Here is a 144179-nt window from a genome sequence, read left to right as displayed (position 1 = left end):
GTGGTTGCACCATTTTTCACTCCATTAGCAGGGGTGAGAGCTCTTTTTATTCCATGTGCTCTCCAACACTTGGTGAAAAGTGAGAATACAGGGACCTTTAGTCACCTGAGGTGTAAAATAGTAAAGTAGCCTCTTGCCAGGATTGGGTTAATTAAAAGTTTGCTGTGTAGTGGGGTTCTCTTTTTTTAAGTTTTTTGGGCTGACAATTGTTAGTAAAGTTACATATCGTAGAGAGCAGGGTTCTTAATGCTTGATGCACGTTAGAACCACCTGGAAAGCTTTTTAAACTTGCCACATTCAGGCCTTATCTCAATGAATTAAATTCAGAATTTTTGGACAGTTCCCAAACATAAGCATTTTTCAAAGCTGAGGTTGAGAACTATTGTTGCAGCAAAGGTCTGCAAGCATCCAAAATACAGAGACATTTTGTAGAGGATGGTGGGGCCTGGTGCCAATGAAACAATGAGCCTCTGAAAGATAGGAACTGGTCCCAAAGCATCCCACTGCCTATAGCATAAGTGCCTGACAAAGTTTTGATTGCTGAGGCATCCATTGCAAAGATATCCACCTGGGATCAACATATTGACAGCTGTATGAGATAGCTAATAGCTAAACAATTAGATAAGGAAGCAGGCGGCATCACTTTCAATGTACTAGGACCACACAGCACTGTCCCTGCTCATCCCAGATGGATCAGATCTTCCTGTTGCCTCTCTGGACTATTCCCTCTGCCTCAAATAATAGCAATTTTTTTCCTGAGCAGGTGTTAGGGAGAAGAGCCAGAGAGGAGGTCCCTCTTCTCACTAATCTGAGTGAAACTCATAAGGGAACAACAAACACTTTCTGGGTCCTCTCCCCACCAGAAACTTCTTCTCAGTCTCATTTGCTGGTTTATCATCATCTTCTAAGTGTTAGGGTGCAGCACTCAGTTTCCATGTCTCTTCCTTTCTTTCCATGCCTTGTACAATCAGAGCCAATCCTGAGGTTGCACATCCCAAGCACTGCTGACACCCCAATTTACACGTCCTGCTCAGATCCCTAAATTTCAGCTTTAACTCTCCACCAGCCAGCTCACTGCCTCCTCTTGGGATAATAGGGTATCTCAAATCAGCAGTCAAAACCAAATGCTTGTCTCTAGTCCCCTCCCCACAAACCTTCTCCTCCATTTCACTAACTGGAAAGGAAAGTCTAGTTTCCTGGTTATTCAGCCAAAACTTTTGTAGAGGCAAAATAATGCCCTCCAAAGAGGCCCATATCCTAATCAATTGAACCTGTGAATGTGTTACCTTATATGACAAAAGGGACCTTGAAGCTGTGTTGAGTTAGGGTCTTCAGATGTGGAGATTATCCCAGGTTATCCAGGTGGGCCTGATGTCATCACAAGGTCCTTATAGGAGGGAGACAGGAGGTTCAGTGTCAGAGTAAGATATGTGATGACAAGGAGCAGAAGTTGGAGTGGTGCAGCCATGAGCCAAAAAATGTGGGTGGCCTTTCGAACCTGGAAAAGGCAAGGAACAGATCCTCCCTTAGAGTCTCCAGAAGGAACACAGCGCTGCTGACATTTTGATTTTAGCTCAGAGGGACCTGTGTCAAACTTCTAAGTTGCAGAACCTTAAGATAATAAATTTGTGTTGTATTACACTCCTAGTTAATGATAACTTGTTATGTAGCAACAGGAAACTAATATGACCTTGAGGTTTCTTTATCTCCTCTCTGTCACTCATTCACACTGACACCTAACCCATCAGCAAAGCCTGTCATTTCTGCCTCCAAAATAGTTCCAGAATTTAATCACTTCTTAATCCACACCTCCTTGTCCCCGTCCTAGTCGAGCCTCTATCATCTCTTGCCTGGACAGGTGCAGTAGCCTCCCAAGGTAACGATGGCTAGTGGTTCCACAATATCCACGTTACACTTTTTTCTTAGGAATAGAACTGATTTTCTTTCTTTCTTTCTTTCTTTTTTTTTTTTAAATTTGAATGAGAGGGCATATGGTGGCTTAGAATGAAAATCTGCATTTCTCAGCCTCTCCTGGAGTTCTGGCCAATAGGAAATACATAGAAGTGTCATATACAGCTCCCAGGAAATATGTTTAAGTGAATAAAATGGGTCCTTCCTCACCCTTTTCTCACACCTGCTGGTTGGAATAGAGAGATGCATAGGCTGGAGCCAAAGCACCACTTGGGAGCATGAGGCAGAAATTTAGGATGGCAGGGAAGCAAGATAAAAGGAAATTTGGAGTCAAAATACCAGCCTTGCTCAGCTTATCTCTGGACTTCATTTACATTAGAGAGAAAAATGTCTATGTTGTTGAAATCTTTCATTTGGGGATTTTGTGCTGGTCCCAATATACACACATATCCTATATGATCTTCCTGCTTATGCCCTTTCCCCAAGCCTGTCGCTATTCCCAGTATGGCAACCAGAGAGATTCCTTAAAACCCAAGCCAATCTCTCCTCTGCTCAAAATCCTCAAATGGCTTCCCTCTCGTACTGACCAAAAGCCAAAATCTATCAAAGCCAACAAGGTCCTGCATGATATATGATATGTGCGCCCTCTCATACCTCACCTACCTTATCTCCTCCTCCTTCCCTCATCTGTTAGTACCTGGGGCAGCCACAGTGCCCTTTTGGCTCTTTATAGAGCCTGCCTTGCTGTTCACTCAATTGGAATGCTTTTCCTCAGACACTGACAGGGCAGGCTTCCTCTTGTAAACTGAAGGTCATCATTGCCAATTCAATATCAACAGGAGTCCCCAATTTGGGGTTCGGTGAGGGGGAGACTTTATTCAGTGCAAACAGCTCAATTGTGAAACAGCACAGCTGTGGGACAGCAGGGGTGAGGTGGCCTGGGCAAGTCAGCCTTGATGTTATCGCACCACTATTGCAGTTCAGTGCTGGTGTTACATCTCGGGCCCTGTAAAGGAAGTCTTCAGTGGAAGTGATACTGCACTCCACGGAGATGGTGGTGAAGCGGGCTTATATAGAGAAGAGTCCCTGATTGGACCATTCTCAAATGAGAATGTAGCTGCGCAGCTTCAATTGGATGGGAAAAATCACAGTCCTATTGGTAGAAATATCATCCTAGGAGCTCTCTTACAAGGGTTGACTCAGCCAGTAGGAACACAATGCAGGAGACTTGGGAGCCGTCTGTGGCTTTTCACTAAAATGTAGCATGCATGAGGGACCTCTGAAAACAATGGCTGCTAGACTCTTGTTATGAATTTGAGTATAATTAGCCATGAGAAGTCCCTTCTGGCAGGTATGTTCTTTTCAGGGTCAGCAGTCTCTTCATTCTGTCACCTCACCTGAGAGAACTTCCCTGATCTTCCTACCTAAAACAGCTTACACTTCCCCACCCTGCTCTGTCCCAGTGCCTTGTGTTTCTCCATGACTATCCACTGGAGTTCTATATTTGTTGTCTTGTGTGTTATCTCCCTTCCCTCAAAGAGAGTGAAAGTTCTTTCCGGGCTGGACTTGTCCCTGCTTTGTTTATAGCTATGACCTCATTACTGAGAATTGTGTTGGTATGAAACAGGTGCTTGGTAAATATTTGCTGAATGCATGAATGAACAAATAAACTGTTCCAAGATACAGGGTGGGTCCTAGCTTTTTCAGGGAGCGGGAGACAAAAACTTGATATAGTAGAACCATGGTTTTCAAGAAACTTAGTACAACAAAACCTTGGAAAACAGAATGCTTGGAGCTGATCACTATGGGGTCTCATTTTCTGCTTTCCATTGTGGGGTAGAAGGGTGGTGACTTTTAGGACCAATTCTCACTGAGAAAGGATCTTGCAGAGCAGAAGTGTAGCAGACAGATTATTGAGGTATTTTGTTTTTCCTGAAGAAATATTTAGTTCTTCTGGGTTGTGACTCTAAACCAGTGGTGCTCAAGAGGGGTGATGTTACCCCTTAGAGGACATACATCAGTGTCTAAGACATCTTCAATTGCCACAACTGTTGGGGAGGTACTACCCGCATTTAGTGTGTAGAATTCAGGGATGCTGCTAAACTTACTCTAATCACACAGTCCCCCACAAGTAAGAATTACTCACACCCAAATGCTAATAGTGCTGAGGCGGAAAATTGTGGTTTAAATGTATCTTGTGAATACAAGGAGCATTCAAATCATGTTATATTCTGCTGGTACTGGATACAGAATTCTGTGAGACTCTTCAAGCAGGGGAAGTGAAAGTAGGATTATTTAGCTTTCAGCATAGTCAATCCTTAGTTATTTACAGTTGTTTCCATCAATTGATTAATAATCCAACAAACACTTACTGAATAGTCAATATATGCCTGCACACTGGTTAATTACATTCTTATTTCTGTCTCTTCCACCTCCAATCTGCACACCCCATCCCCCACCCTGTCACTAGACTTTTGCAGACTCATCGTACACTGGAAGCTCTTCTAATGATGAACAAATGAATGAATGAATGAATGAATGAATGAATGAGTGAATGAAATGCACATAAGTAGGAAAGGAGACAATATGGAACTCATGGAGGGTCTTAGAGTAATGTGCCTGTACTTGGGTGAGGACAACTCCAGAGGTGGGCTCAGCAGTGAAACCTTTGGCTGTGCATGGGGGACACACAGCATCACCCCGTGTTGGCTTTGTCCATGAAAAATTTCCAGCCCACGAGAAAACTTATAAGAATTTATTTGAGCCAAATCGATGATAATTGCCAGGAAGCAAAATCTCAACTGATTGAGAAAATGCTCCACGAAATGGCGGTTTGTAGCTTATTTTATACATAGAATCAAAGGAGGAGGGTTACATGAAATCTGTTGGTGATAGATTAAGGGGGTGGGAGAAAGCAAAGTGGGGAAATCTCTGGGATTGGATAAAAGTAAATCTGAGAGACAGGTACTTCTTTCACATAGGTGGTACAGGATAGTTAATAGTTCTCATAGAGATGTTAATCAGGGACAAGAATAATGATGAGGGATTCTGGACTTTCCTGCTCTGGTCTGGAAAAAAGGGATTACTGACATTCCAAGGATGTCATATTCGGTGCAAAAAGACAATAGACAGGCTCACTTCAAGTGAAGATTGACTTTATGAAGAAAGCTAAAGATCTTTGGCTAAAGATATGACTTCCTGCCACCTAGTTATGAATTTTTTTATGCTCATACCATCTTATGTGGTTATTTTCAGTCTCCTGAGCTTGTCAGTTTTTATATGTGGCTCCTTTTCCGTCCACAGCTTATTTAATCAGTACTCCGGTCTCTAATTTTATGGGGAAAATCCAAACATGAATTTTTCCCAGTTAATCCCAGACATCAGCTTCTCTTGTTGGAATTCATCTTAAAAGATGAAAAATAAAAAGACGTGATGGTTTGAAAACTCAGCCACTTTGATTCTGATGAACAAAGACTTACATCATAGCAAATCAAGATTTACAAAACAAAGCCTGGCTGGGTGGGGCAGGGACAGGAGGAAGGTTAGGAGCACATTAACAGAGCATGATTTAGCACTGGCTCCCACCCTCACTCAGCACCCTGTGAGTAACCTGATTGGCCATAATTTGATTTTCCAGTACCTTTTAGGAAGCCAACTAATGGGCTTTATGACAGACTCACTCATCCCCTCTGTCTTCTTCCCTTATGCCTTCTAGAGCGTAATGCACCCCATAACACTTTAGACGTCAGAATTGACTGAAATTAGCAGATAAGAATAAGTCTGTGTGGTTAACTTTGCCTAAATTGAATGAAAACCAGCATCCTTCCAGTGCTGGGACCCACCCTGCACACAGCTTTCTGTGTGGGCTCCATTTACAGAGCAAGTGGGCTCGTGGTCTTTAGGTATATTTACATCAGCCTTTCACCTTGGGGGATTAAATGTGCAGCTGGCAAGGGCAGGGGACAGAATGAATAAGCATAGTCAGGCAGGCATGGTGCCTGCAAGATCTGGATGCACCAAGAACACAGGAAAAATTATTCTGGTTTTATACTCTCCCTGTTTTTAGCTTAATTGCTGTTTATTTAGAGGAATAGGGCAGACGGAAAAAAGAAAAAAGGATTGAGGTGGAATTAATTCAAATGTAAGCAGTTTGCACAATAAACCCATCATAAGTTCTTCCTCTGGTTTTAGCACCAGTGTTATTTGCTCTTGTAGATTCTCAGGAGTGCTTGGGCCAGTGTGGGTGGGTTTTCACAGCTGGGCTTAAAACACAAGCAGAAACATTGTAGAAAACTAATGAGGGCCCTTCCAAAAAAAAAAATCTCTCCTGTGGAGGTAGAAAGACAGGTGTGCAGTTTGCATGAGGGTACTTTTCAAAGGAATGTGAATTCTCTTTTCCCAGCAGGGACCTTATTACCAGAGGTGGGTCCTCCTCAGTGAGAAGTCCAGGTTCTTGGTGTCTCGAGCAAAGAATTGAACAAGACACAGAGGAAAAATGGTGAAAAATGTTTATTAGAAGAGACAGTACACTCCAAAGATTTAGGAGTGGGCCAAGTACCAAGAAGAGCAGCTCAAGGTCCTTTGTTAGTGGGGATCTGGTGGTCTTATTTCTTTTCTCTGATGGGCTATTCTCCTCCAGATGCTGACCACTTGATTGACACCTGTGATTGATGAGTGGCTATTACCTCATCCCCTTAGACTGCACATGTCTCTTCCCAGAGTTCAGTCTGTAATAATGGTATTAATGAGACAGGTTAGTTAGCATGTCGTTAGGTAAACAGTGAGGTCCCTGGTGGAATAAACAAAGACAGTCATATCCTAAAACTCCAGGTTTTGAAATCACTCCTTTGCTCCAAGACAAAATGTAACAATGCCTTGAGGTTAATCATAAAATTCCTTTTGACCTGACAAACAGAGTAGATCTGATAGATAAGAATGGGTTATTTTGCTAATGCTTTCAGGATGGGCAAGCAGAACAAACCTAGTAGAGGAATTTCTTTAGAAGGTGCCATTCCCCTTCCCCAAACAGGCAAAGGAAGGCATAAAAGTAAGAGCTTTTGTCTCAGTCACTGGGCAACCCCATTCCGGACAGCCTCCTGCTTGGGAGCTCTGACCCTTTGCTTTCAATAAGTTCTCCTCTTTTTAAAATTCTTCGCCTCTCCTGGGCCCGTGTTTACATTCTTCGGTCTCATGAGACACGATCCCCGCACTCACTTGCTCAAAAGTCCCCTACATCATTTGGGGACGCACAGAGAAATAGTCCTACTTCATTAATGAACTTAACAGCATATGTATGATATTATAATGATGATATAATGAGGCTAGGGTGAGATGGAGGTCTCTGTAGCCCACTACAGTGGAGGACTGGTCTAATTTATGGCCTGTTAGTTTTCTCACAGTGGCTAATGGTTAGGGCAAATAAGGGAAGAATTTGAGAGGTCTCCAGGCAGTGCTCCATATAGATTGTGTTGGACATGTCGGAATGTAGAGACCCAATTACCTGTTTCTAACTGCCTGCCTTGTTTTCCCTGAGAGACGTGATCCCCATAAATCTCTGGGGAGTTGAGGGATAGGAGGTCTCTATTTTCTGTATCTGATTCAAGCTGAGAAGGGGGGTAGAGCTGTCCATACCTAATGGGGATTAATGAAACTCTCACCCTATCTGTTCTTAAATAAAAAGGTCGAAAAGAGACGTGATCAAAATGGTGGCGTGAGGTGAGCTTCTGTAAATCTCCCCAGGAATTTACAACTAATTGAACAACTATAACTCCACAAAGGACTTCCTGCACAGCAGACAGGCAAGAAGAAGAGGTTCACTACTGAATTCACCTAAAGGTGGGCAAATTGGGTGAGGGGGGAGGGAGAAGTGCGGAGATGGAAACAAGCGGGCACGACGCAGACCTAGCTGAGTGCTCCGAGCTCGCTGCATCCCAGAACTACCACAGCTGTGGGAGACAGAAGAACTCGGACTGCTAGGGCTCTGTTTATCACCCACAGGGCTGAGGGGACAGCATATAACACAGCTGAAACCAACGCTCATGGCAGAGACCTCGGAGAAAAGACTGAGGGAAGAAGGCTGAAAATGGTGCTTTAAGCCCTCACTGCCGAGCAGAGAACAGAAGCCTTAGGCACTGAGACTAGCTGCCTCCTCCCTATGCTCCCAGAGCGTGCCCCGTCCCCATCTGCCTGGTGCTAGAGCAGGAAAGTGGCAGTGTCAGATCAAAAGAACAGAATATGTGCTGTTCTGAGAACTGTGGACTGCAGACACAGATTCGCAGTCCAACTAGTTCCGGCAAAGGGGAGGGAGCAGTGGAAGCAGGATGGACTGTGGTGGTGGTCACCGCCATTGCTCTGGGCCACCTCTCACAACTTACCCCACCCTTGGCCCCACCTATCTGGGCGGATCCCTGCAGGAGTAAACAGAACTGCTGAAATACACGGGCTCTGAATCTGGTTAAAGAAGAGCTTTGGAACTTCAAAAGCTCTCCGCATACCCACACGGACTGGGGCCTGTGACCCAGGCAAACTATTAACAGAGGAGAAGCCCGTCTCCCAGGGAATCCCCCCATTGTGTGAGAAGCTGGAATAGTGCCGAGAAAATAGCACTACCGTGTGAAAGAGAATAAAAGGCTGCAGTCGGAGAGAAAATAAAATATTGTACAAACAAGTACTGGAAAACAAAAGAAAGACCTCTTCTTATAGACCTGTTGCAGAAGCCACTCCTGTAGATGTCTAGGAAGAGAAATAATAAATCAGTAATTGCCATGAATAACCAAGGCAACAAGATAGCTCAGAAAGAAAGCGAAAAGTCTCCAGAAAAGGAACTTAAACATATGGAATTATGTGACTTAAATGACGGAGAAATCAAGATTGCAGTTCTGAAAAAACTCAACGAGATGCAAGAAAACACAGAAAGGCAGTTAAATGAACTCAGAAACACAAAGAACAACATGAGCATTTTACGAAAGAGATTGAAATTTTAGAAAAGAACCAAATAGAATTTCTGGAGATTAAGAACTCAATAGAAGAAATGAAGAATGAAATAACCAGTTTAGGTAGTAGAGTTGACCAGACGGAGGAAAGAATCAGTGACATAGAAGATAGAAACCTGGAAATGACATGGATGGAAGAAGAAAGAAACTTGAGACTTAAAAGAAATGAAAGAACTCTACAAGAACTTTCTGATTCCATCAGAAAGAGCAATATAAGAATAATGGGCATACCAGAAGGAGAAGAAAGAGAGAAGAGAACAGAGAATATATTGAAACAAAATGTTGATGAGAACTTCCCAAACTTGTGGACAGAACTGGATCCTCAAATCCAAGAAGCAAATAGAACACCTAGTTACCTCAATCCCAACAGGCCTTCTCCAAGGCACATTGTATTGAAGCTGTCTAAAATCAATGACAAAGAAAGAAACCTCAAGGCAGCCAGGGAAAAGAAGATGGTAATCTACAAAGGAAAGCCCATTAGAATATCATCAGATATTTTTTTTTTTTAAATTTTATTTTATTAAATTTATTGGGGTGACAATTGTTAGTAAAATTACATAGATTTCAGGTGTACAATTCTGTATTACATCATCTATAAATCCCATTGTGTGTTCATCACCCAGAGTCAGTTCTCCTTCCATCACCATATATTCGATCTCCCTTACCCTCATTTCCCACCCCCCACCCCCCACCCCCCTTACCCTCTGGCAACCACTAAACTATTATCTGTGTCTATAAGTTTCTGTTTCTCATTTGTTTGTCTTGTTCTTTTGTTGTTTTTGGTTTATATACCACATATCAGTGAAATCACATGGTTCTCTGCTTTTTCTGTCTGACTTATTTCGTTCAGCATTACACTCTCAAGATCCATCCATGTTGTCACAAATGTTCCTATATCATCTTTTCTTACCGCCGAATAGTATTCCATTGTGTATATATACCACAACTTCTTTATCCATTCATCTATCGAAGGACATTTTGGTTGTTTCCATGTCTTGGCCAACGTAAACAAAGCTGCAATGAACATTGGAGCACACGTGTCTTTATCTCTAAATGTTTTCAGATTTTTTGGGTAGATACCCAGGAGAGGGATTGCTGGGTCATATGGCAATTCTATTCGTAATTTTTTGCGGAACCACCACACTGCCTTCCATAACGGCTGCACCAGTCTGCATTCCCACCAACAGTGTATGAGGGTTCCTTTTTCTCCACAGCCTCTCCAACATTTGTTACTATTTGTCTTGTTGATGATAGCCATTCTGACTGGGGTGAGGTGATATCTCACTGTGGTTTTGATTTGCATTTCTCTGATGATTAGTGATGTTGAGCATTTTTTCATATGTCTATTTGCCATTTGTATGTCCTCTTTGGAGAAATGTCTCTTCAAGTCCTCTGCCCATTTTTCAATAGGGTAGTTTGTTTTTTTGTTGTTGAGTTGCATGAGTTCCTTGTATATTCTGGAAATTAGCCCCTTATCGGAGGCACAGTTTGCAAAAATCTTCTCCCATTCAGTTGGTGGCCTCTTTATTTTGTCAATGGTTTCTTTTGCTGTGCAGAAGCTTTTAAGTTTCATATAGTCCCATTCGTTTATTTTAGGTTTTACTTCCATTGCCTTTGGAGTCAAGTTCATAAAATGCTCTTTGAACCCAAGGTCCATAAGTTTAGTACCTATGTTTTCTTCTATGCAGTTTATTGTGTCAGGTCTTATGCTTAAGTCTTTGATGCATTTTGAATTAACTTTGGTACATGGTGACAAATAGCAGTCCAGTTTCATTCTTTTGCACGTGGCTATCCAATTCTCCCAGCACCATTTATTGAAGAGGCTGTCTTTGCTCCATTATATGTTTTTGCTTCTTTGTCAAAAATTATCTGTCCATATTTATGTGGTTTTATTTCTGGGTTCTCAATTCTATTCCATTGGTCTATGTTTCTGTTTTTCTGCCAATACCATGCTGTTTTCATTATTGTAGCCCTGTAGTACAAGCCAAAGTCAGGAAGTGTGATACCTCCATTATTGTTCTTTTTTCTTAAGATTGCTTTGGCTATTCGGAGTCATTTGTGGTTCCAAACAAATCGGATGATTTTTTGTTCTATTTCTTTAAAATATGCCATTGGGATTTTGATGGGGTTTGCATTGAATCTGTATATTGCTTTGGGTAATATGGCCATTTTAACTATGTTGATTCTTCCAATCCATGAGCACGGAATGTCTTTCCATTTCTTTGTGTCTTCTTCAATTTCTTTCAAAAATGTCTTATAGTTTTCAGCATATAGGTCTTTCACATCCTTGGTTAAGTTTATTTCTAGGTATTTTATTCTTTTTGCTGCAATTGCAAAAGGAATTGTTTTTTGTATTTCTTTTTCTGAGATTTCATTGTTAGTATATAGGAAGGCAATGGACTTTTGTGCGTTGATTTTGTAGCCGGCAACTTTACTGTATTCGTTGATTGTTTCTAATAGCTTTTTGGTGGAGTCTTTAGGGTTTTCTATATATAGAATCATGTCATCTGCAAAGAGTGACAATTTAACTTCTTCAGTCCCAATTTGGATGCCTTTTATATCTTTCTCTTGCCTGATTGCTCTGGCAAGGACTTCCAACACTATGTTGAAAAGCAGAGGTAATAGGGGACATCCCTGTCGTGTTCCTGAACGTAGAGCAAAGGGCTTCAGTTTTTCTCCATTAATTATGAGATTAGCAGAGGGCTTGTCATATATGGCCTTTATTATGTTAAGGTATTTTCCTTCTATACCCATTTTATTAAGTGTTTTAATCATAAATGGATGTTGTATCTTGTCAAATGCTTTTTCTGCATCAATTGATATAATCATATGATTTTTGTCCTTTATTTTGTTTATGCGATGTATCACATTGACGGATTTGCAGATGTTGAACCATCCTTGCGCCCAGGGGATGCACCCCACTTGGTCATGATGAATAATCTTTTTACTGCATTGTTGTATTCTATTTGCTAGAATTTTATTTAGGATTTTTGCATTGGTATTCATCAGAGATATTGGTCTGTAGTTTTCTTTTTTTGTGCTGTCCTTACCAGGTTTTGGTATCAGGGTAATGTTGGCCTCATAAAATGAGTTAGGGAGAAGTGTCTCTTCTTCAATTTTTTGGAAGAGTTTGAGCAGGATTGGTATTAGATCCTCTTTGAAGGTTTTGTAGAATTCACAAGTGAAGCCATTTGGTCCCGGATATTGCTTTTGGGAAGGTTTTGGATGACTGATTCAATTTCGTTACTGGTGATCGGTCTGTTTAGATTTTCCAGTTCTTCATGGTTCAGCCTTGGAAGGCTATATGTTTCTAAGAACTTGTCCATTTCTTCTAGGTTATTGAATTTGGTGGCATAGAGTCCTTCATAGTATTCTTGGATGATCCTTTGTATTTCTGTGGTATCCGTGATAACATCCCCTTTTTCGTTTCTGACTTTGTTAATTAGTGTCTTCTCTCTTTTTATCTTAGTAAGTCTAGCCAAGGGTTTGTCAATTTTGTTAATTTTTTCAAAGAACCAGCTCTTTGTCACATTAATTTTTTCTATTGTCTTTTTGTTCTCTATTTCATTTAGTTCTGCTTTAATTTTTGTTATTTCCTTTCTTCTGCTGACTTTGGGTTTTATTGTTCTTCTTTTTCTAGTTCTTTAAGGTGTAACATGAGGTTATTTATTTGGGAGTTTTCTTGTTTCTTGAGATAGGCCTGTAATGAGATAAACTTCCCTCTTAAAACTGCTTTCGCTGCATCCCAAAAATTTGTTTCTATGTATCTTTTTTTTTGTTATTATTAAATTTATTGGGGTGACAATTGTTAGTAAAATTACACAGATTTCAGGTGTACAATTCTGTATTACATCATCTATAAATCCCATTGTGTGTTCACCACCCAGAGTCAGTTCTCCTTCCATCACCAAATATTCGATCCCCCTTACCCTCATCTCCCACCCCCCACCCCCCACCCCCCTTATCCTCTGGCAACCACTAAACTATTGTCTGTGTCTATGAGTTTCTGTTTCTCATTTGTTTGTCTTGTTCTTTTGTTGTTTTTGGTTTATATACCACATATCAGTGAAATCACATGGTTCTCTGCTTTTTCTGTCTGACTTGTTTTGCTCAGCATTACTCTCTCAAGATCCATCCATGTTGTCACAAATGGTCCTATATCATCTTTTCTTACCACCGAATAGTATTCCATTGTGTATATACACCACAAGTTCTTTATCCATTCATCTATCGAAGCACATTTTGGTTGTTTCCATGTCTTGGCCACCGTAAACAAAGCTGCAATGAACACTGGAGCACACGTGTCTTTATCTCTAAATGTTTTCAGATTTTTTGGGTAGATACCCAGGAGAGGGATTGCTGGGTCATATGGCAATTCTATTCGTAATTCTTTGAGAAACATCCACACTGCCTTCCATAACGGCTGCACCAGTCTGCATTCCCACCAACAGTGTATGAGGGTTCCTTTTTCTCCACAGCCTCTCCAACATTTGTTATTATTTGTCTTGTTGATGATAGCCATTCTGACTGGGGTGAGGTGATATCTCATTGTGGTTTTGATTTGCATTTCTCTGATGATTAGTGATGTTGAGCATTTTTTCATATGTCTATTTGCCATTTGTATGGCCTCTTTGGAGAAATGTCTCTTCAAGTCCTCTGCCCATTTTTCAATTGGGTTGTTTGTTTTTTTGTTGTTGAGTTGCATGAGTTCCTTGTATATTCTGGATACTAGCCCCTTATCGGAGGCACTGTTTGCAAAAATCTTCTCCCATTCAGTTGGTGGCCTCTTTATTTTGTCAATGGTTTCTTTTGCTGTGCAGAAGCTTTAAAGTTCCATATAGTCCCATTCGTTTATTTTAGCTTTTACTTCCATTGCCTTTGGAGTCAAGTTCATAAAATGCTCCTTGAACCCAAGGTCCATAAGTTTAGTACCTATGTTTTCTTCTATGCAGTTTATTGTGTCAGGTCTTATGCTTAAGTCTTTGATCCATTTTGAATTAACTTTGGTACATGGTGACAAATAGCAGTCCAGTTTCATTCTTTTGCATGAACTATCCAATTCTCCCAGCACCATTTATTGAAGAGGTTGTCTTTGCTCCATTGTATGTTTTTAGCTTCTTTGTCAAAAATTATCTGTCCATATTTATGTGGTTTTATTTCTGGGTTCTCAATTCTATTCCATTGGTCTATGTGTCTGTTTTTCTGCCAATACCATGCTGTTTTGATTATTGTAGCCCTGTAGTACAAGCCAAAGTCAGGAAGTGTGATACCTCCATTATTGTTCTTTTTCCTTAAGATTGCTTTGGCTATTCGGGGTCTTTTGTGGTTCCAAACAAATCTGATGATTTTTTGTTCTATTTCTTTAAAATATGCCATTGGGATTTTGATGGGGATTGCATTGAATCTGTATATTGCTTTGGGTAACATGGCCATTTTAACTATGTTGATTCTTCCAATCCATGAGCATGGAATGTCTTTCCATTTCTTTGTGTCTTCTTCAATTTCTTTCAAAAATATCTTATAGTTTTCAGCATATAGGTCTTTCACATCCTTGGTTAAGTTTATTCCTAGGTATTTTATTCTTTTTGCTGCAATTGCAAAAGGAATTGTTTTTTGTATTTCTTTTTCTGAGATTTCATTGTTAGTATATAGGAAGACAATGGACTTTTGTGCGTTGATTTTGTAGCCGGCAACTTTACTGTATTCGTTGATTGTTTCTAATAGCTTTTTGGTGGAGTCTTTAGGGTTTTCTATATATAGCATCATGTCATCTGCAAAGAGTGATAATTTAACTTCTTCAGTCCCAATTTGGATGCCTTTTATTTCTTTCCCTTGCCTGATTGCTCTGGCAAGGACTTCCAACACTATGTTGAAAAGCAGAGGTGATAGGGGACAGCCCTGTCGTGTTCCTGAACGTAGAGCAAAGGGCTTCAGTTTTTCTCCATTAATTATGAGATTAGCAGAGGGCTTGTCATATATGGCCTTTATTATGTTAAGGTATTTTCCTTCTATACCCATTTTATTAAGTGTTTTAATCATAAATGGATGTTGTATCTTGTCAAATGCTTTTTCTGCATCAATTGATATAATCATATGATTTTTGTCCTTTATTTTGTTTATGTGATGTGTCACATTGATGGATTTGCATATGTTGAACCATCCTTGTGCCCCGGGGATGAACCCCACTTGGTCGTGATGAATAATCTTTTTAATGCATTGTTGTATTCGATTTGCTAGAATTTTATTTAGGATTTTTGCATCGGTATTCATTAGAGATATTGGTCTGTAGTTTTCTTTTTTTGTGCTGTCCTTACCAGGTTTTGGTATCAGGGTAATGTTGGCCTCATAAAATGAGTTAGGGAGTACTGTCTCTTCTTCAATTTTTTGGAAGAGTTTGTGCAGAATTGGTATTAGATCCTCTTTGAAGGTTTGGTAGAATTCACTAATGAAGCCATCTGGTCCCGGACTTTTGCTTTTGGGAAGGTTTTGGATGATTGATTCAATTTCGTTACTGGTGATCGGTCTGTTTAGATTTTCCAGTTCTTCATGGTTCAAGCCTTGGAAGGCTATATGTTTCTAAGAACTTGTCCATTTCTTCTAGGTTGTTGAATTTGGTGGCATATAGTCCTTCATAGTATTCTTGGATGATCCTTTGTATTTCTGTGGTGTCCGTGATAACTTCCCCTTTTATGTTTCTGATTTTGTTAATCAGTGTCTTCTCTCTTTTTATCTTAGTAAGTCTAGCCAAGGGTTTGTCAATTTTGTTAATCTTTTCAAAGAACCAGCTCTTTGTCACATTAATTTTTTCTATTGTCTTTTTGTTCTCTATTTCATTTATTTCTGCTTTAATTTTTATTATTTCCTTTCTTCTGCTGACCTTGGGTTTTACTTGTTCTTCTTTTTCTAGTTCTTTAAGGTGTAACATGAGGTTATTTATTTGGGATTTTTCTTGTTTCTTGAGATAGGCCTTTAATGAGATAAATTTCCCTCTTAAAACTGCTTTCGCTGCATCCCAAAAATTTTGGTAGGATGTATTTTCATTGTCATTTGTTTCTATGTATCTTTTGATCTCTCCTCTAATTTCTTCTTTGACCCAGTCCTTCTTTAAAAGTATGTTGTTTAATCTCCATGTATTTGTGTTTTTTCCCGCTTTCTTTTTACAATTGATATCCAATTTCAAAGCCTTGTGATCAGAGAATATGCATGGTATGATTTCAATCTTCTTAAATTTGTTGAGACTGATTTTATGTCCCAATATATGGTCTATCCTTGAGAATGTTCCGTGTACACTAGAAAAGAATGTATAGTCTGATGTTTTAGGATGAAGTGCTCTATAAATGTCAATTATGTCCATTTCATCTAATGTGTCATTTAGGGCTACTATTTCGTTATTTATTTTCTGTTTGGATGATCTATCCATAGCTATCAATGATGTATTTAAGTCCCCTAGTATAATTGTGTTTTGGTCAATTTCTCCCTTTAGTTCTGTTAGTAGTTGCTTGGTGTATTTCGGTGCTCCCTGATTGGGGGCATAAATATTGATGACTGTTATGTCTTCTTGTTGTACAGTCCCCTTCACCATTATGAAATGTCCATCTTTGTCTCTTGTTATCTTTTTCACCTTGAAGTCTGTTTCATCTGATACCATTATGGCTACACCTGATTTTCTCTGGATACCATTTGCTTGGAGTGTCAATTTCCACCCTTTTACTTTGAGTCTATGCTTGTCCTTGTAGCTGAGATGTGTCTCTTGGAGACAGCATATGGTTGGGTTTAGTTTTTTGATCCAATCTGCTACTCTGTGCCTTTTTATTGGTGAGTTCAGTCCATTTACATTTAGGGTGATTATTGATATGTGAGGAATTCCTGTCATTCTGTCTTTAGTTTTCTGGTAAGGCTGTGTCTCCATTGTTTCTTTGCCTTTTTGTTGTTGTCTATTATTTCTGTGTGGTGGTATTCTATGATGTTTCCCTCTGTTTCTTCTTTTATTTCCATATATATTTCAATTCTGGATTTATTTTGAGTGGTTACTCTTAAGTTTATGTAAAAGAAAGTTTGATATTTATAGTATTCCATTTTCTTCAGCATGCTTACTTTCTCCATTCCCATATTCCGGTTCAGGCCTTTACTCTCCCCCTTTTTAAGTTTTGGTTTCCACAAATTATCCCTGTTGATGGTGGTCGAATAGCCTCCTTTAGTATTTCTTGTAGTGCAGGTCATGTATTAGAAAATTCCCTCAGCTTCTGTATGTCTGGAAAGGTCTTTATTCCTCCTTCATATTTAAAGGATATCTTTGCTGGATATATTATTCTTGGCTCATGATTTCTCTCTTTCAATAGTTTGAATATTTGGTTCCACTCCCTCCTGGCTTTTAGAGTTTCTGCTGAAAAATCTGATGATAATCTAATGGGCTTTCTTTTGTAAGTTACCGTCTTCTTTTCCCTGGCTGCCTTGAGGATTCTTTCTTTGTCGTTGATTTTAGACAGCTTCAACAAAATGTGCCTTGGAGAAGGCCTGTTGGGATTGAGGTAACTAGGTGTTCTATTTGCTTCTTGGATTCGAGGGTCCAGTTCTGTCCACAAATTTGGGAAGTTCTCATCGACAATTTGTTTGAATATATTCTCTGTTCCCTTCTCTCTTTCTTCTCCTTCTGGTATGCCCATTATTCTTATATTGCTCTTTCTGATGGAGTCAGAAAGTTCTTGTAGAGTTCTTGCATTTCTTTTAAGTGTCAAGTCTCTTTCTTCTTCCATCTGTGTCATTTCCAGGTTTCTATCTTTGATGTCACTGATTCTTTGCTCCATCTGGTCAACTCTACTACCTAGGCTGGTTATTTCATTCTTAATTTCTTCTATTGAGTTCTTAATGTCCAGAAATTCTCTTTGGTTCTTTTTAAAAATTTCAATCTCTTTCGTAAAATGCTCATGCTGTTCTTTGATTGAGTTTCTGAGTTCATTTAACTGCCTATCTGTGTTTTCTTGTATCTCGTTGAGTTTTTTCAGAACTGCAATCTTGAATTCTCTGTCACTTAAGTCACACATTTCTGTATCTTTAAGTGCCTTCTCTGGAGATTTTTCACTTTCTTTCTGAGCTATCTTGTTGCCTTGGTTATTCATGGTGATTACTGGTTTACTATTTCTCTTCCTAGACATCTACAGGAGTGACTTCTGCAACAGGTTGATAGGAAGAGGTCTTTCTTTTGTTTTCCAGTACTTGTTGGTAGAATGTCTTATTATTTCTCCAACTGCAATTTGTTTTTCTTCTCCCACACGGTAGTGCTGTTTTCTCTGCACTATTCCTGCTTCTCACACAATGTGGCGATTCCCTGGGAGACGGGCTTCTCCTCTGTTAATAGTTCGTCTAGGTCACAGGGCGCAGTGTCCCGGTGGGTATGCGGAGAGCTTTTGATGTTCCAAAGCTCTTCCAGCTCCTGATTCAGAGCCCGTATGTCTCAGCAGTTCTGTTTACTCCTGCAGGGTTCCACCCAGATAGGTGGGGTCAGGGGCAGGGTAAGTTTTGAGAGGTGGCCCAGAGCAATGGCGGCGACCACCACCCCAGCGGTCCTGCTTCCACAGCTCCCTCCCCTTTGCCGGAACTAGTTGGGCTGTGAATTTGTGTCTGCGGCCCACAGTTCTCAAAACAGCAAATTTTCTGTTGTTTTGATCTGACACTGCTACTGTTTCGCTTCTATCACTGGGCAGGTGGGGGCGGGGCGAGCTCTGGGAGGGGTGGGAGGGGGCTTCTAGTCTCAGTGCCTAAGGCTCCGTTCTCTGCTCGGCAGTGCGGGCTTAAACCACCGTTTTCAGCCTTTTTCCCTCAGTCTTTTCTCCGAGGTCTCTGCCGTGAGTGTTGGGTGCAGTCGTGTTATATGCTGTCCCCTCAGCCCTGTGGCCACAAGCGGAGCCCTAGCAGTCCGAGTTCTTCCCTCTCCTGCAGCTGTGGTAGTTCCGGGAAGCAGCGAGCTAGGCGCACTAAGCTGGGTCTGCGTCCTGCGCCCGCGTGGCTCCGTCTTGGCGCACTTCTCCCTTTCCTCCTCCCTCCACTCGCGCGAATCTCCCACCTGTAGGTGATTTCAGTGGGTAGTGGGCCTCTTCGTCTTGCCTGTCTGCTGTGCAGGGAGTCCTTTGTGGAGTTTTTGTTGTTTGATTCGTTGTAAATTCCAGGGGAGCTTTACAGAGGCTCACCTCACGCCGCCATTTTTTGGGAAGTATCATCAGATTTTTCAAAAGAAACTCTGCAAGCCAGGAGAGAGTGGAACCAAATATTCAAACAATTGAAAGAGAGAAATTATGAGGCAAGAATAATATATCCAACAAAGATATCCTTCAGATATGAAGGAGGAATAAAGACCTTTCCAGACATACAGAAGCTGAGGGAATTTTCTAATACACGACTTGCACTATAAGAAATACTAAAGGAGCCTATTTGACCACCATCAACAGGGACAATTTGTGGAAACCAAACCACATAAAGGGGGAGAGTAAAGTCCTGAACCGGAATATGGGAATGGAGAAAGTAAATGTGCTGAAGAAATTGGAATACTCTAAATATCAACCTTTTTTTTTACGTAAACATAAGGGTAACCACTCTAAAAGACTGCAGAACTGAAATATATGCTGTAATAAAAGAAGAAACAGAGGGAAACATCATAGAATACCACCACACAGAAATAATAGGCAACCAAAAAGGGCAAAGAAACAATGGCGACGCAGCCTTACCAGAAAACTAAAGATAGAATGACAGGAAATCCTCACATATCAATAATCACCCTAAATGTAAATGGACTGAACTCACCAATAAAAAGGCACAGAGTAGCAGATTGGATCAAAAAACTAAACCCAACCATATGCGGTCTCCAAGAGACCCATCTCAGCTACAAGAACAAGCAGAGACTCAAAGTGAAAGGGTGGACATTGACACTCCAAGCAAATGGTATCCAGAGAAATTCAGGTGTAGCCATACTGATATCAGATGAAACAGACTTAAGGGTGAAAAAGGTAACAAGAGACAAAGATGGACATTTCATAATGGTAAAAGGGACTGTAGAAGAAGAAGACCTAACAGTCATCAATATTTATTCCCCCAATCAGGGAACACCGAAATATACCAAGCAACTACTAACAGAACTAAAGGGAGAAATTGACCAAAACACAATTATACTAGGGGACTTAAATACATCATTGACAGCTATGGATAGATCATCCAAACAGAAAATAAATAATGAAATAGCAGCCCTAAATGATACATTAGATGACATGGACATAATTGACATATATAGATCACTTCATCCTAAAACAGCAGACTACCCGTTTTTTTCTAGTGTACATGGAACATTCTCAAGGATAGACCATATATTGGGACATAAAATCAGCCTCAGCAAATTTAAGAAAATTGAAATCATACCCAGTATATTCTCTGATCACAAGGCTTTGAAATTGGATATCAACTGTAAAAAGAAAGCAGGAGAAAACACAAATACATGGAGATTAAACAGGAAACTTTTAAAGAATGATCAGGTCAAAGAAATAATTAAAGGAGAGGTCAAAAGACACATAGAAACAAATGACAATGAAAATATATCCTACCAAAATTTTTGGGATGCAGTGAAAGCAGTTTTAAGAGGGAAATTTATCTCATTAAAGGCCTATCTCAAGAAACAAGAAAAATCCCAAATAAATAACCTCATGTTACACCTTAAAGAACTAGAAAAAGAAGAACAAGTAAAACCCAAGGTCAGCAGAAGAAAGGAAATAATAAAAATTAGAGCAGAAATAAATGAAATAGAGAACAAAAAGACAATAGAAAAAATTAATGTGACAAAGAGCTGGTTCTTTGAAAAGATGAATAAAATTGACAAACCCTTGCTAATATCCGAAATATACAAGGAACTCATGGAACTCAACAACAAAAAATCAAACAACCCAATTGAAAAATGGCCAGACATTTCTCTGAAGAGGACATACAAATGGCAAATAGACATATGAAAAAGTGCTCAACATCACTAATCTTCAGAGAAATACAAATCAAAACCACAATGAGATATCACCTCACCCCAGTCAGAATGGCTATCATCAACAAGACAAATAGTAACAAGTGTTGGAGAGGCTGTGGAGAAAAAGGAACCCTCATTCACTGTTGGTGGGAATGCAGACTGGTGCAACCGTTATGGAAGGCAGTGTGGAGGTTCCTCAAAAAATTATGAATAGAATTACCACATGAACCAGCAATCCCTCTCCTGTGTATCTACCCAAAAAATGTGAAAACATTTATAGATAGAGACACGTGTGCTCCAATGTTCACTGCAGCTTTGTTTACGGTGGCCAAGACATGGAAACAGACAAAATGTCCTTCTATAGATGAATGGATTAAGAAGTTGTGGTATATATACACAATGGAATACTATTCGGCGGTAAGAAAAGATGATATAGGAACATTTGTGACAACATGGATGGATCTTGAGAGTATAATGCTGTGGGGACAGAGCCCCAGAATGTAGTTTACAGGCTCTCGGCCTCACGTGGAGGAGTGCTGGCTCGGGTAGTAGATGGCCGTCAGCTGTGGCTGATTGGCCGTCAGCTGTAGCCAGTTAGCCAATTAGCCGCCAATATAACTGCTGTGGCTACGCTAGCAGAGAGAGAGGAGAGTGAAAGAGAAGAAGAATGGGGGCTAGCAAGAAGATGGCAGCTGGGCTGGCAAGTGTGGATGGCGGTTTGCGGACAGTGTGGATCCAGCCTCCATTGAGAGTATAGTGCCTCCAGAGAGAATATAGTGGTATGACTCCCCTACCTATGGCTCCGTGGGTGTTCCTTTTTGGCCTCACCATATCCTGCGTTCTTGTATGGGGAGCGGGAGCAGAGACCCCGCAGGCCGCCCTGCACGACAAATGACGCAGCAAGCAGGGTCCCCCGCACAACAAATGCTAAGCGAAATAAGTCAGACAGTAAAAGCAGAGAACCATAAGATTTCACTGATATGTGGTATATAAACTGAGAACAACAAAAGAACAAGACAAACAAATGAGAAACAGAAACTCATAGACACAGATAATAGTTTAGTGGTTACCAGAGGGTAAGGGGGTGGGGGGTGGGATATGAGCATAAGGGGGATCAAATATATGGTGATGGAAGGAGAACTGACTCTGGGTGGTGAACACACAATGGGATTTATAGATGATGTAATACAGAATTGTACACCTGAAATCTATGTAATTTTACTAACAATTGTCACCCCAATAAATTAAAAAAAAAATCCTCTATAAAAAAAGGTCAAGGTGCACTGGGAGCTTTGCTGGGACATAATTCGTACCCTGATGGCCCCTAGATGAGGAGAGACAGACATTAGTTAATAAGTTAAAAGCAGTTCCTCCAGGGATGGGACTCAAATCCTATTTATCTTAATTTCACCCAGGGGTTAGGTATGGACTGCCCTGGAGGAGTGTTAAAACCCTTTTGGTCTCTGGGATAGTGTTTGTTTATCTAAGAGTTAGGTCTGGAATAGCTTGGGGGAATGTTGGGCTATAGTGATTACAGTTAACAAGCATTTAAGTAGTCATCTGAAGCAGGGGTGAGAAACATTTTGCGATTTATTCTAGCAACAATCTTTAGTTTCTGATTATGAAACTAATTTGAAGAGTGATTAAAACCAGGGGCTAAGGAGCTAAGAAAGAAACTAGGGGAAAGGAGACTTAAATTTTCTATAGTGAGAGGACTTAAAACTTTTATAGTGAGGGAGCTCTCCCATATCACCCTCACCCCTGCAAACCTGGTTCTGTTCTCAGACTTGCTTGGGTCTGACCAATCTCGAGTGAGCACAGAGAAGTCTGGAAACCAGGAGAACCTTTACAAAATATTTTGAGACGTTCAATAAGAGGGTAGGATCTGAGTTACTAACAAATAGGAAAGAAGGGTGTGGGGACAGAGCCCCAGAAAGCAGTTTCCAGGCTCTCGGCCTCACATAGACAGGTGCTGGCTCAGGTAGTAAATGGCCATCAACTGTGATTGCATGGCCATCAGCTGTGGCTAGTTGGCCGTCAGCTGTAACCAGTGAGCCATTGGCCACTAATATAACTGCTGTGGCTACGCTAGCAGAAAGAGAGAAGGATGGGGGCTAGCAAGGAGATGGCGGCTGGGCTGGCAAGCGTGGATGGCGGTTTGCGGACAGTGTGGATCCAGCCTCCAGTGAGAATATAGTGCCGCCAGAGAGAATATAGTGGTATGACTCCCCTACCTATGGCTCCGTGGGTGTTCCTTTTCGGCCTCACCATATCCTGCGTTATGTGGGGAGCGGGAGCAGAGACCCAGCATGGTCTCCCGCACGACAAATGGCGCAGCGAGCAGAGTCTCCCACATGACAAATGGCGCAGCGAGCAGGGTATGGTGCCGGCCAAAGCTCTCCGAAGGACGGTGGAGCAGTTTGTGTGTATGAACACTCAGTCTCAGGAAGACCAGGAGGAGCAGCTGCCGGAGAGCTGGACCCCCGTGGAGGGGTGGGAGGACGTGGACTGTTCTCCCACCAGCACAGGAAAAGCCATGCAGCTGCTAGAGAGATGGAGCCCTGTGGAGAGGTGGAAAGATGTGGACGGTTCCCCAACCAGCACAGGCCGGAGAAAGCGAAGGTTATTGCAGCCCTGTGGGCTGGGGAAGTTCCTGCTCAGGCAGCCTGCATGCAGGACTTATAGTCCCAGAAGGTAACACTGGCTGAGTCCTCCGTGGGAGATGAGGGTGAGGTCCAGGTCGTCCCTCACCCCCAGGACAGCCCTGGCGAATGACTATGGACTATGGGGAATTGCCTTCCGTCCCTAATTTAATGGACAGCTTGACTGTTTGCTTGGGAACATACCACCATGTAGTGGAACTGGGGGATATTTGCTTTTGTGTCTTGACTGGCCGCCATTGAGAATATGTAAGCACCTTGATTGTGAGTCGCTGTTGTTCCAGCAGGGTACCCTCAGAGGCCCAGAGAGAGTGGCAGTGCCCTGAGAGCCCTGGTCGAGCCCAGGAAGTGTGGCTGTGCCCACAGAGAGTGGCAGTGCCCTGAGAGCCCTGGCTGAGTCCAGGAAGTCTGGCTGAGCCCTGAAGATACCCTGGCTGTGCCCAGGAAGTCGGGCTGTTCCCAGAGGGAGAGTGGCAGTACCCTGAGAGCCCTGGCTGTGTCCAGGAAGTGTGGCTGTGCCCACAGAGAGTGGCAGTGCCCTGAGAGCCCTGGCTGAGTCCAGGAAGTCTGGCTGAGCCCTGAAGATACCCTGGCTGTGCCCAGGAAGTCGGGTTGTTCCCAGAGAGAGTGGCAGTGCCCTGAGAAACCCTGGCTGTGTCTGGGAAGACAGGTGGTATCCTAAGAAGTCCAGGAAGTCTGGCTGTGCCCAGAAGCACTGGTGGTGCCCTGAGAAATCCTAGCTGTGCCTGGGGAAACTAGTGGTACCCTAAGAAGTCCAGGAAGTCTGGCCATGCCCAGAAGTACTGGTGGTGCCCTGAGAAACCCTGGCTGTGTCCGGGAAGACAGTTGGTACCCTAAGAAGCCCAGGAAGTCTGGCTGTGCCCAGAAGTTTGGTGGTGCCCTGAGAAACCCTGGCTGTGTCCGGGAAGACAGGTGGTACCCTAAGAAGTCCAGGAAGTCTGGCTGTGCCCAGAAGCACTGGTGGTGCCCTGAGAAACCCTAGCTGTGCCCAGAGAGCCTGGCTGTGTAGGATATTGCATTCACCTCCAGGCTCCTCGCACAGGGCCCCTTGCGGAAGACGCTTGTCGCGTAGATTGTGAGGCGAGAGCCTGTAGGGGTGGAGTGTGGGGACAGAGCCCCAGAAAGCAGTTTCCAGGCTCTCGGCCTCACATAGACAGGTGCTGGCTCAGGTAGTAAATGGCCATCAACTGTGATTGCATGGCCATCAGCTGTGGCTAGTTGGCCGTCAGCTGTAACCAGTAAGCCATTGGCCACTAATATAACTGCTGTGGCTACGCTAGCAGAGAGAGAGAAGGATGGGGGCTAGCAAGGAGATGGCGGCTGGGCTGGCAAGCGTGGATGGCGGTTTGTGGACAGTGTGGATCCAGCCTCCAGTGAGAGTATAGTGCCGCCAGAGAGAATATAGTGGTATGACTCCCCTACCTATGGCTCCGTGGGTGTTCCTTTTCGGCCTCACCATATCCTGCGTTATGTGGGGAGCGGGAGCAGAGACCCAGCAGGGTCTCCCGCATGACAAATGGCGCAGCGAGCAGGGTCTCCCACATGACAAAGGGTCAACCTGACCTAGTTAAAATTGTTATAAAATAAACACAATACCTTTTCCTCAGGTCAAACAATGCCCACAGGAGGAGCTTGGCAGCTGAGAAGAGTGAAATCAATGAAGGAACCAAAAAACCCAAGCACTTGATCCTTACTTCTTTCCTTCTTTCTTTCCTTCCTTCCTTCCTTCCTTCCTTCCTTCCTTCCTTCCTTCCTTCCTTCCTTCCTTCCTTCCTTCCTTCCATCCTTCCGTAGACAAAAATGGGGCTGTTAAGCCATATTTAGGCTGGGAGCGGCAACTTTATCTTAAAAGCCATCTTGTCTTGATCCTGTCTTGCTTTATCTCCTAGGGGCCTGTGATCAGTGGGCCTGGGAAGTATGGACGACAACCTGGGGCCAGGGTGTGGAGCTGGAGGGCTTGGTCCTGCCCTGAAATGCTTTGTCAATGAAAATCCCCTGAAGCATTGAAGGGGAAACAGCCTTGTCTACCCCCTCCTATAAAACTCCATACCCCTCTTTACTCGGGGAGGTTATGGTCTTTTCCTTCTGCTCTAGCCTGACCTCCCGTAGCTCAAACATGCCAAATAAATTCTGATAGACCAATCTTGGTCATCCACGACTCATTCCTCCAGCCATGCCTAACAATTTGGTGGCCATACTGGAAGCCGCCTTCATCTATCCTTCTGTGGATGACTTAGGTAAGACTTCCCTCTTTCACCCTTCTGCTCGGTCAGATTTGCCCTCCACCGTACATGAGGGAACCAACAGTGGGATGCCCTGCCATTTTCCCTTGTCCTTAATTAAGGGGGTCTAGACTTTACCTTCTTTTGCCCCTCTATTCTCTCCCTTCATTACTATGGGCTCCGACTCCTGCTCTTAACCCAAGGACTCTCCTTTGGGGATCCTCTTGGGCCACATTAAGAGAGGACTCTATCTCATTTTTTAGGCTAAACACCTTATTTCCTTTACAACTGTGGCCTGGCCACGATATAAGCTTGATAATGGATTACACTGGCCACCTCCCGGAACTCTTGACCTTGATATTTTCCGAGATTTAGACAACCATCTCAGCCGGCAGGGTAAATGGAGTGAGGTCCCCGATCTCCTGGCTTTCTTTGAGCTGTATTGTGACATGTCCCATTTCCCACCAAAGGGCAAATAACGCCTCTTAGGTTCAGCATCAACCTCTTCTCCCTCTGCTCCGGATCCCCCTGATGTTTCCTCTCCTCCCCGACCTCTGCTAGTTCAACTTCCTCCACCGTATCGACTCGCTGCCTCAACGTCACCACCTGATACTGCCTGCTCCTGACCTTTCTTCCCCTCCTCATACCCGATCCTGGCCACCTTATGCACCCCTAGACATCCAGATGCCTCTCAGTGCTGAAGGTCCTGTTAGGGTCCATGTCCCTTTCTTGATGACGGACCTGAGTCAGACTGAATCCAAGCTGGGCTTCTTTTCTTCTGGTTCCTCCCGCTTTACTAAAGAGTTCAAATACCTTATCCTTAGCTATGACCTTACTTGGCGGGAAATCTGTTATTCTCTCCACATGTACTAACTCTGAAAGGGATCGTATCATTTGAAAAGCTAGGGAAATAGCAAACTCCATGCATCGCCAAAATAATGGCACCTATCCCCGTGGGGAGACAGCCATTCCTACCCAGGATCCTAACTGGAATTACCAGACTCACCGCCAGCCCAACCCTGACTGCCTAAAGAGACCATATGGTTAATTGTCTCCTTCAGGGCATGAAGGCAGCCATTTAGAAAGGGGTCAATTATGAAAAAGTAGGGAAGTCTACCAGGACTGCCATGAGAACCCCCCTGTTTTTTTCTCCCGCCTTTCAGAAGCCCTACAAACCTATGGTAACATTAATCCTGACTCTCCGGATGGCAGATGCATTTCATCTCCCAGTCGGCCCCTGATATTCACAGGAAGCTGCTGAAACAAGAGAAGGGTCCTCACACACCCCAAACAGATCTTTTAGAACTGGCCTTTAAGGTCTTAAACAATCGAAGAAAGGAGCGTAGACAGGCCCATACCCAGGCCTTAGAGATGGTTGCTGCTGCAATTTCCCAGGCTGTTAGGCTGAGCTGGACCCAAAGGAAAGAACTGGGACCCCAATGTTCTGCACAGCCTAATCAACCAGCTACCTGCTTTAAATGTGGCCTTGGGACACTGGAGTTGCTCTTGCCCTAACCCAAGGCCTCCTACTAAGTCTTCCCCCCTATGTGGCCATGGGGGCCACTGGAAGTCAGATTGCCCTCCAGCCCCTTAAGACTCAGGAACATCCACTTCCCGGCCCTGGCCAGACACCACGCCTGCCACGGCATCAGCAGATGGAACTAACCTTTCCCTCCTGCGGATCCTCGGCACCGATGAAGAATGAAGGGGTCCAGTCTTGTTACAGACCTCCACCTCCACCATATGCATGACGGAGCCACGGGTAACTCTCCTAGTTGCCGGTAAGGCCATTTCTTTCCTTCTAGACATGGGGGCCACTTATTCGGCACTACCTGAATTTTTGGGCAAATTCTCTCTCTCTCTCTCTCTCTCTCATCTCGATTGTGGGGGCCGCTGGGATACTTTCTCACCCCATGGTTACCCCACCCCTTTTATGCTCCCTAGAGGGACACCCTTTCAAGATTCTCCGCCTTGCTTCTTTCCCTTACTTCCGTTGTACACTGCAGGGGCCACCAAAGGGGCTCTGGCCTTGTTGCCATTGGTAACAACAAGGCTGATATGCAGGCACGCCTGGCCACCCTCCTCTGTTGTCTAGAGCCTGATACCAGTCAGGGAGGCATTTGGGAGGGCCCCTGGCTAACCGGAAAAACCACCCGGACTATCCACGTCCCTCCTCCCTATTGTCTTTTTCTGCCTCTGCAGCACCCCTCCCCCTCACCCCCTCCAACTTTCCTCAGCCCATTTTGCTTCCCTTACTTAGGTAAATCTTCCCTCTTTCACCCTCCAACTTGGTCAGATTTTCCATCCGATACAAGACCTAGCGCTAGGCCTGACCATATCCCGGGGCCAGGCCCCACAGTCAGCATTCGGCAGGGATGCCTGCCCCATTCTGCACCCTTCCCCTCCATGGGACCTCAGGAAACTGACAGTGGGACGCCCTGCCATTTTCCCTTGTCCTCTGGGTGATTAAGAGGGTCTAGAAATTACCTCCTTTTGCCCCCTATCCTTTATCCTACACTTCTCTGATATCTCCCCTGCCTTGGACATGGGGACTGGGAAGACAATTTTTTTTTAAATTTATTGGGGTGACAATTGTTAGTAAAATTACATAGATTTCAGGTGTACAATTCTGTAGTACATCATCTATAAATCCCATTGTGTGTTCACCACCCAGAGTCAGTTCTCCTTCCATCACCATATGTTTGATCCCCCTTACCCTCATCTCACACCTCCCATCCCCCTTACCCTCTGGTAACCACTAAACTATTGTCTGTGTCTATGAGTTTCTGTTTCTCATTTGTTTGTCTTGTTCTTTTGTTGTTTTTGGTTTATATACCACATATCAGTGAAATCACATGGTTCTCTGCTTTTTCTGTCTGACTTATTTTGCTCAGCATTACACTCTCAAGATCCATCCATGTTGTCACAAATGTTCCTATATCATCTTTTCTTACCGCCGAATAGTATTCCATTGTGTATATATACCACAACTTCTTAATTCATTCATCTATCGAAGGACATTTTGGCTGTTTCCATGTCTTGGCCACTGTAAACAAAGCTGCAATGAACATTGGAGCACACGTGTCTCTATCTATAAATGTTTTCAGATTTTTTGGGTAGATACCCAGGAGAGGGATTGCTGGGTCATATGGCAAGTCTATTCGTAATTTTTTGAGGAACCTCCGCACTGCCTTCCATAATGGCTGCACCAGTCTGCATTCCCACCAACAGTGTACGAGGGTTCCTTTTTCTCCACAGACTCTCCAACATTTGTTACTATTTGTTTTGTTGATGATAGCCATTCTGACTGGGGTGAGGTGATATCTCACTGTGGTTTTGATTTGCATTTCTCTGATGATTAGTGATGTTGAGCATTTTTTCATATGTCTATTTGCCATTTGTATGTCCTCTTTGGAGAAATGTCTCTTCAAGTCCTCTGCCCATTTTTCAATAGGGTAGTTTGTTTTTTTGTTGTTGAGTTGCATGAGTTCCTTGTATATTCTGGATATTAGCCCATTATCGGAGGCACAGTTTGCAAATATCTTCTCCCATTCAGTTGGTTGTCTCTTTATTTTGTCGATGGTTTCTTTTGCTGTGCAGAAGCTTTTAAGTTTCATATAGTCCCATTTGTTTATTTTAGCTTTTACTTCCATTGCCTTTGGAGTCAAATTCATAAAATACTCTTTGAACCCAAGGTCCGTAAGTTTAGTACCTATGTTTTCTTCTATGTAGTTTATTGTGTCAGGTCTTATGCTTAAGTCTTTGATCCATTTTGAATTAACTTTGGTACATGGTGACAAATAGCAGTCCAGTTTCATTCTTTTGCACGTGGCTATCCAATTCTCCCAGCACCATTTATTGAAGAGGCTGTCTTTTCTCCATTGTATGTTTTTAGCTTCTTTGTCAAAAATTATCTGTCCATATTTATGTGGTTTTATTTCTGGGTTCTCAATTCTATTCCATTGGTCTATGTGTCTGTTTTTCTGCCAGTACCATGCTATTTTGATTATTGTAGTCCTGTAGTACAAGCCAAAGTCAGGAAGTGTGATACCTCCATTATTGTTCTTTTTTCTTAAGATTGCTTTGGCTATTTGGGGTCTTTTGTGGTTCCAAACAAATCTGATGATTTTTTGTTCTATTTCTTTAAAATATGCCATTGGGATTTTGATAGGGATTGCATTGAATCTGTATTCTGCTTTGGGTAATATGGCCATTTTAACTATGTTGATTCTTCCAATCCATGAGCACAGAATGTCTTTCCATTTCTTTGTGTCTTCTTCAATTTCCTTAAAAAATGTTTTATAATTTTCAGCATATAGGTCTTTCACATCCTTTGTTAAGTTTATTCCTAGGTATTTTATTCTTTTTGTTGCAATTGCAAAATGAATTGTTTTTTGTATTTCTTTTTCTGAGGTTTCATTGTTATTATATAGGAAAGCAATGGACTTTTGTACGTTGATTTTGCAGCCAGCAACTTTACTGTATTCGTTGATTGTTTCTAATAGCTTTTTGGTGGAGTATTTAGGGTTTTCTATATATAGCATCATGTCATCTGCAAAGAGTGATAATTTAACTTCTTCAGTCCCAATTTGGATGCCTTTTATTTCGTTCTCTTGCCTGATTGCTCTGGCAAGGACTTCCAACACTATGTTGAAAAGCACAAGTGATATGGGACAGCCCTGTCGTGTTCCTGAACGTAGAGCAAAGGGCTTCAGTTTTTCACGATTAATTATGAGATTAGCAGAGGGCTTGTCATATATGGCCTTTATTATGTTAAGGTATTTTCCTTCTATACCAATTTATTAAGTGTTTTAATCATAAATGGATGTTGTATGTTGTCAAATGATTTTCTGCATCAATTGATATAATCATATGATTTTTGTCCTTCATTTTGTTTATGTGATGTATCACATTGATGGATTTGCGTATGTTGAACCATCCTTGTGCCCCGGGGATGAACCCCACTTGGTCGTGATGAATAATCTTTTTAATACATTGTTGTATTCTATTTGCTAGAATTTTATTTAGGATTTTTGCATCTTTATTCATCAGAGATATTGGTCTGTAGTTTTCTTTTTTTGTGTGTTGTCCTTACCAGGTTTTGGTAATAGGGTGATGTTGGCCTCATAAAATGAGTTAGGGAGTACTATCTCTTCTTCAATTTTTTGGAAGAGTTTGAGCAGGATTGGTATTAGATCCTCTTTGAAGGTTGGTAGAATTCACTAGTGAAGCCATCTGGTCCAGGACTTTTGCTTTTGGGAAGGTTTTGGATGACTGATTCAACTTTGTTACTGGTGATCGGTCTGTTTAGATTTTCCGGTTCTTCATGGTTCAGCCTTGGAAGGCTATATGTTTCTAAGAACTTGTCCATTTCTTCTAGTTTATTGAATTTGGTGGCATAGAGTCCTTCATAGTATTCTTGGATGTTCCTTTGTATTTCTGTGGTGTCCATGATAACTTCCCCTTTTTCGTAATTAGTGTCTTCTCTCTTTTTATCTTAGTGAATCTAGCCAAGGGTTTGTCAATTTTGTTACTCTTTTCAAAGAACCAGCTTTTTGTCACATAGATTTTTTCTATTGTCTTTTTGTTCTCTATTTCATTTACTTCTGTTCTGATTTTTGTTATTTCCTTTCTTCTGCTGACCTTGGGTTTCACTTGTTCTTCCTTTTCTAGTTCTTTAAGGTATAACATGAGGTTATTTATTTGGGAGTTTTTTTGTTCCTGGAGATAGGCCTGTAATGAGAGAAATTTCCCTCTTAAAACTGCTTTTGTTTCTCATTTGTTTGTCTTGTTCTTTTGTTGCTTTTGGTTTATATAACACATATCAGTGAAATCACATGGTTCTTTGCTGGGTGATGAACACACAATGGGATTTATAGATGATGTAATACAGAATTGTACACCTGAAATCTATGTAATTTTACTAACAATTGTCACCTCAATAAATTTAATAAAAACAACAACAACAACAACAACAAAAAACTGCTTTTGCTGCATCCCCAAAATTTTGGTAGGATATATTTTCATTGTCATTTGTTTCTACGTATCTTTTGATCTCTCCTCTAATTTCTTCTTTGACCCAGTCCTTCTTTAAAAGTATGTTGTTTAATCTCCATGTATTTGTGTTTTTTCCTTCTTTCTTTTTGCAGTTGATATCCAATTTCAAAGCCTTGTGATCAGAGAATATGCATGGTATGATTTCAATCTTCTTAAATTTGCTGAGGCTGATTTTATGTCCCAATATATGGTCTATCCTTGAGAATGTTCCGTGTACACTAGAAAAGAATGTATAGTCTGATGTTTTAGGATGAAGTGCTCTATAAATGTCAATTATGTCCATGTCATCTAATGTGTCATTTAGGGCTGCTATTTCATTATTTATTTTCTGTTTGGATGATCTATCCATATCTGTCAATGATGTATTTAAGTCCCCTAGTATAATTGTGTTTTGGTCAATTTCTCCCTTTAGTACTGTTAGTAGTTGCTTGGTATATTTCGGTGCTCCCTGATTGGGGGCATAAATATTGATGACTGTTATGTCTTCTTGTTGTACAGTCCCCTTCACCATTATGAAATGTCCATCTTTGTCTCTTGTTATCTTTTTCACCTTGAAGTCTGTTTCATCTGATACCATTATGGCTACACCTGATTTTCTCTGGGTACCATTTGCTTGGAGTGTCAATTTTCACCCTTTCACTTTGAGTCTATGCTTTTCCTTGTAGCTGAGATGTGTCTCTTGGAGACAGCATATGGTTGGGTTTAGTTTTTTGATCCAATCTTCTATTCTGTGTCTTTTTATTGGTGAGTTCAGTCCATTTACAGTTAGGATGATTATTGATATGTGAGGATTTCCTGTCATTCTATCTTTAGTTTTCTGGTAAGGCTGTGTCTCCATTGTTTCTTTGCCTTTTTTTGTTGTCTATTATTTCTGTGTGGTGGTATTCTATGATGTTTCCCTCTGTTTCTTCTTTTATTACAGTATATGTTTCAGTTCTGGTTTTTTTTTTGAGTGGTTACCCTTAAGTTTATGTAAAAGAAAGTTTGATATTTAGAATATTCTATTTTCTTCAGCACGCTTACTTTCTCCATTCCTGTATTCCGGTTCAGGCCTTACTCTCCCACTTTTTGAGTTTTGGTTACCACAAATTGTCCCTTTGATGGTGGTCGAATAGCCTCCTTTAGTGTTTCTTGTAGTGCAGACCGTGTATTAGAAAATTCCCTCAGCTTCTGTATGTCTGGAAAGGTCTTTATTCCTCCTTCATATCTAAAGGATATCTTTGCTGGATATTTTATTCTTGGCTCATGGTTTCTCTCTTTCAATGGTTTGAATATTTGGTTCCACTCCCTCCTGGCTTGTAGAGTTTCTGCTGAAAAATCTGATGATAATCTAATGGGCTTTACTTTGTAAGTTATTGTCTTCTTTTCCCTGGCTGCCTTGAGGATTCTTTCTTTGTCGTTGATTTTAGACCGCTTCAATACAATGTGCCTTGGAGAAGGCCTGTTGGGATTGAGGTAATTAGGTGTTCTATTTGCTTCTTGGATTTGTGGATCCAGTTCTGTCCACAAGTTTGGGAAGTTCTCATCGAAGATTTGTTTGAATATATTCTCTGTTCCCTTCTCTCTTTCTTCTCCTTCTGGTATGCCCATTATTCTTATATTGCTCTTTCCGATGGAGTCAGGAAGTTCTTGTAGAGTTCTTTCATTTCTTTGAAGTCTCAAGTCTCTTTCTTCTTCCATCTGTGTAATTTCCAGGTTTCTATCTTTGATGTCACTGATTCTTTCCTCCGTCTGGTCAACTCTACTACCTAAGCTGGTTATTTCATTCTTCATTTCTTCTATTGAGTTCTTAATCTCCAGAAATTCTATTTGGTTCTTTTTAAAAATTTCTAACTCTTTCATAAAATGCTCATGTTTTTCTTTGATTGTGTTTCTGCGTTCATTTAACTGCCTATCTGTGTTTTCTTGCATCTCGTTGAGTTTTTTCAGAACTGGAATCTGGAATTATCTTTCATTTAAGTCACATATTTCTGTATCTTTAAGTGCCTTTTCTGGAGATTTTTCACTTTCTTTCTGAGCTATCTTGTTGCCTTGGTTATTCATGGCAATTACTGGTTTACTATTTCTCTTCCTAGACATCTACGGGAGTGGCTTCTGCAACAGGTTGATAGGAAGCGGTCTTTCTTTTGTTTTCCAGTACTTGTTGGTAGAAGGTTTTATTTTTTCTCCAACTGCAGCTTACATTTCTTCTTCCATATGGTACTGCTATGTTTTCTCTGCACTATTCCAGCTTCTCACACAATGAGGTGATTCCCTGGGAGATGGGCTTCTCCTCTGTTAATAGTTCCTCTAGGTCACAGGGCGCAGTGTCCCGGTGGGTATGCGGAGAGCTTTTGATGTTCCAAAGCTTTTACAGCTCCAGATTCAGAGCTCGTATGTTTCAGCAGTTCTGTTTACTCCTGTAGGGATCCACCTAGATAGGTGGGGCCAGGGGCGGGGTGAGTTGTGAGAGGTGGCCCAGAGCAATGGCGGCGACCACCACCACAGCCGGTCCTGTTTCCACAGCTCCCTTTCCTTTGCCGGAACTAGTTGGGCTGTGAATTTGTGTCTGTGGTCCACAGTTCTCAGAACAGCAAAGATTCTGTTCTTTTGATCTGACACAGCTACTGTTCCGCTTCTAGCACCGGGCAGGTGGGGGCGGGGCGAGTGTTGGGAGGGTAGGGAGGGAGCGGAAGGCTGGTGTCTTTACAGATGCCAGAGCAGATAAGGGGTGGGGGAAGGAGAGTGGTCGAAACCAGACCAAGCAAGGGAGAGAAACAGAATAGTTGTATAAGTGTGTATGAGACAAAGAGAGAGAGAGAGAGAGAGAGAGGTCTGAAAAATAGGAATCTGGGTGTGTGTGTTTCTGTGTAAGAAAGGGGAAGAGAAAAAAGCCTGAAAGAAAGGATAAAAAGGGAGACAGACCCCACTTTCCCCTGAAAAGACCCCAATCTCACTGCCATGTGGTCAGCACCCACAGAACCGAGAGTCTGGTTGGGGAGGGTAAAACACCACTTTCCATTCTCTGTTTGTGCTTCTCCTGTGTCTGGGGTTTGTCTTCTGGATGCCTGCATCCTCTTCAAGAGTCACCTCATGAGCCCCCACCCCTGTGGCTCTGAGAGGCGAGACAGTTTGAAGTGTCAGAATGAACACTCTTTGGTCCCTCTGTTGAGGATATCATTAAGGACAAAATTATAGCCTCCTGCCTGCCACCTTTTGCCGTCATTTCCCGAGGGCTGTGCCTCTGGGCTCCCCGAGTTATCCCTATAGCCCCCAGCCCCATGGAGTTTCAGAGTGAATCCACTTGGGGAGCAGATTAGAAATCTCCATTGAGCTTGTGTATCCCCCGAAACATGTCTCCAGATCTTGAGAGATTGAAAAAGCCACCAGAGCATGCAGAGGAAAGGGGGTGTCAGGGAGCTGCTGTAACTGTGGCCCCCCCTGGGAGACTGACATGGTGGTCTGGACTGCGTACATAGATGTTTGCCTCCTTCCGGAACTTTCCAATGTTTTTCTTACAGCAAATCTGCTTGGTGACGCCACACTTCTTTGTAAGCTCCTCCTTAGCCTCCTCACTAGGATATGGGTTACTCAGGCGGGAGTAGAAACGCTCATTTAGGACCTCAGTGGCCTGTTTGCTGAAGTTGTAACATTTTCATATGGAATCCAGGAAGTGGGAACCCAGGATCATCTGGATGATGCTGAACTTTTAATGGATGATATTCACCACACCCTCCATCTCCTTGGGTGCGACAGGCCGTGTGTGGCTCTGCCCCCTCAGTAGGTTCATGACATGGGTCATGAACTCGTTACATGCCGCCTTATACTTCTTCAGCTCTGAGTGGTAGATATGGCATCTCTGGGCAACTTTGCTGTGATAATCCAAGTGTTTGATGGAGTTGTCAGGGGAACCACCACTCCCAGAAGCTGCAACTGGAAACCCTCCACCCCTCATTTCTTAGGCCCAGCCACACTGTCTGCCAGAAGGGTCTTATCTAAGCACATCAATTGTGGGTCCACAAGCTGCCTCCTGGAAGCTTTGAAAGCTAAGGCTGGTTTTCTCCTTGATTTTATGCAGGACGCTTAAAAAAGCATTTGGTGGCAGTTCAGGGCATGTGTTTGGACTGAGACCAGGGTGTTCCAAGATTTGTGACTGAGAAGCCACAAGTCCAAAGAACACACCAGGTGGCTGAATGCAGAACATAGGTTTATTGAGACTTACAGACAGGAGAGACTCTCTGGTGGTGGCAGGCCAGAGGGATACACTCTGCACACAAGCAGAGAAGAAGCAAGATTATATAGGCACAGCAAAACAAAGAGCGTTCCATGCAAGAAATCATGCGGCAGGCCCTACAGGCCTGCTTTCATGCACACAGTGTCCTGAGTAGCTGGAGACCTTGACTGCTGCCAGCTTATCTGCCTGTGAGCCAGGTCCCGATAGCATGGTTCTTGGCCTGGGCCTCATTCAGGTCCCGGTTGGTGATGGCCATTATCTGCTGAAGAATGTCCCTGATGTCTTGCTTCCCTTGGCCTCCAGGGACCCCTCACACCACTATTCCCACTGGGGTCTCTGCCTCTGGGAGGTTTGCCAGGACTCCAGGCTCACCACCCACAAATCCCGGGATCCCTTAGGCCCCTCCTGGAGGGGGTGGCCCCAATAGCTGCTCATCCATATTTGGGGGGGTTCCTGAGATCCCCTCCATGCTCCGCCCCTCCCCCCACCTGGTTACTAATCCCTCCAAACTCACTGAGGCTGCTCCTTTCACCCAATCACCACCCATCTTTCCCTTTCCCAACTCCCCTTAGGGGGGTTCACGCTGGCCATGAAGGGATATCTGGAGTATCAGTGAGACAGGTAGTACCAGGTAGACACAGGGAGGTCCCTGGTAGAATAAACATAAGACAGACATATTCTGAGACTTCAGGTTTTGAAATCACTCCTTCTCTCCAGGACAAAATGCAATAGTGCTTTGAGGTTAATTATAAAATTCCTTTTGGCCTGACAAACGGAGCAGATCTCACAGATAGGAGTGGGTTATTTTGCTAATTCCTTGGGGATGGGCAAACAGAACAAACTTGGGAGACTAATTTCATTAGAAGGTGACTGTCCTCTTCCCCAAAGAGACAAGGGAAGGCATAAAAGTAAGAACTTTTGCATCAGTCACTGGGCACCCCCATTCAGGATCCCCTCCCGCTCAGGAGCTGTGACCCTTTGCTTTCAATAAACTACCCTCTTAAAAACAAACAAACAAAAAAAACCAAACAACAACAACAAAAAACTCTTCACCTCTCCTTGGTCTGTGTGTGGGGACAGAGTCCCAGAGAGCAGTTTCCAGGCTCTCAGCCTCGCGTGGGGGGTGCTGACTCAGGTGGTGGTTGGCCATGAGCTGTAGCCGGTTGGCCAATCGGCTGCTGATGTAACTGCCATGACTGCGTTGGTTGGTTGGTGGGGTTGGCAGGTAGAAGAAAAGCAGATGGTGGGTTGTAGATCATGTGGATCCTACTTCATGTGTCTCGCCGGTTGCCAGCGAGACTACAGTGGTATGACTCCCCTATCCATGGCTCCGTGGTTGTTCCTTTTTGGCCTCACCATATCCTGCGTTCTTATGTGGGGAACAGGAGCTGAGGGCCCGCATGACACATGGCGCAGCGAGCAGGGTGTGGTGTCGGCCAAAACTCTCTGAAAGGTAATGGAGCAGCTTATACGTATGAAAGCTCAATTTCAGGAAGCCTGTGAGGAGCAGCACTGGGAACAGGAGGTGCAATCCTTTGGCAGAAATGTTACACCTCAGTGAATTGGTGGGTCTCTCAAGCCTCCGGAAGGCACTCCACCCTGTTGGCTGTGGCGGGTGTCACCTTCCTTTTGGTGGTCCGCTGATGCCATGGGCTCCTAGAGCTGTGGGCATCTGACGCCAAGCCCTCCACCGAATCAGACACCTGGCACAGTGAGCAGGATTCCGACCAAGTAGGAATGGAGTCTGACTCTGGGCAGGAGGACATGTGGCCCCCACACAGTGTGTGGTACCCAGATGCCACTGTTCTCAGGAGCTGGACCCCCAAGGAAGGGTGGGAGGACATGGATGGCCCTCCGGCCAACATGGAGAGGGCCCTGCAGGTTCTAGCTGAGCAGTTGCCGGAGAAGGCAAAGGGTACAGCTTGCCATGTGGGCTGGATGTTCCTCACTGCTTTGCGTCGTAACATGGAGGACGCGCTTAATGAAATAGCTCATGGGCAGGACCAGGAGCCCCGAGGGCAAGCGCTGGAAGCTCGGGACTGCTGGTTGGAGGAGGTTCTCACCGCGGTGCATCATAACTCGGAGGAAGCACTTGCTGGAATAGCCCAGGTGTGGGACCAGGTGTCCCGGTGGGAGGTGCTGGAAGTTCGGGTCCGCTTGTTAGAGGAAGAGCCCCTCAGTGGAGACTCTGAGGCAGAGGCGGACATTGCCAGTGGAGACAATGTAGCTCCCAACCCCCAAGCCCGGCCCATTATGAAGCAAAAGGTAAGGCATGAACAACATTTGGGCCCCCGGGGCATTGCTGCCGGTAACCCAGCTGTGACCGAGTTCACAACCTACACCCCTTACACTCCCACTGAGTTGCAGGAGCTGTGGAGGCAGTACAGACAGTGCCCTGGAGAGCCAGTCTCGGCTTGGCTACTACGTTTATGGGATGAGGGAGCAGACAGCATTCTCTGCTCCCCAAGTGAAATGGAAAAGCTAGCCTCCGTGACAGGGCATCTGTCCCTGAGACAAAGGTTACAGAATTGCCATAGGTTGGCCCAAGACCAGGGCAACCACACTCTAATGGAGTTGCTCACCGCTGCGGTACGCACAGTATGGGACAGGCTGGCGAGATGCCAGACACGGTGAGTAAATGACAATCATACACTGAACTTACTCAAATCATCTGTGAAATGGGTATGAGACTGTCCTGCGGAGCGGCCTGTGGGGTCTCAGCTCCTGCTCCCCACATAAGAACGCAGGATACGGCTAGGCCAAAAAGGAACACCCACGGAGCCATACGTCGGGGAGTCATACCACTATAGTCTCACTGGAGGTTGGATTCACACGACATGCAAATTGCCGTCCACTTCTCTCTGCCAACCAACTCGCTATCTGCAATCTGCGCCTGCTAGCTCAGCCACCATCTTCTTGTTAGCCCCCATTTTCTGTGAGTGTAGCCTCGGCGGTTATATTAGTGGCCAATGGCTCACTGGTTACAGCTGACAGCCAACTAGCCACAGCTGATGGCCATTCAATCACAGTTGATGGCCACTTACTACCTGAGCCAGCCCTTTTCCACATGAGGCCGAGAGCCTGGAAACTGCACTCCTGGCTCTGTCCCCACACTCCACCCCTAGAGGGTCTCAGTTCACAATCTACGTGACAAGTGTTTTCCGCAAGGGGCCCTGTGCGAGAAGCCTGGAGGTAAATGCAATATCCTGGACACAGCCAGGCTCTCTGGGCACAGCCAGGGTTACTCAGGACACCACCAGTCCTTCTGGGCACAGCCAGACTTCCCGAGCACAGCCAAGGCCTCACAGGGCACTGCCACTCTCTCTGGGCGCAGCAGACTTCCTGGACACAGCTAGGGCCTCTCAGGGCACTGCCACTCTCTCTGTGCACAGCCAGACTTCCTGGGCACTGCAGAGACATGCTATCTTCAACTCTAATATGTGGGGGCCAGATGACGAGTGTTTTACAACCAAGTGCTTTACAACCAAGGATCCCTGCAAGTGCTTTTGGATCCTGGGTTGCCATTCTTGCACCCTATGTGGGACGGCAGATCCATGACATTACAACTGCCATGGCCACACTAGGTGATGTTGAAAGCCGGAGGCAAAGGAAGTTAAGACAGGAGGTCTGAGAAGTTAAGACTTGGAAACCCAAGTCAAAGGTAAGGGGGCGAGGTCGTGGGCCTCAGAGAGTAACACGCACGCAGATGTGGTGTGATCTCTTGGCAGCAGGGGTCGATTAGGAAAAAATAGACCAACAACCCAAAGCACTCTTGCTGGAACTTTGGAACCAGTTGCGTCTGGAACAGCAAAATTCTGGCAAAGCCTAAAGGAGAAGTCTGGGAAAGCGTGACCCATGTCCCTCCAGGACTTCATGTGGCCGCTTGAGGCCGACTCCTTTCGGCTTGATTAGGGATGGGGCCAAGGTACCCAGTCAGAGGGGATGAGCAGGGACCAGAGGCCCCACGTGGGACTGTCCATACATTGGTCCCCTTCTAATGTACAGAGGGTTTTGGCCCTAGTTGACACTGGCACAGACTGCAGTCTCATTTATGGGAACCCAGAACTGTTCCCTGGACTAGCAATCTGCGCTGATGGCCACGGGGGAAAGACTGTGACAATAAAAGCTGTTTCCTTACCACTGGGTATAGGAAGGCTTCCCCACTGTACCTACACGGTGTATGTCTCCCCCATTCCGCAATGTATTCTAGGAGTGGATGTGCTACATGGCCTTAGTTTGGAGACGTCGGTAGGAGAGTTCCGTCTCCGGATCCGGGTGGTGAAAGCAGTGACATGTGGGCATGCTCACCACCCTCCTCAAGTGTTGCTGCAGCCCTGGTGTGTGGTTACGGTGTGACAGTACCGCCTGCCAGGAGGGCAGGAGGAGATTGGTCGTAGAATATTGGAATTGGAGAAGGCACATATTTTGAGGCCGATGCACAGTCCCTTTAATTCTCCAGTATAGCCTGTCAAGAAGCCAGATGGGAACTGGAGAATGACTGTGGACTATAGGCAGTTGAATAAGGTGACGCCACCTTTGCATGCTGTGGGTCCTTCAATTCATGATTTAATGGATCATCTGACTGTCCTCCTGGAAATGTACCACTATGTAGTGGACTTGGCAAATGCTTTCTTCACCATTGACATTGCACCTGAGTTTCAAGAGCAGTTTGCTTTTACTTGGGAGGTTGGCAATGGCCTTTTCAAGTCCATCTGCAAGGATACTTGCATAGCCCCACTACCTGCCACGGGCTCGTGGTCCAGGATTTGGCACGGTGGGATTGCCCATCCTCTGTGGCCTTGTTTCATTATGTTGATGATATTTTACTAACATCTGATTCTCTTTCAGATTTGGAGCAAGCAGCTCCCTCTCTTCTCTACCACCTGAAGTCATGTAGCTGGACAATGAATGAGGAAAAGGTCAAGGCCCTGGCTTATCTGTCAAGTTTTTGGGTGTTGTGTGGTTGGGTAAGACAAAGGTCATACCTGAAGCGACTATTGATAAGATACAAGCATTTCCCCGGCCTACCAACGTCTCCCAACTGAAGACCTGTTTGGGTCTGCTGGGGTTGGTATGTGTTTGTACCCCCCATTTAGCACAGACAGCAAGGCCCTTATATTCCATGGTAAAAAAGGGGGGCTCATGGGAGTGGACAGAGGCTATAGAGTAAGCCCTTTGTTACCACAAATGGGCAGTGCAACAGGCAAAGGCTCTACAAGTAGTACACCCTGGTCACCCGTTTGAACTTGATGTTCATGTAACCCAAGAGGGGTACGGTTGGGGCCTCTGGCAACAGCAGGAGCATCTCCGGTCACCAGTGGGATTTTGGTTCCAATTGTGGAAAGGAGCAGAAGTCTGCTACTCTCTAATAGAGAAACAGCTGGCTGCTGTGTATGCAGCCCCAGTGGCCCTAGAAGCCATCACAGGAACGGCATGGGTGTTGGTTCGAACAACCTAACCCGTCCAGGGGTGGGTCCTTACATGGACCCAAGGACCCAAAAACGGGGTGGCACAGACCACTACTCTCGCCAAGTGGGGTGCCTACTTGGAGCAATGTAGCACCCTTTGTTCAAGCCCTTTGAGCACAGAGCTACAGCAAGTTGTGGGGCCTGTGGAGCTTGTAGCCCAGGCTGAGCCAAGCGCTCTGCCTAGAGGGGAGGACTTGGAGCCCTCGCCCTACAGAGAAGGACAGCCCCCAGTACCTGAAGATGCCTGGTATACTGATGGTTCTAGCCGGGGAGCTGCAGCTGTTTGGGCGGCTATTGGTATGTAGCCCAAAATAGACACCATTTGGTTTGATACTGGGACGGGCCAGAGTAGCCAGTGGGCTGAATTACGGGCTGTATGGATGATAATCAGCCACGAGCCTGGGCTCCTAGTTATTTGTACTGACAGCTGGATGATGTTCCGGGGCCTAACGTTGTGGTTCCCTACGTGGAAACACCAAAACTGGTTGGTAGGACACCGTCCACTGTGGGGTCAAGCCATGTGGCAGGACCTCTGAGACCTAGGACAGAAAAAGAAGGTGACCCTAATGCACGTCACAGGTCACTCTCCTTTAGTGTCCCCAGGTTATGATGAAGCAGATGCCCTAGCATGGGTCCGATGGTTAGAATGGGCCCCACCACTGATGTGGCCCATTGGCTGCATAGGAAATTGCAGCACAGCATGCTGGAAGCTGAATCATGTGGCAGGTGAGCAGATGTTGGGGTCTGCCTTTGAAATGGCAGGAGATAGCAGATGCCTGCTATGACTGTGCTGTGTGTGCCCAGGGCAGCCCCCAACGGTGGAAGCTCTCCTGGGAAACACAGCAGATTGTGAGAGGGCAGGTGCCCCTTACTTGCTGACAAGTGGATTACATTGGATCTCTGCCTAAGGTCCACAATGTGATGTATGCATTCACAGCAGTGGACACTGCTATGGGGTTGATATTTGCTTGATCCATCGCTGTGGATCAGCGACATACAGTGCTGCTCTTACACGGCTGTGTGCCTGCCCTCTATGGGTGCCCGCAAGTCATTGAAAATGACAGGGGTTCTCATTTTATGGGGCAAGAAGTCCAGCGCTGGGCTGACAGGATGGACGTACAATTGTTGTTTCATACCCCTTACAATCCACAAGCAGCTGGCATGATTGAATGCTACAACGGCCTTTTGAAGCAAGGCCTCCGGGTGTCAAAACACCCTCCCACGATGCGTGACTGTGCCTGGTGTCTGTGGGACGTCTTGAGAATCCTGAATGGGAGACCACAGAAGGGAGGGCCTGCACAAGTAGAAGCTCTGCTACATCGAAAGGCTCGCAGCTCCCATTCAATTACAAGTTACCACAAGAGAGACTCTGTTAAAGCCAGGCTACAGCAGTAATGGGAACATTTTGCTGCCAGCACCCACATGCTTGAAACCAGGGGAACGACAGCAATGGACTTGGCCCTGGTAGGTCAAAAGCCCCCACTGTCAGTGGTTGCACCTGATAGCCCCATGGGGGGCTGGTTTGACCTATGATTTGCAAGTGACGCCAGAGGTTGTGGCCGAGTGGCCACTGCAAGTGACTGTAGTATACGGAAGTCCCAATGCCGGGACGATTTTTCGGGGAACCTATATGCTCTCGCTATGGCCTATTATGTGGTCCACTGTTCTGCTACATGTTGAAACTATGCAAGGGACCCCAAGCACTGCCATAAAGGTCTGGTACCACAAACCGGGAAGGTGCCAGTGGCAGCGACCCTCCTTTCCCAGGACAAAAAGCTAGCATGTATCCTGCCAGATGGAAGGGATTTGCCATTGTTGGTTCCTGTGACTACTATTTCTTTCCACCCATAGGTGCCTATGGGCTAACATGATAGTGGATGGGGCCCTCACTTTTAATGGTGTCGCAAATCAGTCATCTTATCAGATCGGCATGGAACTGCCCATTAGTCAGCCCCAGTTGCCAAGGAAAATTCGCTGCTCCAAGTGGCAATGGCTATATAAGTAGACATTGAGGGACACCCCTGGTACATTATTTGAACTGGACTTAAACTTTTTCTCATGAGCTGGGTTCCTTGCACAGGGCTCCTCATGAAGGATGCTGGTTGCGTGGAGAGTGAGGCGAGACCCTGGAGGCTTGGAGTGCAGGGACGGAGTCCCAGAAAGCAGTTTCCAGGTTCTCAACCTCACATGGAAAGGTGCTGGTTTGGGTAGTAGATGGCATCAGCTGTGATCAGATGGCCATCAGGTATAACCAGTTAGCCATTAGCCCTTAATATAACTGCTGGGGCTATGCTAGCAAGTGCGGATTGTGGCTAGCAAGTGGGGTTGGCAGGGAAGCAGATGGTGGATTGCAGATCATGTGGATCCTGCTTCTTGTAACTCCAACCCAATCCAGCTGCCAGCGGGACTATAGTGGTATGAACCCCCTATCCATGGCTCCATGGGTGTTCCTTTTTGGCCTTATCGTATTCTGTATTCACCCACTGAGAGAGGGACCAGAGATGAATTACAGAGATTAATAGCATTCATTCTGGAGTCCCTCAATTCTCTCTTAAACTTGGCCAATTACCTAACAGAACTTTTGAAAAATGTTGACACATGGGTAGCCATTTTCCTTGGCCAGATAGGAACCTCTGTGTGTGGCCCAGGGAGCTGGTCTACTTTAGGAGCTCCAGGGGTTTCTAATGAGCAAGTTGGTTTAGAACCTGAAATTAGTACACAGGTTCTTAAAGTGAGGTCCCAGGCCATCAACATTGTAAAGGTGAAATTTGGTAGATCAATAATGTAATTAAACTTAGCTAGTTTGCAGATTGAGGCATCCTGATATTCAGCTGTTTCCTCTTTGTTTCTCCTCCCACTGATTAACTGAAGAACTCAGTTTTTTTTTCTCCCCTTTTTCAAGGCTATCCCATACATTGTTAATTAACAAATATCCTAACCTGAAAAGAGCAGCTTCTTTAATCCTCAGGCTCCAGATGTTGGGACCCAAGATCACAACTCCCTAGCAGTTTTTCTACAGACAGTTATGGACAATGAGATTTACGATAATATTGAGGCAGACCTGAGGCCTCAGAAGATGCCAGGAGACAACTTCTCAACTATTAGCTCTGAGGCCTGCTTTCCTTTGTTCCTTTCCATTTACCTGCCTATAAAACCTCTCAATCATTTTGGCTCGGGGAAGGTGGTTTTTTTAGACGTGAGTCTGCCATCTTCCCTAGCTGCCAGTATCTAGAATGGATGCTTTTCTCCTCACCAACACTTGTCACTCTAAACGCTTGTCAGTTTTTGTTTTTGTTTTTTTATTTGACTCTTTAAGTAGCTGGCAGCAAGCGGCATCAAACCTGAATTCGGTAACAACCTCACCTGGAAAATTGTTGGAAATAAATTTCTCAGGCTTCCGTCCAGAACTGCTGAATCCGAAACTTGGGGTGGGGCCCAGCCATTTAGGTTATAATGTGCTCTCCGGTGCATGTCAATGCACACTCAAGTTTTTAACCACCTGTCGTGTGGGAGACCCTGCTCGCTGCGCCATTTGTCATGCAGGGCTGCCTGCCAGGTCTCTGGTCCCGCTCCCCACATAAGAACGCAGGATATGGTGAGGCCAAAAAGGAACACCCACGGAGCCATAGGTAGGGGAGTCCTACCACTATATTCTCTGTGGCGGCACTATACTCTCACTGGAGGCTGGATCCACACTGTCCACTAACCACCATCCACGCTTGCCAGCCCAGCCGTCATCTTCTTGCTAGCCCCCATTCTTTCTCCTCTTTTCTTTTTGCTAGCATAGCCACAGCAGTTATATTAGTGGCCAATGGCTCACTGGTAACAGCTGACGGCCAACTAGCCACAGCTGATGGCCATGCAATCACAGTTGATGGCCATTTACTACCTGAGCCAGCACCTTTCTATGTGAGGCCGAGAGCCTGGAAACTTCTTTCTGGGGATCTGCCCCCACACTCCACCCCTATAGGCTCTCGCCTCACAATCTACACGACAAGCGTCTTCTGCGAGGGGCCCTGTGAGAGGAGCCTGGAGGTGAATGCAATATCCTGAACACAGCCAGGCTCTCTGGGCACAGCCAGGGTTTCTCAGGGCACCACCAGTACTTCTGGGCACGGACAGACTTCCTGGACTTCTTAGGGTACCACCATTCTCCCCGGACACCACCAGGGTTTCTCAGGGCACCACCAGTGCTTCTGGGCACGGCCAGACTTCCTGGGCTTCTTAGGGTACCACCTGTCTTCCCGGACACAGCCAGGGTTTCTCAGGGCACTGCCACTCTCTCTGGGAACAGCCTGACTTCCTGGGCACAGCCAGGGCATCTCAGGGCTCAGCCAGACTTCTTGGACTCAGCCAGGGCTCTCAGGGCACTGCCACTCTCTCTGGGAACAGCCCGACTTCCTGGGCACAGCCAGGGCATCTCAGGGCTCAGCCAGACTTCCTGGACTCAGCCAGGGCTCTCAGGGCACTGCCACTCTCTCTGGGAACAGCCCGACTTCCTGGGCACAGCCAGGGCATCTCAGGGCTCAGCCAGACTTCCTGGACTCAGCCAGCGCTCTCAAGGCACTGCCACTCTCTCTGGGCCTCTCAGGGTACCCTGCTGGAACAACAGCGACTCACAATCAAGGTGCTTACATATTCTCGATGGCGGCCAGTCAAGACACAAAAGCAAATATCCCCCAGTTCCACTACATGGTGGTAAGTTCCCAAACAGTCAAGCAGTCCATTAAATTAGGGATAGAAGGCAATTCCCCATAATCCATAGTTATTCGCCAGGGCTGTCCTGGGGGTGAGGGACGACCTGGACCTCACCCTCATCTCCCACGGAGGACTCAGCAAGCCTTTCCTCTTGGGACAAGTCCTGCATCTGGGCTGCCTGACCAGGAACTTCCCGGCCCACAGGGCCGCAATGACCTTTGCTTTCTCCGGCCTGTGCTGGTTGGGGAACCGTCCACATCTTTCCACCTCTCCATGGGGCTCCATCTCTCCAGCAGCTGCATGGCTTTTCCTGTGCTGGTGTGGGAACCGTCCACGTCCTCCCACCCCTCCACGGGGGTCCAGCTCTCTGGCAGCTGCTCCTCCTGGTCTTCCTCAGACTGGGTGTTCATACGCACAAACTGCTCCACCGTCCTTTGGAGAGCTTTGGCTGGCACCATACCCTGCTCGCTGCGCCATTTGTCGTGTGGGAGACTGTGGGGACAGAGCCCCAGAAAGTAGTTTACAGGCTCTCGGCCTCACGTGGAGGAGTGCTGGCTCAGGTAGTAGATGGCCGTCAGCTGTGGCTGATTGGCCGTCAGCTGTAGCCAGTTAGCCAATTAGCCGCTAATATAACTGCTGCGGCTACGAAGGAGAGCCGAGGAGAGTGAAAGAGAGTCGTCGGTGGGTTGCAGACAAAAGGGACAGCAGGTCGCACGTCCAGTGAACCCAGCCTCCAGTGAGACCGTAGTGGTATGACTCCCCTACCTATGGCTCCGTGGGTGTTCCTTTTTGGCCTCACCATATCGTGCGTTATGTGGGGAGCGGGACCAGAGACCCTGCAGGCCTCCCCGCACGAAAAATGGCGCAGCGAGCAGGGTATGGCGCCGGCCAAAACTCTCCGAAGGCTGGTGGAGCAGTTTGTGCGTGTGAAAATGCAGTCTCAGGAGGCCCATGAGGAGCGACACCGGGAACGGGAGGCGCAGTCTGCCTGGGAGACTCGAGCCTCCAGCTGGCACACCACCTTCTTGGCCATAGAAGGCGTTGTCCTACTTTTGTTGATCTGCTGTGGTCTTAAGATCCGAGGGTGGTGGACAGCTTACAAGGAGGCCTCCACCCACTCAGACACCTGCCACGGTGAGCAAGATTCCGACCAGGTAGGAATGGCGTCTGACTCTGGGCAGGAGGACGTGTGGCCCCCACACAGTGTATGGCGTCCGGTGGCCACTGTTCTCAGGAGTTGGACCCCCAAGGAGGGGTGGGAGGACATGGATGGCTCTCCGGCCAGCATGGAGAGGGCCCTGCAGGCTCTGGCTGAGTGGTTGCTGGAGGAGGAGAAGGTTGCGGCCGGCCGCGTGGGCTGGATGTTCCTCAAGGCCTTGAGTCTCAACATAGAAAATGTGCTTAATGCAAGGGCCCAGGTGCCTGACCAGGTGTCCTGGTTGGATGCGCTGGAAGCCCGGGTCCGCCTGTTAGAACAGGGGCCCCAAGGTGGAGACTCTGAGGCAGAGGAAGCAAGTGGAGAAAATGTACCTCCCAACCCCCAAGCCCGGCCCATCATGAAGCACAAGGTAAAGCATGAGCAACCTTTGGGCCCCGGGGGCGTTGCTGCTGGCAACCCAGCTGTGACTGAGTTCACTACCTACACCCCATACACTCCCACTGAGTTGCAGGAGCTGGGGAGGCGGTACAGACAGTGCCCTGGAGAGCCAGTCTCAGCTTGGCTGTTACGTTTATGGGATGAGGGAGCAGACAGCATTCTCTGCTCCCCAGGCGACATGGAAAAGCTAGCCTTCGTGACAGTGCATCCGTCCCTGCGACAAAGGTTACAAAACTGCCATAGGTTGGCCAACAACCAAGGCAACCATTCTCTAATGGCGTGGCTCACGGCTGCGGTACGCACCGTATGGGAACAGGCTGGCGAGCTGCCAGACACTGTGAGTCAATGGCAGTCATATACGGAACTTACGCAAATAATCCGTGAAATGGGTATGAGACATGCTATTTTTAACCTCAACATGCAGGGCCCAGATGAGCTTTTTACTGCCAGCATGAGAGATCTGGTTTTGGATACTGCACCTGCGAGTGCTTTTGGATCCTTGGTTGCTATTCTTACACCGTATGTAGGGCGACGGATCCATGAAGTTACAACTGCCATGGCCACCCTAGGGGATGTTGAAAGCCGGAGGCGAAGGAAGTTAAGACAGGAGGTCTGCACAGTTGAGACCTGGAAGCCCAAACCAAAGGTAAAGGGGCGAGGTCGCGGGCCTCAGAGAGTAACACGCGCACAGATGTGGCGTGATTTTGGGGCAGCAGGGGTCGATAGGAAGAAAATAGACTGACAACCCAATGCACTCCTGCTGGAACTTTGGAAACAGTTGCGTCCGGAACAACAATTCCGGAGAAGCATAAAGGAGGAGTCTGGGAAAGCGCGACCCGTGTCCCTCTAGGACTTCATGCAGCCGCTTGAGGCCAACTCCTTTCAGCTTGATTAGGGGTGGGGCCAAGGTACCCGGTCAGAGGGGATGAGCAGGGACCGGAGGCCCAACGTGGAACTGTCCATACATTGGTCCCCTTCGAATGTACAGAGGGTTTTGGCTCTAGTTGACACTGGTGCTGACTGCAGTCTCGTTTATGGGAACCCAGAACTGTTCCCTGGACCAGCAATCTGCATTGATGGCTACGGGGGAAAAACTGTGACTGTGAAAGCCGTTTCCTTACCACAGGGTATAGGAAGGCTCCCTCCTCGTACCTACAAGGTTTATGTCTCCCCCGTTCCGGAATATATTCTAGGGGTGGACGTGCTACATGGCCTCAGCTTACAGACGTCGGTAGGAGAGTTCCGTCTCCGGATCCGGGTGATGAAAGCGGTGACATGCGGGCATGCTCACCACCCTCCTCAAGCGTTGCCACAGCCCTGGCGCGGGGTTACAGTGCGACAGTATCGCCTGCTAGGAGGACAGGAGGAGATCGGTCGTACAATATTGGAATTGGAGAAGGCACATATTGTGAGGCCAACGCACAGTCCCTTTAACTCCCCAGTATGGCCTGTCAAGAAGCCAGATGGGACCTGGCGAATGACTGTGGACTATAGGGAGTTAAATAAGGTGACGCCACCCTTGCACGCTGCAGTGCCTTCAATTCATGATTTAATGGATCGTCTGACTGTCCGCCTGGGGACATATCACTATGTAGTGGACTTGGCCAATGCTTTTTTCTCCATTGACATTGCACCCGAGTGTCAAGAGCAGTTTGCTTTTACGTGGGATGGGCGTCAGTGGACTTTTCAAGTCCTTCCGCAAGGATACTTGCACAGCCCCACTATCTGCCACGGGCTTGTGGCCCAGGATTTGGCACAGTGGGATCACCCATCCTCTGTGGCCTTGTTCCATTATGTTGATGACATTCTGTTAACCTCAGATTCTCTTTCTGATTTAGAGCAAGCAGCTCCCTCTCTTCTCCACCACCTGAAGTCATGCAGCTGGGCGGTGAATGAGGAAAAGGTCCAAGGCCCTGGCTTATCTGTCAAGTTTTTGGGTGTTGTGTGGTCGGGTAAGACAAAGGTTATACCTGAGGCAATCATTGACAAAATACAAGCCTTTCCCCGGCCGACCAAGGTCTCCCAACTGCAGACGTATTTGGGTCTGCTAGGATATTGGCAGGCGTTTGTACCCCATTTAGCACAAATGGCAAGGCCCTTGTACAATATGATAAAAAAGGGGGCCTCATGGGATTGGACTGAGGCTATAGAGCAAGCCTTCGTTGCCACGAAACGGGCAGTGCAGCAGGCACAGGCTCTGCAAGTAGTGGACCCCGTCTGCCCATTTGAACTTGATGTTCACGTAACCCAAGAGGGGTACGGATGGGGCCTCTGGCAACGGCAGGAGCGTCTCCGGTTGCCAGTGGGATTTTGGTCCCAATTATGGAAAGGAGCGGAGGTCCGCTACTCTCTAATAGAGAAACAGCTGGCTGCTGTGTATGTAGCCCTAGTGGCCACAGAAGCCATCACAGGAACGGCACGCGTGTTGGTTAGAACAACGTATCCTGTCCAGGGGTGGGTCCGTACGTGGACCCAGGGACCCAAAACGGGGGTGGCACAGACCACCACCCTCGCCAAGTGGGGTGCCTACTTGGAGCAACGTAGCACCCTTAGTTCAAGCCCTTTGAGCACAGAGCTACAACAGGTCCTGGGGCCTGTGGAGCTTGTAGCCCAGGCTGAGCCAAGTGCTCTGCCTAGAGGGGAGGACTTGGAGCCCTTGCCCTACAAAGAAGGACAGTCCCCAGTACCTGAGGATGTCTGGTTTACCGATGGTTCTAGCCGAGGGGCTGCAGCTGTTTGGACGGCTATTGGTGTGCAGCCCAAAACAGACACCATTTGGTTTGATACTGGGACGGGTCAGAGTAGCCAGTGGGCTGAATTACGGGCTGTGTGGATGGTAATCAGCCATGAGCCTGGGCCCCTAGTTATTTGCACTGACAGCTGGGCGGTGTTCCGGGGCCTAACGCTGTGGCTGCCTACATGGAAACACCAAAACAGGTTGGTGGGACACCGTCCACTGTGGGGTCAAGCCATGTGGCAGGACCTCTGGGACCTAGGGCAGAAAAAGGAGGTGACCTTAATGCATGTCACAGGTCACTCCCCCTTAATGTCCCCAGGTAATGATGAAGCAGACGCCCTAGCACGGGTACGATGGTTAGAGCGGGCTCCTGCCACTGATGTGGCCCACTGGCTGCATAGGAAATTGCAGCACGCTGGAAGCTGAACCATGTGGCAGGTGAGCAGACGCTGGGGCCTGCCTTTGAAATGGCAGGAGATAGCAGATGCCTGCTATGACTGTGCCGTCTGTGCCCAGGACAGCCCCCAAAGGCGGAGGCTCCCCTGGGAGACACAGCAGATTACGCGAGGGAGGGTGCCCCTCACTCGCTGGCAAGTGGATTACATTGGACCCCTGCCTAAGGCCCGCAATGCGATATATGCATTTACAGCAGTGGACACTGCTATGGGGTTGATGTTTGCTTGGCCCTGTCCGGCTGCAGATCAGCGGCATACAGTGGTTGCCCTTACACGGCTGTGCACCCTCTATGGGCGCCCCCAAGTCATTGAAAGTGACAGGGGTACCCATTTTACGGGGCAAGAAGTGCAGCGCTGGGCTGCCAGGATGGACGTGCAATGGTTGTTTCACACCCCGTACAATCCACAAGCAGCTGGCATGATTGAACGTTATAATGGTCTTTTGAAGCAAGGTCTCCGGGTGTCAAAACACCCTCCTACGATGCGTGACTGGGCCTCGTGTCTATGGGACGTCCTGAGAGTCCTGAATGAGAGACCAAGGAAGGGAGGGCCTGCACCAGTAGAAGCTCTGCTACATCGAACGACTGCTCCCATTCAATTACAAGTTACCACCAGTGAGACTCTGTTAAAGCCAGGCTACGGCAGAAATGGGAACATTTTGCTGCCAGCACCCACATGCTTGAAAGCAGGGGAACGGCAGCAATGGACTTGGCCCTGGCAGGTCAAAAGCCCCCACTGTCGGTGGTTGGGTCTGATAGCCCCATGGGGGGCCGGTTTGACTCATGATTTGCAAGTGACGCCAGGGGTGGTGGCTGAGTGGCCACCACAAGTGACTGTAGTATACAGAGTTCCCGATACCGGGATGATTTTGCGAGGAAACTATGTGCTCTCACTATGGCCTATTATGGGGTCCCCTGTTCTGTTACATGTTAAAACTATGCAAGGGACCCCAAGCACTGCCATAAAGGTCTGGTACCACAAACTGGGAAAGGTGCCAGTGGCAGCAACCCTCTTTTCCCAGGACAAGAAGCTGGCATGTATCCTCCCAGATGGAAGGGATTTGCCATTGTTGGTTCCTAAGACTACCGTTTCTTTTCGTCCGTAGGTGTCAGTAGGCTAATATGGCACAGGGACCCTCGCGGAAGACGCTTGTCACCTAGATTGTGAGGCGAGAACCTGTAGGGGTGGAGTGTGGGGACAGAGCCCCAGAGAGTAGTTTACAGGCTCTCGGCCTCACGTGGAGGGGTGCTGGCTCGGGTGGTAGATGGCCGTCGGCTGTGGCTGGTTGGCCGTCGGCTGTGGCCAGTTGGCCAATTGGCCGCTGATATAACTGCTGCAGCTATGGAGGAGAGTGGAGGAGAGTGAAAGAGAGTCGTCGGTGGGTTGCAGACAAAAGGGACAGCAGGTCGCACGTCCAGTGAACCCAGCCTCCAGTGAGACCGTAGTGGTATGACTCCCCTACCTATGGCTCCGTGGGTGTTCCTTTTTGGCCTCACCATATCGTGCGTTATGTGGGGAGCGGGACCAGAGACCCTACAGGCCTCCCCGCACGACAGAGACCCTGCTCGCTGCGCCATTTGTCGTGCAGGGCTGCCTGCTGGGTCTCTGCTCCCGCTGGATCCACACTCTACGCAACAAGCGTCTTCCGCGAGGGGACGCTTATGTGCTCCCCACATAAGAATGCAGGACATGATGAGGCCAAAAAGGAACACCCACGGAGCCATAGGTAGGGGAGTCAAACCACTATATTCTCTCTGGCGGCACTATACTCTCACTGGAGGCTGGATCCACACTGTCCGCAAACCACCATCCACGCTTGCCAGCCCAGCCGCCATCTTCTTGTTAGCCCCCATTCTTTCTCCTCTTTTCTTTTTGCTAGCGTAGCCACAGCAGTTATATTAGTGGCCAATGGCTCACTGGTTACAGCTGACAGCCAACTAGCCACAGCTGATGGCCATGCAATCGCAGTTGATGGCCATTTACTACCTGAGCCAGCACCTGTCTATGTGAGGCCGAGAGCCTGGAAACTTCTTTCTGGGGCTCTGCCCCCATACCACCACTCTAGAATATGCATTTTACAGATGAGACAATTGAAGGCCAGAGGTTGAAGGACTCTGATCACATCACACAACCAGCCAGTCACAGAATTAGACTCAGAATCCAGACCCGTTGCCCCATCCATTTTCTCTACTACCGTACTCTGCTTCCCTTCCATATAACTCAGTTCAGGTGACACACATCTCAGGGCAGCAAGGCTGCATTGTACTGATGAGCATTTCCCTACCACCTCTCCATGCAAACACTCATTCCCTTGCCCAGGCAGAGCTGGCCAGCAGGCAATGCAAAACAAACAGGCAAATAAGCCAAATGAATAAAAAGAGGCTTGGGGACCAGTGGATTGTTCACTTGTTGATGGCAAGTCTGGTTGCCAGACCCTAGGTATCATTCTCAGCTGGAAGAACAATACACAGAGCCAGAGCATCATGCTGCCAAATCTGGTGATGGCTTTAATGTGGAGGACAGCTGGACCATGCATTTTTAATACTTTGTAAATCCAAGCTTCTCCTGGAGGGAGCAAAGGAAGTTATTTAGAATAACAAAAGTTGTTTAAGGATGACATAGTGATATCTCTCATAAAAAGAAAAAGAGAATTTTGCCCATAGAAAGCTAGTTGGCTGTTTTATCCAGAAGCATTATCAGCTATAAAAGGCAATCGTAGAGCATGTGTATCAGACTGCTTTGCCTCTCTAAGCAGAAGGAGCAGAAAGAACAGCAGCTGAGGTTCCAACTATGCTGAGAAGACCTTCCATTTGGGATGCAGAGTCATGGGGCAAAGGCTTAGAGGAGGCCTGGGGGTGGGAGTTGGGGGTGGGCAGGGCTGGGCCAAGTCCCTGTGCTCTGTGGCAGGGCCTCTCAAACTGGGATGTACACACCAATAGCCTGGGGAATCTTGTAACAATGCAGATTCGGATTCCTGAGGTCTAGGGTCTGGCACAGGATTCTGAATTTCTGACAAGCTGATGGATGTAGTTCATGTTTTGGTTCATGCACATTTTGGGTAATAAGTTTCTAGAGGATACACTAAATATGTAAGAACTCCATTGTCCCCTGTGGGGATCAAACATATATCTAGCAGTGTGGATGTCAAGTGGCCCCAGATCTGGATCTCTAGGAGAGGAAGAAGGATAGGAGTGGGGTAGAAAAATTATAGGAAAATGGCCACAGTAGAGGGAATTAAGGCAGAGACCATAACAAAGCCAGAGGAAATAACTTTAATAGCTGGCTAATAGATTCAAGCTGCAGGATCAGCCAGAGTAATTGCCTCAGGTGTAGAGGGAGAGGGTCATTCAGCTTATAAAAAAGACATTCAAGCTGAAAAACCCACCTGAATTATCAGCCCAGGTACAGGGAAGGGAGCCAATCAGCTCACTGAGCCCGCCAAAATTGACTGCCCAAGTATAGAAAACCAATCAGCTTTAACTCAGAGCTATTGTTCCCAGCACAGCCCAGCCAAAGGGCATTTCATTGTAATCCCCCCTCTCTGCGGATCTGTGGAGAGCTTTCCTCTTGAGCTTTTTGTCTTACGCTTTTGCAATAAAACTGCTTCAGCTTAAACCTGGCCTCTCTGGATCCACGGTTCCATTCCTCAGTAACGGTGGGATCATGTTCCTGGGAAAATCCTAAACAGGAGGAGTAGGCTGCAGACGGAGCATCAGGCAGGTTCCTCCTTTTTTTGTCAGATGGCGTCAAATCAAAACAAATCCAGATTTAGGTGAGGAGGGATTTCATTGGAAAAGACTACTGCAATAAGGAGTGGGAGTGGGGGGCATTGCAATAGGGAGGTGGTCAGATTGTGAGGTCTGCATGTGTCTCAAAGGGCCGGCAGAGGAATTTTTTCTGAAAGGAAGGAGTGAGCAAGGCCAGAAGAACCTGTATGGGGCAGTGAGTGGGATGAGCAGGTGGCAGGAGAGGACAGTGAGCAGGAAGTGTCTTCTTTCAGCCAACTCTCAGGAGGGCCTGAAGGAGGGGTGTTAGGGATGGGTTGTCCACATTCTGATGTGGGCTCAGGCTGAGGTGGACCCCAAGTTCAGGGGCCTGGTTTTGTGAAGGGGAAAACTTAACTAAAGTTTGGATAATTCACGTTAGCATGTCTTTTGTCTAGATTGGTTGGTGGTGACAAGCAATTCAACTAACCATTTATAAGGCAAAGAATGGGAATTTGGAGAGTCTGTGTGTGGACTTGTTATAGGTAAACAAGGAGGGCATCTTGTGTGTTTTATCTAAGTTAAGTAGGGTTGAGTGGTTTTTTGCAGTGAGCATTTCCAGAAACAAATGGTGGGGCATTTCTTAACGGTGAAGCCCTGGGTTTAGGTAAGCTTAGCATTGTCAGTGCCCATGGATGGGCATCTTTATTATGTGTCCTTCCAGTCAGTGTAATCTTTAAAGAGTTAAAAATGAGGTTCCTACAAATGTAGAATGAACACAAGTCCAATATTGTATTTAGCTCATTAGTAAGGGAATCAGTAAGATGATGGAGATGCTTCAAAAAGAAGTAGAGAACCAGGTTCCAGACCACCAGAAAAAGCATCCTGGGTTACGTTTGCTGGCTTAGGGCTACCCCTGCTTGGTTAATGGCCTATGGGGCAATAAAACTGTATTATTTGGGATTATTTTTCTATAGGACAGAAATTATATGTATCTGTACTAGATGTGATCTCTAACTGATCATGTAATTTAGATTGTTTAGCATAGATTTGTTTCCCTAGGTAACTAAAGAATCCTTGGGTGGTCTTGTTAAATATCATACCAGTATTATAATTAAAAGCCATGCCACCCACTTTTTTTTTTTTTTTTGCCTTATTTCCATATTTTAAGTATTTTCCTTAACATCTCCAAGAATTTATAGAGGGCCTGCTTCTGAGTTGTCCTGTTCAAAGCATATCCACACTGTAGCCTTGTTCCAGGAAAGCATTACAATCAATGAGAACAGGCCCTGTTTTTCATACCCATTGATAGCAGAGTGGTGATCATGCTATTTTGCTGTATGGTGCCACTGAATTTTCCACAAGGACTATTTTGGGAAACTTTAAAGTATTAAGAGGGAAAAGAGCCTGTTTCTATTAACATTACCCCATAGAGCAAAAACAGTTTAGTAATCTTCAAAACAAAAATATTTTTTCTGGGGGCTGAACAATATAAGTTAACAGTAATGTGTTACAGCTCTGATGAGAAGTGCTGCCAAATGGCACTGTTAGTAATTCTCCTGCCAACCAGAAGCCCTTGTTTGCACACCCAGATGAGCCCACATTTCCTGAAACCATCAAAACCTACTTTAATTAGTCTGTTAATAGAAACTTGTTTTGAGCCTAGTTACTCTTGGCCTCTAATTTTTGCCTTCAGTCTGTTAACTCAGTCGAACATCACATAGCAGAAGGAATCCAGGGGTTTGGTTAACAAAAATAAGCTGATTTACCAGGTTTTCACAATCATATTGAAAAACAGGAATCAGTTCATAGTCTTTCCAGTTTAAAGTGGGAACAATATAATGTTTGTCCTTGGCAAATCCTTAGGTTTTCTAAACAATTTAATTGACCATGTTATTTATAGAGAAGTTTGTTTTGTTCTGTTTTGTTTTTTTGGTTTAATTGATGAGAGACAATGATGCTCCCCTGAGTAACTGAACTCAGTTCTATTAGGTATGGAGAGATGTACATGTAAGATATTTTCACCAAAGGAAGACAAATGAAACAAAGAAGAGAGAACATGGACTTTGCATCATCATAAAGATGACAGACAAGTGAGAAGGGGTGAGAGGGAAGAAGAGAGTGGTTTAGAACTTTATCTCTAGCTTGTTCATCCTCATCAGTCACACTATTTTTCCTTTATGGCACCTCTCTCTCTCTCTCTCTCTCTCTCTCTCTCTCTCTCTCTCTGTCTCTCTCTCTCTCTCTCTCTCTCTCTCTCTCTCTGTATATATCTATATCTATATCTATATATATATAGATATATAGATATAGATCTATATAGATATAGATCTATATATAGATATATAGCTATATGTAGTCATCTGTCTGTCCTCACCTACTCTGCCCTAACTGGAATGTAAGTTCTGTGAGGACAGACATTTTTATTATTTTATTAGTGCTGTTGAGACTATGCCTGATACATAGCAGGCTTTCTATGAATATTTGTCATATACTCAGGAAAAGAAGGAATGAGTGAAGTCCAGTTCTCTGGAGTAGGAAAGTAGAGCTGGAAGTAACCATATAGAGCTCTGGGGATGGGCAGAAATCTTGAGGAGCTCATGGGAACTGGGGCTTGAGCTGATACTTGGGCTATACATTGAGTTGTTTTTATTGAAAAGGAAAAATTTTATTCATAAACCTGAGATGACCCTGGGCATTCTGAAACCAGTGCCCCTTTCCCCACCACTCCTCGCCCCTCTGTCTCCTCTACTGGACAGCTGGGAGTGCACTGCGTTCCACACTGTTTCCTGCCATTCAACTTTCACACCTTCTCCTTCTGTCTGGAATAATCTTTCCCTCCTCATCTGCTTTAGAAGATCTCTTGTTCAGCCTTCAAAACCTAGCTGTGAATGGCCCTTTTGACCCTTCCTAAGTGGCTACCACACTCCACTTTTTGCCACACCTTCATTCTGCATCTTTGGCTATTAGGTAATACTACTCTGATAACAATTCTACTGCAACTGATGGTGAAAAACCCAGCTGCCACTTAACAAGCACCTGCTGTGTGTTGGGTACTGTGCTATGTCCTTGACATATATCCCCTGTGGTTCTCAGAATCCCCTCCCAACATGAGGTAGCCAACCTAGAGACATTCGAAAGATGGAGAAACAGGTTCAGGGAGATGGAAAACTTATGAATAGAGGCAACACGGCTTGCAGGCAGGATCTGAAGATGTGTCTGACCACAAAGAATATACTTAAAATGTGATAACACTAAGTTACATTACCACTAGTCTCCTCACCTGTTGGGATAGCTGCCATTAAGACTAACTCTAATAGATGTCATCAAATTGGTGGCATGAGGTGAGCCTCTGTAAACCCCCCCTGGAATTTACAACTAATCGAACAACAATAACTCCAAACAGGACTCCCTGCACAGCAGACAGGCAAGACAAAGAGGCCCACTATTGAATTCACCTAAAGATGGGTGAATTGTGCGAGTGGGGGAGGAGGGAGGGAGAAGTGTGGAGATGGAGCCAAGTGGGCACAGGACACAGACCTAGCTCAGTGCTCCGAGCTCGCTGCATCCTGGAACTACCGCAGCTGCAGGATAGGGAAGAACTCGGACTGCTAGGGCTCTGCTTATGGCCCACAGGGCTGAAGGGACAGCATATAACATGGATGAACACAACATGCACGGCAGAGACCTCTGAGAAAAGACTGAGGGAAGAAGGCTGAAAACGGTGGTTTAAGCCTCACTGCTGAGCAGAGAACGGAAGCCTTAGGCACTGAGACTAGCCGCCCCCTACCTACCCTCCCAGAGCTCGCCCTGCCCCCACCTGCCCAGCGCTAGAAGCGGAACAGTAGTAGTGTCAGATCAAAATAACAGAATATTTGCTGTTCTGAGAACTGTGGACAGCAGACACAGATTGACAGCACTACTAGTTCCGGCTAAAGGGAGGGAGTTGTGGAAGCAGGACCGGCTGTGGTCGTCGTCACCGCCATTGCTCTGGGCCACCTCTCACAACTCACCCCGCCCCCGGCCCCACCTATCTGGGCGGACTCCTGCAGGAGTAAACAAAACTGCTGAAATATACGGGCTCTGAATCTGGTGCAGGAAGAGCTTTGGAACTTCAAAAGCTCTCCGCATACCCACACAGACACTGTGCCCTGTGACCCAGACGAACTATTAACAGAGGAGAAGCCCATCTCCCAGGAAATCCCCCAATTGTGTGAGAAGCTGTAACAGTGCAGAGAAAACATAGCACTACTGTGTGAGAGAGAAAAAAAAGCTGCATTCAGAGAGAAAATAAAACATTCTACCAATAAGTACTGGAAAACAAAAGAAAGACCTCTTCCTATCAACCTGTTGCAGAAGCCACTCCTGTAGATGTCTAGGAAGGGAAATAATAATCAGTAATTGCCATGATTAACCAAGGCAACAAGACAGCTGAGAAAGAAAGTGAAAAGTCTCCAGAAAAGGAACTTAAACACATGGAAATATGTGTCTTAAATGACACAGAATTCAAGATTGCAGTTCTGAAAAAACTCAACGAGATGCAAAAAAACACAGAAAGGCAGTTTAATGAACACAGAAACACAAAGAAAAACATGAGCATTTTACGAAAGAGATTGAAATTTTAAAAAAGAACCAAATGGAATTTCTGGAGATTAAGAACACAATAGAAGAAGTGAAGAATGAAATAACCAGCTTAGGTAGTAGAGTTGACCAGATGGAGGAAAGAATCAGTGACATCGAAGATAGAAACCTGGAAATTACACAGATGGAAGAAGAAAGAGACTTGAGACTTAAAAGAAATGAAACAACTCTACAAGAACTTTCTGACTCCACCAGAAAGAGCAATATAAGAATAATGGGCATACCAGATGGAGAAGAAAGAGAGAAGGGGACAGAGATATATTCAAACAAATTATTGATGAGAACTTCCCAAACTTGTGGACAGAACTGGATCCTCGAACCGAAGAAGCAAATAGAACACCTAATTACCTCAATCCCAACAGGCCTTCTCCAATGCACATTGTATTGAAGCTATCTAAAATCAAGAACAAAGAAAGAATCCTCAAGGCAGCCAGGGAAAAGAAGATGGTAACCTACAAAGTAAAACCCATTAGATTATCATCAGATTTTTCAGCAGAAGCTCTACAAGCCAGGAGGGAGAGGAACCAAATATTCAAACTATTGAAAGAGAGAAATTATGAGCCAAGAATAATATATCTGGCAAAGATATCCTTTAGATATGAAGGAGGAATAAAGACCTTTCCAGACATACAGAAGCTGAGGGAATTTTCTAATACACGGTCTGCACTACAAGAAATACTAAAGGAGGCTATTCGACCACCATCACCAGGGACAATTTGTGGCAACCAAAACATAAAAAGGGGGAGAATAAAGGTCTGAACTGGAATAACGGAATGGAGAAAGTAAGCGTGCTGAAGAAAATGGAATATTCTAATATCAAACTTTCTTTTACATAAAGCTAAGGGTAACCACTCAAAAACAAAAATCCAGAATTGAAATATGTACTGTAATAAAAGAAGAAACAGAGGGAAACATCATAGAACACCACCACACAGAAATAATAGACAACAACAAAAAGGCAAAGAAACAATGGAGACACAGCCTTACCAGAAAACTAAAGATAGAATGACAGGAAAACCAAACATATTAATAATCACCCTAAATGTAAATGGATTGAACTCACCAATAAAAATGCACAGAGTAGAAGATTGGATCAAAAAACTAAACCAAACCATATGCTGCCTCCAAGATTCACATCTCAGCTACAAGGACAAACATAGACTCAAAGTGAAAGGGTGGAAATTGACACTCCAAGCAAATGGTACCGAGAGAAAATCATGTGTAGCTATAATGATATCAAATGAAACAGACTTCAGGGTGAAAAAGATAACAAGAGACAAAGATAGACATTTCATAATGGTAAAGGGGACTATACAACATGAAGACATAGCAGTCATCAATATTTATGCCCAAAAATATACCAAGCAACTACTAACAGCACTAAAGGGAGAAATTGACCAAAACACAATTATACTAGGTGACTTAAATACATCATTGACAGCTATGCATAGATCATTCAAACAGAAAACAAATAATGAAACAGCAGCCCTAAATGACACATTAGATGACATGGACATAGTTGACATATATAGAGCACTTCATCCTAAAACATCAGACTATACATTCTTTTCTAGTGTACATGGAATATTCTCAAGGATAGACCATATATTGGGACATAATATCAGCCTCAGCAAATTTAAGAAGATTGAAATCATATCGAGCATATTCTCTGATCACAACGCTTTGAAATTGGATATCAACTGCAAAAAGAAAGCAGGAAAAAATACAAATACATGGAGATTAAACTACATACTTTTAAAGAAAGACTGGGTCAAAGAAGAAATTAGAGGAGAGATCAAAAGATACATAGAAACAAATTACAATGAAAATACATCCTACCAAAATTTTGGGGATACAGTAAAAGCAGTTTTAACAGGGAAATTTATATCATTACAGGCCTATCTCAAGAAACAAGAAAAACCCCAAACAAATAACTTCATGTTACACCTTAAAGAACTAGAAAAAGAAGAACAAGTGAAACCCAAGGTCAGCAGAAGAAAGGAAATAACAAAAATCAGAGCAGAACTAAATGAAATAGAGAACAAAAAGACAATAGAAAATTTAATGTGAGAAAGAGTTGCTTCTTTGAAAAGATTTACAAAATTGACAAACCATTGGCAGGACTCACTAAGATAAAAAGAGAGAAGACCACCAATTAACAAAATAAGAAATGAAAAAGGGGAAGTTATCACAGACACCACAGAAATACAAAAGATCATCCAAGAATACTATGAAGGACTCTATGCCACAAAATTCAATAACCTAGAGGAAATGAACGAGTTCTTGGAAACATATAGCCTTCCAAGCCTGAACCATGAAGAACTGGAAAATCTAAACAGACCGATCACCAGAAACGAAATTGAATCAGTCGACCAAAACCTTCCCAAAAGCAAAAGTCCGGGACCAGAATGCTTCACTAGTGAATTCTACCAAACCTTCAAAGAGGATCTAATACCAATCCTGTTCAAACTCTTCCAAAAAATTGAAGAAGAGACAGTACTCCCTAACAAATTTTATGAGGTCAAAATTACCCTGATACCAAAACCTGGTAAACACAGCACAAAAAAAGAAAACTACAGAACAATATCTCTAATGAATAAAGACACAAAAATCCTAAACAAAATTCTAGCAAATCAAAGACAACAATGCATTTGAAAGATTATTCATCACGACCAAGTACGGTTCATCCCCGGGGCACAAGGATGGTTCAACATACGCAAATCCATCAATGTGATACATCACATAAACAAAATGAAGGACAAAAATCATATGATTATATCAATTGATGCAGAAAAAGCATTTGACAAGATACAACATCCATTTATGTTTAAAACCATTAATAAAATAGGTATAGAAGGAAAATACATTAACATAATAAAGGCCATATATGACAAGCCCTCAGCTAATCTCATAATTAATGGTGAAAAACTGAAGCCCTTTGTTGTACATTCAGGAGCAGGACAGGGCTCTCCCCATCACCTCTGCTTTTCAACATAGTGTTGGAAGTCCTCGCCAGAGAAATCAGGCAAGACAAAGAAATTAGGCATCCAAATTGGGAATGAAGAAGTACAATTGTCACTCTTTGCAGATAACATGATGCTATATATAGAAAACCCTAAAGACTCCACCAAAAAGCTTTTAGAAACAATCGACAAATACAGCAAAGTTGCTGGCTACAAAATCAACGTACAAAAGTCCGTTGCATTCCTATATACTAACAATGAAATCTCAGAAAAAGAAATACAAAAAACAATTCCTTTTGCAATTGCAGCAAAAAGAATAAAATACCTAGGAATAAACTTAACCAAGGATGTGAAAGACCTATATGCTGAAAAGTATAAAACATTTTTGAAAGAAATGGAAGACACAAAGAAATGGAAAGACATTCCATGCTCATGGATTGGAAGAATCAACATAGTTAAATTGTCCATATTACCCAAAGCAATATACAGATTTAATGCAATCCCCATCAAAATCCGAATGGCATTTTTAAAGAAATAGAACAAAAAATCATCAGATTTTTTTGGACCACAAAAGACCCCGAATAGCCAAAGCAATCTTAAGAAAAAAGAACAATACTGGAGGTATCACACTCCCTGACTTAACTTGTACTACAGGGTTACAATAATCAAAACAGCACGGTATTGGCAGAAAGACAGACACATAGACCAATGGAATAGAATTGAGAACCCAGAAATAAAACCACATAAATATGGACAGATATTTTTGACAAAGAAGCTAAAAACATACAATGGAGAAAAGACAGCCTCTTCAATTAATGGTGCTGGGAGAATTGGATAGCCACGTGCAAAAGAATGAAACTGGACTGCTATCTGTCCCCATGTACCAAAATTAATTCAAAATGGATCAAACACTTAAGCATAAGACCTGACACAATAAACTACATAGAAGAAAACATAGTTACTAAACTTATGGACCTTGCGTTCAAAGAGCATTTTATGAATTTGACTCCAAAGGCAATGGAAGTGAAAGCTAAAATAAACGAATGGGAGTATATGAAACTTAAAAGCTTCTGCTCAGTAAAAGAAACCATCGACAAAATAAAGAGTCAACCAACTGAATGGGAGAAGATATTTGCAAACTGTGCCTCCGATAAGGGGCTAATATCCAAAACATAAAAGGAACTCATGAAACTCAACAACAAAAAAAACAAATAACCCAATTGAAAAATGGGCAGAGGACCTGAAGAGACATTTCTCCAAAGAGGACATACAAATGGCAAATAGACATATGAAAAAATGCTCAACACCACTAATCATCAGAGAAATGCAAATCAGAACCACAATGAGATATCACCTCACCCCAGTCAGAATGGCTATCATCAACAAGACAAATAGTAACAAGTGTTGGAGAGGCTGTGGAGAAAAAGGAACCCTCATACACTGTTGGTGGGAATGCAGACTGGTGCAGCCATTATGGAAGGCAGTGTGGAGGTTCCTCAAAAAATTATGAATAGAATTGCCATATGACCCAGCAATCCCTCTCCTGGGTATCTACCCAAAACATCTGAAAACGTTTATCCATAAAGACACGTGTGCTCCAATGTTCATTGCAGCTTTGTTTACGGTGGCCAAGACATGGAAACAACCAAAATGTCCTTCGATAGATGAATGGATAAAGAAGTTGTGGTATATATGCACAATGGAATACTATTCGGTGGTAAGAAACGATGATATAGGAACATTTGTGACAACATGGATGGATCTTGAGAGTGTAATGCTGAGCGAAATAAGTCAGATAGAAAAAGCAGAGAACCACCAAAACAGCAAAAGAACAAGACAAACAAATGAGAAACAAAAACTCATAGACACAGACAATAGTTTAGTGGTTACCAGAGTGTAAGGGGTGTGGGTGGTGGGAGATGAGGGTAAGGGGGATCAAATCTGTGGTGATGGAAGGTGAACTGACTCTGGGTGGTGAACTCACAATGGGATTTATAGATGATGTAATACAGAATTGTACACCTGAAATCTATGTAATTTTACTAACAGTTGTCACCCCAAGAAATTAAAAAAAAAAGTAGCTGTGGTACATTTATACAATGGAGTATTACACAGCCATAAAGAATGAATTCTTACCATTTGCAACCATGTGGATGGACCCAGAGAACATTCTGTTAAGTGAAGTAAGTCAGATAGAGAAAGACAAATACCATATGATCTCACTTATATGTGGAATATGAAGAAAAGAATAAATGAATGAACTAATCAGAAACAGTCTCAGAGAAATAGAGAAAAAACTGAGGGTTGCTAGATGGGGGTGGGGGGTGAGGGGATTAGAAAGCACAGTCGGTAACCACAAGATCGCCACAGGGATACATAAGTCAATTGGGGAAATGTAATCGATAATATAAAGATTTTGTAGGGCATCTGATGGACACTTATTCCATTAGGGAGACCACCTCAGGGATGATGTAGATGCATGATCACTGCACTGTACACCTGAAGCTGGAGCTGGACAATAATGAATGTCAACTACAATGATATATATTTACAAGAAGTGGAATAAAGCATTAGGAATAGAGACAGTGGAAATGTAATGGGTATATGTGATGTCAGAGGGGTAGTAGATGGGGGGAGATGGGCTATCACTGTGTGAGGGATATAAATGATAAATGTCTAACAATTACATTATTTTGTACACCTGAAACTAATAAAAAAATGTTAAAAAAAGATTAACTCTAAATCCACAGGTTCTTACCCCACTTATTCTCGTAGGACATTGGCTCCCTTAAAGCTCCTGTAGGATTTCTGGTGGGTCTTGGAGCATCCTTCACATTTGCTGATTAACTTATCAAATCCCATGGGCTATTACTGTTTCCTGCCACACACCTGCTGAGTTCGATGGGTTCTATCTTATGTGGGCGTGTCTGGATTGGGTCCTGGCTGTTGGGACCCAGGTTTCCACCAGGTGTCATGCTTTCTCTTTCTAGGCACTGCTCCCTGCACTTGGCCTGTGGTCTCTGGGAGAGAGCCTGCAGCTGCTTCAGGCACCTCCCCCTGTGTTTCACTCTGGGAAGGAAGGCCTCAAATTCATGTTTATTTCATCCTCATATTTTAGAGTAAAACCTCTTTTCCATTTTATCCCCTCACTGCTGATTTCTATAAGACTCATACACACGCCCCTGGGAGTGTCATGCCAGACTATCCCAACCTTGCCACAATGAATGGAGAGCTCCTTCCCCCAGTGGGTGAAGTATGGTTCCTGGGTGTGCTCACTGGCCCAGGTGCTCCACCCTTGGGAAGGACATCCCCCAACTAGCACATCTGATTGCTTAGACTTACGTGGTACAGCTTGAGTGCACACACAGAAAAGGCAGAGAGGTTTCTGGTGAGTTGGTGCCACAGGGTGGCTGACCCAGCACCCAGGTCCTCAGCCTTGAGTGAGGCTGCTGTGCATGTTTACTCCAGCCTGTTGCAGAGCGCACAGCCTGCTTTATCTGTGTAGGGATTGCACAGCACCAGGCCTGCACAGTATCCTTAGTGAATGTTTGCCCAGGGAATAAGTGAATGGGGCACAAACAACTGAATTATGTGTCTGGTAGCTTCGTACTAGGTCTAACATTGAGGCTTATTTTACTTTGATGTGCTGTTATTTTTTTAAGTACATAACAATTTTTAAAAATACACTACGTGTAGATTATGAATTAGAAAAAGAATAGATCATGTCTGAGTTTCCTTTTGGTCTAAGTAGAATTTACAACAAGTCCACAGGTTTCTTGTCAACAACTGCAAACAAGCTAAGACATGAATCTATTTGTCAGTCAATCATGACTCAGCCAAGGATCACTCAGAACTTTTGGAGTTGATTCCTGGATTGTACAAATATGCTGTGCTCATACAACGGTCTTTACAACAAAAACATCCCTTTTCTTCTATTGATTTCTAACGGAATTACAGAGTGATCAGCAAGTATTTGTACATGAAACCCACCCTTTGGTATCTGCTGAGCTTTGCTCTATGGCTTCAAATATAGTCAGATTTCATTTAAGTTCTGGTTGGCTTTGAGGAAGTAAATAAGGTGCTTTGATGCTCCCAGAATTGTCGTTTGGAATCTCAGCCCTCTCTCCAGGACTCCCTGCCCATGTAGACCCTTGTGCTGTCCCCTCTCTCTTTCCCTTGCCTCTTGTAAGGCCATCCTTGGGAAAGGCTCAATTTGCAAATTGTCTGCAACTTCTTTGAGGTCATGTGGTAGACATAGCTATCATCAGGTCCAGCTGTTATAAAGAGAGTTAATGTCCAAATTAAAAAATGCCACCGATTGAGCTCTCAGAGTGCTATGTCCATTAGATTGAGAACCAGCGTACCTGTAATTGTCAACCCAGTTGAGAAGCAATAATCCTGTTAATAATAATAGTCAAAATAAATTCCTGCCATTTGTATAGCATTTTATTCTCCACAAAGCATTCTGCACTCATTTGCTTCTTGGCCCCTTGCCACAAATCTGTGATGTCTGTATACTCTTGCCTTAGGAATCATGGATTCTCTTGCTAGCCCTGCAGCCTCTATTCTGCTCACCAGCATCCATCTGTGGAGCACACATGGCTTTGACATAAGACATAGAAAATCTGGTTTTGATTCCAGGTTGAATGCTAAACTAGCTTTCTGACCCTGGGCAAGTCTTTTGGGAGTTTTGCTTCTTCATCTGAAATTTAAAGCAATTGGATCGAATTGATAATTTTTCAAATGAAATATTCTCAATATATGAAACAAACTGCTTGGACTGATGCATGAAGGAACTGGCCTGGAGTCCTCTTTATCTTCTCTCCCCTCTGCCCTCACCTTTCGTAGAATCCTCTCAGCATTGCTACACCCCCCGCCCCAGGACTCCATGGAAACACTTGACCTCATGATGTGTAAGTTTCTGTTCACTCTAACATTTTGTGACACTTTGTTTCCTCCTATGTAAAAGAAAAAGGGTTGGATTCGTTTGTGTCGAAGAATTAATTAATGTTTGTGTTGAAGAATTAATTAATGTTTATGGTTCAATGCCAGGGGTGCAGAGATGCTTAGCAAAATGAATGGCTAAAGGCCTAGACTTCTCCACCCAGGGGAAGGAGTTTCCTTCCATGGGTACTAAGACAGTCAGGTGTGGGTGGTTATTTTGGTAGTATTCTGAATATTGGGCTGTCCCCTACTGATTCCTGGGCAGATTGTGTTTTCACAGCATCAACTTACATAAAGCTTTCCTTTCATGCCACAAATAGTCCCAATGGCGACTAAGCAAAGAAAAGGTCACTCCATAAGGAGATTCTGTTATATGCATAGTCACAGATTTTTTTTTTTGAATTGTTACCAGCAGCAGGAAAGCTCCATCTTAAATTACTTCCTTTCGCCTAGGAAAGACTGTTCTTATTCTTAATATAAAAACCCATTCTGTTTCTGGGCAAGACAGAGTAAGAGGGACTGGATTTATACTCCCACCTCAAAAATAAAAACCAGACAAAACATTTGAAATGACAATTTTCAAGACAGTGGATGGACATCAGGCAATGGAGGAGAGTAATCCATGAGAGACAGGAAACAAATGAGGCAAGCCTTATTATTGCCCTAATTCACTGTCTTGAGAGGGTTTCAAAGCCATGGTACAAAAAGTGGGGAAGCCAGCTGGAGTCTCATGGGTGCCCTAACTGAACAGACAGATCTGAGAATCTAGAGAGACCAAGGTGGTTAAGTTTACAGGACAGAGTATCAGAGAGGAGAGACACACACACACATAGAGAGAGGGAGCTTTAGGGATGAGAGGGTCCCCATCAAATATTCAGCTCATGCATAAGAAAAATACCAGAGGCTGGGGAAAGAATTGAATGAAAGGATTAGAGTGAATAGTGCCTGATGCTTATACGGGCCTGGAAACAGTGCCTATTCTCATCAATAGGATTTGAAAATCCCACAAAGTTCATTGGTGTATCTTTGAAGAAATGACTGTGAAAGTCCTTTGGCCACTATAAATAAAGTTGCGATGAACATTGGAACACATATATCTTTACAGATACATGTTTTCAGATTTTTTGGGTAGATACCCAGGAGAGGAATTGCTGGGTCATATGGTAATTCTATTATTATTATTTTTTTTGAGGAATCTCCACACTGCCTTCCAAAGCGGCTGCACCAATCTGCATTCCCACCAACAGTGTATGAGGGTTCCTTTTTCTCCACAGCCTCTCCCAACACTTGTTATTATTTGTCTTGTTGATGATAGCCATTCTGACTGGGGTGAGGTGATATTTCATTGTGGTTTTCACTTGCATTTCTCTGATAATTAGTGATGCTGAGCATTTTTTCATATGTCTATTGGCCATTAATGTTCATTGCAGCTTTATTTAAGGTTGCCAAAACATGGAAACAACCAAAGTGTCACTCGGTAGAAGATTGGATAAAGAAGATGTGGTGTATATACACAATGGAATACTATTCTACCATAAGAAAAGATGAAATAGAGCCATTTGTGACAACATGGATGGATCTTGAGATTATAACGCTAAGCAAAATAAGTCAGACAGAAAAAGTCAAGAACCATATGATTTCACTGATATGTGGTATGTAAAACTGAAAACAACAAGACAAACAAATGAAGAAACAAAAATTCATAAGCACAGACAATAGTTTAGTGGTTACCAGAGGGTCAGGGGAGTGGGGGACGGGTAAGGAAGGTAAAAGGGATCAAAATATGGTGATGGAAAGAGAACTGACTCTGGATGTTGAACACATATTATGTGATATATAGATGATGTATTACAGAATTGTACACCTGAAACCTATGTAACTTTACTAACAATTGTCATCCCAATAATCTTTAATAAAAAAAAGCGAAAGTCCTTTGCCCACTTTTTAATTGGATTGTTTTTGTTGCTGCAGCTATTGTTGAGTTATGGGAGTTCTTTATATATTCGGAATGTCAATCCCTTATTAGATATGTGATTAGCAAATATTTTCTCCCATTATGTGGATTGATTTTCACTCTACTGAGAGTCACCTTTCAGTGCAAAAGTTTTTAATTTTTAAAAGTTATTGTTTTCCAGTTACAGTTGACATTCAATATTATTTTATATTAATTTCAGGTATACAGAATAGTGGGTAGACATTTATATAATTTGTACAATAATCCCCCAATTAGTCTAGTACTCCCTGGCACTAAACAGTTTTTGCAACATTATCGACTATATTCCCTATGTTGTACTTTACATCCCCATGACTATTTTATTTATTTATTTATTTATTTATTTATTTATTTATTTATTCATTCATTCATTCATTCATTCATTCATTCATTCATTTATATTAGTTTCATGTGTAAAAAATAGTGTAATAGTTAGACATTTCACCCCTCACATAGTGATACCCGCCCCCTCCCCCCCGTGACTATTTTGTAACTACCAATTTGTATTTCTTAATCCCTTCACCTTTTCACTCAGCTCCCCAATCCTCCTCCCCTCTGGCAACCAACAGTTTGGCCTCTGTATCTGTTTCTGTTTTGATTGTTCATTTATTTTGTTCTTAGTTTCCACATATAAGTGAAATCATATGGTGTTTGTCTTTCTCAGTCTGACTCATTTCACTTAGCATAATACCCTCTAGGTCCATTCATATTGTCACAAACGGTAAGATTTCATTCTTTTTTATGGCTTTTTTATTCTTTTCCACTGTGTGTGTGTGTGTGTGTGTGTGTGTGTGTGTGTGTGTATCACATCTTCTTTATACAGTTTTCAATTGTGGGCACTTAGGTTGCTTCCATATCTTGGTCATTATAAATAGTGCTGCAATGAACATAGTGGTGCATATATCTTTTTAAATTAATGTTTTATTTCTTGGTATAAATACCTAGAAGTAGAATTACTGGATCATAAGGTAGTTCTGTTTTTAATTTTTTGAGGAATCTCCAAACAGTTTTCCATAGTGGCTACACCAATTTGCAATCCCACTGACAGCGCACAAGTGTTCCCTTTTCTCCACATCCTTGCCAACACTTGTTTTTTGTTGATTTATTGATGATAGCCATCCTGACAGGTGTGAGGTGGTATCTTATTGTGGTTTTAATTTCCATTTGTCTGATGATTAGTGATGTGCATAATTGTTTGGAATAGTTTGAAAAAGATAGGTGTTAATTCTTGTTTGAATGTTTGGTAAAATTCACCTGTGAGCCATTTGGTCCAAGACTTTTGTTTGTTGGGAGTTTTTTTATTACTGATTTGATTTCATTAATAGTAATAGTTGGTTCAGATTTTCTGTTTCTATGTGATTCATTCTGGGAAGATTGTATTTGCTAGTAATTTATTCATTTCTTCCAGGTCATCTAATTTGTTGGCATATAATTGTTCATAATATTTTCTTATAATCCTTTGTATTTCTGTGGTGTCAGTTGTCACCTCTCCTCTTTCATTTCTGATTTTATTTATTTGGGTTCTTTCTTTTTCTGGATGAGTCTGGTTAAAGGTTGGTCAATTTTGTTTATCTTTTGAAATCTCCTGATTTCATTTATCTTTTGTATTTTTTTTTTTTAGACTGTACTTTCTTTATTTCCACTCTGATCTTTATTATTTCCTTCCTTCTACTCACTTTGGGATTTGTCATTCTTTTTCTAGTTCATTTAAGTGTAGGGTTAGATTGTTTATTTGAGACTTTTCTTGTTTCTTAAGGTAAGCCTGTATTGCAATGAATTTTCCTTTTTGGACTAATTTTGGTGTGTCCCATAGATTTTGGGTTGTTTTCATTTTTGTTTGTCTCAAGGTATCTTTTGGTTTCTTCCTTGATCTCATTGTTGACTTATTCATTATTCAGTAGCATGTTATTTAGCCTCCATGTGTTTGTGTGTTTTTGACTTTTTTCTTGTTATTGATTTCTAGTTTTATACCATTTTGTTCAAAGAAGATGCTGAATGTGATTTCAGTTTTCTTAAATTTATTGAGACTTGTTTCATGGCCTAACATGTGGTCTATCTGGGAAAATGTTTTATATGCACTTGAAAATACTGAGGGACAGCACTGCTGCTTTGGGGTGAAAGCCTCTAAAAATATCAATTAAATACATCTGGTTTAGTATGTCATTTAAGGCCACTGTTTCTTTGTTGATTTTTCTGTTTGGAAGATCTCTCCATTCATGTCAATGGAGTGTTAAAGTCCCTTAGTATTACTGTATTACTGTCAATCTCTCCTTTTATGTCAGTCAATATTTGCTTTATATATTTAGATGCTCCTGTATTGGGTGCATAAATGTATACAAGGGTTATATCTTCTTGTTGGATTGATCCCTTTATCATTATGCAATGTTTCTCTTCATCTCTTATTATAGCCTTTGCTTTAAAGTCTATTTTGTCTGATACAGATATTGCTCCCTCAGATTTTTTTCTCATTTCCATTGGTGTGAAATATCTTTTTCCATTCCTTTACTTCCAGTCTATGTGTGTATTTCAATCTGAGATGGGTCTCTTGTAGCTAGCATATGTATGGGTTTTGTTTTCTTATCTATTAAGCTACCCCATGTCTCTCTCTCTCTCTCTCTCTCTCTCTCTCTCTCTCTCTCTCTCATTTAGTTTAGTTTCAGGTGTACAAAACATGTAATAGTTAGACATTTATACCCCTCACAAAGTGATAACCTCCTCTCCCAACTTACTACCCCTCTGTCATCATATATAGCTGTTACAATTCCATTGACACTATTTCCTGTGCTGCTTTCCACATCCCGTGACTATATATTAAATTACAGTTGACATTCAATATTATTCAGTTTTGTCTTCAGGTGTACAGTGCAGTGGTCAGGCATCAACACTGTCGAAGAAGTGGTCTCCCTAATAAGACAAGTGCCAATCTAACACCCTACAAACTCCTTATAACATTATTGATTATATTTCCCAAACTGTCTTTCTTTCATATTCTCGTGGTAATATTGTGGTTACTAATTTGTACTTTCTAATCCCTTTACCTTGTCCCTCATCACCCTCCCACCCATCTAGCAACCATCAGTTTTTTTCTCTATATCTCAGAGACTATTTCTGTTTAGTTTGTTCATTTATTCTTTTCTTTACATTCCACATATAAGTGAGATCATATAGTATTTGTCTTTCTCTGTCTGACTTATTTCACTTAGTATAATACTCTCTAGGTCCATCCTTATCATTGCAAATGGTAAGATTTCATTCTTCTTTATGGCCAAGTAGTGGAATAATTAATATATTTGTACTGTCCATACTACCTAAAGGCAACATATAGATTCAAAGCAATTCCTATCAAACTAGCAATTACATTTTTCACAGAACTAGAACATATAATCTTAAAATTTATATGGAACCATAAAAGACCCTGGATAGCCTCAGCAATCTTGAGAAATAAGAGCAAAGTGGGAGGTATCACACTACCTGACGTCAAATCATACTACAAGCCTACAGTAATCAAAACAGCATGGTACAGGCATAAAAACAGACACATAGATCAATGAAACAGAATGGAGAACCAAAAAATAAATCCATACCTATATGGTCATTTACTCTCTGACAATGGAAGCAAGAATTACATTGGGGTAAAGACAGTCTATTCAATAAATGACGCTGGGAAAACCAGCAGACACACACACACACACACACAATGCAACTGGACCACCTTCTTACACCATATACAACCATAAATTTAAAACGGATTAAAGACATAAATGTAAGATCCGAAACCTAAAACTCCTAGGAGAAAATATAGGAAGTAAATTTTCAGACATTACCCTTAGTAATATTTTTACTGATATATCCCCTTGGGCAAGGGAAGTAAAATAAAAAATAAACATATGGGATTACATAAACTTAAAAAAATTTTTTCACTGCAAAGGAAACCATCAATAAAACAAAAAGGCATCCTACTGAATGGGAGAAGATATTTACAAATGATACATCTGATAAGTGGTTAATATCCAAAATTTATAAAGAACTCATTCAACTCAACACCAAAAAAACCCTAAATAACCCAATTGAAAAATGGGCAGAGGACACAAAGAGACACTTCTCTAAAGAGGACATAGAGATGGCAAACAGACATATGAAAAAAATGCTCAACATCACTAACCATTAGAGAAATACAAATAAAAACCACAATGAGATGCCACCTGACTCCAGTCAGAATGGCTATCATCAATAAATCAACAACAAGTGCTGGCAAGGATGTGGAGAAAAGGGAACCCTCATGCACTGTTTTCGGGATTGCAGATTGGGACAGCAACTATGGAATAAGTATGGAGGTAATTCAAAAAATTGAAAATGGAACTACCTTATGACCCAGAAATTCCACTCAGTTATCTATCCAGAGAAATCCAAAATGCTAATTTGAAAAAATATATGCAGCCCTGTGTTTATTGCAGTGTTAATCACAATAGCCAAGAAATGGAAATAACCAAAATGCCCATTGGTAGACAACTGGATTAAGAAGCTGAGGTACATTTATACAATGGAGTTTTACTCGACCATACCCTATGTCTTTTGATTGGAGCATTTAATCCATTTACATTTAAAGTGATTATTGATAGATACATAATGATTGCCATTTTATTATTCATATTTATGTTCTTCCTCACCCCCCTTCTTAAAGACATCCCTTTAACATTTTTTTGTAATACAGTTTGGTGGTGATAAACTCCTTTAGCTTTTTCTTGTCTGGGAAGCTCTGTATCGTTCCTTTAGTTTTTAAATATTGGTCTTGCTGTATAGAGTAGTCTTGGTTGTTAAGACCTTGCTTTTTGTCACTTTGAATATTTTTTGTCACTCCCTTCTTGCCTGCAAATTCCCTGTTGAGAAATCAGCTGACAATCTTATGGCTGTTCCCTTGTAGGTAACTAACTGTTTTTCTCATACAGTTTTTAGGATTCTCTCTTTGTCTTTAATCTTTACTATTTAACATGATGTGTCTTGGTGTGGGCTTGTTTGGGTTCATATTGAATGGGAGTCTCTGCAATTCCTGGATTTGTAAGTCTATTTACTTCAACAGATTAGGAAAGCTTTCAGTCATTATTTCTTCAAATAGGTTTTCAATCCCTTGCTTTCTCTCTTCTTCTGGTACCACTTGATGCAAATGTTGTCATGCTTGATGTCCTCCCAGAGATCTCTTAAACTATCCTCATTTAATTTTTTTCTTTTTTCTTTTCCAATTAGGTGTTTTCTGCTATGTTGTCTTCCAAATCACTCATGCAGTCCTCTGTTTCTTCTACTCTGCTGGTAATTCCTTCTAGTGCATTCTTCATTTCGGTTATTGTATTCTTCATTTATGACTGGTTCTTTTTTTATGGTTTCTATGTCTTTATTTTATGGTTACTATCGTTTTTGAAGTTCTCACTGAGTTCATCTGTTCTTTATTTAAGTTCATTAAATATCCTTATAGCCATTGTTCTGAACTCTGTATCTAGCATGTTGCTTGCCTCCATTTTGTTTAGTTCTTTATCTAGACTTTTCTCCTGTCCTTTCATTTGGGATGTATTTCTCTGTTTCCTCATTTTGGCTGCCTCTCTTTGTTTGTTTCTATGTATTAGGTAGATCTGCTGTGTTGCCAAGTCTTGGCGGGGTGGCCTTATGTAGTAGGTGCCCTGTGGCAGAGTCTCCCTGGTCACCTTCGCCAGGTGCTCCTGAAGTGTCTCTTGTGTAGGTTGTGTGTGCCCTTCTTGATTGCTATTGGTGCATGAGTGTGTGGGATTGACCCTTATGCTGACTGACTGTGGTGTTTGGTGATGTCCACAGCTTGTGGGCTTCTGTTCAGGGGTCTTAGCCCACAGAGCAGTATTTGCCCCAGCAGGCTCTGGTGCCTGCTGAGACTGCTCTTTGGGTGTGCCCCTTGTGGGGCTAACTGGGTGGTACTCTGCTGTGGTCTGATGTCAACCTCAAGGAATATTGACTTTGGGGCCTCTTAGCAGGGGCTCTGCTGTTTTGATCTGACACTGCTACTGTTTCGCTTCTAGCACCGGGCAGGTGGGGGCGGGGCGAGCTCTGGGAGGGGAGGGAGGGGGCGGCTAGTCTCAGTGCCTAAGTGTCGTGCGGGGAGGCCTGCAGGGTCTCTGGTCCCGCTCCCCACATAACGCAGGATATGGTGAGGCCAAAAAGGAACACCCACGGAGCCATAAGTAGGGGAGTCATACCACTATAATCTCTCTGGCGGCACTATACTCTCACTGGAGGCTGGATCCACACTGTCCTCAAACTGCCATCCACGATTGCCAGCCCAGCTGCCATCTTCTTGCTAGCCCCCATTCTTCTCTCCTCTCTTCTCCTAGCGTAGCCACAGCAGTTATATTGTGGCCAATGGCTCACTGGTTACAGCTGACGGCCAACTAGCCACAGCTGATGGCCATGCAATCACAGTTGATGGCCATTTACTACCTGAGCCAGCACCTGTCTATGTGAGGCCGAGAGCCTGGAAACTACTTTCTGGGGCTCTGCCCCCACACTCCACCCCTACAGGCTCTCGCCTCACAATCTACGCGACAAGCGTCTTCCGCGAGGGGCCCTGTGCGAGACGCCTGGTGGTGAATGCAATATCCTGGACATAGCGAGGCTCTCTGGGCACAGCCAGGGTTTCTCAGGTCACCACCGGTACTTCTGGGCACGGCCAGACTTCCTGGACTTCTTAGGGTACCACCTGTCTTCCCGGACACAGCCAGGGTTTCTCAGGGCACCACCAGTGCTTCTGGGCACGGCCAGACTTCCTGGACTTCTTAGGGTACCACCTGTCTTCCCGGACACAGCCAGGGTTTCTCAGGGCACCACCAGTACTTCTGGGCACGGCCAGACTTCCTGGACTTCTTAGGGTACCGCTAGTTTCCCCGGGCACAGCTAGGATTTCTCAGGGCACTGCCACTCTCTGTGGGCACAGCCACACTTCCTGGACACAGCCAGGGCTCTCAGGGCACTGCCACTCTGTGGGCACAGCCACACTTCCTGGACACAGCCAGGGCTTTCAGGGCACTGCCACTCTCTGTGGGCACAGCCACACTTCCTGGACACAGCCAGGGCTCTCAAGGCACTGCCACTCTCTCTGTGCCTTTCAGGGTACCCTGCTGGAACAACAGCGACTCACAATCAAGGTGCTTACATATTCTCAATGGCGGCCAGTCAAGAGACAAAAGCAAATATCCCCCAGTTCCACTAACAACAGTTCCCAAACAAACAGTCAAGTGGTCCATTAAATTAGGGATGGAAGGCAATTCCCCATAGTCTATAGTCATTCACCAGGGCTGTCCTGGGGGTGAGGGATGACCTTGACCTCACCCTCATCTCCCACGGAGGACTCAGCAAGCGTTACCTCCTGGGACTACAAGTCCTGCATCCGGGCTGCCTGAGCAGGAACTTCCCCAGCCCACAGGGCTGCAACGACCTTCGCTTTCTCCGGCCTGTGCTGGTTGGGGAACCGTCCACATCTTTCCACCTCTCCACGGGGCTCCATCTCTCTAGCAGCTGCATGGCTTTTCCTGTGCTGGTGGGAGAACCATCCACATCCTCCCACCCTTCCCTGGGGGTCCAGCTCTCCGGCAGCTGCTCCTCCTGGTCTTCCTCAGACTGAGTGTTCATACATACAAACTGCTCCACCGTCCTTTGGAGAGCTTTGGCCGGCACCATACCCTGCTCGCTGCGCCATTTGTCGTGCAGTGAGGCCTGCAGGGTCTCTGGTCCCGCTCCCCACATAACGCAGGATATGGTGAGGCCAAAAAGGAACACCCACGGAGCCATAAGTAGGGGAGTCATACCACTATATTCTCTCTGGCGGCACTATACTCTCACTGGAGGCTGGATCCACACTGTCCTCAAACCGCCATCCACGCTTGCCAGCCCAGCCGCCATCTTCTTGCTAGCCCCCATTCTTCTCTCCTCTCTTCTCCTAGCATAGCCACAGCAGTTATATTGTGGCCAATGGCTCACTGGTAACAGCTGACGGCCAACTAGCCACAGCTGATGGCCATGCAATCACAGTTGGCCATTTACTACCTGAGCCAGCACCTGTCTATGTGAGGCCGAGAGCCTGGAAACTACTTTCTGGGGCTCTGCCCCCACACTAAGGCTCCATTCTCTGCTCGGCAGTGCGGGCTTAAACCACCGTTTTCAGCCTTTTTCCCTCAGTCTTTTCTCCGAGGTCTCTGCCGTGAGCGTTGGGTTCAGCTGTGTTATATGCTGTCCTGTGGGGGCAGAGCCCCAGAAAGTAGTTTACAGGCTCTCGGCCTCACGTGGAGGAGTGCTGGCTCGGGTAGTAGATGGCCGTCAGCTGTGGCTGATTGGCCGTCAGCTGTAGCCAGTTAGCCAATTAGCCGCCAATATAACTGCTGTGGCTACGCTAGCAGAGAGAGAGGAGAGTGAAAGAGAAGAAGAATGGGGGCTAGCAAGAAGATGGCAGCTGGGCTGGCAAGCGCGGATGGCGGTTTGTGGACAGTGTGGATCCAGCCTCCAGTGAGAGTATAGTGCCGCCAGAGAGAATATAGTGGTATGACTCCCCCATCTATGGCTCCGTGGGTGTTCCTTTTTGGCCTCACCATATCCTGCGTTCTTGTATGGGAAGCGGGAGCAGAGACCCCGCAGGCCTCCCCGCATGACATGTTCCCTCAGCCCTGTGGAGCTCAGGTGGAGCCCTAGCAGTCTGAGTTCTTCCCTCACTCGCAGCTGCAGCTGCGGTAGTTCGGGGAAGCAGCGAGCTCGGCGCACTGAGCGAGGTCTGCGTCCTGTGCCCATGCGGCTCCGTCTCCGCGCACCTCTCCCTCTCCTACTCCCTCCACTCGCGCGAATCTCCCACCTGTAGGTGATTTCAGTCGGTAGTGGGCCTCTTCGTCTTGCCTGTCTGCTGTGCAGGGAGTCCTTTGTGGAGTTTTTGTTGTTCGATTCTTTGTAAATTCCAGGGGAGCTTTACAGCGGCTCACCTCACGCCGCCATTTTTCCGGAAGTCGCAATACCATTTGTTGAAAAGACTCCTTTTCCCTTTGAATGGTCTTGGCACACTTCTCAGAAATCATTTGAATATATATATATATATATATATATATATATATATATATTTGATGATTTATTTCTGGACTCTGTATTATATTCTATTGGTCTATAGGTTTGTCTGTATGCCAGTACTGTTTTAATTATTGTAGCTTTATAGTAAATTGTTTTGAAATCAATAGTGAGACTTCCAATTTTGTTCTTTTTCAAGATAATCTTGACTGTTCATGGATTCTTGAAATTCATATAAATTTTAATGTGTATTTTTCTATTTCTGTAAAAAATGTCATTGGGATTTTTACAAGGATTGCATTGAATCTGTAGATCACTTTGGGTAGTACTGGCATTTTAAAACCACTAAATCTCCTAATCCATAAAGTATACAAGTCATTCAGTGTACAAGTATTTTACCTTCTCGGTTAAGTTTATTCCTAAGTATCTTATTCTTTTTGATGCTATTGTAAAAAAAAAAAAATCATTTTCTTAATTTCCTTACTGGAATTTTCATTGTTAATGTATGGAAATGCAACAGATTTTTGTATGTTGATTTTATATCCTGCAACTTTGCTGAATTCATTTTTCAGTTTTAAGAGATTTGTGTGTATGTGTGGAATATACGGGATTTTCTACATGTAAGATTTTTTTTTTTGTCTTCGAACACAGATAATTTTATTTCTTCCTTTCTAATCTGGGCAATCTCTCTCTCTCTCTCTCTCTCTCTCTCTCTCTCTCCATCCTAATTACTCTGGTTAATACTTGCAGTACTAGGTTGAATTAAAGTGGTGAAATCGGGCATCTTTGTCTTCTTCCTGATCTTATGGGAATAGCTTTCAGTCTTTCAAGATTGAGTATGATGTTAGCTGTGGGATTTTTATGTGGCCTTCATTATGTTGTAATTTCTTTCTATTCTTAGTTTTTTATGAGAATTTTTATCATGAAAGACAGTTGAAATTTGGCAAATCTTTTTTTCTGCATCAATTTAGATGATCATATAAATTTTCCCCTTTGTTTTGTTAATGTTGATTTTTGTTATGTTGAACCATCCTTTCATTCCAGGAATAAATCCCACTACTCATGGTGTATAATCATTTAATATGCTGTTGAATTCAGTTTACTAATACTTTTTGAGGATTTTTGCATTAGTGTTTATAATAGATATTGGTCTGTAGCTTTTTCTTCTTATACTGTCTTTGTCTGGCTGCATATCAGGAATATGCTGGATTCATTGAATGGGTTAGGAAGAATTCATGCCTCTTTTTTGAAAGTTGGAGAAGGATTAGAAGTAATTATTTAAATGGTTGGTAGAATGTACCACTGAAATCACCTAATACGCTTCTTTGTTGTTGGGAAATTTTGTTTATCTCTTCAATCTCCTTACTAGGTATAGGTCTATTCAGATTTAATATTTGTTATGATTCAGTCTAAATAAGTTGTGTATTTCTAGGAATTTTCCCATTTCATCTAGATTATCCAACTTGTTGATGTACAATGTCCATAATACTCTCTTATAATCCTTTTTTTAAAAAGTAGGTAATGACGTCCCCTCTTTCTATATTTAGTTATTTGAGTCTTTTCCTTTCTTGTAGCTAAATATTTGTTAATATTATTGATATTTTAAAAGAACCAACTCTTGGTTTTACTGATTTTTCTCTATTTCTTCTCTATTTTATTTATTTCTGTTCTAATTTTATTTCCTTCCACCTGATAGTTTTGAGTTTAGTTTGTTCTTCTGTTTCTAGCTCTTTGAGGTGTAAAGTTAGGTTGTTGATTTGAAATTTTCTTTTTTAATGTATTTGCAAATATAAATTTCCCTCTTTGTACTGCCTTCATGGCAAATAAGTTTTAGTATATTGTGTTTTCCTTTTCACTGATCTCAAGATATTTTATAATTTACCATGTGATTTCTTCTTTTAACCATTGGTTGTTTAAGAGTATGTTGTTTAATTTCCATATATTTGAATTTTCCATTTTTTTTCCCTGCTATCAATCTCTAGTTTCATTCCATTGGAAAAGATACTTTGCATGATTTCAACCTTAAAAAAAATTTATTAAGATTCTTTTTATGGCATAATGTATGGTGTATCCTGGAGAATGTTTCATGTGCGTTTGAGAAAAAGATGTATTTTCTGCTCTGGTTGAATGCAGTGTTCTGTATATGTCTGTTAGTTTCAACTACTGTGTTTCCTCGAAAATAAGACCTAGCCGAACCACCAACTCTAAAGCATCTTTTGGAGCAAAAATTAATATAAGACCCGGTCTTATTTTATTTTAAGAACAGGCCATATAATATAATACAATATAATATGATATGATATGATGTGATGTGACGTGACGTGACGTGACGTGACGTGACGTGACGTGATGTAATGTAATGTAATGTAATGTAATGTAATATAATAATATAATATAATACCGGGTCTTATATTAATTTTTGCTCCAAAAGACGCATTAGAGCTGATGATCTGGCTAGGTCTTATTTTTAGGGAAACACTGTATTCTATAGTTCAAGTCCTCTATTTCCTTACCTATCTTCTGTCTGGTTGTACTAAAAGTTGAAGTCTACTATTATTTCAGAGCTGTCTCTGTTTTTCCTTCAATTCTGTCAATGTTTGCTTCATATATTTAGGAGCTCTGGTGTTTGATGCCTACGTTCATAACTGTTATATATTCTTGGTGAATTGGCCCTTTTCATTATTATATAATGTCCCTCTTTGTCTCTTGTAACATTTTGACTAAAATTCTATTTTGTCTGATATTAGTGTAGCCATCTCTGTTCTCTTTTGGCTACTATTTGTATGGAATATTTTTTTCCCTATTCTTTCAACTATGCATTTACTTAGATATAAATTGAGTCTCTTGTAGACAGCATATAGCTAGACTTTGATTATTTTTATCCATTATGCCAATCTATTCCTTTTTTTTTAAATTAAAGTTTATTGGGGTGACAATTGATAGTAAAGTTACATAGATTTCAGGTGTAGAATTCTGTATTACATCATCTATAAATCCCATTGTGTGTTCACCACCCAGAGTCAGTTCTCCTTCCATCACCATATATTTGATCCCCCTTACCCTCATCCCCCACCCCCCACCCCCGCCCCCCTTACCCTCTGGCAACCAGTAAACTATTGTCTGTGTCTATGAGTTTCTGTTTCTCATTTGTTTGTCTTGTTCTTTTCTTGTTTTTGGTTTATATACCACATATCAGTGAAATCACATGGTTCTCCTCTATTTCAGTCTGACTTATTTCGTTTAGCATTATAATCTCAAGATCCATCCATGTTGTCACTAATGGTCCCATTTCATCTTTTCTTACCATCAAATAGTATTCCATTGTGTATATATACTACAACTTCTTTTTTTTTTTCATTATTGTAAATCTTTTATTTTTTTTTCTTTAATTAAATTTATTGGGGTGACAATTGTTAGTAAAATTACATAGATTTCAGGTGTACAATTCTGTATTACATCATCTATAAATCCCATTGTGTGTTCATCACCCAGAGTCAGTTCTCCTTCCATCACCATATATTCGATCCCCCTTACCCTCATCTACCACCCCCCAACCCCCGACCCCTTACCCTCTGGCAACCACTAAACTATTGTCTGTGTCTATGAGTTTCTGTTTCTCATTTGTTTGTCTTGTTCTTTTGTTGTTTTTGGTTTATATACCACATATCAGTGAAATCACATGATTCTCTGCTTTTTTATCCATTCATCTATCAAAGGACATCCATGTCTTGGACACCATAAATAAAGCTGCAATGAACTTTGGAACACACGTGTCTTTATGGATAAATGTTCTCAGATGTTTGGGTACATACCCAGCAGCGGGATTGCTGGGTCATACGGTAATTCTAGTTGTAATTTTTTGCGGAACATCCACACTGCCTTCCATAGTGGCTGCACCAGTCAGCATTCCCACCAACAGTGTGAAGATTCCTTTTTCTTCACAGCCTCTCCAACATTTGTTACTATTTGTCTAGTTGATGATAGCCATTCTAGATGGAGTGAGGTGATATCTCATTGTGGTTTTTACTTGCATTTCTCTGATGATTAGTGATGTTGAGCATTTTTTCATATGTCTATTTGCCATTTGTATGTCCTCTTTGGAGAAATGTCTCTTCAAGTCCTCTGCCCATTTTTCAATTGGGTTGTTTATTTTTTTTGTTGTTGTTGTTGAGTTGCGTGAGTTCCTTGTATATTTTGGATATTAGCCCTTTATCGTAGGCACTGTTTGCAAAAATCTTCTCCCATTCAGTTGGTTGTCTCTTTATTTTGTCGATGGTTTCTTTTGCTGTGCAGAAGCTTTTAAGTTTGATATAGTCTGATTCATTTGTTTTAGCTTTTACTTCCCTGGCCTTTGGAGTCAAATTCATAAAATGCTCTTTGAACCCAAGGTCCATAAGTTTAGTACCTGTGTTTTCTTCTATGCAATTTATTGTTTCAAGTCTTATACTTAAGTCTTTGATCAATTTTGAATTAATTTGGGTACATGGTGACAGATAGCAGTCCAGTTTCATTCTTTTGCACGTGGCTTTCAAATTCTCCCAGCACCATTTATTGAAGAGGCTGTCTTTTCTCCATTGTATGTTTTTTGCTTTGTCAAAAATTGTCTGTCCATATTTATGTGGTTTTATTTCTGAGTTCTCAATTATATTCCATTGGTCTACATATCTGTTTTTCTGCAAATACCATGCTGTTTTCATTATTGTTGCCCTGTAGTACAAGCTAAAGTCAGGGAGTCTGATACCTCCAGCACTGTTCTTTTTCTTCAGATTGCTTTGGCTATTCGGGGTGTTTTGTGTTTCCAAACAAATCTGATGATATTTTGGTCTATATCTTTAAAATATGCCATTGGGATTTTGATGGGGCTTGCATTAAATCTGTATATTGCTTTGGGTACTACGGCCATTTTAACCATGTTGATTCTTCCAATCCATGAGAAAGGAATGTCTTTCCATTTCTTTGTGTCTTCTTCAATTTCTTTCAAAAATGTCTTATAGTTTTCAGCATATAGGTCTTTCACATCCTTGGTTAAGTTTATTCCTAGGTATTTTATTCTTTTTGCTGCAAATACAAAAGGAATTCTTTTTTCTTTTTCTGAGATTTCATTGTTAGTATATAGGAAAGCAATGGACTTTTGTACGTTGATTTTGTAGCCAGCAACTTTACTGTATTCGTCGATTGTTTCTAATAGCTCTTTGGTGGAGTCTTTAGGGTTTTCTATATATAGCATCATGTCATCTGCAAAGAGTGATAATTTAACTTCTTCATTCCCAATTTGGATGCCTTTTATTTCTTTCTCTTGCCTGATTGCTCTGGCAAGGACTTCCAACACTATGTTGAAAAGCAGAGGTGATAGGGGAGAGCCCTGTCGTGCTCCTGAACGTAGAGCAAAGGGCTTCAGTTTTTCACCATTAATTATGAGATTAGCAGAGGGCTTTGCTTGTCATATATGGCCTTTATTATCTTAAGGTATTTCCCTTCTATACCTATTTTATTGAGTGTTTCAATCATAAATAGATGTTGTATCTTGTTAAATGCTTTTTCTGCATCAATTGATATAATCATGATTTTTGTCCTTTATTTTGTTTATGTGATGTATCACATTGATGGATTGGCGTATGTTGAACCATCCTTGTGTCCCAAGGATAAACTCCACTTTGTCATAATGAATAATCTTTTTAAGGCATTGTTGCATTCGATTTGCTAGAATTTTGTTTAGGATGTTTGCATCTGTATACATCAGAGATATTGGTCTGTAGTTCTCTTTTTTTGTGTTGTCCTTACTAGGTTTTGGTATCAGGGTAATATTGGCCTCGTAAAATGAGTTAGGGAATACTGTGTCTTCTTCAATTTTTGTAAGAGTTTGAACAGGATTAGTATTATCCTCTTTGAAGGTTTGGTAGAATTCACTAGTGAAGCCCTCTGGTCCCAGACTTTTGCTTTCGAGAAGGTTTTGGATGACTGATTCAATTTCATTACTGTTGATGGGTCTGTGTAAATTTTTCAGTTCTTCATGGTTCAGCCTAGGAAGGTTATATGTTTCTAAGAACTTGTCCATTTCTTCTAGATTATTGAATTTTGTGGCATATAGTCCTTCATTTTAGTCTTGGATGATCCTTTGTATTTTGAGGCATTGGTGATAACTTCCCCTTTATCATTTCTGATTTTGTTAATTAGTATCTTCTCTCTTTTTATCTTAGTCATCCTAGCCAAGGTTTTATCAATTTTGTTAATCTTTTCAAAGAACCTGCTCTTTGTCACATTATTTTTTCTATTGTTGTTTTATTCTCTATTTCATTTAGTTCTGCTGATTTTTATTATTTCCTTTCTTCTGCTGACCTTGGGTTTCTTTTGTTCTTCTTTTTTTTAGTTCTTTAAAGTGTAATGTCAGATTATTTATTTGGGATTTTTCTTATTTCTTGAGATAGGCTTGTAATGATATAAATTTCCTTCTTAAAACTGCTTTCACTGCATCCCCAAAATTTTGGTAGTATGTATTTTCATTGTCATTTGTTTCTATGGATCTTTTGATCTCTCCTCTAATTTCTTCTTTGACCTGGTCATTCTTTAAAAGTATGTTGTTTAATGTCAATGTATTTGTGTTTTTTCCTGCTGCCTTTTTGCAGTTGATATCCAATTTCAAAGCCTTGTGATCAGAGAATATGCTTGGTATGATTCCAATCTTCTTACATTTGCTGAGGTTAGTTTTGTGTCCCAATGTGTGGTCTGTCCTTAAGAATGTTGCATGCACACTAGAAAAAACTGTATAGTCTGATGTTTTATGATGAAGTGCTCTATAAATATCAGTTATGTCCATTTCATCTAATGTGTCATTTAGGGCTGCTATTTCATTATTTCCTGTTTGGATGATCTATCCATAGCTGTCAATGATGTATTTAGGTCCCCTAGTATAATTGTGTTTTGGTCAATTTCTCCCTTTAGTTCTGTTAGTAGTTGCTTGGTATATTTCGGTGCTCCCTGATTGGGGGCATAAATATTGATGACTGTTATGTCTTCTTGTAGTATACTCCCATTTACCATTATGAAATGTCCATCTTTGTCTTTGTTTTCTTTTTCACCCTGAAGTCTGTTTCATCTGATATCATTATGCCTACACCTGATTGTCTCTGGGTACCATTTACTTGGAGTGTCAATTTCCACCCTTTCACTTTGAGTCTGTGCTTGTCCTTGTAGCTGAGATGTGACTCTTGGAGACAGCATATGGTTGGGTTTAGTTTTTTGATACAATCTGCTACGCTGTGCCTTTTTATTGGTGAGTTCAGTCCATTTACATTTAGGGTGATTATTGCTACGTGAGGATTTCCTCTCATTCTATCTTTAGTTTTCTGGTAAGACTGTGTCTCCATTGTTTCTTTGCCTTTTTGTTCTTGTCTATTATTTCTGTGTGGTGGTATTCTATGACTTTTGCCTCTGTTTCTTCTTTTAGTACAGTATATATTTCAGCTCTGGATTTCTTTTGAGTGGTTGCCCTTAAGTTTATGTAAAAGAAAGTTTGATATTTGGAGTATTTCATTTTCTTCAGCATGTCTACTTTCTCCATTCTCATAATCCGGTTTTGGCCTTAGTCTCCCTCTTTTTATGTTTTGGTTTCCACAAATTGTCCCTTTTGATGGTGGTCGAATAACCTCCTTTAGTATTTCTTGTAGTGCAGGTCGTGTATTAGAAGTTCCCTCAGCTTCTGTATGTCTGGAAAGGTCTTTATTCCTGTTTCATATATAAAGGATATCTTTGCTGGGTATATTATTCTTGGCTCATAATTTCTCTCCTTCAATAGTTTGAATATTTGGTTCCACTCCCTCCTGACTTGTAGAGTTTCTGCTGAGAAATCTGATGATAATCTAATGGGCTTTCTTTTGTAGGTTACCGTCTTCTTTTGCCTGGCTGTCTTGAGGATTCTTTCTTTGTGGTTGATTTTAGACAGCTTCAATACAATGTGCCTTGGAGAAGGCCTGTTGGGATTGAGGTAATTAGGTGTTCTATTTGCTTCTTGGATTCGAGGATCCAGGTCTGTCCACAAGTTTGGGAAATTCTCATCAACTATTTGTTTGAATATAATCTCTGTTCCCTTCCCTCTTTATTCTCCTTCTGGTATGCCCATTATTCTTATATTGCTCTTTCTGATGGAGTCAGAAAGTTATTGTAGATTTCTTTCATTTCTTTTAAGTATCAAGTCTCTTTGTTCTTCCATCTGTATCATTTCCAGGTTTCTATCTTTGATGTCACTGATTGTTTCCTCCATCTGGTCAACTCTAAGCTGGCTGTTTGATTCTTAATTTCTTTATTGCATTCTTAATCTCCAGAAATTCTATTTGGTTCTCTTTAAAATTTCAATCTCTTTCATAAAATGCTCATGTTGTTCTTTGATTGTGTTTCTGAGTTCATTAAACTGCCTTTCTCTGTTTTCTTGTATCTCGTTGAGTTTTTTCAGAACTGCAACCTTGAATTCTCTGTCATTTGAGTCACATATTTCCATATCTTTAAGTTCATTTTCTGGAGACTTTTCACTTTCTTTCTGAAGTGTCTTGTTGCCTTGGTTATTCATTGTCATTAATGATTTACTATTTCTGTTCTGAGACAGCTACATGAGTGGGTTCTGCAACAGGTTGATAGGAAGAGGTCTTTCTTTTGTTTTGCAGTACGTTTTGGTAGATTGTTTTATTTTCTCTCAGACTGCAGCCTTTTTTCCTCTCTCACACTATAGTGTTATGTTTTCTCTGCACTATTCCAGCTTCTCACACAATGGGTGGATTCCCTGGAAGGCAGCCTTTCTCCTCTGTTAACAGTTTGCCTGGGTCATAGGGCATCACATCCCTCTGGGTATGCGGAGAGGTTTTGAAGTTACAAAGGTCTTCCTGCACCAGATTGAGAGCCCCTGTGTTTCAGCAGTTCTGTTTACTCCTGCAGGGATTCGCCCTGATAGGTGGGGACAGGGGTGGGGTGAGTTGTGAGAGGTTGCCCAGAGGAATGGTGGTGACCACCACCACAGCCCGTCCTGCTTCCAAAGCTCCCTCCCCTTTGCTAGAACTAGTTGGGCTGCAAATCTGTGTCTGTGGGTCACAGTTCTCAGAACTGCAAATGTTCTTTTTTTTTTTTTTCATGTGATACTGCTACTGTTGTGCTTCTAGCACTGGACAGGTGGGGGCAGGAGGTGCTCTGGGCAGGTAGAGAGGGAGCAGCTAGTCTCAGTGCCTAAGGCTCTGTTCTCTGCTCAGCAGTGAGGGCTTAAACCACCATTTTCAGCATTCTTCCTTCAGGCTTTGTTCTGAGGTCTCTCCCATGAGCGTTGGGGTCAGCCATGTTATATGCTGTCCCCTCAACCCTGTGGGTCATAAACGGAGCCCTAGCAGTCCGAGTTCTTCCCTCTTCTGCAGCTGTGGTAGTTCCTGATGCAGCAAGCTCGGAGCACTGAGCTAGGTCTGTGTCCTCTGCCCGCACGGCTCCGTCTCTGCACTTCTCCCTTTCCTCCTCCCCTGCTGGCACAATTTGCCCACCTTTAGGTGAATTCAGTAGTGAGACTCTTCATCTTGCCTGTCTGCTGTGCAGGGAGTCCTTTGTGGAGTTATAGTTTTTCAATTTGTTTTAAATTCCAGAGGAGATTTCCAGAGCCTCTCCTCATGCTCCCATTTTGATAACATCTTCCCCTATGTCTTTTGATTTTAGAGTTTAATCCATTTAAAAGAAAATACTAATAGGGCAGAACTTACTTTTGTTACTTTTTATTTTTTTTTATGTATGTCTTATAGCTTTTTAAGAAATCATTATTTTCATTATTACCTTTTTGTATTTGGTTGATATTTTTTGGTAAGGATACATTTTGATTTCCTTCCCATTTTCTTTTGGATATATTCTATAGATTTTTTTTTTGAGGCAACACTGTGCTTTCCTCCTCTCATGACCACATCAAAATTAGAACTAAACTACAGAATAATTATCATAGGTAATTGCCAGAAGTCTAGTTGAACCAAAGGCCTAAACTGAGAGCATACAAAAGAAGCCACCTCAAGACTGTTAGAAGGGGCAGAGATGCAAAATGAGCTGGTCCCACACTTGCATATGACCATTAAAAATTGGGAGAGATATCTTGGCTGGTAGGTCTTCCCCCAGGGGACCAATGGTCATGGAACCACACCAGGCTCCCAGCCGAGGATTTCAGTGCCAGGGAGAAAGATCCCCATAACATCTGGCTGTGAAAACCTGCAGAGATTGTGGCTGAATGAGATGGAGGGTGGCTGGAGTCCCAGGTGATCCTCTTAAAGAGCTCACACATGGACATACTCACTGATGGCCTCACTTGCTCTGAGCTCCAACACTAGCACAGCAGCTTGGAAATTGCCAGGGACATACGAGGAGGAACTGAGTTGTCTGGTTTCAGGGCCAGGGCTGGATTGGGAGAACTGAATTGTCAGCCTTCAGGTTAAAGGCTGGGGGGTGGGCAGCTTTCTCCTGGATGGAGGAGCTGGTGGAAACCATTTTTCTTTGTTGAGCCATCCCCCATCCTGGCATGCAGACATGGGTGGCTCCCATATATAAGTCTCCATGAAACTGGCTAACACTGTTCATTTGTCCCACCCTGGTGATTCCTTGAGATCCTGCCCCATCCAACTTGTGAACCCACCCAAGCCACTTCCAATGACTTTTCCATTCAAATGTCCTGTCTTGCCTCATGCTCCAGACTTTCCTAAAATCTTTCAAATATTCACAAAACCCAAACAAGCAGTGTCTGGCTTTGGCATGTCTCAAATCTCTGTGTGAGTAGCTCTAAGCCCAGAAATATTGACAGCTGGCCTTTGTTTGTGCCTTGGCCTCTTGAGGCACCTCCAAGCATGTGTGGCCATCTGTGGATTGTTTTCTGGCTCATGCCAGCAGCCCCAGGCTACAGCTGAACTTGGTCTACAGTGGGGCTTCTCCCAGGAGGCCCCAGGGCTGGCATGCTTGGCAGCTAGCTTCAGACCCAGCTAAACTGGAACATCACCCAACCTCCTCCAATAATGACACACTCAGTCGGCAGACTCAGCAGGCACCAGAGCCCTGCTAAAGTGAATCCTTCTCTGCAGGGTCAGCCCCTGCACAACAGTTTCTCCACTGTAGTCACAGTCAGTCCTCACAACCAACTAGCACAAGGGTCAGTCCCTCCCATCGACATGCAAACAGCAACCAAGGCTCAACTACAACAGGAGGACACACACAACCCACACAAGGGACAAACCTGAAGCATGTGGCTCAGGTGACCAGGAAGACTTTACCACTGGATCCCACAGCACCTACCACATAAGAACACACTATTAAGACTACTGTGAAAACCAGCAGAGATTGTGACTGAGTGAGATGGAGGGTGGCTGGAGTCCCAGGTGATCCTCTTAAAGAGCTCGCACATGGACATACTCACTGATGGCCTCACTTGCTCTGAGCTCCAACACTAGCGCAGCAGCTCGGAAAGTGCCAGGGACATATGAGGAGGAACTGAGTTGTCTGGTTCCAGGGCCAAGGCTGGAGTGGGAGAACTGAATTGCAGCCTTCAGGGTAAAGGCAGCCCTACTTAATACATAGAAACAAACACAGGGAGGCAGCCAAAATGGGGAGACAAAGAAACATGTCCCAAATAAAAGAACAGAACAAAGCTCCAATAAAAGAACTAAACAAAATGGAGACAGGCAAACTACCAGACACAGAGTTCAAAACACTGGTTATAAGAATGCTCAATGATCTCTGGGAGAACTTCAACAAAGAGATAGAAAACATTAAAAAGAATGAGTCAGAAACAATATAATACAATAACTGAAACAAACAATATATAAGAGGGAATCAACTATAGATAAGAAAAGCAGAAGACTGAATCAGCAATTTAGAAGATAAGGTAGCAGAAAACACTGAATCAGAACAGCAAAACGAAAAAAAAATGCAAAAATATGAGGAGAACTTAAGGGGCCCCTGGGACAACATCAAACACAACAATCATAGAAGTACCAGAAGGAGAAGAGAGAGAACAAAGAATTGAAAACCTATTTGAAGAAATAATGCCTGAAAACATTCCTAACCTGGCAAAGAATATAGATACAGAAGCCCAGGAAGCACAGAGAGTCCCAAACAAGATGAACCCAAAGAGTCCCACATTAAGACACATCATAATTAAAATGCCAAAGGTTAAAGGCAAAGAAAGAATCTTAAAAGCTGCAGGAGAAAAGCAGTTAGTTACCTACAAGGGAGCTCCTATGAAACTATCAGCTGATTTTCAATAGAAACTTTGAAGTCCAGAAGGGACTGGCATGAAATATTCAAAGTGATGAAAAGTAAGAATCTCCAAAAGCAAGATTACTCTACCCAGCAAAGCTGTTATTTAGAATTGAAGGACAGATAAAGAGCTTCCCATACAAGAAAAAGCTAAAGGAGTTCATCACCATCAAAACGGAATTACAATGAATCTTAGAGGGACTTCTTTATGAAGATAGGAAAAAAAAGATAAAAAATAATAATAATAAAATGGCAATAACTTCATATCTATCTACAATTACTTTATATGTAAATGGATTAAATGCTCCAATCAAAAATTAGGTTGGCTGAATGGATAAGAAAACAAGAGCCTTACATATGCTGCCTACAAAAGACTCACTTCAGAGCCAAAGACACACACACACTGAAAGTAAAGGAATTGGAAAAAGATGTTTCATGAAAATGAAAAACAAAAACAAAAACCAAAACTTGGGGTAGCCATACTTATATCAGACAAAATTTACTTTAAAACAAAGACTACAACAAGAAATAAAGAAAGATCCAGTAATCCCACTTCTGGGTATTTATCTGAAGAAACCCAAAATGCTACCTCTAGGGGACATGTGCATTCACATGTTCATTGCAGCATTATTTACAATGGCCAAGATGTGGAGGCAGCCGGGTGTCCTTGATGAATGAATAGATGAAGAACAGGTGGGACATACAAGTTGTGATCAATAACTATGGTGAATGTTTAAATTAAAAAAATATATATTACAGTAAGACACATTGCAATTAACCCCCTTCAAAATACTCCCCCTTATCCCACCATTCTTGCCACTTTCTAAAGCAGTTCTGGAAGTCTTCTTTCATGAGTGTCTTTAGTTCTACTCTCATGGTGTCACGTCTCGATGTCCTGAATCATTTTGACTTTAGAGAAGAGCCAGAAGTCCCACGGTGCCAGATCTGGTGAACAAGATGGATGAAGACACACCATAATGTTTTTATTTGACAGAAATTTCAGTATATCAGAAGCGAAGTGTGACACAGAATGTTGTCATGATTGGGAATGATTTACGGCACACTTTAAATAAAACACACCTTCTCGCACCTGACTGACTTCACCGAACAAGTTGAAACTTGTCACACACTGTTACTAAGATTCAACATGCCACTTCCCCTATTGAAGATCCCTGCCTTTCCATTGGATGGGACTGGGCAGCAGCATTCACCGTATTTTGTGATCACAATGGAAAGGCTCCGTGTCAAACATCACTTCTAGTATAGCAATTTCTGTCAAATAAAAACATTATGGTGTGTCCTTATCTACCTTATTCACCAAATCTGGCACTGTGTGACTTCTAGCTCTTCCCCAATGTCAAAATGACCATGAAACGTAACCATTTTGAGTCAATGTCAGATATTGAGGCAGCCATGACAACGCAACCAAAGACACCCATGAAAGCATACTTCCAGAACTGCTTCAAAAAATGGCAAGAATGATGGGATAAGTGTGTTCAAAGTGAGGGGGAGTATTTTGAGAGGGATTAATGGCAGTGTGTCTTTTACTGTAGTAATTTTTTTTTTTGTTTAAATGTTTCATCATGTTGTTTGATTACATCTCATATATACAATGGAATATTACTCAGCCATGGAAGGGAATGGATTTTTGCCATCTGCAGCATCATGGATGGACCTGGAGGATATTATGCTGAGTGGAATAGATCAGACAGAGGAAGACAGATACAATATGATTTCACTTCTATATGGAATCTAAAGAACAAAATAAACAAACAAACAAAACAGAAATGAACTCATAGATACGGAGAACATTTTGACAGTTGCCAGATGAGAGGGGTGTTGAGCTTGGGAGAAAAAGAGGAAAGGATTAGGAAGTACAAATTAGTTATTATACAGTAGTTGTGGGGATATAATATATAGCATAAGGAATGAAGTCAATGATATTTTAATAACTATGTATGATGTCAAATGGATACTAGATTTATTGGGGGTGATTGATGGGAGGGGATTTGGGGGCACGGTGAAAAAGTGAAGGAATTATGAAGTAGAAATTGGTGGTAACAAAATAGTCATAGGGATGGAAAGTAAAGCATAAGAAATGTAGTCAATAATATGGTAATAACTATGTATAGTGCCATGTGGGTACTACAGTAGTCAGAGGGATCACTTCTTAAATTAGAAAATGCCTAACCACTATGCTGTACACCTGAAATTAATATTAAATAATATTGAATGTTAACTATAATTGAAAGATTTAAAAAAGTGTGAAAGGTGAAGGTGAATGAGAGGTTCAAACATATGTCATGGGGATGTGATGTACAGCATAAGGAATATAGTCAATAATATTTTGATAGTGTGGTACAGTGTCAAATTGTTGCTGGACTTATCATGGTGAACAGTTCTCTAGGCATATAAATGTTGAATAATATTTATTCTACATTTCAATATACACCTGAAACTAATCAATATTGCATGTTAGCTATAGTTTAATAAAAATATTTTTAAAAATAATGAAGTTAGAGTCAATAATGTTGAGAAATAACAAATTATGTAGAGAATTCTTGAACTATAGGCTAATTTGACTCATATTTGCCATATGCACAATAACAAAGAGGATGAAAAGATGAGTAAAAGGAAGTCCTTTTTCTGCTTTCGATGTGGTTAGGGAGTATAAATTAAAAAGGAGATATTAAAAAAAAAAGACTCTGCTCCTTTACATTTCCATCACTTTCTGTTATTGATGTTACAAATTATATTTTTATATATTTTGTATTAACACAGATTTATAATTGTTTTCATGTTTTTGTCTTATAAATCCAGTGGAAGGATAAAAAGTGGAACTACAAAACCAAATTTTAGTAATACTGTTTTTTTTTTTTTTATTTGTTCATGAATTTATCTTTACAGGGGGAATTTATATTTTTTCATGGCCTCTAGATGCTCTTTAATGTTCTTTCATTCCTACGTGAAGTACTTCCTTTAGCATTTCTTTTAGAGCAGGACTAGTGGTAATGAACTCCCACACTTTTTGTTTCCTGGAAATGTCTTAATTCCTCCCTCATTTTTGTAAGATATAGAATTCTCAGTGGATTTTTTTTTCTTTCAGCGCTTTAAATGTATCATCCCACTGCCTTTTGGCCTGCAAGATTTCTACTGACAAATCCACTGAAAGTCTTATTGAGGACATCTTGTATGTGATGAGTTGCTCATCTCTTGCTTCTTTCAAGATTCTCTCTTTATCTTTGGCTTTTGACAATTTGAATATAATGTCTCAGTGTGGGTAACTTTAGATTTATTCTACTTTAAGTTCATTGAGCTTCTTGAATTTGTAGATCCATGTTTTTCCTCAAACTTGGAAATTTTTTGAACATGATTTTATCAGCTAATCTGTTTGCCCTGTTCTCTCTCTCTCTTCTACTTCTGGGATTCCCATGTGTATATTGGTCCATTTGATAATGCCTTATAAATCTCTCAGGCTCTGTTCACTTTTCTCATTTTTTTGTTTTTGTTTTTGTTTTTATTTTTTGTTCCTCAGACTTGATGATTTAAAATGACATGTATTCGAGTTCACCAATTCTTTATTTTGCTTTTTTGAGTCTGTTGTTGAACTTCTCTAGTAAAATTTTCACTTCAGTTATTGTATTTTTTCAGCTCTAGATAAATGCTTTTAAAATAATTATTTATTGGTTGATTGATAGTCTCATTTTGTTCATAGTCATTTTTCTCATTTCCTTTAGTGTTTTGTCTCTGTCTTCTTTTAGTTCTTCTAGCATGTTTCAGACAGTTATTTTAAAGTCTTTGTCTAGTAAGTCTGATGCCTATGTTTCTTCAGGGGTGGATTGTGGAAATTGACTTAGTTTCTTTGCATGGACCATGTTTTCCTGTTTCTTTGTATGTCTTGTGATATATTGTTGAAATTCTATCATTTGACAAAATGGCTACCTCTCCAAATCTTTACAGATTGGCTCTGTACAGAGAACTTTAGTAATCAGCCTGGTGTGAAAGCTTATAGTCTTCTCAGGTCTTTTCAAGGCACGTTTTCTCCCTCAGCCTTTTCAATTATCTCTATATATACGACTTTTAAAAAATATCTTAATTTCCCTAAGAGTCTTACCCCTGCTTCTTCTTGGGGCCATAGCTTTTCTATTATATTCGTCTATCAGTAACATCTTGCCCTACTTATCTGCAGGACAGTAGCCCCCCTGCATATTTTATAATCCATGCCCACTGTCTTCCATGACTTTTCCTAACCTGAGTTAGGCTGTCTGAGGTCTGAGTTAGATGAAATAGAGGCCAATCTTTCAAGTAACCCCAGACAGATTAGAAAACTGCAAATTAAGTACACTTTGCTTTCTTCAGTTCAAGTAAGGGAACTGGGGACTGGTCCACCACATCCTCTAAACTGCTCTGTACCATAACAGGATGGGTGTCGGACAAGAACAAGTAAAACCATCACAAACTTTTCTACCATTTTAAATGTGCCTTTTTCTTTATTGAATGTATGCTTGTTTGTTGTAGATCTTTGATTTCTAGATCACCTATAAAATTATTTTTACCTGTTTCTATTTGTTTACTTAATGTTTCTGTGGGGGAACAAAGGCCTGGAGCTTCCTAATCTGCCATCTTGCTGATGTTGCTCCATCGGAATATCACCATATTTAAACCTCATACTAACCCTATGATATAGCCACTGTTGTTTGCCTCATTGTATAAACAGGAAGCCAAGGCCCCAAAATTTAATTAACTAACTCCCAGTCTGGAAGCAACTAAAGTGCAAAACGGAATTCAGATCAGGCAGCCTGGCTTCAGAGTTCACATTCTGAACTTTTCCACACTTCATAGAGTTCACATTCTGAACTTTTCTTCATATTGGTGTGTTCTCTCTTCTCATCAATACTGGAAATTAGACCATGTAAGGGCCCTGATGTCAGGCAATTCACTTGGACTTAGAATTTTAAATTGGTTCTTGTTACTTATAATGCTACCCTAAAAACAATATCTTGCATTATATTACATATCATTTTTCCAATATGCTTGCATAGGTCACACAGGGGAGGGTATGAAATGATTTTTTAGTAGCTACCTCATTATAAGAGTCTGCAGTGGTGTTTTCAGTGCTCCCAGGTTCTGTTCACCCTCCAGGTCATACAGGGCCTGTTTACACTGATGTGCAGAGTGTTAAATGAAATGGATTATGCAAAGTGCTTAGAAACAACCTGGACAAACCCTAAGCCTCTGAGTAGATCAATATTATTATTATTGCCTCCTTCATGACTTTCTCTACCATGCCACAACAATGTACACCGAGGCCTCCACCCAATCGAATGCTTGGTGCGGCGAGCAAGATTCCGGCCAGGTAGGAATGGCATCTGCCTCTTGGGCAGGAGGACAGGTGGCCCCCACAGAGTGTGTGGTGCCTGGTGGCCACTGTTCTCAGGTGTTGGACCCCCAAGGAGGGGGGGAGGACATGGATGTCTCTCCAGCCAGCATGGAGAAGGGCCTGCAGGTTTTCGCTGAGAGGTTGTTGGAGGAGGCGAAGGCTACAGCCCACCGCATGGGCTGGATGTTCCTCATGGCCTTGAGTCTCAACACGGAAAATGCGCCTAATGAAATAGCCCAGGTGCTGGACCAGGTGTCCTGGTTGGAGGCTCTGGAAGCTAGGGTCCGCCAGTTAGAAGAGGGGCCCCACAGTGGAAACTCTGAGGCAGAGGCGGAGGAAGCGAGTGGAGACAATGTAGCTCCCAACCCCCAACCCCGGCCAATCTTGAAGCAAAGGGTAAAACGTGAGCAACCTTAGGGCCCTGGGGGCATTGCTGCAGGCGACCCAGCTGTGACTGAGTTCACGACCTGCTCCACTTACACTCCCACTGAGTTGCAGGAGGTGGGGAGCCAGTACCCACAGCACCCTGGAGAGCCAGTCTCGACTTGGCTATTACATTTATGGGATGAGGAAACAGACAACATTCTCTGCTCCCCAGGCGAGATGGAAAAGGTAGCCTTTGTAACAGTGCATCCGTCCCTGTGACAAATGTTGCAGAACTGCCATAGGTTGACCCAAGACCAGGGCAGCCACACTCTTATGGAGTGGCTCACTGATGCGGTATGCACAGTATGGGGACAGGCTGGCAAGCTGCCAGACACTGTGAGTCAATGGCAGTCATATATGGAACTTACTCAAATCATCTGTGAAATGGATATGACACATGCTATTTTCAACCCTAATACGCGGGGGCAGGATGACAAGATTTTTACAGCCAGAATGAGAGATCCAGTTTTGGATACTGCATCTGCAAGTGCTTTTGGATCCTTGGTTGCCATTCTTACTCCCTATGTGGGGTGGTGGATCCATGAAGTTAAACTGACATGGCCACCCTAGGAGATGTTGAAATCTGGAGGCAAAGAAAGTTAAGACAGGAGGTCCGAGCAGTTGAGACCTGGAAGCTCAAATCAAAAGTAAAGGGGAAAGGTCGCGGACCTCAGAGACTAACACGCACACAGATGTGGTGTGATCTCGTGGCAGCAGGGGTCGATCAGGAAAAAATAGACTGACAACCCAATGCACTCTTGTTGGAACTTTGGAAACAGTTGAGTCTGGAACAGAAATTTTGGAGAAGCCTAAAGGAGAAGTCTGGGAAAGCGTGACCCTCCAGGACATCATGTGGCCGCTTGAGGTTGACACCTCTCAGCTTGATTAGGGGTGGGGCCAAGGTACCCGATCAGAGGGGATGAGTGGGGACCGGAGGCCCCACGTGTAACTATCCATACATTGGTCCTCTTCTAATGTGCAGAGGGTTTTAGCCCTAGTTGACACTGGAGCACACAGCAGTCTTGTTTATGGGAACCCAGAACTGTTCTCCTGACAAGCAATCTGCATTGATGGCTACGGGGAAAAGACTGTGATGGTAAAAGCTGTTTCCTTACCACTGGGTATAGGAGGGCTTCCCCCTCTTACCTACAAGGTGTATGTCTCCCCCATTCCGGAGTATATTCTAGGGGTGGACATGCTACATGGCCTCAGCTTACAGACGTCACTAGGAGAGTTCTGTCTCCGGATCCTGGTGGTGAAAGCGGTGACACGCGGGCATGCTCACCACCCTCCTCAAGTGTTGCTGCAGCCCTGGCTTGTGGTTACAGTGTGACAGTACTGCTTGCCAGTAGGACAGGAGGAGATTGGTCACACAATATCGGAATTGGAGAAGGCACATATTGTGAGGCCAATGTATAGTCCCTTTAACTCCCCAGTATGGACTGTCAAGAAGTCAGATGGGGATTCTTGGCACGCGGACATCATCAAAATAGCGGTGTGAGGTGAGCCTTTGTAAAGCACCCCTGGAATTTACAACTAATCGAACAACAATAACTCCACAAAGGACTCCCTGCACAGCAGACAGGCAAGACGAAGAGGCCCACTACTGAATTCACCTAAAGGTGGGTGAATCGTGCGAGCGGGGGAGGAGGGAAGAGAGAAGAGTGGAGACTGAGCCGAGTGGGCACAGGACGCAGACCTAGCTCACTGCTCCCAGCTCGCTGCATCCCGGAACTACTGCAGCTGCAGGAGAGGGAAGAACTTGGACTGCTAGGGCTCTGCTTATGGCCCACAGGGCTGAGGGGGCAGCACATAACACGGCTGAACCCAATGCTCACAGCAGAGACCTCAGAGAAAAGACTGAGGGAAGAAGGCTGAAAACGATGGTTTAAGCCCTCACTGCCCAGCAGAGAACGGAAGCCTTAGGCACTGAGACTAGCCGCCCCCTCCTTACCCTCCCAGAGCTTGACCCGCCCCGACATGCCCGGTGCTAGAAGCAGAATAGTAGCAGTATCAGATCAAACGAACAGAATACTTGCTGTTCTGAGAACTGTAGACCCCAGATACAGATTCGCAGCCCAACTAGTTCTGGCAAAGGGGAGGGAGCTGCAGAAGCAAGACTGGCTGTGGTGGTGGTCACCTCCATTGATCTGGGCCACCTCTCACAACTCACTCCTCCCCTGACCCCACCTATCTGGGAAGATCACTGCAGGAGTAAACAGAACTGCTGACACATATGGGCTCTAAATCTGATGCAGGAAGACCTTTAGAACTTCAAAAGCTCTTCACATACCCACAGGGACACTGGGCCCTGTGACTCAGGCGAACTATTAACAGAGGAGAAGCCCGTCTCCCAGGGAATCCCCCCATTGTGTGAGAATCTGGAATAGTGCAGAGAAAATATAGCACTACTGTGTGAGAGAGAAAAAAAGGATGCAGTCGAAAAGAAAATAAAACATTCTACCAACAAGTACTGGAAAACAAAAGGAAGACTTCTTCCTATCAACCTGTTGCAGAAGCCACTCCTGTAGATGTCTAGGAAGAGAAATAATAAATCAGTAATTGCCATGAATAACCAAGGCAACAAGACAGCTCAGAAGAAAGTGAAAAGTCTCCAGAAAAGGAACTTAAACACATGGAAATATGTGTCTTAAATGACAGAGAATTCAAGATTGCAGTTCTGAAAAACTTAATGAGATGCAAGAAAACACAGAAAGGCAGGTTAGTGAACTCAGAAACACAATCAAAGAACAACATGAGCATTTTATGAAAGAGATTGAAATTTTAAAAAGAACCAAATAGAATTTCTGGAGATTAAGAATGCAATAAAAGAAATTAAGAATGAAATAACCAGTTAAGGTAGTAGAGTTGACCAGATGGAGGAAAGAATCAGTGACATCGAAGATAGAAACCTGGAAATTACACAGATGGAAGAGGAAAGAAACTTGAGACTTAAAAGAAATGCAAGAAATCTACAATAACTTTCTGACTCCATCAGAAAGAGCAATATAACAATAATGGGCATACCAGAAAAAGAAGAAAGAGGGAAGGGAACAGAGAATATATTCAAACAAATTGTTGATGAGAATTTCCCAAACTTGTGGACAGAACTGGATCCTCGAATCCAAGAAGCAAATAGAACACCGAATTACCTCAATCCCAACAGGCCTTCACCAAGGCACACTGTATTGAAGCTGTTAAAAATCAACGACAAGGAAAGAATCCTCAAGGCAGCCAGGGAAAAGAAGATGGTAACCTGCAAAGGAAAGCACATTAGATTATCATCAGATTTTTCAGCAGAAACTCTACAAGCCAGGAGGGAGTGGAACCAAATATTCAAACAATTGAAAGAGAGAAATTATGAGCCAAGAATAATATATCCAGCAAAGATATCCTTTAGATATGAAGGAGGAATAAAAACCTTTCCAGACATACAGAAGCTGAGGTAATTTTCTAATACACGACCTGCACTACAAGAAATACTAAAGGAGGCTATTTGACCACCATCAACAGGGACAATTTGTGGCAACCAAAACATAAAAAGGGGGAGGGTAAAGGCCTGAACCGGAATATGGGAATGGAGAAAGTAAGAGTACTGAAGAAAATGGAATACTCTAAATATCAAACTTTCTTTTACATAAACTTTAGGGTAATCACTCTAAAAAAATCCAGAACTGAAATATATATTGTAATAAAAGAAGAAACAGAAGGAAACATCATAGAATACCATCACACAGAAATAATAGACAAAAACAAAAAGGCACAGAAATAATGGAGACACAGCCTTAGCAGAAAACTAAAAATAGAATGACAGAAAATCCTCACATGTCAATAATCATCCTAAATGTAAATGTATTGAACTCACCAATAAAAAAGGCACAGAGTAGCAGATTGTATCAAAAAACTAAACCCAAACATATGCTGTCTCCAAGAGTCACATCTCAGCTACAAGGACAAGCATAGACTCAAAGTGAATGGGTGGAAATTGACACTCCAAGTAAATGGTACCCAGAAAATATGAGGTGTAGCCATAATGATATCAGATGAAACAGACTTCAGGGTGAAAAAGATACAAGAGACAAAGATGGACATTTCATAATGGTAAAGGGGAATATGCAACAAGGACACATAACACTCATCAATATTTATGCCCCCAATCAGGGAACACCGATATATACCAAGCAACTACTAACAGAACTAAAGGGAGAAATTGACCAAAACACAATTATACTTGGGGACTTAAATATATCATTGACAGCTATGGATAGATCATCCAAACAGAAAATAAATAATGAGATAGCAGCCCTAAAGTATACATTAGATGAAATGGACATAATTGACATATATAGAACATTTCATTCTAAAACATCAGACTATACATTCTTTTCTAGTGTACATGGAGCATTCTCAAGGATACACCATATATTCAGACATAAAATCAGCTTCAGCAAATTTAAGAAGATTGAAATCATACCAAGCATATTCTCTGATCACAAGGCTTTAAAATTGGATATCAACTGCAAAAAGAAAGCAGGAAAAACCATAAATACATGGAGATTAAACAAACTTTTAAACAGCGACTGGGTCAAAGAAGAAACTAGAGGAGTGATCAAAAGATAGATAGAAACAAATGAAAATGAAAATGCATCCTACCAAATTATTTGGGATGCAGCGAAAGCAGTTTTAAGAGGGAAATTTATATCATTACAGGCCTAGCTCAAGAAACAAGAAAAATCCCAAATAAATAACCTCATGTTACACCTTAAAGAACTAGAAAAAAGAGAACAAGTGAAACCCCAGGTCAGCAGAAGAAAGGAAATAACAAAAATCAGAGCAGAAGTAAATGATATAGAGAACAAAAAGACAATAGAAAAAATCAATGTGACAAAGAACTGGTTCTTTGAAAAGGTTAACAAAATTGACAAACCCTTGGCTAAGCTCCCTAAGATAAAAAGAGAGAAGACACTAATAAACAAAATCAGAAATGAAAAAGGGGAAGTTATCATGGACACCACAGAAATACAAAGGATCATCCAAGAATACTATGAAGGACTATATGCCACCAAATTTAATAACCTAGAAGAAATGGACAAGTTCTTAGAAACATATAGCCTTCCTAGGCTGAACCTTGAAGAACTGGAAAATCTAAACAGACCGATCATCAGTAAGGAAATTGAATCAGTCACCCTAAACTTTCCCAAAAGCAAAAGTCCGGGACCAGATGGCTTCACTAGTGAATTCTACCAAACCTTCAAAGAGGATCTAATACCAATCCTGCTCAAACTCTTTTAAAAAATTGAAGAAGAGACACTTCTCCCTAACTCATTTTATGAGGCCAACATTACCCTGATACCTGGTAAGGACAACACAAAAAATAGAAAACTACAGACCAATATCTCTGATGAGTATACATGCAAAAATCCTAAACAAAATTTTAGCAAGTCAAATACAACAATGCAGTAAAAAGATTATTCATCACAACCAAGTGGGGTTCATCCCCTGGGCACAAGGATGGTTCAACATCCACAAATCCATCAATGTGATACATCACATAAACAAAATAAAAGACAAAAATCATATGATTATATCAATTGATGCAGAAAAAGCATTTGACAAGATACATCATCCATTTATGATTGAAACACTCAATAAAATTGGTATAGAGGGAAAATACCTTACCATAATAAAGGCCGTATATGACACGCCCTCAGCTAATCTCATAATTAATGGTTAAAAACTGAAGCCCTTTGCTGTACGTTCAGGAACACGATAGGACTGTCCCCTATTACCTCTGGTTTTCAACATAGTGTTGGAAGTCCTTGCCAGAGCAATCAGGCAAGAGAAAGAAATAAAAGACATCCAAATTGGGAATGAATAAGTACAATTGTCACTCTTTGCAGATGACATGATGCTATATATAGAAAACCCTAAAGACTCCATCAAAAAGTTATTAGAAACAATCAACGAATACAGTAATGTTGCTGGCTACAAAATCAACGTACAAAAGTCCATTGCATTCCTATATACTAACAATGAAATCTCAGAAAAAAAAATACAAAAAGCAATTCCTGTGCAATTGCAGCAAAAAGAATAAAATACCTAGGAATAAACTTAACCAAGAATATGACGGACCTATATGATGAAAAATATAAGACATTTATGAAGAAATTGAAGAAAACACAAATAAATGGAAAGACATTCGTGCTCATGGATTGGAAGAATCAAAATAGTTAAAATGGCATTATTATCAAAGCAATATACAGATTTAATGCAATCCGCATCAAAATCCCAATGGCATTTTTTAAAGCAATAGAACAAAAAGTCATCAGATTTGTTTGGAACTACAAAACACCCCAAATAGCCAAACCAATCTTAAGAAAAACGAAAAGTACAGGAGGTATCACACTCCCTGACTTTAGCTTGTATTACAGGGCTACAATAATCAAAACAGCATGGTATTGGCAGAAAAACAGACACATAGACCAATGGAATAGAATTGAGAACCCAGAAATAAAACCACATAAATATGGACAGATAATTTTGACAAAGAATCTGAAAACATACAATGGAGGAAAGACAGCCTCTTCAATAAATGGTGCTGGGAGAATTGGATAGCCACGTGCAGAAGAATGAAACTGGACTGCTATCTGTCTCCATGTACCAAAGTTAATTCAAAATGGATCAAAGACTTAAGCATAAGACCTGACACAATAAACTACATAGAATAAAGCATAGGTACTAAACTTGTGGACTTTGGGTTCAAAGAGCATTTTGTGAATTTGACTCCAAAGACAATGGAAGTAAAAGCTAAAATAAACGAATGGGATTATATGAAACATAAAAGCTTCTGCACAGCAAAAGAAACCATCGAAAAAATAAAGAGACAACCAACTGAATGGGAGAAGGTTTTTGCAAACAGTGCCTCCGATAAGGGGCTAATATCCATAATATACAAGGAACTCATGAAACTCAAGAACAAAAAAACAAACAACCCCATTGAATAATGGGCAGAGGACCTGAAGAGACATTTCTCCAAAGAGGACATACAAATGGCAAATAGACATATGAAAAAATGCTCAACATCACTAATCATTAAAGAAATGCAAATCAATACCACAATGAGATATCACCTCACCCCAGTGACAATGGCTATCATCAACAAGACAAATAGTAACAAGTGTTGGAGAGGCTGTGGAGAAAAAGGAACACTCATACACTGTTGGTGGGAATGCAGACTGGTGCAGCCGTTATGGAAGGCACTGCGGAGGTTCCTCAAAAAATTACGAATATAATTACCATATGACCCAGCAATCCCTCTTCTGGGTATCTCCCCCAAAAATATAAAAACATTTATCCATAAAGACACGTGTGCTCCAATGTTCATTGCAGCTTTGTTTACGGTGGCCAAAACATGGAAACAACCAAAATGTCCTTCGATAGATGAATGGATACAGAAGTTGTGGTATATATTCACGATGGAATACTATTCGGCGATAAGAAAAGATGATATAGGAACATGTGTGACAATATGGATGGATCTTGAGAGTATAATGCTAAGCGAAATAAGTCAGACAGCAATAGCAGAGAATCATATGATTTCACTGATATGTGGTATATAAACCAAAAACAACAAAAGAACAAGACAAACAAATGAGAAACAAAAACTCATAGACACAGACAATAGTTTAGTGGTTACCAGAGGGTAAGGGGGGTGGGGGGTGGGAGATGAGGGTAAGGGGGATCAAATATATGGTGATGCAAGGAGAACTGACTCTGGGTGGTGAACACACAATGGGATTTATAGTACATCTGAAATCTATGTAACTTTACTAACAATTTTCACCCCAATAAGTTAAAAAAAAAGTCAGATGGGACTTGGCAAATGACTTTGGACTATAGGGAGTTAAATAAGGTGACGCCACCTTGCATGTGACAGTACCTCAATTCACGATTTGATGGATCGTTTGACTGTCCGGCTGGGAACATGTCACTATGTAATGGTCTTGGCCAATGCTCTTTTCTCCATTGACATTGCACCCGAGTGTCAAGAGAAGTTTGCTTTTACTTGGGACAGGTGCAGTGGACTTTTCAAGTCCTTCTTCAAGGATAACTGCACAGCACCACTATCTGCCATGGGCTCATAGTCCAGCATTTTGCACAGTGGGATCACCCGTCCTCTGTGGCCTTGTTTTATATGTAGATGATATTTTATTAACATCTGATTCTCTTTCAGATTTAGAGCAAACAGCTCCCTCTCTTCTCCGCCACCTGAAGTCACATGGCTGGGCGGTGAATGAGGAAAAGGTCTAAGGCCCTGGCTTATGTGTCAAGTTTTTGGGTTTTGTGTGGTCATGTAAGACAAAGGTCATACCTGAGGTGATTATTGACAAAATATAAGCCTTTCCCCCGCCGCCCAACGTCTCCCAACTGCAGACATATTTGGGTCTGCTAAGATATTGGCAGGCATTTGTACCTCATTTAGCACAAATGCAAGACCCTTGTATAACATGATAAACAGGGGCCTCATGATATTGGACAGAGGCTATAGAGCAAGGCCTTCATTGCCACGAAACGGTCAGTGCAGCAGGCACAGGCTCTGTAAGTAGTGGACCCCGGCCGCCCATTTGAACTTGATGTTCACGTAACCCAAGAGGGGTACAGATGGGGCCTCTGGCAACGGCAGGAGCGTCTCTGGATGCCAGTGGGATTTTGGTCCCAATTATGGAAAGGAGCGGAGGTCCGCTACTCTCTAATAGAGAAACAGCTGGCTGCTGTGTATGCAGACCTAGTGGCCACAGAAGCCATCACAGGAACAGCACGCGTGTTGGTTCGAACAACATATCCTGTCCAGGGGTGGGTCCGTACATGGACCCAGGGACCCAAAACGGGGGTGGCAACAGACCACCACGCTCGCCAAGTGGGGTGCCTACTTGGAGCAACATAGTACCCTTAGTTCAAGCCCTTTGAGCACAGAGCTACAACAGGTCCTGGGGCCTGTGGAGATTGTAGCCCAGGCTGAGCCAAGTGCTCTGCCTAGAGGGGAGGACTTGGAGCCCTCGCCCTACAAAGAAGGACAGTCCCCAGTACCTGAGGATGCCTGGTTTACCGATGGTTCTAGCCAAGGGGCTGCAGCTGTTTGGACGGCTATTGGTGTGCAGCCCAAAACAGACACCATTTGGTTTGATACTGGGATGGGCCAGAGTAGCCAGTGGGCTGAATTACGGGCTGTGTGGATGGTAATCAGCCATGAGCCTGGGCCCCTAGTTATTTGCACTGACAGCTGGGCGGTGTTCCGTGGCCTAATGTTGTGGCTCCCTACATGGAAACACCAAAACTGGTTGGTGGGACACGGTCCACTGTGGGGTCAAGCCATGTGGCAGGACCTGTGGGACCTAGGGCAGAGAAAGGAGGTGACCTTAATGCATGTCACAGGTCACTTCCCCTTAGTGTCCCCAGGTAATGATGAAGCAGACGCCCTAGCACGGGTACGATGGTTAGAGCGGGCCACTGATGTGGCCCACTGGCTGCATAGGAAATTGCAGCACGCTGGAAGCTGAACCATGTGGCAGGTGAGCAGACGCTGGGGCCTGCCTTTAAATGGCAGGAGATAGCAGATGCCTGCTATGACTGTGCCGTCTGTGCCCAGGACAGCCCCCAAAGGCGGAGGCTCCCCTGGGAGATACAGCAGATTATGCAAGGGAGGGTGCCTCTCACTCGCTGGCAAGTGGATTACATTGGACCTCTGCCGAAGGCCCACAATGCTATATATGCGTTTACAGCAGTGGACACTGCTACGGTGTTGATGTTTGCTTGGCCCTGTCTTTCTGCGGATCAGCGGCACACAGTGGTCGCCCTTACACGGCTGTGCGCCCTTTATGGGTGCCCCCAAGTCATTGAAAGTGACAGGGGTACCCATTTCAAGGGGCAAGAAGTGCAGCGCTGGGCTGCCAGGATGGACGTGCAATGGTTGTTTCACACTCCGTACAATCTATAAGCAGCTGGCATGATTGAACGCTATAATGACCTTTTGAAGCAAGGTCTCCAGTTGTCAAAACACCCTCCCACGATGCGTGACTGGGCCTCACATCTATGGCACGTCCTGAGAGTCCTGAATGAGAGACCACGGAAGGTAGGGCCCGCACCAGTAGAAGCTCTGCTACATTGAACGGCCGCTCCCATTCAATTACAAGTTACCACAAGAGAGACTCTGTTAAAGCCAGGCTACGGCAGTAATGGGAACATTTTGCTGCCAGCACCCACATGCTTGAAAGCTGGGGAATGGCAGCAATGGACTTGGCCCTGGCAGGTCAAAAGCCCCCACTGTCGATGGTTGGCTTGATAGCCCCATGGGGGGGCTGGTTTGACTCATGATTTGCAAGTGACACCAGGGGTGGTGCTGAGTGGCCACTGCAAGTGACTGTAGTATACAGAGGTCGCGACACCAGGATGAATTTGCAGGGAACCAATGTGCTCTCACTATGGCTTATTATGGTTCCCCTGTTCTGTTACATGTTGAAACTCCACAAGGGACCCCAAACACTGCCTTAAAGGTCTGGTACCACAAACCGGGAAAGGTGCCAGTGGCAGCGACCCTCCTTTCCCTGGACAAAAAGCTGGCATATATCCTCCCAGATGGAAGGTATTTTCCATTGTTGGTTCCTAAGACTACTGTTTCTTTCCATCCGTAGGTTCCTGTAGGCTAATAAGACACAGGGACCCTCACGGAAGATGCGTGTCATGTAAATTGTGAGGTGAGACCCTGTAGGGGTGGAGTGTGGGGACAGAATCTCAGAGAGCAGTTTCTAGGCTCTGGGCCTCACATGGAAAGGTACTGGCTTGGGTAGTAGATGGCCATCAGCTGTGGCTAGTTGGCCATCAGCTGTAACCAGTTAGCCAATTAGCCACTGATATAACTGCCTCGGCTGTGTTGGTTGGTCGGTTGGTTGGTTGGCAGGCAGAGAATCCAACAGCAGGTTGCAGGTCGTGTGGATCCAGACTCCAGTGAAACTATAGTGCCACCAGTGAGACTATAGTGGTATGACTCCCTTATCTATTGCTCCGTGAGTGTTCCTTTTTGGCCTTGCCATATCCTGCGTTCTTATGTGGGGAGCGGGAACTGAGACCCCTCAGGCCGACTCTCATGACATATGGCACAGCGAGCAGGGTCCCCTGCATGACACATATGCACAGCTCCAATCCAAACATGCACTCCTGAACCTCTCTCCCTGTCAGTTTTTGTTTTTTGTTTTCCTTTCTCCTCAGCTCATGTGATTCACTTTGTTCAGGTCATTTTAATCACTATACTATTTCCTAAGTTAAAAAAAATTGGACTGTACTAATAGAAGATAAATTTAAAAACTGCTTTTATTTTTTTAATACAGTTTTTTGTCCCCTTGTTTTTTGGAAGTCTTGGCTTTGCTCGCTGTACCTGCTGCTTTATTTCTTTAGACCTAGCCAGAGAAAATTCCCCTTCCACACAAGATATCTGCAAAATCTGCTGTCTCATGTGCTTATCAAGGGCTGAGATAGCCGCCTACTGGCTAACTGGCCTCACGTTGGTGAAATCCTCAGAGACGTGTGCTTGCAGCTAGAGACAACAGCTTTCAGCTGTTTTTGCCAGCCTTGACTTTCCTTTCCCTGAGCAGGTCATAAATCTCCTGGTAGTGAGCTGCCCTCCTCCTTTGGGAACACAGGACACACAGTGGCAGCTTGAGGTCCCATAGCTTCCAAGAGATATGAACAAAATGTGGCAGGAGGGTCTGGCAAGTGCCATTTTGCCCCTGCACAGTTGTTTCCTCTGGTCTATCGTGGTCTCATCCCTCAGGAGGACTTCTGCCTGTGTTATCTTTCCTGTGGTTGTGCTCCTCACTCCAAGCATGCAGGCAGTAGTCCTCTGAAGATAGACAACTTCAATGTGGCTGAAATTAGGGGTTTTCTTGAGCCTTTGTAACTCATGATTGTGTAAAACGAGGACCTGGAGTTACAATTCCTTGCAGTATTTCAAAGCTGTTAGGCCTTCTCAGCAAGTCTGGGGCCAAGGAGAAGCAATCCATATCCCCATCATCCCACCCCTGCCATCCCCCACTCTCTGCTCTTTTGCTCCCAGTTAAACATGACTAGGGAATCTGAGACCTGGCTGCTGACAGGAGGCACATTCACACTGGCACCAGCCGGAGACTGCGGGTTCTTGATCTCACTCCCAGGGGCAGACCGCAGTTCCGAACATTACATTCTTTCTGACCTGCCTTTATCCTCACAAGACTGGGTGCTGCCCCTCTAATTCCCCCTTGCCCTCCCAGAGGTCTCTGTTTCTTTTTAAATCCTTCCTTTCTTTTACCTTCCGACCCAGAAGAAGGAATACTGGCAGTGCAGTTGTGCCCCTCAGTTCTCTGGTGTCAAGCCCCACCCTTTGATCTTTGCCTCCACCGGGGAAGCTCCAGCCATTCCATCTGCAAGCAAACCTCCCACATGCAGACCAAACATGCACACACAGCACACATACCACATGCACATGCACACAGTACACATGGACACACACAAACCCAGCACACACTCACATCAATACAGGGGAATAGCACACACAAACATATCACATACCATACATATACTCACATCATCTACACTACACTTCCCCCAAATACACCACACATATACTCACATCACACACATTGCACGCACACACACGACACACAAACTCAATCACATATTACATACACAAACTCATACCCACATATCACATTCCCCCACAAACACACAACACACACATACCACATACCATATACACAACACACACAGCATACATACCACACAAACATATCACATGCCACACTCCCCCCCCACAAAACACACATACCACACAAACACACATATAACACAGACCCACACACCATAGTCCCATCCATACCACATATACCACAAACACATATATACTCAAACACAGACCCACACACAGATACCACACAGTCACACACACTCCCACCCCAGGCACAGACCACATGTGACAGCCAGCCTTAAGACGAAGATCTGTGGGGTTGAAATCTGAAGGAAGCCGAGAGATCACTGTTCACGGCTGGCTCAGAGGAGGGGAAGGCAGCTTGGCAGATTGCAGCAGCAGCAGTTCTGTCCTGCCCTATCTCCTGGGCATTTCTTGCTGCTCCTCTTCCCGAGGCCTTCCTGGCACCACTGGAGCCTGCTCAGCCTGGACATGACCAGGGGCCCTCAACTAGAGAGACGAATCTGTGGCTAATATCCTGCCTTCCCATTTGTTCATGTGTCAATTTGGAGACACATCCTACCTCTTTCCTCAGAGGATCCCAGCAAGACAGCCCCACCTGCTCCCAGGGGGTTACCATCTCATGATGTTCCCAGCCCTGGGCTTTCTTCCTTCTTGTCTTAACCCCACACATCATACTCTTCCCCTGCTTCCTGGGACCAACCCAAATACATGTGTTTCCCTGGCTTGTGTTGGGTCTGTTTCTAGGGGTAATTCTGACAGAGCTCACGTGGCTCACTGTGTCGGCTCTGCTGTGTCTCAGACTCTTCCAGTGGTGGCTTTCATCTCTTTTCCAACACCAGGTCCTGTCCTTGACCTCTTGTCTTAGGGGCTTTGTTTCTGTTTCCTGGAGTATGAGTTGAATAGTGCCCCTCAAAAAAAGACACGTTGAAGTCCTAACCCCCAGTTCCTCAGAATGTTACCTTATTTGGAGTAGGATCTTTATAGAGTAATCAAGTTAAAATGAAGTCATTAGAGTGAGGCCTAATCCTAAAGGGTCCTTATAAAAAAGGAGAAATTTAGACACAGAGACAGATAGTCATAGAGAGAAGACAATGTGAAGAGACACAGGTAGAAGATGGCCACCAGGTCACCAGGTGCTGACACCTGGGTGTTTGCCTGTCCCTACCTGGAGCATCAGATCTGGGGACACAAGCGCACTGCATGTGTTCTTCATTCCTACATAACCTAACCTGACTGCAGGTGCACAGAAAAGTTTCTATGGGTGATTGACTAGTGATTCACATCATGATGTGAAGAGGGAATAAGAGCCTCCATGCTTGCCTGAGGCCTGTGCGATGCAGTGGAAATGCCCGTGCTTGCTCTCATTCTGGAGGTGTGTGTGACTGGCGGGGAGATGCGGTCTAGGCAATGACACTGGATGTTCCTTAGTCTTCTCCCCTGTGAGATATAAAGTAATTCCTGCCTTCCATGCTGTAACCCAGGGCAATTCTGAAAACCCTTGAGTAGGTAAAGCATCAGCCAGGACAGTCACGTGGCTGTCAGCTTGACTGGTCATCCTAAGGGCAGTGTTTCTCAAAATTCCAGAAGCCCTTGGAATCGCCCAGTGGTCCCCTGTGTGGTGAAAAGAACATGGACTTCGAGGCCAAACAGAGTTCAAATTCCAGACCTGCTGCTTCCTAACTTTTTACATGAACAATGGCGATGGGGCTACATAACCACAGAGAACTTATTGTGAGTCCTTGGCACAATGTGGGCACTAAGTGATTAAAATTTAGCGTTGTCACCAATAAATGGTAATACTAAGGTAAATGAACAAAAAAAACCCCAAACATTTAACACTTAAATGTACTTGTCAATATCCTAAAATGCTACAGTAGCTGCTAGTGATCTGGACATGAAGCAAAGGTGGTAAAAAGGACAGAAGAGAAAACTCACTAGGCCACAGAAGTACCAGGGGAAATACAGGTGGGAATTTCAGAAAAGCACCAGAAGGTAGCCAAAGAAAGTCTTCCAGGGGAAAAACCAGGCCTTCAACAATTTTCTCTTCACACCCTTGGCCAGGAAGGCATAGGAAGACTCACTCTCTGACGTTTCTTTATTACAATGGGGTTTTCACCTTGGGGAGTAGAACTGGCCTCGAGATGCCCGAGGGGAGGGTCCTACCCCAAAATGTGGAGGATTTTTTCCATCCTCTCTTGTGTCAAGCTGGGCCCTGGGTAACTGACTTCAGGTAGAATCCTGTTGTCTTTTTCTTTCCTTTTTCCTTTAACAAACATGTGGGTAACAGCTCATCTGGGCCCCAATGGTCCAGGAAGGAGGTCCAACTCATCAGTTGTTTACAGCTGCTACATCTGTCTCCTTGTCTGGGAACACAGAGGCTGTCTTCAGTCACCTTCAGGAAGGACTCTGCAAACAAAGGTATCTCTTGTCCAGGAAAGAAGGGGATGCCCTGGCCCCCAGGTATCTCACGGTCCCCACAGAGCCCTCTGGGTTCTGGGCAGGGCCTGGTCTGAGTTTCCTGGTGTGGGCTGGACTTTTGGGTGGCTCTCAGGGGAACAGTCCTCAAAATCTCACTCAATGCAGTGATGGAGCCACAGCATGCTGTCTGTGGTCCAGGATTTGGAGAGAGAGACCGAACGAAGGGGCTGGGCAATAAGCAGAAGGCTGCTCCCAAGTCCCACACACTATGCCCCGGCATCTGCTATGGTCCCGAACCTTTCTTCTGACCCTCACTGTGAGCTGGCTGTTCTCCTGGAAAGGTTTGTCCAGGCAGCTGCCAACATGCAGGATGGAGATTCTACGGATATCACCTCTAGAGCAGACTACATGCCGTTTTACCTAAAAAGAAAAAAATAAAATGCGAAAAGCAAAGCAGATCACCTGTTCTTGGCTTATTACAATTTCTATGACTGTGCTCTCAGTGGGGCTGCTCACAGGCTCAGGCCGGGTCACCTCTGAAGAGGACCTTGAACCTGTGGTCACTTGTGTCCTCGTAGAACCTGGATAGCTCATAGGTGTCATCTTTTCCTATGTAGAGTTGTTTGTCCAAGCCCTCTGCTCCTCTTGGTTGTGGACAATTTTGGTATGTACCATGCCAAATTTAAGCCCAACACCATCATGGAGCTCTTCTTCTACACCAAGAAGCATGCTCAATGTAGAACAAACACTTCTCTCAGGGAGGGCTGGTCTCATTGCCAACTGTCCACCACAGCAACTTGAAGCACAAATGTAGTTCCATGCCCACAGATGGGGATGGTGCTAGGAGAACCTTCCTGGAAGACTTGATGGCAGCATTGGGTTTTGAGGGATGACTAGGTGTTTGGAGAGGGGAGAGAAGGAGTGTGGAAAGGGAGAAGCAAGACATTCCGGGGAGGACATATAGCATATTCAATGCCACGAGACAGACCAGTGAGTTTAGGAAATGAAACAGCTCAGGCTGTAGGAGGGTGTATTATGAATGCATAGATGGGTCTGATAGAGAGTATACATTGGGCTGCCTGATCACCTTTTCCTTACAGGCCTTCTGCAGCCCACCATTCCGCCTTTCACATAACTCAAGTTCCTAGCACACCCCTGTTGGCTGCCATTAAGCCTTCTGGAGTCCTCTCGGTCCAGCCATCCTTAACCTGCTGTATTCTCAACCAGGTTAACTCCCCTCCCTCTCCCAACCAGGCACAATACAGCCAAATCCCTCTACATCCCAAACTATGGATCCCAAGTCAGCCAATACTTGCTCGGGGTATCAGCATTTCTCACCTGTGTTATTTAACCTGATTCTCACATTGATTTCTGAGAAATGAATATAGGGAGCCCTGTGTCCAGGAGAGAAAATGGAGGCTCAAAGATCATGGCTTATTTAAAGCCAGAACCAGTAAGTAGGGAAACTGTTTCTTGCAACCTGATCCGGGGGAAATGTCCAACGTTTCCTCACCACACACACCCACGGGTATTTTAGCATTAATAGAAGGTCACTGTAGGTGGGAAGTATTTTCCTGGCAAGTGAGATGGGTCCTGCAAGTTCAAGTTCAAAGGGCTGAGACCTGGTAAAGATCATGACTAATGTTTTCTGAATACTGAACACCATGAGTACCTTCTCTAATTGCTCCTCATGAGGTGATGATGTGGGGGCTTTATTTCCCAAGTCCTGAGGTAAGAAAGCTGAGGCTTCGCTGACACAATTGATTTACCAGGTGGCCAAGCAGAGGAAGGCGGTGCTTGCTCTGGGCTCTCAGGCCCTGTGCAGCCAGATGCCACAGCAGCTAAGAGAGCCAGGCAGATAAGCAGCTGGATCCTGTCGTTGTTTCCCAGCAAGGCAGAGGAAGAGGAAAAGGACCGCCTCTGCCTGCAATGCTTCTGTGTTCTTCAACACTAGACCAGAGCTAGCCATCTAGATATGCCCTGGCTGGGAGAAAAAAAGCAACTCAGAAACTGTTACTGATCTGACAGGTTGCTAAGGAAAGAGCTGCTCACACCCTGGTGCGCTGGGAGGACTCTCATGTTTTGTCTCATCTTGTAACTCTTTCTTGCTTCACAGGGGCTGAAGACAGCAGACTGGCCCTGTTCAGCATTCAAAGAACACTGGTCCTCCCTGTTCCCTTCCCCCTCTCTCAGGGGCCTCATTGGCCCTGAACACATTTGAATCATTGGACAATTCAGATACAGTGACCGAATGTTATTGATGGCATAACAATTGACCTTCATTGATAGTGGAATTTTGGAAACATTGACTCTGCATGTTTGAAACTGATTGCTACTTGGCATTCTCCTTCCTAGTTTAAAAATAAACAGAACATATAACAGCTAGTGGGTCTCAGATACCACACAGGCCACGTCCTTACTTTCATAGTTGAGGAAACAAAGGCCCAGATAGCCCACCTGTGATAAAGAGGTGAGAGCTGAAAGTCCCTCTGACCCCCACTCCCGCTGCAATACCACTGGCTGGCTGTGGGGTTCAGCCACAGTGGACTGAGTGAGTGGGTGGATGCAGAGACAGAGAAAGGATGATGCTCCATGGCTCCTGGAAAAGGAGCAGATGGTAGCCACAAGGACTACTCTCAGCTCCTTAAACAGCAGAGGAAACTGTCCTCAGTGGGACCAGGAAAGGTGCATAGGTAGAGTTCTCAGGGAAGCAAACCCTGAGACTGGAATAGCGTGCAGGATGCATCTTAGGCATGTTCCTGGGATACCTGCTGGGAAGGGACTAGAAGGGGCTGTGGTGAAGCTAAGGGACAAGCAGTCCTGTGATGCCAGCTGGCCAGAGGCCCCAGCACACCCTGTAGGGAGCTCTAACACTGGCATGATACTTCAGAGTTGTCCTAGGAAAGGACAACTCATGTGGGCCCCCACATTAATCAGTCTTTGGAAGCCACTTCCCAGGAAGGGGGCCAGATTGGGTGAGGTGGCTTTCTGTAACTGAGGCAACCCCCCAGGGAGCTGACCATGCAAATGAGGGTTCTGGAGCTGGGGGTACACCCTTTATTCCTAAAGGGCATTGAAGGATGTGTCTCAGCATCCTCTGCACCCCATCTCTGAGGCATCAGCATCTCTCAAGATTTGGATCACGTTCTAGTGGGAATTTGGAGCCAGCAGCCTTCCTGCAGATGCTGTGGCAGCCTCCTCACCATCACTCTTTGTTAGCACCACCAATTCTGCCCACCCAGAGTCACAGAATTTTGTATATACTCTCCATTTGCTGACATCCTTCAGGGTGATTGTGTGCCTGATTCTACTGGGAAAGTTGAAGTAGACAGGCCAGGACAGCAAGAAGCCAGTCAGGCTAGGAGCATCCATCTCAAGTATAATTAGCAGAACTGGGCAGTACCCTTCTGCAGCATCCCTGGCAGGAGATCCTGAGTCTCTGCTTGGACCCAGGCAGCAATGGCAAAGCAGAGTACTACACAGAAATCGTCCCACAGGCAGCACTCAAGAGTGAGCGAATATTACCACTGAGCTGCAGTTTGCTCAGCTCTCACATTGGTTCTAGAATTATCCTGTAGGGACAAAGGGAAGTCTGGCCCATTTTTTGTGTGCAACAGTACTCAGATACACAGTCTGAATCTCTGATTCCATCTTGTTTTGTCATCAGAGTCTGTGAGGTGGAAAGTACACTAGAGAGGTAGCTAGGGGCTTGTCATGTACCCTTGCAGGCCAAAGTAAGTTTTCCTGACTTTCCCCCTCTAGTTGTGATGGGAAACCACTGGGGGCTCTTTCTTTTTTTTGTTTTCATCCTTGTTATTCAAATGTAATGTGCATCCAGAAAAGTGCACAAATTAATTGACCTATAGATCACTTTGGGTAGTATTTCAATCTTAACATTATTAAGTCTTCCAAACCAGGAATGTAGGATGTATATTTATTGCTTTAGATTTTTAATTTCTTTCAGCAATCCTTGGTAGTTTTATAAGTCTTGTACCTCGTTGGTTAAATTTATTACCAAGTGCTTTATTCTTTTGGATGCTGTGGTAAATGACAATTTTTAGCTTTATTTACCACAAAAATGTAAAGTTTTCTTAATTTCATTCTCAGTTTATTTATTGATAATGTGTAGAAATACACTGATTTTTGTGTGTTGATTTTTAAATTCTACAATTTTGTTGTGTGTGTTCATTAGCTCTAATAGTTATTTTGTGGGTTCATTAGGGTTTTCTACATGTAATCATCTGAGAATGGAGATAATTTTACTTCTTTCTTTTAGATTTGGACATGGTTATGGACTAAATTCTGTGTCCCCCAAATTTATATGTTGAAGCCCTAACCCCCAGTAGCTCAAGATGTGACTGTATTTGGAGATAGGTCCTTTAAAGAGGAAATTAAGATGAAATGAGGTCATATGGATGGGCTCTAATCCAATCTGAGTGGTGTCTGTATAAGAAGAGGAAATTTGGACCCATAGGATATATGTGCACAGAGGAAAGACACAGCAAGAGAGTGGCCATCTGCAAACCAAGGATAGAGGCCTCAGGAGACACCAAACCTAGCAACATTTTGATCTTAGAATTCCAGCACCCAGAACTATGAGAAATACATTTCTGTTGTTTAACATCTCCAGTCTGTGGTATTCTGTTATGGTTGCCTTAACAAACTAACACAGATACCGTTCTTATATTTTTGAATAACGACATTGACCCTTCAGGAAATTGTGCTTTGTCTTTTTTGTACCCTGAGGATCCAGATCAAGCCAGAGACATGAGTTTCTGAGGCCCTAGAGCAGATAGGGACTGGGGTGTGGCTAACTTTAAGTAAATATTTAATTGATTCTCTGTAAGCTGCAGAGGACCTGCTTTCTTTGATCTGTGATTTCTCACAGGGAATGATCAGCCTGCCCCCAATCCTCTTGCTTACACATCCAGATTCCAGAATGTAGAGAAAAGAATGTGTCTTTCAGAGGGAGAGGTCCCAGTGTTGCACCTCCTTTGATAGTTGCTTCTGCTCCACGGCCTTGGCCAGGTCACAAGCCAGGTCTTTTTAGGGATTTGTCTGCAGAGTTAAGGACCTGAGTAGGATTTTCTGGCAGAGAACTATAGGTCTTACACTCATGTGGGGAGAGAACATTATTCTGGTAAATAGGATTTCCTGGCAGGGCGGGCCGGGTGAGGCAACATCCTGAAGAAATAGAGTCCTCTTCTCTTTTCTTCCTACTGTCCCCAAGCCGAGCCAAGTCTGTCCTTGCCATTTTAGGATAGCTTTGCCCTCCCCTCCCATGACCTCAACAACCCCACACCCACAATGGGTATGGACAAGTTACCTTAATGATAAGGCTCATTGTAATCTTCTTCTCAGCCCCACCCCATCCTCTCTTGTTATTATTTGGTCCTGGTGTTGGCTGTCATTAAAGGGGTGACTGTATTCCCCTTTTGGTTGCCTTACCACTAGGGCTGCTGCCTCCCCCTCTCCCATGCCAGAGAGTCAGGCCTTAGGAGGCCCCAGCCCTGCCTGAACCACTGCCCAGTGGCATTGAACATAAGACATAAAGAAGGGGGTGGGCATCCAACTCTGTTGAAATTGATTTTCATCTTCAGACAAGGCGATCCTCTTCTTGGACCTTCTATGACATTTCCCCGTATGCCTTTGTAGACCACTAAATTATATCTCCAGTGCCATTTTTCTTTCCTGTGAAATGGGTATAATGATATGGCCGACCTATGTCCCATGGGGACCCAGAGGTAGCCAATCCAAGATGTAAAGGCAACATGAAGAAAGGACAGCTTGGGGAATATTTTTTTTTAATTTTTTAATGACAATGTCCCCTTCCAGAGTCATTCCATCTTTGGGTTGAGAAGCTACCTCCCAGCATGGAGACAAAACTTCATGTGAGATCATGCATTGGTACAAGAACAGGAAAAGCCTTTGTATATGTGTCTGAAGGCTAAAGCATTCTGAGCTTCTGCTGCCTTTTCCTTTAGACTGAGTCAGCCCTCAATTTCACTGTGGCTTGTCCATCCATGACTCATATTTAGGTTCACAATTCTTCTCTGGCTCAGGAGTTTGACTGTAAGAGCTGTATCTACATTTATGTTGCCTCAGTTTTCACGTCTATAAAACGGGGGTGCTAGTACCCATTTCATGGTGTTATTCTGAAGATGAAATGAAATAGTGGTTACAGATGTTCTAGGAAATTCATCCTAAGAAAATAATGAAATAATTATGTACAAGAATGTTCACCAAAGAACAGTTTATTAGAAAGAATAATCAGAAATAGTCTAAATGTTTAGTACTAAGGAATTGTTACAGCTATACATCCCATTGTAGGATGCCAGGATGTGGTCCTCACAAATGATGCAGATGTACTTTCAATAACATGAAAGGTTGTTCACAAGAGGTTGTAAATTTATTTAACAAATAGACTGTGGAATACTTTCTTTAGAATAGTCTTTGGTAGAGTGGCCACATTAGTCAGGCTAATCATTGCTTTCCTACCCAAGTATCTCTCCCCTTGCCCATGTTCCAGTGGCCAGTTTTGTGTCAGGATCCCTGTCTTAATCATGTTGATCAGACCAGAAGTGGGTAGCTGAACAAAGATGAGCCAACCAGAGTTGTTCTTTTGAGAAGAGAAACAGAGTCCTGGGAAGCAGACAGTGCTGAGCATGAGTGCTCTTGGGTATGATCACCTGGGGACAGAGGCAATTGGAGAAGTACAGAAAAAAGATCCACAGCCACAGGGAGAGACAGAGCGAGGGAGACAGAGAGAGCATGAGAATGGCCACCTGAATCCTTGTCATCATCATGGAACTCAGCTGTATCTCCTCCCAACCTTATCACCAAGAGATGCCTTTGTGTCCTGCTGAGAAAATTCCTTTTTGGTTGACATAGTTTCTGTTCTTTGTAACCAAATCATGGCTGACAACAGAATGATCCATGAACATGTAAGGTTAAAATGCTTATTGTTGGGTACATATTTCATATAATTTAAGTTATTTTTCTAAACTTTTCAATATTTTCTACACTGATTATTCATGCATTAGTCGTTTTTAAAAAATAACAGAAAGAACATACGCTTAGAAAATATATCAGCAGCTTTTTATAAAGTTAAACTTTAACTTACCAACAATTCAACTTTGAGGTATTTGCCTGAGAGAGAGGGAAACATGTGTCCACACAAAGACCTATACTCAAATGTCCACATCAGTTCAGTTCACAATGGCCCCAGCCTAGAACTGGCCTCGTGTCCATTTTAATGAATACACTAACTATGGTACATCATACAGTGAGATATTACTAACAATAAAAAGGAATGACCTACTGAGGGTGCAACACCACAACATTGACCAAAAGAAGCCAGACACAAAGGAAAAACATACTGCATGTTTCCTTTCATGTGAAATTTGGAGTAACTGAAACTCATGCATGGTGGCAGAAAGCAGATCAGCGGTTTTTTTTCTTGGGTGGGGTGACTTCGGTGATTTCAAAAGGATGTGGGGAAACTTTTGGGTATGATGAAAATATTCAATGTCTTATTTGGGCTGGTGGTTACGCTGGAGTATACGTGGTATGATCAAAACATATGGTGAATGTTTAAATTTAAAAAAATTACTACAGAAAAAGACATATTGCCATTAATCCCTCTCAAAAATACCCCCTCTTGCTTCAAATACACTCATCCCATTGTTCTTGAAATTTTCTGAAGCACTTCTGAAAGTCCTCTTTCATGAGTGTCTTTAGTGGCGCTATCATGGCTGCCTCCATGTCCTGAATCATTTTGACTCTGGGGAAGAGCCAGAAGTTGCACGATGCCAGATCCGGTGAATAAGGTAGATGAGGACACACCATAATGTTTTTATTTGATAGAAATTGCTGTACCAGAAGTGATGTGTGACAAGGAGCCTTTTGGTTGTGATCACAAAATACGGTGAATGTTGCTGCCCAGTGCCATCCAATGGAAAGGCAGGGATCTTCAACAGGGGAAGTGGCACATCGAATCTTAATAACTGTGTGTGACAAGTTTCAACTTGTTTGGTGCAGTCAGTTGGGTGTGAGCTACAGTTGAGAGAAGGCGTGTTTTAAAGTGTGCTATAAATCACCCTCCATCATGACAATGCTCCATATCACACATCACTTCTGGTATACAGCAATTTATGTCAAATAAAAACATTATGGTGTGTCCTCATCCACCTTATTCACCGGATCTGGCACCATGAGACTTCTGGCTCTTTGCCAAAATCAAAATTATTCAGGACATTGAGGCAGCCATGACAGTGCAACTAAGGAAAATTGCAAAAGAGAACTTTTAGAACTGCTTCAAAAAGTAGCAAGAATGATGGGATAAGTGTGTTCAAAGCAAGGGGGATAAATGGCAATGTGTCTTTTACTATAATAATTTTTTTTATTTAAACATTCACTACATTGTTTGATCACACCTCATATGTTTGTCAAAACTCATTGAATTGTACACTAAATCATCTAATTTATTGTATGTAAATAAAACCTCTATAAAGTTGAAAAATTAATTACAAACTAAAATAAAGCAAAACACCATGGGGAGGGATACATTTGGTCATTATTAGTTGTTAAAATACCTTAGCATGAATTCGTTGAGCATGGATGAACTAGTCACACGTGGCCCAGGACAGGTGAACAGTGCTCAGGATGGAGTTCAAGAATGGAGGGAGAGTCATTCTCAAGATGCAAAGGGAAGGGGTCAGTGTCATTGTCATGAGTGGTTCTGGGCCACTGAGCAGGTCAGAGGAAGATTGTGAAGAATATTGCAAGTATGGAGAGAAGCCTGAGGATAGGAAGTAAGACCTTCCACATGCTATGCAGTACATGGTGTCAGTTTCCACCTGTATCCCCTCCCTCTCACCAGCTCAGGGCAAGCAGGCTGGTTTGGCTTCTAATTGCCAGAACCTTGTATCTCTGTGCCTGAGGGCTTACCTAGGCTGTGGAAGTCTACTGGTATACAAGAGAAAAGTATGGGGGAATTAACACTCCCATCTCCTAGAAGCAGACCTCACAAAAGACTCAAGGGGTGGGGTGACTCTGAAACGCATGTTTACACTGGCTCCTAATGTTCCCAGAGGGGTTGAGCCTCAGTTGCCCACAGTGGTAACCTGATTGTCAGCATACCGTGTTTGGCCCGCCTTCCCTTCCCTGTCTGGCTTTCCTACTTCCCTACTCCTTTATCCTGTAATCAGATAACCTACTTACACTCACATCTTTGTCCTGGGTCTGCTTCTGGGAGGACTCAAACTGGAGCACATCACCAACTTTGGCTTTCTTTGCCCTTTCTGGTGTATCTCAAGACATGGCCTTGTGGGAGGCTGTTGTGGACTGAATATTTGTGTCCCCGCAAAATTCAACCAATGAAACCTATTCCCCCAAGGAGGTGGGGGCTTTGGGAAGTGATTAGATCATGAGGTTAGAGGCCTCATGAAGGGGATTAGTGCCCTTACAAAAGAGATCCCAGAGAGCTCCCTTGTTCCTTCTACTATGTGAGGTTACAGAGAGAAGACAGCCATTTAAGAACCAGGAACACACCAGAAACTGTATCTGCTGTCATCTTGATCTTGGACATCCAACCTCCAGAACTGTGGCTGAATTTCTGTTGTTCATATCCACTCAGTTTATGGCACTTCGTCATGGTAGCTGGAACTGACTAAGAAGGGGTATTGCCACTTCCAGCTGTCTGAGGTTGTTGCTGTGACAGCCAGTGTCCTTACTATCTTCTGCTCTAACAACTGCTTCTCAGGGCCACTTCTTATGGTTTAGAGACTCAAAGATCTTAGGTTCTTTCATCGCACCGCAGATCTGTGATACAGAAGTTTGTAACTCCACGGGGAATCCATATGTCCAGCTGGAGTGTCTCTTGCAGGGGCACTGGGAGATTCTGCCCTCTGAGGGCCCTCATTCCGATGAAAATTGATTTCAGTTAGGTACTGCTGTTAAGAGTTATGCAAAGAGGGGAAAGGGCCTAAATGTCCTTCAGAGGAGCAAGTCTGCTGAGACGGAATTGTGGAAGTAGTTTGCAGCATTTAACAAACATGAGAATGCAAACCACAACACAAACCAAAACAAAACAAAACCTCCCCTGAAGCTGCCAGACATCTAAGGACTACCAGTTCCCCTTCTCTTGGGTTGCAGAACCATGATAGCCTGGGAAAATTCTGTTTGTGAAGATAGTACATCGCAGCGTTTGTTCCTTGGGGTGACAGGTTAAGTTTCCTCCTGTAAGCCAGCACATTCACACTCCAGATGTCAAGATGTGATTTGTTTATCTTTGGTAGGGAGAGTCAGTGACATCTAAGCATGCCAGATGTTTTCTGCTTGTACTTCTCAGTTAGTGTTTTCTAAAATGAAATTTCTAGAAAAGTAAAACCAAGTGGTGGCTGAAATCCTATGTGATATATTGTTCATGAATTTGACTTTTCTGGGCCACTTGAACTTCCCCCCTGCCTTCTCTGTCCCTGCTGTCCCTCTGTCCCTGGCCTGGTCACTGTGGCCAACCTGGCAGTATTCTGCCCACCCTCAGAGAGCTCTACCTGACTTGCCACGTCATGTGGGCATCTCTGCTACCATGGGCTCTTCCCAGAGTCATGGGAAGCTGAGCTGTCATCACACCAGGTGATTCACACCCCAGGAGCAGCAGACAAGGCCTAAGGAAGACTGTCAGTACACAACTAGCATCCTCGCCCGTGGCTGGGGTAATGTTTAAGCTCAGGATTTACAGAGTTGCTAGAGTTTCTTTAGGGATTAAGCCCATTACCCATCTCATACTGCTGGCTTGCTGGCCTCCATCACTGGCCGCCTTCCTCATTGCATCACTCCATCCACTTCCCTCCCACTGTACCTGTACCTCCCAAAGAAACTGCTGTTCACAGTCCCTGAGTCAGATTTGGGGGAACCAAAGCAAGGCACACTACTTCAATTTAGTTTCTAACACCTAGGATCAAACACCTGGATGGGAAAAGAACAAAGCTCTTTGTTTAGTGCTAGGACCACTCTTTACCTGTCCCCATGCTTCCTTACCAACCTCACTTCACAGTCTGCATCCTCACAGTGTTCCTGACACCCACCCCTTGAAGCCCTCCTGCTCCCGCCTGCCTCTGCATTCTGCATACCCCTTTTGTCAACAAGAATGAATGCTCTTGGCTTAGTGGACCCAACTCAAGGGACTTCTCCTTGTGTGACCTCCTCTAATTTCCTCCAGAGTTCCTGTTGGTTCCTCTGTGCTTCAAGAGCTTTCAGCATCTCAGTACAGCACAGGTACCTGTGGTGTTGTATTCCTGGGCTCACAGTGAGCCCCCTCCACCAATGCCTTATGGATTGGGCTGTCTTCGCTCACTGTGACATGGTCTTATTCCTCATATACCTTTGGTGGTAACGAAAAGGGCTGACTCCCAATAGCATTTTATTTTAAAGGAAGAATAAGCAAATGGATACATTTGTATTCTGTTCTCCATGGAGTTACCAGAGTAACCTTCTTCTTTTTTTTTTTTTTTAATTAAATTTATTGGGGTGACAATTGTTAGTAAAATTACATAGATTTCAGGTGTACAACTCTGTATTACATCATCTACAGAGTAACCTTCTTACAGCACAACTCAGCTCCTGCCTTTGCCCATCTGCTTATAACTTGTCAGCACACTGATGCATAACCAGTAACTATGAGGGATGCCATGACCTGGCCCCTGGCCCACTGTCCACAGGTTTTCCTATCATGCTCCCTGGCACTGCTCCACTGACCAAACCTATTTTCCTTTTGTTCTTGGCACACACGGGCCCAACCAGCCTTCAGGGTCATTGTACTCCCTGTCCTTCCCATAAAGAAAGCCCTCTCCAGAGTCTGCACAGCTGGCTCCACCCTAACACAGGGAGAGAGGTCACTCTTTTCCTGGCCACCTTGCCAAGAAGATGCTCACCCCAGCCTTAGTCACATAGCCCTGTGTGATGTGAGTATCAGAGCCCACCTGCTTCCTTGTTTAGTTGGTTGTTTGCTTGCTATCCATATCCCCACTAAAATGTAAGCCCATGAACCTGGGGACTTCATTTGTCATCTCTACATGTCTATTCCCAGCACCCACCACAGTGTTGGCTTGGAACATGGAGGGGCCGTTAGTACCTGAATGCATGTTGGTTTTCAATTTGCAAAACCCTCCGTGCATCCAGAGATAAAACGTAGCCACATTGACATGAATGTTACACTCAGGTCCCATTGTCTGGCATCCTTAGGTTATTAATGAAATGTTCCACACTGTTGAAGTTTAGAAATTTAAGTACATTTGTAAAAGTCAAGTGCAGTTTCCAAACATTGTCCTAAAATATATTAGTCACAGACATCTCAGTCTTCAAGAAATAAGTGTGCTGCACAAATGTCAACTTTTTCCTAAGTGATCAACTTCAGGCAAACATCTTTAGCATTGCTAGTCATGGACTGGAGAAGGTCAATGGTCCCCGGCCCCAACTCACTCAGGTATCAGTGCCAGTGAGCAGAGGTCGCTGGGTAGCCTCTGGAGCTAGATCTCCTGTCTCCACCATAACAGGAGCTGTTGGAACAATGTGCGAGGATGTGAGCACACTCCAGCAATGCCCCTGAGTTGCTCCCCTCTGCCATGAACACCATGACTCACAGCCCCCAATCTGATACATGGATAAAGCACCCAGCCCTCACTGTCAAAGTCATTTTCTCCTTGCTGGGAAAGGCCACCTCAGGTTTGTTCTGATGAGAAATTTCATATCCCTTTCTTTTCAAAGACACAGAGTGCTGCAAACTCAGTTGAAAAATAGTTTTGAAACGCTCCGCATTGAGGCTGAGCATTACAGTGAGGAGTAACACAGAAGAAAAGGCTGGGGCAGAGGTGGCACAGGAAATAGGAATGGGAAAAACAGAGGAGGAGGAAGGGAGAGAGGCAAGGAGAGAGGAAGAGGAAAGGAGAAAGGAAGGGAGATGGAAGCTGGGAAAGGCCATTCTTCTCTTCTAAAGAGAAAAGTCATGAGCCACAATCACATATGTATTTTGGCCATGAAAGATGGATAAAGGAAAACTATTTGTTTATCAGCTATATCAGGAAAGTGTGCTCTCGTTCTCACAGCTGACAGGTTTTCCCTGGAAAATGTCCCAAATAGACAGAACTAGCAGGGGCATAAAACACTCAGAGAAGCCAGTGTCTCACCCCTCAGGCAGACCTTAAGCCACAGCCTAGGAGAGGAGATGGCCCTCATTCATCCCGGCCAGCTGACAAATGACAATCTGTGAAGTGTGACGGGCCAGCCGCCACGAGTCGATGGGTTCCCGAATGGGGGAGTGGGAATGAATAAAAGACACTTTCACATATGATGGTGATCTCGGACTTCAGTGATCCTGAAGACACTAAGTTTATTTTACTGCACCCATATAAGCAGTTTGAGCACGTGCAAGTATGTATTAACATAACAAATGTAAATTCTTTAGCTTTCACATAGAGGATACAACATTCACCGAAACTCTCACAAGTAGTTATCTTATCAATTGCCCTGATAGGCATCAGCCTTCTGTGTCTGGGAACTGGGCTGCTCCCACCAAATTCCTCAGCAGCTTACAAGCTCAAGCTCCCCTCAGGTGCAGGCAGAGACAATTGCCTCAGGGGGAGGAAACAGGTAGCATAAACCGAGCCATTCTGCAAAGCTCAGAGTTTCCTGTAACCATGGCTCCCCACAGTGAAGGAGACATTTCTGTAAGGCCCAGTGCCAGGACAGCAGCTGCCAGCTCAGGGCAGCAGCTGCCATGTTTGGGGGTGAAAGCTAGCGACAGCTCAGTGCTGCACAGGAGCCTGACAGTTTCCCCAGGATGGGTTTTAGAATTGACTGGTTTGAGTTTCCTTTCTCTACTCTTCTTATTGTTCTGCCACCAGACAGGCTCCAGAAAGCATAGGAAGAAACAAGGAGAGTCAAATTCCGTCGAATGCAGGGGGTGAAAGGCTAGACCTTGCCGTCCCCAGTAATCATGGAGACTGTAATCTGCTTGAGGTCCTGCTCCCGCAGCCTGTATATCACCTGGCTGCCACCACTCAGCCTTCAGGTTCCTCCCAGTCCAGCTTAGAGGACACTTTAGAACTGCAGGGCCATGCTCTCAAACCTTGTTGGTACTTATCAGAATCATCTGCATTAAATCCAGATACCCAGGCTTTACCCCAGGCCCAAGAAATCAGAGTCTCTGGGGGTCGGGCTTGGGTATGAGCATTTCATAAATCTTACCAGATGATGCTGGCATGCAGACAAGGCTATTGTGGAAACAGACTGTGACTCTGCAGGAAAGAAGAACTGAGATGGCCTTTCTAAGTTACCAACGCATCCCCGGGGCTCTGTTCACGTCACCTCTCTAGAGTTTCTCAAGTCTACCTGCCATCTCCATCCTTATCCATACCAGTGCTCTCCACAGGCTTGGACCTGGCCTTCCTCTTGGTTTTTCTGCTTTGCTCCCTGTGTCCAACAACTTCACCACCATTTATGCCCCTCCCCCATCTCAGTGCTTAATCAACTTCAACGCCTTCTTGCTTTCAGGACAAAAACAAAACTGGTGAGAATGGCCTGCAGGCTCTGGCCTCCCTCACAGCCTCTCTCTGGTCCACTCTCTTCCTCCTGCAATGACAATGACCTTTTTTTTTTTTTCGGTAAGTCAGGTGTGCCAGCCTCATCTGACTCGGGAGGCTGCACACGCTGATGTCCATTCCCAACACTCCATTCAACCCTCAAGGCCATTCCTCCTTCCAATTTCAGTGCAGCGCCACCTCCTCCAAGAAGCATTTCCTGACCACCATCCCTCCAACCACTCACAGAAGATACACTCCTTGACATGGGCCTCACACTTTTCTCACTCTGTGTGTGTGTGTGTGTGTGTGTGTGTGTGTGTGTGCATGTGCATGCATGCTAACACAAATATATAGCTGACTTTGTGACCAACATTGTCCTCCTCTCTCAGCTGCCAGGAGAGATGGCATGGTGTCTGTTTGCCTGCCATTGTATTCTGAGTACTTTGCGTGGAGCCTGGCTCATGGTAGATACTCAATATTTGCTGAGTGAAGCATGATTTCTTCTACCTGACCTGGTGAAAAGATGTTCACTGTCTGCCTCCCCATCCCTGAACCACCCTGTGGGTCTGTCTGGGCTTCCACTCCCAAGCATTTCTTCCTGGATACCTCCCATTGCCCACAGGGCTCACAGGTATCCTTCGGGCTGCTGGCCTGGAGTCTGGAGGCATCACTGCTACTTCTTCACAGCCGCCAGCCTGGTGGGCTGAGGGCAATATGTGCTTTCTAGTGAGGACACTGAGCTCATGACACTTGTGGAGCTCCCCTTGGGACTGGCCATCAGATTTGTGGCTTGTTCTTTGGAATCTGCAACTTGGGCTTGGTCTTTATGTTTGAAGCCTGGATCTATTCTTTTGGAAACTGTTAAATATGTAATTGCATGTCAAAAAGGGGGTTAACACTGTTTGACCATAAAGGATCTGAGGTTTGTAAATGGGTGCAGAAGTGATTCCAAAGTGAAAAGTCGTAGCATGTGCTCCATGATTTCATTTGTTATTCGACAACCTTGCTGTGGAGGAAACAAGCCACACTTGGTGAGTGTGACCACCACCGGCTGGTACTTGTTGGCTCTTCTGGCACCCACTCTGTTCCCCTCACAAGAGGACACCTGCCCAAGACCCAGTGGTTTCTACATGGGTCAGCCAACATTGCTTTCTCCTCCTGCTCTTTGTCCTCCTCCTCCTCCTCCTCAGACAAGGCCTTCGTCATCTTTCAGGGAGGGCAGGTGGACATTAGGTCTTGGGGGAGAGAATGACCCCCTTCTTGCCTTGTGGCTATGTTCCTAGAGAACGCTCCAGGCTCTCACCTGTTGATTTCCTAGGGCTCTGTGAGGCCTGGCCAGCAGAGGGCAGGGCCCCCACGTCTGGGATTCAGGAGGTGAACACACTAGTCTCTCAGGTCCTTTGCTCTTCTGTCTCACTTTTCCAGGCTGTACAAGCCACAGTGCAGAAGGGGCCTGGTTGGAGCTTGTAGAGGTGCAGTGACCCCAAGGGAGTTTCCCAGCAGTGGCTCCCTACCCAGAGGGAGTCCCACAAGTAGGGCTCCTCTGAGCTGGGTACCCAGATGTCCCTCTGCTGCTGCTTCTGCCATCAGTCCTGGCCCTAGGTCCAGGCCTTTCTGTCCCAGGAACAAACCAGGGCCCACCTGGATTACATATCTGTCTGTGGGTGGCAGAGGCTGGGAGCACCCTGAGGCCTAAGGAGAGAGCCCCAGATCTAGTCTCCACGCCTGCAGTGGCATGGGGGTCGGGGAGCAGCAGTCTTGGCAACTGCATGTTTAATTGACACATGCTCTTGAGTACCTACAACATACCAGCCACAGAACCAGGTACTGAGTGAATAAAAATATTCAGGCCCATTCCTTGTGCACCATGCTGTCTGGGGGCACTGACATTCAACAAATACTTGCATGAATTATTCAAAATTACTAATGTGATGAGCAGTGAGTAACAAGAAAGCCTGCTGTGAAAGAATCACTGGGGGTTCTACCTGCTCAGGGGCTGGGGGGCTGGTCAATGAGACTCTCCTCCTTTTAAAGGTAAAATGCCAGGGCTTGACCTCACTTGTCCCAAGATTAACACCTCTGTGCCAACTGTCCTTTCTGTAGATCTCCTGGCTATACCCTCCCTGCAGAGCAATTGTGTCCACCTTCCAAAGCCTGATTTAAGACCCTTTTCTGCTGTGAAGCTGCTTCTCCACACCTGCAGCCATTTCAGTTCCAGGGAGGCTCCCTTCACTCGATTGTTACCATTTCCAGCACTGTCTTCTGGTGATGTCACATATGTTACTCTGTTTTCTGCATCTGGGGTATGAACTCCTTGAGGAAATGTATTCTGTGTTGAGAGGGTCAGTATGTCGCAGGATTATCCAGTCACTCAGCTGCTTATGCACCAGCCCAGCTCCAGCCCTGAGAGTCACATGGGTGAGCCCGGTAGAAGCCAAGACAGAGTTAAATTTGCACAGATTTTATTAAGGGAACAACCTGTGCAAAGGAAAATGTGGGAGGAGCTGGGATAGCTGGGTGCCATCATCTCAGCCTGGGGTTAAGGCAGGCTGGGTCTGCCCAAGGCAAACATCTGCCCCAATGTCACATGTTTGCACAGACATTTCCTGTGTTCCTGCTCACATGCTACTATTGCTCAAGAATTTCCAACTGCACAGTCATAATGTGTTCACCCTCTGTCTGAATCTCTGAAATTTGAAGAAAGAGTAAGTCCCTACTTTGTGAGCTACCAGTCTGGTGGTATGGAGGCTCCCTTGCCTCAGCGCAGGGTTTCAGGAGCTGGAGATGGCACCTTGTGCCTCCTACACTTGGCTTGTTTGTCTTCATTCATCCATCTCTCCTTCCACACCTGCTAAGGTGCCAGCTGAGGTGGCTTGAGGCATGTGTGGCACAAAGGCAAACTGAAACCCTGAGGACACTTACTTGGTGTTATAGCCTTCTCCACGAGTTTCCACAGGCAAAAACCCTGGAGCATCCCATCCCACAATCCTAAGACCTGTTAAAAAGCACAGTGAAGACTCAGAATTGTGCAGCTTTCAGAGTCTCAGAGAGGTCTTCGAGGGGTTACACTCATCCCCAGGAAAGGAGTGCGGGAAGAAACTCGGAAGAAACCCCTGGTTGGCATGTGTGAGCATTGGCTTTTCTTTGCAGAAATCTGCAGAGCTTGACCAAGGAAGTGTTATGGCAACAAGATTTATTCACATGAAAAATGACACTTCCAAAATGCATCCCCCTGCTCTTCTCTCCCAGATACATCACCTAAGAAGGAGAATTCTGAATGTTATGTCTCAGCCTCATCCCTTGCTTTCTCCCCAGGAGGGTTCTCTGTTGGGCAGTCAGGTTTGGGATGTAGATGTGGAGAAGACAGACAAAGATGAACCTGGGTGAACAGGAAGATAGGAAGGGAAGGCTTGCTTCTTGATCGGCCTCTGAGCCTTTCTTGGTTTGAAGAATTCAGGTAATGGATAGAGAGGAGAGACAACTTCTCAGCCACTGAAGAATGCTGACAGAGGCAGACAGATTAAAATAGGATAGACCGAAAGGCTGGAAGTAATGAGTTTTTGCATTTAAAGTGCGAAGCTACAGAATTCTGGAAGAACAAGAAAATCGAATAGAATTTTGTCATGCAGTGTTAGGCGGGGTCTCTGCTCCCGCTCCCCACATAAGAACGCAGGACATGGTGAGGCCAAAAAAGAACACCCATGGAGCCATAGATAGAGGAGTCATACCACTATATTCTCGCTGGCAGCTGGGTTGGAGACACAAGAAACAAGAGCCACACGATCCTCAACCTGCTCTCTGCTTTTCTGCCAACCAACCTCACTTGCTAGCTGCAATCCCCCGTGCTAACTGCAATTCGTGCTTGCCAGCCACCATCTTCCTGCTAGCCCCCATCTGCTGCTAGCGTAGCCACAGCAGTTATATTAGTGGCCAATGGCTCACTGGTTACAGCTGATGGCCATTCAATCACAGTTGATGGCCATTTACTACCTGAGCCAGCACCTTTCCACGTGAGGCCGAGAGCCTGGAAACTGCACTCCTGGCGCTGTCCCCACAAATTTTAAGAAGTGTTCCCCTGGTTTGTAAATTGAATCTCCTTTAACATTCTTCCAGACAGTTGAGTGACAATTGAAACTAACTTTTCATACTTTTGTTTTGGGGACTGTGCTTATTTCACTGGGCCACGTGAAGCTCCAATTTATATTTGGATTATACACACAATATAGAAAGAAATGTAGCTCAGAAATTTGCTTTTAAGGAAACAGCTGAGATATATTACAACATGTAAATATATTGACTCAATTGTTCATTCACCTATTAAGCATACATATCTATCTCACAGATATACTAAAATTCAGTTTTACTCCATTTACTGACTCATTCATTCTCGTCTCCTAGTCAAAGGTATTTGTACTCTAGTTATCTTCAAAAGACATTCTGACCATGCCAAGGAGGTAAGTCTCTCTGCTTTAAATTCCACGGTGACACCTGCTACAGAAATAAATCATAAAAAGAGATACTCTTTCCTCATCTGCTGCAAACAGTCCCAAAGTGTATCCTGTCCTGTCAAATTTAAGCTGCTTTCCAGAGGGACACTGTCAGCTTTGGGTGAGACGAATGTAGACCAGTATTTCCTGGCACTTGTGGACAGCTCAGCTGCCCAAGCAGCTGAGAGTTGATGTGCCAGGGAAAGTAAAACTGTTGACAAGATGTATGAACCTCCCTGGCTCCCTTTTGGTGCCTAATTACCCAAAGGCAAGGCCAACGATGGGGACTGTAACTTGTCCTTAGGAAACAATCTTAGGAGTGGCTGTCCCCTCCTCTGTCCCCAGGCCAGGGCTCCCCACCCTACCCCAGCCTTCTCCTCTCCTAGGCTTGATTGCCCCCTCAGCTGGGAATGGATTCCTTCTAAGCAACCCCTCCCAGCGCACTGCCCACACTTCCTAGGCATTTCCCTTCTCTAAATGAGGCCTCGCCCCCTTCCTGTTTTCATGGTCACTAAGGACTCCAATTTGGGGGATAGGAATGTTATATTAAACCCTTCTCTTTGTCTTCACCCTTGCTACCTGACTTAGTTCTAGATCCAGTCCATGAGAGCAAGAACTGCCTCAGGTGTTTAAAAGATGGGGAGTAGTACACCAGGTTCTCATTCCAGTCCTTGTTTTCAGAAGGTCTCACAGTGCTCTGGGACCCTCATCTTCTAGTCCAGCATAAACTTTGCAGGGTTCAGAGAGGGCTACACCCAGGAAAAAGTAGCAGGTAATATATCACCATAAACACAAGTCACTTTTAACAAGAAAACAGTTTAATGGCCTCCAGCCTCAGGTATTAAAATGAAACTGAAAAAAAAAAAAAAAGTAAATAAGTGTGATTTTTATTTATTAGGTTATGTTCTGCCTTTAAAGCACAAACATTGCCAAAAGCAAACTTTGGAGATTCATGCATTGTAATTGTCCCACATTTTTTGGTAGCACTGCTAAGTGTTGTCCCAAAATGTTGCACTGGTGCAATGCCAGTTTTCCAGAATTGCTTCAATGCCTGGTAGAGAATTACAATAGCTGATTTCTTACCCAGAGACACAGCTGGGGGTGGGTGCAGTGGAGGGGTCTGCCTCCAAAATTTGGTCTCTGCTTTCAAAGAGGGTTATGAATGTGTTGATGTAGGAAGTAGGGCACATCCCTGAAGAGCAGCTTTTGATGCTTTCTGAAGGCCCAGGGCAAAAATGGACCTTTTTTCCACTTTTTTCCTCCTCATACCTACAAGGTTTATGTCTCCCCCGTTCCGGAGTATATTCTAGGGGTGGACGTGCTACATGGCCTCAGCTTACAGACATCGGTAGGAGAGTTCCGTCTCTGGATCTGGGTGGTGAAAGCGGTGACACGCGGGCATGCTCACCACACTCCTTAAGTGTTGCCACAGCCCTGGTGCGTGGTTACAGTGCGACAGTACCGCCTGCCAGGAGGACAGGAGGAGATTGGTCGTACAATATTGGAATTGGACAAGGCACATATTGTGAGGCCAACGCACAGTCCCTTTAACTCCCCAGTATGGCCTGTCAAGAAGCCAGATGGGACCTGGTGAATGGCTGTGGACTATAGGGAGTTAACTAAGGTGACGCCACCCTTGCACGCTGCAGTGCCTTCAATTCATGATTTAATGGATCGTCTGAATGTCCGCCTGGGGACATATCACTATGTAGTGGATTTGGCCAATGCTTTTTTCTCCATTGACGTTGCACCCGAGTGTCAAGAGCAGTTCGCTTTTACGTGGGATGGGCGGCAGTGGACTTTTCAAGTCCTTCCGCAAGGATACTTGCACAGCCCCACTATCTGCCACGGGCTCGTGGCCCAGGATTTGGCACAGTGGGATCACCCATCCTCTGTGGCCTTGTTTCATTATGTTGATGACATTCTGTTAACCTCAGATTCTCTTTCTGATTTAGAGCAAGCAGTTCCCTCTCTTCTCCGCCACCTGAAGTCACGTGGCTAGGCGGTGAATGAGGAAAAGGTCCAAGGCCTGGCTTATCCGTCAAGTTTTTGGGTGTTGTGTGGTCGGGTAAGACAAAGGTTATACCTGAGGCAATCATTGATAAGATACAAGCCTTTCCCCGGCCGACCAAGGTCTCTCAATTGCAGACGTATTTGGGTCTGCTAGGATATTGGCGGGCGTTTGTACCCCATTTAGCACAAATGGCAAGGTCCTTGTTCAATATGATAAAAAAGGGGGCCTCATGGGATTGGACAGAGGCTATAGAGCAAGACTTCATTGCCACGAAACGGGCAGTGCAGCAGGCACAGGCTCTGCAAGTAGTGGACCCCGTCCGCCCATTTGAACTTGATGTTCACGTAACCCAAGAGGGGTACGGATGGGGCCTCTGGCAACGGCAGGAGCGTCTCCGGTTGCCAGTGGGATTTTGGTCCCAATTATGGAAAGGAGCGGAGGTCCGCTACTCTCTAATAGAGAAACAGCTGGCTGCTGTGTATGTAGCCCTAGTGGCCACAGAAGCCATCACAGGAACAGCACGCGTGTTGGTTCGAACAACCTATCCTGTCCAGGGGTGGGTCCGTACATGGACCCAGGGACCCAAAACGGGGGTGGCAACAGACCACCACCCTCGCCAAGTGGGGTGCCTACTTGGAGCAACATAGTACCCTTAGTTCAAGCCCTTTGAGCACAGAGCTACAACAGGTCCTGGGGCCTGTGGAGCTTGTAGCCCAGGCTGAGCCAAGTGCTCTGCCTAGAGGGGAGGACTTGGAGCCCTCGCCCTACAAAGAAGGACAGTCCCCAGTACCTGAGGATGCCTGGTTTACCGATGGTTCTAGTCAAGGGGTTGCAGCTGTTTGGACGGCTATTGGTGTGCAGCCCAAAACAGACACCATTTGGTTTGATACTGGGGCAGGCCAGAGTAGCCAGTGGGCTGAATTACGGGCTGTGTGGATGGTAATCAGCCATGAGCCTGGGCCCCTAGTTATTTGCACTGACAGCTGGGCGGTGTTCCGGGGCCTAACGTTGTGGCTCCCTACTTGGAAACACTAAAACTGGTTGGTAGGACACTGTCCACTGTGGGGTCAAGCCATGTGGCAGGACCTCTGGGACCTAGGGCAGAGAAAGGAGGTGACCTTAATGCATGTCACAGGTCACTCCCCCTTAATGTCCCCAGGTAACGATGAAGCAGACGCCCTAGCACGGGTATGATGGTTAGAGCGGGCTCCTGCCACTGATGTGGCCCACTGGCTGCATAGGAAATTGCAGCACGCTGGAAGCTGAACCATGTGGCAGGTGAGCAGACGCTGGGGCCTGCCTTTGAAATGGCAGGAGATAGCAGATGCCTGCTATGACTGTGCCGTCTGTGCCCAGGACAGCCCCCAAAGGCGGAGGCTCCCCTGGGAGATACAGCAGATTATGCGAGGGAGGGTGCCCCTCATTCGCTGGCAAGTGGATTACATTGGACCCCTGCCTAAGGCCCGCAATGCGATATATGCATTTACAGCAGTGGACACTGCTACGGGGTTGATGTGTGCTTGGCCCTGTCCGGCTGCGGATCAGCGGCATACAGTGGTCGCCCTTACACGGCTGTGCGCCCTCTATGGGTGCCCCCAAGTCATTGAAAGTGACAGGGGTACCCATTTTACGGGGCAAGAAGTGCAGCGCTGGGCTGCCAGGATGGACATGCAATGGTTGTTTCACACCCCGTACAATCCACAAGCAGCTGGTATGATTGAATGTTATAATGGTCTTTTGAAGTAAGGTCTCCGGGTGTCAAAACACCCTCCTACGATGCGTGACTGGGCCTCGCGTCTATGGGACGTCTTGAGAATCCTGAATCAGAGACCACAAAAAGGAGGGCCCACACCAGTAGAAGCTCTGCTACATCGAACGGCCGCTCCCATTCATTTACAAGTTACCACAAGAGAGACTGTTAAAGCCAGGCTACGGCAGAAATGGGAACATTTTGCTGCCAGCACCCACATGCTTGAAAGCAGGGGAATGGCAGCAATGGACTTGGCCCTGGCAGGCCAAAAGCCCCCACTGTCTGTGGTTGGGCCTGATAGTCCCATGGGGGGCCAGTTTGACTCATGATTTGCAAGTGACGCCAGGGGTGGTGGCTGAGTGGCCACCGCAAGTGACTGTAGTATACAGAGGTCCCGATACCGGGATGAATTTGCGAGGAATCTATGTGCTCTCACTATGGCCTATTATGGGGTCCCCTGTTCTGTTACATGTTGAAACTCCACAAGGGACCCCAAGCACTGCCATAAATGTCTGGTATCACAAACCGGGAAATGTGCCAGTGGCAGCGACCCTCCTTTCCCAGGACAAAAAGCTAGCATGTGTCCTCCCAGATGGAAGGGATTTGCCATTGTTGGTTCCTAAGACTACCGTTTCTTTTCGTCCGTAGGTGTCAGTAGGCTAATACGGCACAGGGACCCTCGCGAAAGATGCTTGTCGTGTAGATTGTGAGGCGAGACCCTTTAGGGGTGGAGTGTGGGGACAGAGTCCCAAAAAGCAGTTTCCAGGCTCTCAGCCTCACGTGGAGGGGTGCTGGCTCGGGTAGTGGATGGCCGTCAGCTGTAGCCAGTTGGCCAATTTGCCGCTAGTATAACTGCTGTGGCTACCGAGGAGAGCTGAGGAGAGCTGAAGAGGAGAGAGGAGGAGAGACCAGGAGAGTGGAGGAAAGTCGTTGGTTGGTTGGCAGAAAAATGGACAGCAGGTCGCACGTCCAGTGAACCCAGCCTCCAGTGAGACCATAGTGGTATGACTCCCCTACCTATGGCTCCGTGGGTGTTTCTTTTTGGCCTCACCATATCCTGCGTTCTTGTCTGGGGAGCAGGAGCAAAGACCCCGCAGGCCGCCGTGCACGACAAATGGCACAGCGAGCAGGGTCTCCCACATGACAAGAGGCCACCCTTTTCTGCCTTTCCATATAAAGCACAATGAACACTGACAGGGCTCCTCAACAGCTTTTCATTTAACTAGAAATGTTGTCCATGTAGTCATTTATCAAGTCTAGCATTATTTTTGAGAGCCTTTGAATTTTTGTGATTTCTGAGTCTGCTAAGATGTTGGCTAATAGACCCTGCTGGTGAGAATACTTGGATATTGAGGACTTGTTTTTAGGGATAGTGGTCAGCGTGACTTGGCTTCATGTGTCTTTGTGGTAGGTGGATTCCACTTGTGTGCAAAGTTCTGAATTACTCTGTCTAACCCACACAATCCGCCTTGCAAGGTCACCTGACTTGATGTTCTCTGGTTGCCATCTTGCTCAATGGCAGTTCTGTCTTCCACTTTGCCACATGTCCTCATATCACCCATCCCTGGCACAAGCCCTGTGGCCAGAGCACTACCCACCTTTAGGCATCCCTAATACTGTATACCAGATCCATGTCTGTTGTTCCCCAGCTGGGTGACCTGGGACAAATGCCCATTGTCTCTGAAACACGGAGAAATGTCTCTGAGAAATGGAGAGGTTGTGTTAAATGGCTGTAAAAGTTTCCTTTCAGCTCAAATTTTCTGTCTTTCCTTCAACAACAGATTCTAATCCCGAAGGGAAGATCCCTTCTAAGATCTGTGGCTGCTGACAGTATAAGAACTACTTTTCTCATTAGATTAGTCCCCCCATTAGATTAATCCCCTGCTCTGGCTTTTGTTACAGTCCAGTGATGGGACTCAGGCTTTCATATTTTAACCCATGTGTTGCCAATATTTATTTGGAAATGGTAATGACAAGATGATGCTGTGCAGCTGTGCCCAACAGTTGGGTCCCTACAGATTGTTAATTGCCTTGAATGGACTTGGTGTTACTTCTGCCAGACTCAGCCTGGCTAAAACAACACACAGACAGATGAAAGGCTGGGTTCGGGTGACAGGGGACATGATCCTAAATGACTCCAGTTAGCTACTCACTCCAAGTGAACTTTCTCCATGCTATTTGATGAAATCTTTATGCTACTATTGAGTGAGCAGAAATGGGTGTTCACACAAAACAATAGCTTCTTTAGGGAGCCTGCTCTGCAGTGGCCTGCTTGCATAGGGCTGGTGCTTTGAGGTGTCTTAGCGGGTTGAAGAATGCAAAGTAAAGGACTCTGTGCTAGCTCAGTCCCCACTTCCCTCCAGTTGAAAACTCCAGCGATGAGAACAAAATGATCAATGTATTAAGACGCTCTTACAAGAAAACTAATCCCCACCTATTGCTATGAAGTTAGAGGTAAAAGGGATAAGAAAAAGTTTCTCAGTCTTTTTTCTATTGGGTGGCAAAAAGCAAAAAGGAACAGGTCTCTGATTTGAAACCTTTTTCTATGAGCCACAAGTGGACTTAATTTTAGATTTAATGTGAGACATCACAGCACCTAGGAGTTTGGAAGGGCCCAGTCAGAACCTCATCCAGAGGAAACACGGCTGATCTGCAACATATAGTAGGGGTCCGATTTCTTTCCTTTTAAATTCCGAAAGAGGGTACTGACTCAGCACTCAATTCTTGGAGGGTCCCCCAAATTCCCATCCAAACCTGCAGCTGTTGTCATGTAGAAATCCCTTTTATTACTCCAGTAGTTTGATGGGACCACCTCTAACTAGAAGAGCGGTTACATGGATGAGCTGTGTCTAACTGGGGCTGTGCCTTTTCTCAGCATAGTCTGACCTGAGAGCTGTCAGTGGACAAGGAAGCCACTTCTCAGGATCAAGGGTTTTCTCTTTTCCGGGAAAGGGAAGAACCTCAGCGTGCTGCTTCTGCAGACTCTTCCGCTGCCCTGGAGCAGGAGGCTCTGTCTGACTTACTTTGGGGAGGATTTGCTCAGGTCCTGGGAGGGAGAAAGGAGGTTAAGTACTGGTGTCAACCATAGTTTATCTTAAATGTCCAGGGATCTTGCAGATTTCAGACACCAATCATCAAGATGGAAGGCAGGCTTGGTGGGAGAGGTTTGGTGAGGGTGGGGTTGGGGCTCTGTTGTCTTTTCTTTAATGCCCTGATAGGATAAGGGAGGCATCTTCCTAATGTCCTAACTGCTCCTATAGGAAAAGAGCCATTTTAACTCCCCTAACATGGAAAATAATTTGCATGTTTCATGTTGGAGGCTAATAGTGCATGGGACAGTGACAGGTAAATTTTACCCAAGGTTATTTATTTATATCTCCCACTCCAAAAAAAAAAAAAAAAAGACACACATGATTTCTAGGAGATAAAGTTCTAATATATCTAGTACTAATATAACCTTAAGCTTACCACAAAAAGGCATTTTTAAAAATCTATGGACGAATGAAAATTATAACACAGTTTAGGGAAACAGTGCAGCTGCAACCCATGATTTTTCTCTCTTAGGTCAAAGTCAGGTGCCATCTGTAAGGACACCCTCAGAGGGCTCTGGCAGGTGTTCTGGGGGTGGTGACCCTCCTACTGCTGCATCCAGCACACTTCTCAGAGCCAGGAGCTCAGGGATGTTTCCTCTCTCCATGCTGACTTCCAAAGAGAAATCCCAGATGCTGCCCCAAGGTCCTGAATTACGTTCTAAGTACATGCTCTTTTTCCTTTTTTTCCAAAATAGTAATTTAGCATTCACTGAATACTGATTATATATGTCCCAAATGCTTAAATTTTATTACTAATTGAGAACAAAAATTGGCTCAAACATTTTACTTAAGAGGGACATGATTAATGATTATTAACCAAGACACATCTCCAAAAACTAAATTCTGAAGCCTTTAGTCACACCTCACAAGGTCTGTGTTTAGGGAGCATGACTGCAACTGATTCATGGAAGTTACTCCTCCATAGGAAGGCTCTGTCCCTAGGAAGGCACAGATGTCAGGGTGACGTCTGTGACACAAGAGACTGTGCTTTTGACTAAGAGTTGCTGTTTTTAGCTAGTTACAGCTAAATGACCTCAGAGACCATGAAAGCCTGGACAGCAGCCCAGCTGACTGCATCAGGCTCCCTCAGCCCCATTTGGATGGGAGAACTATATCAGAGAGTGATGTGCAGTGACTGCAGTAGAAAAGAACAGCATGTCCCCTTTGCAAGTGCTTTCTGTAAAGGGAGTCACTTATTTGGTGGCATTTGACACATAATGAGATATTTTCCAAAGTTAAAACCCAGGTCAGGATCTTCAAAAATATAATACAACTTTAATAGAATTGTTAAAAAGCTAAGATGGAAAATTGTCTTTTCCTACTAATTTCATAATCCCTCAGGATAAGTGGACCCGTGACGTCACAGGCCTCCCGCTGCCTGCAGGGTCCTCATCTCCTTCAACAGAAACTGGGCTTTGTTTTGAGATTTGAGACATGGAGAGGAAAACTATTTAAAATAACTTCCCAGCAGTGATGCTCTTGTGTCATCCCCTGCATAGTTAATCTGGGCTGGCCTCATGACCCATTGGATATGGTGGAAGTGATTTGTCACTCAGGTCTTGAGCCTTTTAGAAGCTGTTAGGAGGCTGGCAGCCTCCTCATTCATGCTTCGGGAGTCTGAGCTGCTATGAAATAGGTCCCCATGGAAAGGGAGAGATTCTGAGCCTGCACCAAGAGTCCTAGCTCAGGCAGCCTCTGACTGTCCCCCAAGGTGCCAGGCATGTTACTGAACCACCTTGATTTTCCATCCCAGGTGAAGCCCTGCTGATGCAGTCACCACTGGCTTTGTGCACAGAAAAAGAGCACATGATCAGTCAACTCACACTTGTGAGAAATGATAAATTAGTCTTGATTTAAGCCACTAAGTTTTAGAGTGGTTTACTTTGCAGCAAGAGATAACCAAGACAATTATAGATAAAACAGGCAAGTCTTGGGCCATAATTCAACATTAGTCCATGCAGTAGCACAATAAAGCCAACTCTGCTGCCTGTTCATACTGGCACAGATGACACGGCTTCCTCCTGGTGCAAGGTGGGGATAAGTTACCACATTAAAAGGAAGGTGAGGTCAGGTCAGCAAGGGTGTGGCCAGACAGCTCTCACGATGTAACTGATGTCAGCTCCACAGTGGGTGTGTCCTCAATCCAGGCTCAATGACAGTCAGCAGGATTGCAGCAGGCACAGATACCGGGGTCTTGGGTTTACTAGGTCAAGATGTTTCAGGTAACTTTCTCCAGGGACCCAGCTTCCCCAGTCAAGTCTACCCTCTTGGGAGGACCACAGGCCCAGTTCTGAAAAAGCCGGGTGGCAATTCTCTAAGAGTGTTCAGTGGGCAGAGGGCAAGGCCAGATGTAAGGTGTCTGGAAGAATATATATGTGTATGTGGTGGTGGGGTATTCCTCCTTTGGTCAACACCAGTGTAATTAAAGACCAAGCTTTGAGTTATAAGAATGGAACCAAGAGCAAGTTCCTCTCTCTGTAGTTGAGCAGGCCTTTAATAGTAGAGCTAAGGCAAGCTTCTGGGCTGCTTCTGTCCTCCCTGGACCTGGGGTATGAAAGGTACCTACTTGGCACCTCCATGAGGGAGGTCTCCGGCACATGCAGAGAAAGGGGTGGCTTCGTCGTGCTTATCTCAGAGGTACTGGACCTGCTTCCTCCTAGAGTTTCCTGTGGGGAGAGGGCCAGACTCTTGCTGCCCACTGACTGACTGGGCACTGGGAGGTCACACCCCACTGGCAGGAGATCAGTGGACACTGTCCCCATCCCTCCCTCAGCTCTGATGCTGGCCTCAGAGGCGTCATGGACTCCAAGCAGCTCATCTGTGGGATGTAAGCCTGAAGGTGACTGCTAGTTAACAGCAAGGCAACTAACTCATGCTAGTCCTCCTGAACACAGATCCCTGGCCTCAGGGGCAGGGTAGAGTCCTGCCTCCTCTGTGTGGTCAGCCCAATGGGGTAGCAGGTGTCCCTGATCACTCACAGATTACAAGCGTGGCTCTGGGATGAACAAAACCCCTCAGCTCCCAAACCTGACTGGACTGCCTGAGCCCTCTGTTCTTTAGTTGCCTGCTTCCCAGCTGTATTTACGAGCTAAACTCTACCGTCACACTTGTGCCACCCAGGTCCCACCTGTTCTTTAAGACGAACTTCAGGGACCACCTCTTGCTTCAGACCTTCCCCTATGGATGGGCCCTTTCTCTGCTCCTTGAGATCTCTCACAGCACTTTGTAAGTCTTCTCCTGTGGTTGTGTATCTTCAAAGTTCCTGGAGCGTAGGGGCCCACATACCGCTTATATTCCCTTATATTCAACTAGATTTTCAAAGGTCCAATGAAATATATGTGGCCCCTCTCAGGAGCTAGCTCCAGGAGACTAAAGGAGGAGCTAGGAGCTGGGTGTTGAGAAAAAATCTGAGGGGCACTGCCTGCTGGCATATGGAATGGGGCACATGAGAAGGGGGTCAGCCACTGGCAGTCCCTGCTGTGGCCTGTCCTTACCATCTAGGCCAGTGCCAGGTGTTCAGGGTTTTTCTTTCCACTTCTCCCCTCAAGATTTTCTTGGCTTTAAATAGTACTGCTGCAGATTAAGAAAAATGTCACATATCAATGGTCCAAAGTGACCACCTCTTTCTAGGACATAAAATACAGAGGAGCTTAGACAGACAGGACAATGTGATGTAGTTAGGTCAGCTCTCTCAGGTGCAAATCTTATATGAGAATCAGATCTGTTCTGGCCACGTATTTATGGTGTGGGTTCCTATAACTTAGAGGTGTCAAAGATGGTGACCTGAAGGTTAGAAACAGATTGTACCATGTATAACAGTGGTGAGTAAATTTCACCCTAGGGAAAATAATCTCCTAGACATAAACGTTAGATTTGCCCCTCTTCACCCATTGTGGAGGATGCATGTCTCAGGCAAAGCTGGGCCCTGAGTAGGTTAAAGCTCCTGCAGGTGGTAGGTCCTGTCTTTGAGGACCTGCAGCCCAAGTGGGCTTTCCTGTGCCTAAAGTTCTCCTTCAAAGGGCCTCTTCCCTGGAGGCCTTCACTCATCAGACAGAGTTCAGGTCAAGTCACTTCTTTGGTTACTCACTCATTTAGCCAACATTTACCAAGATGAGGACTCGAGAGAAGTTTATTTGGAGGTGATCCTAGGGAGCAGGAGTAAGGGGCAGGAGGAGTCAGACAAGGAACACAGTATAAAGGGTGTTTTCAGGAACCCCTGAAAGGATACAGATTGCCTCCCAAGACTGTCCCTCCCAAGGACATGCCTGTATCCACTATGTCCTCCTAACTTGGGGGCCCCCATCCTAATATACCCTTCAGGATGGTACCTGCACTGGGTTCAGTAGGGGGTGTGCTGGGGAAGGGTGAAATCAGGGTGCACAGGCAAGCACACCACAGCTGGGTGGGCCAAGGGGCTGCACCATGACTGCCATCTCCATCCCGGATCCCTGTAGCGGGTCGGAGGATCCCATCATAAGATCTTGCCCCTCAACCTCTAACCCCTATCCTGATACTGGCCTTTGGAGGACACAGAAATGTAAGTGTGGAAGCTCTTGCGGGAGGTGAGGCAGAGGTCATTACTGAGGCAGAGGCATGCACTGCTCATTCTGAGACCTGTAAGGAGGACGTCGGGGTGGCAGCAGGACTACCATCAATGTGTAGGCTCTGTCGTGGCTCAGGGCCTCCGGTACAGCATACACCCTCTTCCGCCCTGGTTTCCTGGCTGTGCTGTTTGTTTTGTAAGAGGTCTGTCAGGGAGGCACTAAGATATGAGAATTTTAAGCAATTCCACATGGGAAGGGCTCATCCTGTGTAGTTGCAGAGGGTAAAGCTAGTGACACAAGTGGAGTATATGCATATGAGAGAGTGTGTGGGTGTGAGTGTGGGTGTGAAAGAGTGTGAGTGTGTGAGACAGTGTGTGAATGTGAAAGAATATGTGAGTGTGTGGGTTGGTGAGTGAGAGTGTATGACAGTGTGGAACATGTGTGATGTGTGTGAGCATGACATGTGCGAGTGTACAATATGCGTGTGAGTGTGGATTTGTGGTTTTGTTTTTTCAGACTCTGCTTTTTTTCTCATAGGCTCTGAGAATGCAGTCGAAATAAAGGAAGACATTAAAAAGTCTGTTTTAAAACCAGTGGTTTTCAAAGCATGTGGGGAGAACCAGTGGCATCTTCATCTTCTGGGAACTTGTTAGAAGTACAAATTCTTGGGCCCACCCCAAACCTGCTGGATCAGAAACTCTGAGGGTTGGGCTCAGCAGTCTGTGTTTTAACAAGCCCTGCAGTGATTCTGATTTATGCTCAACTGTGAGAGCCACTCTCTTAAATATAGGAAATGTCTTTCTAACAGATACAACTGTCAAAATTGCTGTACCTTTCCACATGTAATAGGGAGTACCACGTCTCCAGAAGCTTTCTAGAGAAGGCTGAATAACCATCAGTTAGGCATGCTGCAAAGGAAATTATCACATCAGGTAGGGAGTTCACTCACTCATTTAGCAATCCTGTATTGAACAGTGGGACCAGGCAGTGTGCGAGGTGACAGGTGACAGGAATGGAAGCATAATGTGGTCTCCCTGTCCCCAATGACACGCACCCACGACTCTATGAAGTCCTGGCAGCCTTTGCTTCATGCTGTCTTTCTAGTTACTGTTCTCTGTTTTGACAACCAAACATTGAGCTGCCCTTGATGATTAGTAACTGTCCTTAGGACAGACTTCTGTCATGACATTTCCTGACAGAACCCCATACAGAATGGGGATGAAGCCAGAGAGCCCTGACTATGCAGACCACACATAGTGAGAGGACTGTGGCAACTTCCCGTCTTGCACAGATGATGCCACTTTCTTGGTCCTTATGAGTCACCCCTTGTCATCTTTGTCACATTAGTCACTCACTGGGGCTCAAAATTCAGCAAAGGCCTCTGGGCTTCTGGGTGGAGGAGTAGGCTGAAAATCATCGTGGGATTAGTACTGGGGGGACTATCTCTTAGAGAGATTAATATTCTAGATGACTGAAGCTTACCACTCTAACCAGGTAACAAAACCTATACTTGTTTCCATTTATTAAAACAAAATGAATTATTCCACAAGTGATACACATTTATCAGAGGAAAGTTAGCAATACAGATGGGCAAAACCAAGACAAAATAAATTCCCCTAAACTCCACTCTCCCAAAACAAATTGCTGTTACCCTCGGGACACAGTACTTTTCTGGGTGTTAATGTGAGTGCACATGTGAGCAGGTGTGTCACCGCAGTAAAACTCAACTATAGCTTTTCTATATAAAATATGTTGAGAATGTCCACCTAATACGTTATTTCTCCTAATGTAAGCAACTTGCCCTAGGAAGCACCTTTAATTGTTGATTGCTTACTGGATGCTTGGCCTGGAGTAAGAGAAGGGAGAACAGGAGGGAGAAGAAGAGATCTCGGAGAACTGGTGTTTTTCTCCTAACATTCTACACAAAAATTTTCTGTTATATTTCTCTTTTTCCTTCTGGTTCTGCACAGTGAATTTATGTACCTTCCATTTTTTTTTTTTTTTTTTAACGAATGTTCTTTCCTACCCACATATTCACTGATTCCAAAGCCTGCCCTTCCCTTGGCCCAGATGAATTCCGGGTCCTGCCTTCAGAATCTGTCTGTCTCCTGAAACCTACCACTTCCCAAGGACAGGACAGAGCATGTAGAGAAAAGACAAGAAAAATGGTGATCCTTGTGTG

At 44.1% G+C, this 144179-nt stretch overlaps 1 pseudogene; it reads right to left on the bottom strand.

Annotated features, from left to right (window-relative positions):
• Positions 1–35246: 35246 nt before the first annotated feature.
• LOC109438470 (pre-B-cell leukemia transcription factor 2 pseudogene) lies at positions 35247–127316 on the bottom strand (annotated as a pseudogene).
• Positions 127317–144179: the final 16863 nt, after the last annotated feature.

This window comes from Rhinolophus sinicus, chromosome 13, assembly GCF_057876585.1.
Source record: "Rhinolophus sinicus isolate RSI-liver-muscle chromosome 13, RSI-T2T, whole genome shotgun sequence".
Lineage (NCBI taxonomy): Eukaryota > Metazoa > Chordata > Mammalia > Chiroptera > Rhinolophidae > Rhinolophus > Rhinolophus sinicus.
This window is presented reverse-complemented; position numbering and strand designations above follow the sequence as displayed.